The sequence below is a fragment of the Lutjanus erythropterus genome, chromosome 16 (genome assembly GCF_056507025.1).
Source record: "Lutjanus erythropterus isolate fLutEry1 chromosome 16, fLutEry1.hap2, whole genome shotgun sequence".
NCBI classification, from domain to species: domain Eukaryota; kingdom Metazoa; phylum Chordata; class Actinopteri; order Lutjaniformes; family Lutjanidae; genus Lutjanus; species Lutjanus erythropterus.
Window position 1 is genome coordinate 14,723,702 of NC_139332.1, and position 144,090 is coordinate 14,867,791.

The following is a 144,090-nucleotide window of genomic DNA, read 5'->3' on the forward strand; positions in this document are numbered from 1 at the left end:
GGCTATCACTAAGGACTTCATACAACCTCGCATTAAAGAATCCAAACTATCATTTTTAATTATTGAAATTTAACAGCCTTTTGGACATTTCTTTAACAAATCTTGCAGAAATACAGAAGAGCAGATGTGCTTCTCTAAACTCTGTTTAGGAAGCGTAATGCAACCAAGCGTGTGTGATTGTGACGTTCTTTTTTTTTTTTTTAGATTAAAGGCATTTTTCAGATAGATGCATGTTGCTTGTCATTTAATGAAAGAAACTGCACCTGCTCTTTTATCTTGAGAACAGGCAGATGTCACTAATAATCACGAGAAGCTGCATAGTACCTACAGATGCCTCAGTCTCACACACTGATGAGCTCAACATGTACCTCTGACTGTGGCAGCTACAGTCTGCATTTAAATCAAGTTTCACAGTTGAGCAGGTTAGTGTACTTTGTTGTTGAAGTGATTCATTCACTGCCTGCGTTTCTCTTAGAAAGCAAAGTACACAAGATGAAAAGTTGACAACGTGATGCCTTTAATGGTGGATTTTAGACATGCCGTAAAAGAAAATTCTAGCAATGTATATTTGTGTACGCCATGATACTCAACTTGCTTTGCACAGAGGCAACTTTTGCTAAATAACAGCACATCAGTTTTTTTTGTTCAAATTAAATTACTTATTAACTTAACTTAAGAACTACATTAACTTGGACACTTGGCCTGTACGATAGATAAAATAAATCTGATATTTTACTGCATTCAATAGCCGAAACTGCATTTTAGTTGTAAATCCACTGGTTACATTTGAAAGACTTTATATAACATTAAACATAGTGGGAACCTCTAGCAATCACTCAAATGTTAGGATGATTCATAAACATAAACATAAGCTGATCCTGCCAGGGACAGATAGAATAACATATTTAAGCTCTTTAAGTGTGTGTAGGCTAATATGCAACCTTGCAAGCAACAGCCGACGGAAATTATTAAACATTTACTACTATTAACTGCTGATGGTAAATAAAGATGGATAACATGTCTTCACTTCCTATCTAGCTGTACAAAAATGAAGCTAAAATATCCCTCATACAAGCGCTGCCGTCTTGTGCGACCTGGAGTGTGTGCAGTAGTGACCAGTGTTGAAACTGCGGTATCAAGTTCCTGCCCACACAGCTGGCTGACTCAATTGCAGGTGGAGTTCAACTGTCAATCACGACCCAGTTTTTATATCATGAAATGACTAATTAAGATCAAACTGATCAAAAAAATGAACACTTGAACAAACAATCAGCATGATTACATTGGCCAACATTGTCATGAAAAATTTATTTGATGTATACTTTGATGTTTTGTTTGGTCCATGTGCTATCTGTTAAATTGGGAAGCAAGATTTATGTACTGCAGCCCACCACCAGGGGGCTCTGACTTCACTTTTGGGAAGCTGTGATCCTGTCCACTTCTAATATATGTATGAACACAAATCGCTGGCATCACTTGTGTGGGTCTTAAATGAATAATTTGACATTTTGTGTGTTCTTCCTTGCTGAGATTTATGCTAAGGAGACTAATACTACTCTCGTGTTTGTGTAGTAAATATGAAGCAACTGCCAGTAGCCCGTTACCATAGCTTAGCATAAAGACCAAACTGGCTCTGTCCAGAAATAATGAAATACACCTACCAGCACCTTTAAGCATCACTAATTAACACATTAACTTAATCTCTACAAAAAGGAGGGCTATGTGTGGGACTATTTCTTGGCTGTGCAGGGTGACTTCCAGGATTTTTGTTATCATTGTGAGGTTGCCAGGTAACCAGCGGAGACCCCAGGAAGTTAAAGCACCTGACTCATGAATAATATGGTACATAACCTCCCCATAAAACATTAACTTGGCATGTTTACACATCAGTTTTTGTATGAATTTCACAAACAAGATATAATGTGTTCATTAGTGAGCTTCAGAAGTGCTGGTAGTCAAATTTTATTCTCCGTGGAGAGAAACACTAGCTGTTTCCAGCCTTTAAGCTCAGGGTAACTAAGCAGCTGCAGGCTGAAGTAACATGTTTACTGCAAAGATATGAGAGTATTCTAATAACTCGTGACAGATAGGGATTTTTTTTTCTGCAGGACATATTACAACTTTACTTTAACTGTTAACTTCCTGCCAGGCTGGTAACTTCCTGCTAAGTTTGAGTTTGTGCTCCACTATAAGCAGCACTCTTACTTGTCTACTGTTCATGCTCAAAGACATTACACACTGCCCTGTTCCTTCTCTACTCTTATGACAATATCCTTCAACAAAGTCCAATAAAACTCAATTATTTGAGCAGTCACATTAAAACAACATCCTGAGAATGTGTTTTTTCACCATAATCAGAAAAAATCCAAATAGTCTATTCTTGTGGTTGTAGTTTTTTTCTTTTGTTTTTTTTATATGGCGGCAACTTATTTTATCATTTATATTTTAGCTGTGTGTGTTTCATTGAATGAAAAAAGATTTTCTGTATGTTTCTCTATATATTATGTTTGTCTTTCAATTCTGAAAACTAATAAAGAAATTGGAAAGATGAAAAGGAGACCAGCCTTATACATGTCGCTGTCACTCAATAAGAAACATTTCATTACATTGCTCAAAGCCTGGTGAGCCCTTTTGAACTTCCATCTGAGCCAACAACCTTTCATCCATTCATGGAAAAGCTATACTACATTTGAGTACACTTGTCCACAGCCATGTGACATGCACATATCCAGAGGCCTAGTATAAATACCACTTTGATCTGCCCACAATAGAAGTGTAGCTTAGGGATAATGGTGAGATCACCTCTCCAACCCCCTCTCAGCCACTCTCTGGAATATCACTCTGGCAGCAGTCAATGAGCAAAGCTTTGTACCAAGAGTCAATAGTGGAAAAGGGCAGCAGTGAAAAGAAAGCATTATTGAGTCTATGATTTGACCATTACTGTGAAGATTAGCATTACTTGCATTACGTGATTCAATGCTGAGTCTAAACAAGGTCTATCCCGGAGACACGCTCTTGTGAAGCAAGGTTGTAAGTCAGCGGGTGGAGCGTTTGTTGTGCGCTGCAAAAGAATCACTAATTCCTTTGTTTCTGATTAGCAGTTTGACCCCAGAGATGGACTTGGCTCGCTCGTTGTCAGTGAGAGACTGGAGGGGAGCGTTGGCATTCAGACCAGATTCTTTGGCAGCCGTTTCACTCAGCAGGGATCAGCTGTCTGCCAGAACAGATTGCACCTGGGATACTGACGCCGTCTCCAGAGAGTGTTTTGACAGCTGACCCTGAAAAAAAGCGATCTCTCATGGAAACACCAGTGTACCACAGAGGAGCACAGTTAATACATATTAAGTTTAACATTGGTTGTGTAGTGTGAAGATTGCATACAGATCCATCCAAGTGGAATTAAGCCTGGAACCCAGCCTTGAATATTTACTGAGTGAGCACTGACATTAAATCCAGGAGGTGCTTCAAAGAGTTTGTGGCAACAGAAAAACTTTTTGCTATGACATTCTAACATATTACCATTCATTTGTATGTTTTAAATCAGATTTATTATACCATGATAGAGAGTGTCATTGATTTGGCTCACAAAGCCTGACCAGTGCATCCCTCACAGCACCACCAGTCCCCTCAGATACTCCCACTGCGGCATGTTAGCTGTACCACATTCTTGTAACCCCTCCTTAGCTCTGTAATAGGCTGGTGGAAGCCTTTCGACAGGCCAAGCCTTTTGATGCTTCTAAGATGCACCTTAAAAGGCATAGTTCAGATCGTTTCATCTGGGGTTGTATGAGGTACTTCTCAATAGTCAGTGTATTACCCACAGTTGCACCACTTGGTACGCCCTCAGTTTAGAGAAGCAGAGAGGGGCGCGGAAGCTAAGCAATGTACTGCTGTGGACAATGTGAGCAATCAAGGCATCTAACCACTTAAAAAAGGTCCACCTAAAAAGTGCCAGTACCAGTTTAATTGTACAATATATTTAGAATATTTTCATCACTTTATCTTGCTGTCTGACAGCTGTTTGTGATGGGACACCACCACTATATAAGCCAAATATTGGTCCCTCCAAACCAACCAAACTCCATGGGTGAAATCACTTATTTTACCATGTGAAACATGACAATTGGTTATCTACCACTGCCTCAATCTATTAGTTTGTTTGTGCTATGTATGAAAGACTAAGGCAACAATTGTAGGGATGCACCAATCGCCAGCCAGAGACCGGAACCAGTCAGTTTTCGGTGTGACCAGCCCTGAGTGGTGACCAGCCAGTCAGCAGCACATATCCCATTCTATACTGGTCATATTCACACACATGCTCTGCACAATGATCACATCATGCACATAGCAGCACAGACAGTAACATCACAGTTCTGTTCATACGCTCACACTAGGGTTGGGCGATTGGATGAATATATCGTCTATCGCCGATGGGCTGAATCCATCGCCAGTTGCTTTTTTTGGACAATTTTTATGGCGACATTTTTCACTTTATTTTGTTAATGTAATAGTCTGCAGAGTGACAGCCTCTGCTCTGCACCGTGCTCTCATCCAGCAGCGCAGTACACACCCACTCAGCCGACCATGAGTATGCAAAGCTGGGTGAAGAGTGAGAGGAAAAGAGCCTGCTCTTTTTTACTCTTTACTCTCTTTCCGCGCAGTGAATTAAGGATTTATTTTGACCAAACCAGAGTTGGTGATTGTGGGAAGAGTGGACAGACTAACAAAGATGGTTTTGGTGAGTTTCATGAGTTTTTATGTCAAGTTTGAATAAATTGTGTTTTCCAAGGGATTAACAAGCCAATTAAGCTCGTCTTAGTTTGGTAAAAGAGTGAAACTTGAATTCAGAAGGTGTACAGTTGTATTTCTCCACTTAAGACGGAAAATAAGTGTGAGAACATGTAATTTCTAGACACATTGTGAGTTTATTTTTTCTATTGGACATAGTGAACATATGCAGCATGCGTAACATACTGAATTTTTTGTCGCTTGCGCACATCTCCCAGCTGAGACTGGAGAGGATGGGAGAAGGTGGGAAGGGGGATGAAGATAACATCAATTGGCGTTGGATGGGCTGATGATAATCGTTTGAAAAATTTTAACATATCGCCCAAGTCTACATGACACATGCTTGCGTGAAGTGAGACTTAGTGACAGATTCCAAGAACATGATAAAGAGAAGACAGACAACTGAGCAGCTGATTGCCACTGAACAACAGTAAACTTTGTAGCTCTTCAGGCTAATGTTAGCCAGTAGCATTCTACTGTTCACAGTCTGGCACTTAAAATCTCATCTCCAGTTCTAGCTGAAGAATAAACAACCTGTGTTAATGCGTCTCCTCAAACATTTTCTTATTCAGACTGTTTTTCTAACTGCAAAGCTTTACTACAGTAAACTGTTGCACCACAACATTCTCTGGTTTGTTTACATCTGCTTCCACAAGATCACGTGAAATCACAATCCCTTTGAGTTCTCGGGAGATCATGATAATATAATATGGCCTGACTTTAACCTGGAGCACTTTTGGAGAAAAGTAGAAACTGGTTACTAAAAAGTTACTAAAAAGTCAGTGTTTTATTATGAACATCTAATTTAACTTTAAAATACAGAAAAGTTACAAAAATGTGTATGCTTTGGCCTTTAAACTGTGTTTAACTAATTGTGTTTCCATTTCAGTCTTGCTTCATTTCCATACAGTGCTTTGGCGCACAACCTGTTTGTTTTTAAAGTGCTATATTAATTAAACAAACTGAAACTTGAAAATATTTAGCTAATAAAAACATGAACAAATGAGCTGTTGGTGTATCTATATCCCTGTTAACAATCCTCTTCCACTAGATGTATACTTTGATCTACGTGTCCTGTTTGAATTAATACATATGTTGTCTGCATAATGTATGCATGGATATTTATTTCAAGAGGTCAAACCTGCTTTGCCCCCACATCTTATTTCTTCACACGTGGTAAAGAAACAAAGAATTGTTGTTAATTAAGTAGGACATGTGCGTGTGTGAGTGTGCGTGTGTGTGTATACATGACACTTTTTGCACATTGTTGTTTTCTAGAACTAATCGGATGCACGCTGAAGTGGAGGAAACGCTCAGGCGGGAACAGGACACCTCCTGCTAATCACAGAGAGCGACGGAGCTAAAGTTAGACAGCAGAAGGGAGACAGACAGATTAAAAACAAAGGAATGCACACACCTGCCTACTGGAGTGGCGTGACCCTAACTGCTAATGAATAGAGAGCTCATACACAGCCAATTAGTAGATGTGCTTGTTAAAGCGGCCACTTAACGCATGCTGTGTCAGGATAGATTGGCCTTTCATGGCTGCTTTGGGGCTATTGATATGGCTGCTGACGAGTGCATTAACACAAGAAAAATGCTTTGAGACTAACCAAGCCCCCTTCTATTGTGCTATTCTGCTGCTGGGTTACTGTATTATTTTTGGTGAGCAAATAAAGCAAGGTCAGACAGCTAAACAGCGACCACAAACCGGTTGTCTGCTGTTTGCTTGCTGCTTCAGTTTATGTCTTTTACCAACGAAGAAGAGGGGAGTGGAGACGGTGCTTGAGGGGGGAGAAATGGACAGAGAGATAGATGGATGGGGTTGGAGGGTGAAGCTGTGAGGTACTGCAGAGCAGCAAATCCACATGAAAACGGGAGGATGGAAAGACCCAGCTGGAGTCAAAGACGAGAGGCTGATAAGCAAACAGGTGAATAAAAGTGTGAAGGAGGAGGCAGAAAAGAACTAGGGTTGGGCCAATCTAAAACTTTTCAAACTGGGATGATATTAAACCAAACACCAGAGCTGTAATACTGAATTTTACTAGTGCCACAACTAACAATCAGGCCTATTTTCATTGTCCATTCATCTGTCAATTAGTTTATCAAAAAATCAATTAGTTATCTGTGCTATAAAATGTCAGAAAATAGTGAAAAATCTCAATCATTGTTTCCCAAAGGCCACAACACCCTCAAATTGTCCACAACCAAAAGATATTGAGGTCACTGTCAAAAAGGAGTAAAGAAACCAGAAAATATGCATGTTTAAGAAACTGGAATCAGAGAATTTTAATTTTTTTTTTAAAAAGTTACTCAAAATAATTAATAATTAATTAATGAATCAATTAATTGTTGCAGTTCAATGACAGCCCAAACATAAGTTGCAAGTCAGGGAGTTTACAATATGCTCCTGTACGTGTTTAACAGTTAAATACGTCCTAAGAAATTAAGGGTTTCTGTCCATTGAAACACTAGAGGGCTTTTAATATGAAACAGATACACAAAGTCTTGAGTTTACAGTGTAACGCAGTAACTTTAACACAGCAAACGGGAGCAGATCAAAACAAAGCTTCATTCTTACTTTTACACGTGCTCCATTACTAACTGTACTTACAAATGATAAGTAGCTAAATATTTCACTAACAAAGCAAACAGTCAGTGTCAAGGTAAAAATAGAATTTTATTAAGGAGGAAAATGGATGGGGTTGTATGTTAATAACTCCTCAGCATTTTCACAAGCCAGTTAGCAGCTTTGTTCCAGACCACCATCTGCTCAGTCGTGATGCACACTCTGCTACACATCTGCAATCATTAGTCAATTAATCGATTAGTTGTAGGGTTGCAAATTGTGTGTAGATACACAGACATGTTTTTTCTTTCTTCCTCATTTTATTCATTTATTTATTTCTCCTCCTTCTAAGTTTAAGTTTCCTTATTTAACAAATGACTCCACCAGACAAAACAATGTCAAATGAGGTGCAATAACGTCCATTTCTAGATTATCAATAAATACACTTTTAATCAGATTCAATACATGATGTCCAAATTCTCAGATCCTCAGAAGTGAATATTTTCTGGTTTCTTTAGTCCTGCATGACAGTAAACTGAATATTTTCAGATTGTGTACAAAATGAGACATTGGAGGGCATCATCTTGGGCTTTGGGAACCACTGATCAACCCTTTTAACCATTTTCTGAACCAAGCAACTAATTGACTGATCAAGAAAATGATTTACAAATTAAATGATAATGAATATAATCATTAGCTACAGCCCTCCTCTGCTATAAGTGCTGCAAAGACTGCCCACATTTCCCATGATGCTTACTAAAGCTGGAAAATATAAGCACACTTGAGAAAGTACTCCAGTAAAATGCAAAATGCAAATGTTACTTTTTGATCATGTTTATGATGCGTCTGTTCAGAAACTTGTGGTTCATATTCTTGGTAATTGTTATTTTTGTGCTGGATTATAGTTTTAACCATGAGTGAGGTTGTTGTTAGCATTTCATGAGGCCAGATGTATTTTACACTTGTGACTGAGAGTTTCTTATCTCCTGCAATAAATGATACTCACAGTCTTTGCTGTTGACCAGAATATTATACAATAGCAAATACCATCTCAAACAATTCAACCATTTAAGTTTGTAGAAGAGAAGAGAAGAGATAGATGCATAGAGATAAGCCAGAGGGGATGAACAAGTGTAGACAAAGTAGGAAAAGCAGAGTAGGGCGGGGAGGACTTGGCACAGTAGAAAGAGCGCCGTGGTGAGATGCCTCATGGGAGGATGACACATATCTTATCCCCTAGAGAGCGAAGGAGAGGGGCCAGACAACCCCGCTGATTGACTGGCAGTGTCTCGGCCTGTCATTCAGCATCCTCTCACACTCATCAACACTGGCTGGGCTCCCTGCGATGGCGCCAAGGGCAGAAAGCAGCGCCGCACAATAAGACTCACCCACATAAAGCTGCTCTATGCCAAACGACTGTGCTGCATAAAAGGAGCTTTTAAAATGTGCCATTCCCCCGTCCTCAGCTCTTTTTCAATAAACATCCATGTTATTCTGGCAAGACATCAGAGAGCTGTGTCAACCACTTCTGATAAAAACAAACAACATTAAATTCGCCATCATCCCAGGGAAAGAGTTTGAAAGAAATGGGCTGCAAACAGCTTTTATAACTTGTAAAAAAAAAAAAAAATGAAATCAACTTCTATGGGTACAATCAGGAACATCATTTCCTTGTTGCAGTGTAGGTCAGGGTGAGTTAAACAGAAGTTAAATAGCCTTGATTTCCCAGCCGTTTCCTTGTTCCACAAACAGTAAATATGTGGCTATTAATTACGGCACGGCCTCTGCTGCTGAATCCAAACATCCTGAATACAGTGGCAGTATGACTCACCAGATTGGCGCTGTCCAAGGTGCTGCCAGAGAGAATACATCACACTTCTCAACACTGCAGCCCAACAGGAGCATCTGACAGATCAGTGTAGCAGCACTGCTCTCTAGTGGTCATGACACATATTACTGCACTGTTCGCACAGGTCTCTGTCACCATCTGGTGGGGAGGAGACGCATTAGACTGTTTTATCTTCAGCCCTTGTGTGCTTGACTGTGTGGAAGCAGAGAAGTGATGTCTCCTCACACATCTGAGTACAGATAGCTGTAAGTTTATTATTGGGTGAATAAAAAGATTTCAAATACACCTGATCACATTTGTTACATTCTGACTGACTGCCATTATATAGCTAAATGATTGACAGAAGATTGTAACTAAGTACTCCAGCTCAAACTAATTGATTACTTCTACCACTGTCAAACAGAGGAAATAAAAAAATACAAAGCTACCTACATTTGTATTACTGTTTCTTAAAATGCTGAATAAATAATATCATATTATTGTTCCAATTTTTTAGCCTCTTTTATGAATAAGAGCCAAAAATGAGTTAAGAAAAGTTCAAGAATTTAATATTCCCAGTCCATGCAGCTTGTGTTTTCCTTGTTTATTCATTGTGTCCAAGGAAACAACTAGGACTGCAGTCATAAAGGTATGGCTTTCTTACATTTTTGATAACTTAATCACTGCATAACTCATAAATGTTCAGACAGGCTTTAACATTCAGTTATTTGTGATGTCAGGTATATAAGCAATTCATAGACATTACTGCATTTTCTCAGATGTCCAGAGTTGGTAGAGTTATAAGGCACTTGGGGCAGAGCTGCGCTGCAGGTTCTGATGTACAGGCATGGCTCTGCATAGCAATGTGCATTTAGTCGCATGTCATTCTTGCCTTGTTTTCTACAACATCAAGCTCACACTGGCCTGCTCTCACTCAAACAATGAGAAACACTGATGTTGCACTAAACACCATGATGAAAAACCACACTAAAAATAATCTGCCTGTACGATCATTTATTTTTAGAAAACAGAATAGGGGCAGTAGTCTAGAAACAAATATTTTTCTATAGTCTTTTCTTTTTTCTATACTTATCCAGGCCCGGAAATTGCTAAAATCAAATTCCACGCTTTTCCATTCTGCTTAAGAACCCCGTCTTTAATATGTGCCACTGCAATGGAACAATCCACAACCATAACATGAAACTAGAAAATAGGAGTGGGAAATCTTTGAAGATTTGAATCCATCAATTATCGATTCAAGACCTTGATGAAGGTCACTGTCTGACTGAATGGGAAAATACAAACCAAATTCTCAGAATATGGAGATTTTTCTTGATTTAAAAACAGTAACTGCATTCATTTTGAAACAGTGCAAAAACAGCCCCCAAAAAAGCCCTGTGTTTGTTATTATCATTTGATGTCCAGTAGCTGCTCTGCTGTGAGTTGGCTGGGAGTTTTGTGCTCCACTCCACGGACATCTCTGAGTGATGGGGTACAAACTATCTCCAAAAGGCTTCACCTTTGTAGTGAATTTTAAATGTGCTTAAGCATGGAAGTTATAAAACATATTTTAGCCACTTAAAAAAAAGGTCCACCTAAAACAAAAAAAATCAACATCAGTTTAAGTGTCTCCTATATTTTCTCCACTTTACTTTTCAATCAGACAGCCTTTTCTGACAGGAAATTGCTGATATATAAGCCAACTATTGCTCTCTCCAAACCAACAAGCTCCTTTGGCAAAATCAGTCAACTAACCTCACAGCACACTAGAAGTTCTGGGGTCATGAATCAGATCTTTTGGGGGAAAAAATGCCAACAAAGTGCACTATTTAAAATTCACATTACTTATAACTGATTAATTACAGAATCTACAGTCCTATATTTTTTTCCCACATGAGTTCTTTTTCAAACCCTTTTCATCACTGCCAGGAACCCAACACTGGCGGAGACAAACAGGATCTTTTCTTATCGTCATTGACTTAAGTATTTGTTGGCCTAAAAGAGGTCAACTTTAAATATTCTGAGCCTTTTGTATATAAACTCCCATTTGGTTGCTAAAGACCCCACATTCCCCAACTTCATTGACCTCAACTGACTCTGCAGCCTTGGTTGCGGACCTCAAAGGCAAAACCAGCCTCAGCTGTCCCAGCTACTATCTGCAATGCCACATTTGTGATTTCTACGTTCTTATTCATTCATCCCTCAAGCAACACATTCTAATGTGACAAACATCCATTTTACAAATGTGCCTCAACGCCGGGTGAAAATTGATAATTTCTTTGAGTGTGCACAGTCTTAAAAGATGCTAAATCCCACTTTGAAAATTAAATGGTTTTGCTCTGAAGCACCAGAGAATGATATGCACCAGTGTAGCCTGTGGGGAGTTAGTGTGCGGAAATATTCGGTCTGCATTAGACAGAGACAATTGATCAAAACAGACTAATTAATGTATGTGTTTTACATATATTCATTTCCGTATCAAATATTAATGAAAATAAACGTATTTGTTTTTCAAATGAGCACAAGGCTATCAAATATTTCAGACACACCTCATTAAAGATACAGAGCCAAGAGCGAACATGCATTTTTAAAGGGCCACGATTCACAATGGGGTATCGCAGAGTTGGCTGCTTAGCAGTGCGGCCTAGATCAGCTATGCAGAGGGCTGAGTCTTGCAGGAGATCAAGGCCTTCTTGTAAGAGAAGCTAAACCTCTTGGCCCTTTTTCCTCTGCGTTTTTACAGCAAACATAAAAGTACTCCTCAGGCTCTTGATATCCAGTTAGAAGACAATTCACATAGCTTTAAGAGAGTTAAGAGAGGTCTTTGGCCCAGTGAATTTGCAGGGTAAGTTTAAAATATATATACACCCAGCATTACCACAATTACAATGTTGCCCTCAGTGACCCTTGTGTAGTGAACATTAGAAGATCTGCTCCATTTCTCAAACTCAAACAAGGCAGTGGTGCAAGTGTTGTGATGATCTACAAAAATGCGAAGTTAGACTGGATCTACACTCTGCTGACAGTTTAAATTCTAACTTGCAGGTTGAATTTCTTATTGAAATTTACTTGTAATCTTGTGTAAAATTATCATTTTGAAACTTCGGAGGAAATGTTGGTCTGTTTGAGCAAGGCTCTTAAAAACACTTTTTTCAAATGTTGCATCAATATTACATATAAAGGGGAAGTCGCTGTGTCTGAGCCTGCCTCTGACCAACATGCAGAAGTAGGTGGTATTGAGTCTGAGCAACTGTCTTTCAGTGAGGTGGTATTGGTTTGGCAATTTTTACAGTGCGTTTCACTTAGGGTGACAACGCCAAATCACTGTGTATGCTACAGGTGCACATACTCCTGCCTGCCAAGACATGAAGTCCACAGTTTTCCTGACAGGAGAAGAGCAGGCACTAGCTTTCGCTCCTGGGTGCGTTTCGTGCATGTGAAGAGGCGGGACTTCACTGCTGCCTCCGTCACTAAAATGGCGGTCTGACCGTCAGCTGACACTGACCACACAGGCACATAACAAACAAAAAGTTGATCAGGGAACTGTTGTACATCTCTCCCTCTCCCCTTCCTCTCCCTCTCTCAGGCTCCATCCCTCCGTCCCTCTCTCCCCCACCCTCTCTTTCTTGCCGCTGCAGCACTGTGTGTAGATTTATAGGAGGCAAGGTGATGTGAGACAGGACTGATAAAAGCTGATACTCAAAATGAGCTGAACACACAATTAACTGTTAGCCAACGCCATTCACTCACCCAGACACCTGCATGGTTCTCCAGCAATTCTCCTCACACCACAACTCAATGTCACTCCTGTGACTGTTCTCCTAACCCTGTTCCACTCCTGGTCTCTTTCAATTCTAGCAGGCTCATAATCATAAGCTTGTGGTCATATTCATTAGAAAATACACTTTAAACGTCTTCAGAGTCAAAAGTTAACATTTGGATCCATCAAGTCCGTCAAGCTAAAACTAATAGGCCAATTCAGTTTTTGTTCAAAATGTGTCTAATTTTTTGTCCACCCCATTTCTACCAATATTACTGCACAGCTTTGTCAAATACTTATGTCTGATTGGTCAATTACAGCATTTTAAGGTCTGTTATTTTTGAATGTCTGTTATTTTTTTTAATAACAGACCATTACTTTAGATGCAGTTCTGATCATAGCACCAATAACATTTTATAAATAAATTTTTTAATCAATGCAATTATTTTTAAAATCACATTTTGCAGAATGCACAGCGGGCAGGGTATTGTCGCAAAACAGTCCTGTCTCACACTGTACAGTTAGCAGGTCATTATTGTGAAATAAATCCCAACAGGATGATGTTGGTCTTTAATCATCCTGAAGGGGTTTATTTCACAATAACATCCTGCTCACTGTACATTAGCCTGCTTATCATATGGTTACTTACCAAAAAAAAATTAACAATTAATTAATAAATTTGCCACACATTTATGTAACACATGGCTTTGTATCGCAAGAGTGACCTGCTCAATGTACATTATTTTCTTGTAACATGGTTATGTACAAAAAACTCAATAATTCAACACGATTATTAATTTTGAAATGAGTTTGGTTATTTAACAATGAATTTATTGTTCCTCCAGTCTTCAATCAGAACTGTCCATAACAACGGTCTGTCCTTCCTAACAACGGTCTGTTATACAGAAATAACAGACCTTAGAATTCTGTCATTAACCAATCAAAATCGTGTATTTAACAAAGTCATGTAATAATCTGCAATAATGACCCACTCACTGTACATTATTCATGGCGTCCACAACTTAGAAACATCTGTCAGTGTGCCAGTACAGTTTGACAACTCTGACAAAATTAATCAGCAACAATTATGATGATTACTATGCATGTGTCTATACATCAACACATAACAAACCAAATGTTTATGTACACACAAGCTCACAAAGGAAACATGAACACAAAATGAAGTATGAAAGCTCAACAGACTTAACTCACAGCACAGAATGACTGACAAACAAAGCGAACAGCTAAAAAAGACAGCGTCAAAAAATATCAGCAGGCATGACACGGCGGCCATAAAAAAAATGACACGGCGGCCATTATCACACCACGCACAAAAAATAACCACACACTGCAAAGTGAAATAATTTGCACTTACTGGGTTTGTAGATACCCCGTCTCTTTGTAGCTGCAGTTTAACAACTCCTCGTCCCTTGGCCTTTTTGAGACGTGATGTCCACGCTTGTATGTCCTGCATCTCTGCGTTGTCATGTTGAAAATGTCCACTCCACTGGTGCCACTGCAGAAAACTTCACGTGGCTAATTAGTGCATCTGCGTCCTCATGTTGCTAGCAGGCAACAGGTCGGACAAAGTTGCGGGTCTTCCCTTCATTAAAAAACGTCAATTTCCTCTTCACAGTAATATATATATTCAGCTGCACCAGTAGCTCTGCAGGTCGCTCCGTCTGTCAGTCGTTTAAAACTTTCCTCACTTTCTGGTGGCCTCGGGTTTCATCCTCCGGAGATAATTTGGCGTGGAGGTCAAACGTGTACGTAAAGGTGAGTGTTCAAAAGTGGGTGTGGCATATAGAACGGCCTGTACCAAAAGACACAGAGGTTCTAAACCAGGGGTGTCAAACTCATTGAGCCCATGAACTATAAGTCCCGTTACGTTTAACGCTGCAGAGCTTTTGCAGTGAACCAACATGCACAATAGCAGCACCCGGAAACAGGGCCTTAAACACCTGTGTTTTATTTAATGTCAAAATTGCTGCTGTGAAAAAGATCTATTGCAGGGTTTTGCAACCTGTGGCTCAGGAGCCACATGTTGGTCTTCTGCCCTTCTCCAGTGGTCCCTTGTGACTGTGGGAACATTTTCACTTCCATGTATTGTTGTTGTTGCCCTAAAGTGATTTTTGCATTCTCCAATTGTAGAAGTGTGTAGCTTATACACCAAATAAAATCAAATGTTCCAATATTTCAGCAACTAAAGTGTGTGCCATAGTCTATGTCTGTGTCTCAGAACCTTTTTTCTCAGTGCTAGTTTAGAGTCTAGCAAGGGCGAGCTCTGGATGCTGAATCCTAAAAAAAAACAAAACCCATCAAGGGAAATGTAGAATTTGATATTTGCGGCTCCACACAGATTTTTTTTCTTCTTAATTTTTTTAGAATAAAGGTTGCTGACCCCTGGTCTATTTGATCTCACATGGGCTGGATCAATAAAACCACTGCATAATAACCTACAACTAACAACATCTTCAAATGCCCCATTTTTTAGTATTAAGAAATACAAGTACACTCTGAAATCCCTCACAATTAATGAACCTTTTTTTTTTTTTTTACAAAACAGGCTGAGATAAATAACTTCACTTATTTTCCATTTAGTATTACTGCTGTAGATTTCATTTCCATGTTAACACCACAACAGGTGGTTAGCAATCTGCCCTGCTAAGAGGGCAGTAAGTTACTGCTGCTGCTTTCCTTTAGATTTGAGGAGGCAAAGCAAAAACAGGCACAAAATAGACCTTTTTCACAGCAGCCATATTAATATGAAATAGCTGGGTAAACACTGGTGTTACTAGTGATGCTAATTATGGTGAAGGTGTTTGACCTGAATGAAACAGAGGCGTAATTAGTATCACTGGCTGCTGTAAAAAAAAAAAAAAAAAGGTCTATAATTGGATATTGATTACGTTCCAGTAAACGTTTTCACTTTCATTATTATATTTGAATTTACAACATAAAAAAAAAAAAAAGTGCTATGCATACATAAAAAGTGCTCGCTCAAAACTACAAAATAATGAACATTTTTCTAACATGGTTGCCAGAAGTAAAATGTCTCTTATTCATTTGGAAATCTCTTTGCATCACCAAAATATACAGTTTTACTACCATGATCATTTATCTATATTAATCTTATGTTTCATTTGCATTGCATTTATTAAAGCTTATATCAGCATTTTCATATTTTTCCTGAATCATACACAATGTACACAGAGATTTGTTACATTGTGATTAAAATTTGGTCTTTTGGGTTGCATTTGGGGTATTGAAAGTGTTATTCAGTTACCTCCAGGATGTATAAATCTTGTTGTAATTATCTCTGGAGACCCTTTTCACAGCAGATATTCTGACTGATCATAACAGGAAAATCACAGGTGTTACTGATGCTAACATTGGCTCAGCTCCATTTAATTGTCCCGGCAGGTTAAGACAATAAACCTTTTCCACTGCAGACATATTGACATGAAATAGTACAGTAAACACAGATGTTCAGTGATTCTAATGGAGGAAGGTTCCATTCCATTCAGGTGTGAATGGAATGCTGCTATTGTGTATGTTGGCTTACTGGAAATGCTCTGCTACATTAAATGCAACAGCATCTTAATTGGTATCTTTGGTAACACCTGTTTTTACTGTTTCAAATCAATATGGCTGCTGTGGAAAAGGTCTTCTGGCCAACACAATAGCAGCACCCTGAAACTGAAGCAGCTAAATTTAATTTAAAATATTGTTAATGTAATTAATTACACCTGCACATCTCATACTGTCTGACATGGTTCCCAACCTGGGGTTCCCCATCTCCACCAGGGGTCGCCAAAGATTCACATGGGGTCATTAGGTCCTCTTGATTTTAAGGGGTGTAAGAAAACTAAATATACTCTCTCAGCATTTTACTCCTTCCTGTGAAGAAAGTTAAATGAAAATATAATTTTTTGGATAATTTAAGATTAAAAACGCTCACAGGATAAGGCTGTGGTGAAGAACTGAATGCAAGCTACAGAATACTCACAGAGCATTCACTTTTTGCTTAACAGCCTCATCCTGCATTATAAAAGTACACCGTTAAAACAAACAAAGAGCTAATATAACAATGGACAAGTGTCAGGGAGGAGAAAATATTGGATTTGTCAAACAAGAAGTATGCATCTTTATTAAAAAAAAAAACACAATACAGACTGAATTGTATAAAAAGTTATTAAAAAAAACAGGAAAATGTGTCTCTGATTCAATATTCACAGGAAATAACTGCTCAGAGTTCATCCAAATCACTAATTTTAACAAACTTCCTGCACGATACCTTCATATTTGCGTTAATTAGCAGGGAAAAGGGCTGGGAAACACAGGTCTATAGGAAACAAGTATGTTTAACATGCTTCTTTATATAATAATTAAACAAAACAGATTATATGGAACATGAATTAGCCTTTATAATGTTACATTATGTGGTACATGGACAATGATGGTCGCCTCACGGCAGGACATTAGCAGGAAATCTTCGCGCGTCTGTGTGGGTGTCAAAAAGATGTGACCTGCTTCAAATCAGAACATCTTGAATACTGTATATTATTGTGCACAGTTGTGACAAATGTGAAATGGTATCTGTGATCTATTTTCATACTTCACAAGTGCTTTGTCCAAGACCTCAGACAGGAACGCTTCTGAGTCAGATGATCCCCCAGGACAAGGTTTTTCCCCATCCAGCAGCCAAGACTTTGGACAATCTGAGGCTGATGTCCAGGGTGAGTCTTTCTAATCTGCCGAGGGAGAGACACAGCAGGTCACTGTCTTCTTTTGTGCTTTCAACTCATTGCACGACAGGTCCGTGGCTCTGGTCACTGTTATACCCAGAAATGACAACATACTGAGTCACTTATCTCCTGAGTCAGATCAATTACAGCGCCACGAAGCTCCTGCTAACTTGTACTGACGTCTGTTGGTGGGGAACATAAACACATCTCTTTCAGTTGCATAAAGAGATCTGGTACTCCTCTACCACTCCGCGTTGCAACACAACCAATTATGTTTCTCTAAAACTGAAAATATCACAGTTGTACACCACACAGTCAAATTTAATGTTTCTTCAAAGGTACTGAAACCATCTGCTCCTTGTGTGCACGCCGCCTCATGCTGTTCAGTCAATCACACTACAATAAATGCAGCTTCTCAACTGGAATGATGGCAACAAAGATCAGGGGCTTTGATTGTCATATATTTCACTGTAGACAAGATTCATATTATTCAAAACAGGCTGTGCAGCACTGAACCGGTTCCACAAGCTTATTTGTTTGTGGTTCCACAGCTTTCTTGTAGGCAGTGACCATTATGTACATGTCAATACATGAGTTTGTTCATTCGAAGCCAAACTTCATTTTCATGGCAAAGTATAAACTGTAAAAAATCATACAGGCATTTAATTGAATTAACTAATTGCTTCTTATTAACTTAACATAAATATACCAGTTTTATTTGCTCAGTATGATTAAGTAGGAGGATCAGGGGTGGTTAATAATTAGAAGTTGCAGCTAAGTGTGTCTATAGTTAAAGGCATAGCAAGTATATTTACAACATACAGTCTGTCTTTCTATTACTGGTTCTATTTAATTCAAATATCAATACACAGAGAAAATAAACTATGTATTGTATTTGGGGGAAAAAAAAGAATATGATTAATTTTCAAGAAATGAACAAGAATTGTAATGCTGTAATGATTCAGAACACATTTTTCTAGTCAAATAAATATTAATTGATATTAATTCAGTGGAACAGTTGATACATGTTCAATAAGATTAAGATATTAAGTGTATTTGATGGAATCATCTTTTCTCATTAACTTAACATAAATATTCATGTTTTATTTGTTCACATTTATTAAACCTAAAAATTAGAGTATTTATTTTTTGATCACTTCAGAACTTTTAAAGATGAGTTCTTCTAACTTTTAGAATTTTGACTTGAAATGAGTTGAACTAATGTACTATACAGAGTTCAGGCAACTTATTAAAGTTTTAAAGACACATGGACAGCAGACTTCCCAGCATGCATTATTTGAGAGTTACAGCTCTTTTTTATAGTTTGAAGAAAACATGACAAAAACTTTGTGTTTCTAATACACTTCAAGATAAGTTGGAGTTGCTTGTTTTAACAATAATGAAAACACAGCGAACCATCCAATTAGTACTGGACTCTGAAAATACAATCGATTTGGCTGGCAGCAGCTTTCACTTAGTCTTAGCAACAGCAGGAGCTGCATCTGTAAGTCATGTGTGAAATGAAGAACTGACTCTTCCAACTGAGAAAATGTGAAACTTTGCTTTTGAAATTTGTCATGTTCATCAGTTGTTGGTTCAACTTAATATCTTAAGTTCATTGAATGTTAATGTTTATCTGACTAAAAAAGTTTGTTTTGAATCTTTACAAAATTAATTCAACTTGTCTTCTTTCATTAATGCAACTAAAAGTTTTAAATACATTTAAAAACAAATTGTGTATATGTAAATAAAATATAAATACTCAAAATTAAATACTCCAAATGGTTAGATTAACAGACATACTGTATGTTGTAGTTGTACTTACTATGCCTTTGACTGCAGACACTCTTAGTTGCAGCTTCCAATTATTAACCATCCTTGATCCTCCCATGTAATTATGCTGTTTATGTCACTTTACTGGAACATTTCCTCAACTTGATTTCATGCTGTGGTTTCAGCAGCCATGACAGGATGTGAACAGCAGAGGGAGCCCTTTCAATAGGTTCAGGTGTTGGCTGAAGTCGTGAGCACCAGTTTGTGGTTGTGAGTCATTTCTCAGTAGCATGGTGTCCTGTGCCTTCCACGTGGTGCTGAGTCAGAGAGAGGACATGCCTAATGAGCACACACTGTCTGGGGAACACCGAGTGTGTTTATCACCGCTAAGTGCAAAGCGACAGCATTGTCGCTCTTTTTCAAAACAGGATAATAAAAATGACATTTTGTTATGAGGACTGGTACAGCAAAATCACACACTTAACTATGATGAGGAATTAGGGATACTGATTTTAGAATAGGGAGACAATAGAGCAACCACATGGCCAGCAAAATTAAGGTAAGGTTCACCACAAAACACAATCTTCCTCTTACCTGTAGAGCTACTTATCCATGTTGAATTGCTGTGGTGTGATATCGGCCATAGAGATGTGTGTCTCATCTCCAATGTGACTAAATGGCACTCTGATTGTCAAGCTTGAAGAGTCAAAAAATACATCAGATAAATTCAACATCAGTGTCTCTTTCCAGAAATCACGACCATGTTACTCAAGATAATCCACATGTCTTGTTGTGAGCAGTTTGATATAGGCAAACTTTCAAAGCCAGCAAGAAGACAGAAAAAAAAACACATGTATGCTTTTTACTTCAATTTATTTATCTTTAAAGAACCAATACGAATTGGGGATGTTTTCAAAATGGGTACAATGATAAAAAACTGACCATTTTCATTCTTCTCCACATTGTCTTTCAGATTGGATCTTCGGCTCTGTGTAGGTATACGAGTTTAAATATGCATATTTCGGGAAGTCCTATTGTAGCCCATTCAATGAATGAAAGCAGGAGAAGTACCTGTCGTAGGAGTTGATAAGAAGTGTTTTCCTGTTTTAACTGCCTGGTTGAGTGTCTGAAGTGTATATGTGTGTGTGTGTATAGGATGCTCAGCAGGGTTTGGTGGGCTTATTCTGAGGTGGACTGATTATTGCACTCCAACAAGATTTAAAAAAAAAAAAAAAAAAAAAAAACATGGCTCTCAAAGGATAAAAAAAAAAAAACTATTGGATAACAAAGTGTCCTCGCCCCCTGCCAAACTCATAACTGCCACACATATCATATCTTGTGAATAAATATTTCAGACATATTCAAACTCAGTGAACCCCTAAACTGAAAGTGACTTTAAGCAAGTGAAGGGTAAAAGGAAAACTTTACTGCATTTTCACGTGAACTTTTGAGTTTTTGTGCAAAAAAAAAACAAAAAAAAACAAAACAAAAACACCCCAATACCAAACTGGACAGTCGCAATATGTGTTCAAAGTTTAAAATCTTTTTTTTTTTTTTTAAAAGGTACATTATTCTGGCCTAATCATAATATCAATAATTAGCATAATATCAATAATTAGTGGAAATAAAAATCATTTAACATTTAATCTTATCATCACCATTGTTTGTGTAAAAATAAAAATTCACAAAATGGAAAATGTTATCCCATGATTACAACTGAAACAAAAAAAAAGAAAGGAAACAGGATGGACTCAAGTTGAAAAAATTCTGGCCCGTGGTTGAACAGTATAACCGGGAGGCGGGCCTATCTGTGTGCTTTGACCTTCCATTCATTGGTTCCGCTGGTGGATCCCCAGATCTGGATTCATTCATTCGATCACTCGCTTGCTCTCTGATCAAATAACCATGACTCAGTGTTAACAAATCATCACAATAATTACTGATAGCACTCTCTTCATATTTTTTTAATCTCCCCGTGTTGGAAGATTCCCCACTAGATGCGCATAAGAAAGATGCATTGACAGGCAGCCTACTGCACACAGCAGTTGTGGTTGTTGGTATCCTTGAACTTCAGACGCATTTTGGGTCTGTATTTCTCGAGGTAAAGAAGCTGTTTGGAGTTGAAGGCTCCGCGTCTCTTCCTGTGAAAAGTAGAGGGGGGAAGACGGGCGGATTATTAAAACACTCTTAGGCACCAAAGAGCAAGAAACACACTATAGTTAATACTCGAATCATTATTATGGTGATCAAAGGAACAGATCAGTGGTTTAGGACAGCGTTTCCCCTACCATTGTCTCAGACGTTTGTACTCAGAGACTCTTATTTTGACATTTTATTTGAAATGCGCATTTGTTACCACTTCTTTGTCTTTCCATTCTCTGCTTTGTTTCTACTGTCATCATGGTGTGATGTGCTGTCAGGTACATGTAGCACAATAACACAATTCTCTCACACTCAGTAATTAGCTTCTTCCGACATTAGCCTTGCCAACTGATAAGCTACCTGGCTAGCCCAGCTAGCTTGCCCTGTATTACTGTGAACACACATGTAATGTGTTTACTGCACGAGTTGTTTAGTATTCACAGTCACAGAGAGTCATCTGCCCTCCCCAAGTCTTCGCTCTAGGGGAAACACTAAGGGAAAAACATTCATTTGCTCTCTAGCAGAAAGTTAAAACATCAAGAATTTGGCTTGAAACACTTAAAAACATTTTTCACTCAGATCAAATATATTAATTTTTACTATTCTCTCTATCTAGAGCAAAAGACAGCACATTTTGCTTTTTAGACCGTCTCTCAAGACTGTGGGTGTGGCAGATCACGTTTTGATCGATGGCTCGGGAGTACTGACACCAAGGCTAAGTGGCAGCAGCAAAATGCATTTTAGCCACATATATAGACTTCTTTGACAGAAACAGTAATTTTACATCACAGAACACAGGAGCTGCTGGACCACCACTGCCTTGATTGGTTAGTTTGTTTATGTTAGTGTCCTGCAAGGTAAAATTACTGTTTGCATCAAAGGAGTCTGGAGGGATATAATGTCTTCAGCTTCCTTTCGTTGAGTTGGCATAACTAACTAATTGCTAGTATTTTCAGACAGACAAATCCCAAAATTCAAGTAATCCCCATCAAATATAATCATTATAAACAAATTAATTGGCTAATGACCATAAGGGACTGTTGCACATGCACATTAACTGCACTATTTACTGACTTAAAGACTCTTAATCTTTGTGAAAAAGTTCAAACGTAGGGTTTAAGTGTACTCACTGCCTTATGTACTGCACAGCATCCTCGTACTTCATCCCACTCTCAATGAGGGCTAAGGCCACCAAGACTGGAGCTCTGAGAGGTGAAGAAATCCAGCGGACCAGTTCAAGGAGAAAGTGAGAGAATCAAAGAAGGAGAGAAGGAGAACAGAAGATTAAATGCCATGGTTCACATGGTTCCATAGTAATATCTTGGAGGAGAAGGGAGAGGAGGGGTCGTTTAAACCTGGGAAACAGGCCTGGGAAACCAACGGGGGTGCACAAGTTCACTGTTGCCCTGCTGGGGCACTGTGTTCACACCCTGAGCTTCAAACACACACACACACATAAAACTGTGATAAGTTACAGTAAGACAACCTTATCCTTTCTCACCAGATGAGATAGAGTGGGGAAAAAATAAATAAATATAAAAACTTTCTGTACCGCTTGGCGGGTCAAGTCTCTGTGCTGACAGAGCATTTCCTTGCTTGGCTTTTCTCTCACACAAAATTCACGAGGGGAAGGTGTGTGAGAATGGAGGGATTGAAAGAAAACGAGAAGGGGAAAAAAACTGTGCGATAGTGTGGACAGAGGGGTGAGAATATTGTTAAAGAAAGGACAAACAACAACAAGGCACATAGCTGCAGCCTCCCACACTGAGGACCTTAAGAGAATGTTGGCTGGTGTAAAGCAGATCAGGCTGTAAAGCTATGGAAAAGCCAGCTGACTGCAGTAAACACAGGACAGGAAAGAAGAAGAAGAGATGAATTCAGAAAATGCTGGTCTAACCAGCACTGGTAATTATACAACCTCTGGAATGCCGCAGCAATGCAAAATGCTGGAAGCCATTGAGAAATCATTGGCTTATTGTGCGTTTGTGGTCAGGAAAGACATTTTCACACCAGTGTGCCCACGTCATGTGCCTTCTGCCTTCTTTGTTTTCACAATTGTGTTGTTATTCAGCTAAAGTCCTTCGTAATTCACTGTCACATTGGTCTGTGAATATGACTGTGCATATCTGCACAGTATCGCCTGGCAAGCTCATGACCAACAGAAAGATCACATGCAAATGTAATTGCCTTCCTTTTTTTCCAAGTCTGTGCAAGCAACAGCCACAGACTGCTGTCACTGTAAACCAGCTGATTGTCTATTTACAGAGTGCTAACAGGAGCAGGAAGGGAGGACAACCATTCAAGATACTGAATCGAACAGCGACAGATGCACAGGTACAGCACAGAATGTTTCACACCCAGCCTAGGCTGTACGATCTGAGAAAACAACAAGTGTTAAAAACAAGGAGGGGACTGAGAAGACAGTTAGAACAAGGTTTGTACAGCTTTTTAGAAGTAACACTTTTCAAACTCTTTCAACCTAAACCAAAAATTTCCAGAGTCTTGAAGCCTTGTCATTACGCCAAATTGTTAAGAACAATAAATGCAACTGCAAATTCCTTTATACACAGCAAATAGCTGTATACACCTACTGTCCTGTTTATTTTACCAGTTGTTCATATAAATTTTGATTCTAAGTTTTGATGATGACTATTTAGTGCTTGCTAAGGAACTGACAGAGGACTTATCTAGCTATGAATAGGGACGTCACAATACCAGATATTTAGTAGTCAACACCAATGCCAGTGAATTTCTACAATAAAAAAAAAAAAAAAAAAAATTCAGCCATTGTTATGTTTCTTTGCTACCTGAAATAACTCTTTTGACAAAGGAGACTAGACACAGGACTGCGGATGGTATTTACTGAACCTGACACAAATCATTGGGGCATGTTGCTTATGTGTGGCCAGTAATGGAGTGAAAAAATGAGCTTTGTTGCTAAACTTTGAATATAACTTAGCACTACTTTAAATTAACTGACATGTAAGAGATGTTAACATTATATTTTGATGACAGATGACACAGACTGTATGGTAATGTGTTACTAACAGCTGTTTACATTAAGGTGGCCTAAATACAGCAGCCTTCAGTTTTAGTAATTGCAAATGTCATGGAATATAATCGTCAACACAGTAATGCCCACTGTCTCACACAAAAATAATGGTGACGTTGTTTTAGGATTAGGCTAACAATAAGAACATTTTGGAAATGTTGTGAAAGTAAAATTAACATGAAACAAAACTCTCATCAGCTGGTCAGTGAGTTGATGGAGAGGAGATTAAACTGACCCTGGTCTAAACACCCAAACAGCAGCATTACAAATACTAACAGGAAAGGGAAACAGAAAATGTGAGATTAGGTGGATTATTTGGGGTGTATTACACCAGGGAACAGCCAGGACCATGAAACACCCTCTCCGCCAACTGCTGGGAATCTGATAATTTTGTTCTTGCCTTCCAATTGGTGTTTCTGACCTAAAAGTATAAAATGATTAGTTACATTCTACATGGTGTATTAGACTTATTTAAAGAGCCATTTGGCTTATATAACGGCTGTTCTAAAGATAGCACACACTTAAACTGATGTTGATGTTTTTAGGTGGGCCTTTTTAGGTGGATTAAAAAAAAATAGTCCAGACAACCAGCCCTGCTCCTGAGTCACTTCTCTAGAACAAACAAATGCAGCTAGCCACTCACCGGCCAAGCCCTGCCACACAGTGTACAGCGATGCAGCAGCCAGGTTCCTCTCGAAACTTGTTGTTGAGCAGCTTGAGCCACTCGTCCACAATCTGAGTGGGAGGGGGGGCACCATCATCGAAGGGCCAATCCTAGAAGGAGACAATCAATAAGAGAGTGTGTGAGTTGGAAAGGATACCCCAGTTCCAAAAAAGTCTGGACACTGTGCAAAATGTAAAAAAACAAAACAAAACAGAAACAGAGTGAAGTGATTTGCAAAAACTGTGACGTATATTCAGGTGAATACAGTACAAAGATATTTAATGTTCAAACTGATTAACTTGATTGTTTTTTTGTAAATATACACTCATTCTGAATTTGATGCCAGCAACATTTTCCAAAAGCAACTAGGACATCGGCACATTTACCATGTTACATCATTTTTTTCTTTTAAAAATTCTCAGTAAGTGTTTGAGGGACTGAGTAAACCAGTTGCAGAAGTTTTGAAAGTAAAATTCTTTCCCATTCTTGCTTGATGTGTGACTTAATGTGCTCAACAGTCTGGCGTCTCTGTTGTCATACTTCATAATGTGCCACACATTTTCAATGGGAGACAGATCTGGACTAAAGGCAGGCCAGTCCAAAACTCTTACTTTGAAGCAACACTGTTGTAACACATGCAGAGTGTGTCTTGGCACTGTCTTGCTGAAATAAGCTGGGACATCTCTGAAAGAGACGTATGGATGTCAGCACATGTTACTCTAAAACTTGTACGTGCCTTTCAGGATTGTTGGGGCCTTCACAGATGTGACAGTTACGGCCCTTTTCCACAGACGAGTTGGCCTGGTTTGACTCGATTTGACTTAGCCTGTCAGTTGAGTATGGCAGGGTTTTGCCATTACTGCAGTGCTTGAAGGTGTGTCTTTGACTAAAGATGAGCTTGAGGAAGTTTGAGTTGAGTGGGTTCATATATGTTTCCGTACACGCCATTTCCTTGAATTCTTTTCAATAAAAGTCGGCAGTTGCTTTGTTATATAAACAGTTTTATTATTAAGTGTTTTTTCAATTGGGGTTTCATTTTGGGATCATCAGACCACAGCGCATTTTCCATTTTGCGTCAGTCCATCTGAACTGAGCTCAGGCCCAGAGAGGTCTGCAGCGTTTCCGAATGTTGCTGATACATGGCTTTTTCTTTGCATGTTAGTCTTAATTTGCATTTGTAGATGCAGCGACAAACTGTTTAAGTGTTCCCGAGCCCATGTAGTACCCTTTATGTGGGTTTTTTGGGGGGGGGGGGTCAAAGGTCACAGACTTTTATGTTGGTTTTCAGCCTTGCCCCCTACATGCAGAGTTTTCTCTGAATTTTTTAATGATAGTATGGATTTGCAGATGGTGAAATCCCTGAATTCCTTGCAGTTTCGTGTCAAGAAACATTGCTCTTAAAACTGCTGGGCAACCACGCAGTTTTCCACAAAGCGGTGAACCTCGCCCCATCCATGCTTGCAAACGACTGAGCTTTTGAAAATGCCCCTTTAATACCCAGTCATTATACTATCACCCTCTACCAATTAACCTGCTTACGTGTTGAATCTTCCAAACAGGTATTTTTGCATTTGACAACTTTCCCAGTCTTTTACTGTCTCTGTCCCAACTTTTTTGCAGCATGCTGTAGGCATAACATTTACAAAAAATAAAGTTTTTCAATTTGAACATTAAATATCTTGTCTTTGAACTGTATTCAACTGAAAACAAGTAGAAAAGTATTTGCAAATCATTGCAATCTGTTTTTATTTCTGCTTCGCACAGCCTCCCAATTTATTTTAGAGGAGCTACAACAAATGTGTGTGTCAACACTTACCACAACCTCTATCCCCTCCTTCTCTACTGGAGCCTTATCATAGGTGGCATCACAAACTCTCACCAGTGTGTTCACGTGAAACTTCTTCAGCTCCTGACAGACATCAAAAGACAGAGGATTTTAGATGCAGCATTGAAAACTGACGCCCACGGATAACATAAAAGACAGATGTGGGCATACCTCAGTGAACTTGTTAAGAGTGGCATTGGTGGGGTTGTGGGTGATGAGGAACCTCATGCTCTCGCAGGTAATCTCGACTGCAGCGGGGCGGTTCATGTTGGCGAGACGGCTTAAAAAACAATTACAATACAATACTCTTACAAAACAAAAGCGACTTTTGGCTCAGAAGTCAGCAAAGACTGCTAGATTTATGTATTGAGGAAAGGGTAGAATAAATAAAAATGACAACACGTGGGAGAAGGATGGGTCAACAGGTGTTGAACTATGGGATGATGTACACAAAGAAAAGGTAACAAAAAGGATGAACTAGTCCACAGTACTCCGGGATGTAAAAAAAATGAATTAACACAAAACCAAAAAATTTAAAAGAATAAAAAAGAAAAAAGAAAAAAAAGATGGAGAGACTATCCAGGAGTCATCCAATCAGTTTTTACCCCATTCAGGAGAGCTGTTTGTGATTGGCTGTTCAAGGAGAAAGTGGAAAGCAAAGGTTTTTCGTATTGGTTGGGACAGGGCAGGGCAGTCGGGCCAAGGACTACGCAATATCCCAGGGGGGGCCTTTGGAAGAGTCAGCAGTTCCTAGTGTGCTGGTAGTCAGGGGGGTTTCTGGGTAGCGTAGTCCCTCGGGGGGTGGCCGATTCACTTCTCCACGGAGGTGAGGTGCTGTGCCTGGCAGAATTCGCCGCTCACACACGCCATATAGGTGCGGCTCAAGTCAACACAGAAATCCTGTCAAGAGAGCAGAAAGAACAAAGTGAGGCAAGACGATAATAATTTGACGGCATCACACACAATTAAGACTGAACGATTGTGTGTTTTTGTACTGAAGATTGCAAGAGCCAGGATTTTAATTACATGAAGACCAGTGACTTAATAATATGCAAAAGGCAAGTTTAAGTGAATGATTTTAAGGGCTATAATGACTAACTATTGCTGGGAAATTTCCTCAGTGATAGTTCATTAACATTAATTCTGTGCGTGTGTCTGGCAAATAAAAAAAATCTTGGTTGTTGTCTGGCTGACATGCCCTCTAAGTATTTCCCACAGAATGACGGTGTAACTGTGGCATGATATCAAATGACATTAACAGGTGATATTATAAGCTTTTACAAAATAACCACATAAGTAGGCCTACATTAAATGGCAGACTCTCTCTCTGTGCTTCTTCTGAGTATGTGTGATCACCAGTAGACGGTTCTTGCACAGCAGAATGTATGAACAGGTAAGGGAGGGGTAAAGTGAGGGGATATTGTCCATTAGTTAATCGATTGCAGATGGTGTCTTTCTCTCAGTGGCATAACGACATGAGAGATAAAAAAATAAAAAATGGGTCACCAAACATTCTCAACTGTCTGCCCAAGTAAAGTCAATGCAGGGAAACACAGGTCATTTGCATGCTGGTGTCTACATTTATAAATTAGCCAAATAGTTTCGTCAAAGAAAAAAAACACCCATCTGTGATTTTGATGTTGGAAAAAACACGGATCGAGCCATATTTTGTTGCTGCTCAGAAAAGACATACCGAGAAGGAAGTCCTTTTGTATATAACTGCACTGCGTGATTGCATCATGTCAATTTCAGTAAATGACAGCAAGTGAACAGAGTAGCCTGATGAAACCGCTTGAGCTAATGCGAATGATGGCCTTTAAAGTTTGACAGGAAATTCAGTCAGGTATCAAACATTTTGTCAGGTGTGACCTACACGAAGATTGTTATTATGATACCTGGTCAAATATACAGGTGTTATTAAATATAATTTTTTAATGTCATGATTATATTTGAATATTATTCAGTCATTAAAGCAGAGGTATGGCAATTTCTTTTTTTGGCATCATTGGGCAAAAATTTGTTAATAGCTTTTCAGCATATTGTAATTCAATTGGTCTGAGAGAAAACTAGACTTCTGCACTTTGTCTTGGCTGGGAGACTTGGCCAATCATAGGTCAGCAATCTCTTACTGAACCTTTGCACCAGTGATTTCGTACTGTAGACAAGATCATAAATGTAATACCATAGTAAAGGTTTACACAGCAATTTCCAAGTTTATTCAGAAGCTGCTTTAAAACAAAGCCCTCTAAATAATCACATCACATTAACAATCAATATAGGGCTGTGCAATTAATCGAAATAGTGTCAAAAGATCATTCCCACTGATCATGAATCCTATCACCTTTACAATATCTGTAAAAATAATCACAATATGTTTTTTTTTACCATATTGTGCAGCCCTAGATTAGAATAATTGCAATTAGGCATTTTCTTAAATAGGTCAGTCCTTCCCAGACACTTTATTACATAATCTTGATTTCCACAGTCATTGTAGCAACCTGTATTTACTCTAGTCTTTTTGATTAACTGAAATATAATCTGGAGAAAACCATTTCCTAATTACACCTCAGAGCTTCTGAAATTTCAGCTTTTTGTATATTTAAGAAGTCCAGTTCCCAGAAACTCAAAAAGGTACTATCATTCTACCTTCCAGCCAGTCTGCTGTGAACTGACTTCACCTTTGGATTACATCACTGTGTCAATTCACCATTTGTCACCAAAATGGAAACTAATAATATGCACAGCATGAAGTACACACACACGCTTCACAAGGGTGTCTTACAAAACAGGTAATGTCTGGTCTGTAACTAGCCAGGGAGCAGCCGGTCAAACTGTGCCAAGTCCTTGACAGTCTAAATCCAGCCGCCACAAACTGGCTAGAACCGTCTCAGTGCAACATAGGAGGGGTAGAGGGAGGCAGGGCACTACGTACACAAAGTAGTGGGAGGGAAAAGGGAGAGAAAGGGCTTGGACTTCAGCACCGTGTCACAGGCAGCAGTCACAAGGTGAGGATTGCAGGGTGGGCAAAGCATCAAACAGCCCCGGCATTTCAGTCCCACGCTCCCTCCTTTCACCCCCTTGAGACTGACACAAGGTTCTCTGTACTCTCTGACTCTCCGTTTCTATTTCATTCAGTCATGATTTACTCATGACACTAAACTGTAAGACAGACAGTATATCTTGATTTTGTCTCTCAAACCCACCTGTTTGATTTCTTAAAAAGAACCAGGCAGAGACACCCATTTTTTTTGCAACTTTCTCTGTTGCTACATCTGACTATCCCACTGTCACTTATCCTCTCATGTGCACATACTCACTCTCCTCTATACCTTTTTTCTTCCTCTTCATTTTTTTATACTTGGCAACAGCCAAAAGGGCACTAAAAACAGCCTTGATTTTTTTTTTCTCGTGTGATGGCCAAGATCCTCCGTGACGCCTTTAATTACCGCCTCTGAGCAGCACTGAACACAATGTGGCACTGCTGCAAGCAGACGACTGAGGGTTGGAAAAAGGGTAACCTGACTTAAAGTGCTTGCTTGTTCTTAATCCCCCAGAAATGAAAAGATGGACAAGAGGGCAAGAGGGGTCAGTTAGTTAACATGTGCTTTTCACCTGAGAAACTGAGAGCAGACAGTTCAGAGAAACTGAAAGATGGAGGAAACACTGAAGAACAAAACAGCCAGCAGACACACCAAGGACACCACAATGACAGCTTATACTAAAAGATGAAAAGCAACTGGATGGTGGATGGTTGCCCAGATGTGCAAAGTGACTTCATACAGTCTGCGTTTTAAATGCAGCCAATAACAGGGTTACCAAGAGGCAAAAAGTCAGACCAAAACACCATTTAAAAGTCAATGCTCAGATACATGAATTGAAGAACATCTGAGTGAGGTGGGAAGCATGAGCTGTTGCTAAGAAACATCACTATTACACTGATGCAGTATGTATGGGACTAACTGCAACACTGTACTGTTGCCATTCCCTAATCACAATTAACCGTTAGAGGTCAACCTGCTATTGTTTTTTTCCCCTGCTCCAACTCCTGTTATCATATCTGCCTTTAAAATCCATTATTGATTGACATCAATTTTAAGTCTCTCCAGCACGGATCTGATGGTCTCACTTCAGCCACACTAATGCTCAAAACCTGACCTCCCCAGACCCCCTCCCAGTAATGCTTTCCCCTGCCAACTGCAGCCCTCAACATAGCAAGAACTCTACTGTGAATTTTGCAGATGACACTGGCCTCAATGGTCGGATTTCAAACAATGATTAGACTTCATATCAAGATAAAATCATCAGTCTTGCAGAATGGTGCACAACCACTTACTACTCAACATCAGCAAAACCAAGGAGCTGATTTTCACAGAAAGACGGCAAAGATGCATAGCCCTGTCTGCTTCAGTGGAGCTGAGGTGGAACAGGTGAACAGTTTTAGGTCTCTGGGAGTAAACATCACAAAAGAAATCTGTCATTGACATAACACATGTATTTCTCAAGGAAACTTATAAAGACAAAATTCTCATGGAGAGTTCTTGTTAAATTTTACAGAGGAGCAATTGAAAGCATCTGACTGACTGGAAACATCACAAAGCGGCATGGGATGTGCATGGCCCAAGTCGGGGAAAATTCTGCAGTGGGTAATTAAAATCTCCCAGAACATCACTGGTACCCATCTACTGAGCATTAGTGATATCAGGGAGGTGTGGTGCCAGTGCAGAGCCCAGAAAACACTAAAAGCCAACACCCACCCCCACCACAAGCCTGTTCACCCTGCTGTTGTCAGAGAGAAGATAGGAAAGTATCTGCTGTCCTACCACCAAACCGAAGAACAGCTACTTCCCCTTTCCTCAGGCTTTGAGACTTCTTAATTCTTCCTCAGCACTCCTCTATATGAATTCGTTTTTCTATATTTTTATTTATCTCTTCAGCCAATTCCAAACACTTGAAGAGGGAACTACATCAAAATCTCATTCAACAATCTTGTTGTAAATGATATATAAACTGCATTGCATCCTTGTAATGGTACATGTGCCAATTGTCATCTGTGCATAAACTGTACATAAGCAGATAGATTAAGGAAGTGTAATTTAAAAAAAAAAAAAAAATCTACTGTAAACAACTGAACCCTATCACCCAGTCTTGAGTGAGCTTGTCGATAGAGAAGTGAGTAAACTGAGGTAACACCAGGCCTGCCAGCCGCCTGCCAGCAGCCGGGAACTCATGCAAATCACTTGCAAACCCGGTCTGAAGTTACACACCGCACAGATGCAGGAAGAACAAAACAAACACACATGCATACACACCAAATGTGTTTGTAGAAACAAAAACGTGTTTAACCACACAGGAAACAAGAAGCATGTATACAAAAGGCTTGAAAACTGTAGACTGAGAACAAGTCCGCAACCTTTAGCTGAGCCAAACATGAATGGGTGATATGCCATTATTTGACTGTTTAAGCTGAACTCAAACAACGTACGCTAAATCATACAGTCACTTTCCGGCCTTGGTCTTAAGCGTCTAAAAATACTGAGAAGGCTGCACGCAATTTCCCAAAGGTTATATTTTTAATTGCTTGCCATGTCCACAACCCAAAGATAGGTTTACTGTAACAGGCGACTCAAAAACCCAGCAAATATTCACATCTGAGGAGCTCAGACCACAAAACACTCCTTAAACGATTATGAAAACTGTCATTATTCAACTACTATCTCAACCCCAAGTCATCGCATTGATTATCTTGGCATGGCTGCACAAAACAGAATGTCACAACATCTCAAAATACAATGACTAATTCAACCAAAAAAATAAATAAATAAATAATACTGATGATTACTGATAACTGACTTTACTGATGATAGCCCATTCCGACTCTACTAGTATGAAATGAAGTATGAAAAGTACAAAAACATATCCAATGTGCAGCATCCCATCACTGATGGTGGTGGAGTACAATTACGGCTAACTTCTCCAGCTGTGGCAGGTACATCTAAACTAAACACATTTGAAAGAAACAATGATTTACTTCTGTGTAAAGCTGCATCCGGCCTTTTGTGCATGTGTGTCTGTCTATGTACAAGTATATATACTAAACTGGGAGAAAGGTCGTGGAGTAAAGGCAGAGGCCCATGCAATGGCCCAGAGAAAGCTCCCTTGGTGCCCCGTTTCTCATCACGTGGTCTACTGTTTGAGTAGCACTGCAAGGAGGGAGACAGTGGTGGGACATAGAGAGTGGGGAGGGGGACTGACAGAGTTAATAGGGAGAACTTCCCAGATGAGCTGGGCTCTCCCAGAAATCTCCTAGAGTGGCTGAGGAGAAAGAACAGAAGGAGAGTCAGGCCCTGTCCACATATATATGAATATTTTTTAAAAAGGATATTTTCTGCCTCTACAAAGATAAAAGCTGCATCTGAAATTGCATACTAACATGCTATTTAGTATACTAAACCAGTATAGAAGATTTTTTTAGTGTGTCACCAATAGTACACAAGGTGCATACCATTTCAGATGAAATATAGTATGCAAGCAGTGGACAGTATGCAGGCATAAATATCCCAGCAGCTCTGGCATGATGTCAATAATGCTTCAATCGAAATATAAGCGGTTTAACTTTGCTTGTTTTCACTTGTGTCCAACTGGCAAGCAGGCCAAGAAGGGACTGATGTGAAATGTGCTGAGCAGTGCATTTGAAAACATATATACCCTTAATTCACATACAAGCCTGTTGAACAATGGTACACATTTTGGGTATGCAGTGCATGTCTACATCAGTGACAGGTCAAATACTTGTGAAGCATCCGGAATAAGCTTATATTGCTTTGGCAGTAGTAAGTTAAAAACAAACAACAGTTATCAGACATCTATTGCTTCACATTTATTTAACACAGAGTTTTCCCCAGTGTATTGCAAGTCTGGTGGCACAGCAGGTACAAGCTGCCCCCACCCACCCAGCCTAAGCATCGGGGAGTTTTATTTTTAGGGGATGTATTTTGAATATGTTTTTAAATGTAGGACCCTTTGAAATCCATTAAGGCTTTTCTCAATGCCATGATTCCATTCATGATTATGTTATAATACAAATTAAAAAGCCCTACTTTAATACTGCCATCAATCTGTTGCTGACCAACACCTGGCCCCAGTCAAAAGACACCAGACCCACTTAAAAGGTACTTGCCATGTGGGCTAACAACTTTGCTGGGGGAAACCTTGTACCTTCATTCCGACACAAGGCCTGGCAGTGCAACTCCAAACAAACCAGTAGTTTGGCAATGTTGTTGTTGTTTCAGGGACATGCTCATTAAAAAAAAATAAAAAGCAACAATGGGCATGTGCAAATTCATGTGATGGCATCACTGTTTCCAAAATGCTCCGTTTTACATGTACACACTGATCTACTATAACTTAAGTTTTAAAAAATCTGTACTTTTGAAGGCGTTTAAAAAAAATAAATAAAACTTAGTGATCTAAATCTGTGTTTGCGTGAGGATGAGAGGCCAATATGTAGAGGAAAACGGTTCTGCAAAGTATCAAGACACAAGAGGACAAGGCCTCTTCCAAGACTGAAAGTGTGAAAGAGCAGGGAGTCGCAGTACTACCTGATAAGGACCGCAATATCTTAGAACAGTAAAGGACATGTAAACCTACACAGGTGATTAAGGTCACAAAAGAATGGGAATCAGGGCATGGGTATTCTGCAGCTGCTAACTCATCATTTTAGGGTGATTCAGCAGTCTGCCCGGCAAAATATAAAGCCATGTCAGGCTTAATATCAAATTGAATGAGAAACATATTCAACTGTAGTGTGATATAAGTGTAAGAGATGAGGCAGCAGTTCATTATCATGTTTATACGGTAGAAGATTATATGATTAATATTTTCCATTGACAAAGCTCACAATATCAGCAATAGATTGGAGCACTGCTGTGGCTGTAACGTTACCACAGCTAAAGTGCACAGAGACAGAGAAAACCGCTACACTGGTAATGTTAATTGAAAGCCTTTCATATTGTTAAGAACTTATTGCCATGGGACTCCTTATTTGTCAAGCTCAGGCTGTGGGCAGCTCTTGTTGATATCTGATGCCTGTCAGGTGGCCAATGGTCATCACTTTCACACCACCACTACTATATACATCCACTATGTACACCAATAAGCATGGTGACAGTCACAAGCTGGCTTGGGCAATATGTTTGCCAAGAGGGCAAGGGGGGTTGTTCTAAAATTAGAAAGAAAAACACACACTCACACACACAAGCAAATGAGCCCAAATGTCTGCACGCTGAATATACAGACTGGACAGGCATGGTGGCAAACGTCACACAGAACGTGGAATGTCTGAGTCCATCTTCTTCACCCCTTGTTAGTATTACATGCAACCATGTCTGGTGGTCTGAGGTTGTGCCTGAGTCTCGCTGATGTTTTGTCTGGAGCCAGACTGGGCATGACCAGACTGTACTGCCTTGAAGCAGCTGGAGGGCTACTTTGCTGTGTGGGAGTGGAGTCAAGGAGCGGAGCGGCGGGGGGGGGGGGGGGGCTGTCATCCACAGCAGAATGGACAGTGCAGGGAGGAGGCAGGGCAGGACGAAGAAAGCCCTGATGGAGTGAGAGAAGCATGGACTGCACGAGAAAGATAAAGGCTCTGACAATCTTGCCTCACAGACCCACCTGCTTGCTACACCCAGTGCACACACTTCTCCTTTTACTGTCTTGTCTACTCTCCATAAAAACAAATAGACACATGCATTAATAAAAAGGGGGCAGGAGAGTGCAGCATTTTCCTTTAATCTGTCTGATATAGCTAGCATTGATCTGAAATGTGTAGGATTTTTTCAGCTTGCTGTTAAATGCAGCAGTTTACTACTTTTATAGTTTTTATTTACTACTTTTATATCTAGTGTAGAAATGATTCTGCTTAAATAAAACTCAAAGGATGACTGAAATATCATGCATTATCTACATGTTAAAAAACAAAAATAGCAATAAATCATAATATAGAAATCACAACACTTGTAGAGTTGCAATAATTAGGAATTGCAATTGTTATAGTATCAAATTGGGAGATAAGTGGATCACCCCAGCCCTAAAATTTTGCTGGATAATTGAGTGAAACCACTGACAGCAAACTTTGTATCAGTGGGAACAGAAATGGGGCCATGTGTCACAAAGGCATGTCTTCATTCCTGTGGCCTTTGTAAATGCCAAATAAAAGATAAGAGACATGCTTGGAAATGTCAAAGACAGCAGGGACAAAAGAATAGTAACATGAAGAAATTGGTAAGATGTGAAGGAAAATCATGAATGGACATAACAATGGATAAGCAAAAATTAAACAAGGGAGAAAGAAAGCCAAAAAAAGTCAAGCCAAAAACTTGGCAGTGACTATTGCTGAGATAAAACGGAGGATCACACCTGCCCAATGGTCCAGCTGGTTGCCTGCAGTGACGTCAATGCTGCTGATAGGCTGGGTGGGCGGATCGCACCTCAAATTGGGAACTCTTCTCAAACTCTGCGCTCGCACCAACAAGAGATGAGGAAAGCTCTATTCATTCACATTGTTTGGAGAGTGCTGGGGCTATACCAGTTTGGGATTTCATTGGCTTGAGCAGAGCAAAACTATTGGAACAACCGTAGTGACAGATGCATGCCTACTTTTAGGGCGATTTTCACACTTGAGACAGTTGGTTAGGTTTAGACCCAAGGGCATTTTTGCAGACCTTGGTTCATTTGGTCAAGTGTGAAAGTTGGTGTCAAACTGGGTGTGAGCCAGACAAGCAGTCTTTGGACAAACCTCAAAACAGTGGTATGGGGTCACCGTCAGAGAATATTATCAAACTTGAAGGACAACCACTGCAAACACTGAAAGCTTATTAACATCGTCTGTTGAAAGAATCACACTATGGTCACCAGTTCTACAGTATGGCTTCAGCATGGAAGACCACTTTTTGATCACAATTAAGGCTGCGGTGAGAGTTGGTGAGAAAAGTCTAAGTTGACCAAGTTTTCATTTATTTGTGAGCAGCAGAAAAATAAACACACACCTCAAATTCCATTCAGGAGCTGCGTCTTGCTGTTAGGCCTGAGGAATTGTTGCAAAACTGACCTTTTCTCTTGTAACACTGAAGTCACTGGCACACTGTTGGTAACTGCTGTAGCTGCCATTAGCTAGTTAGTCATCCTATTACATTGGGATACAACATTTGAGGCTGATGGAGGCTGGTTTGGCAACTGGGAGTACAGTACCAAGGAGATGTAATGTTACAGTGGCTCCAACCAGGACTCTGGCTCCAGGGACGATGAAAACACAGCAGGTTCAGGCAGGGACAGGAGGCATGAAGCAGTTGAAGAGCAAGTTTGTAGAGAGTTAACTTTTAAGTATACATCATCCATTATGTTGACAAGCCTGCAAGTATTTGTTTGTGATGCTTGAGGTTATTTATCCCTTTGTTTTGAACAATGAGGTTATACTGTGTCAAAATAAGTTACCAAAATGTCTCATTACTGACTGTTCCAACACATCCACATTTACTTTTAGTATTTAACAGAGAGCTCGCTTCATGCCCCAAAAATATATAGTATATTTAAGTAATTAAATTAATATCATAAATGTGCAACAACTTGTCAATTAATGGCTTGAACTGGCAACTACTGGTTGACTAGAGAAAATGTGTAGTTGAGGGCAACCATAATCCCAATGATGTGTGCGATGAGAATACTTTCACGGTCTGATAACATGCCTTAAGACTGCAGCGCAAAACACATATTAGGTGAAAACCTGTGCTGTTCTGAGAAAAAAAAAGAAGTTAGCCTAGTGTGAAGGTGCAGCTGCCACACTCACACATGCACACACAACTGGTTTCATCTCTTTCTGCATGTCCTTCATGGGGCTGCACCAATCGATTATTTTTTAAAACTATTAATTTAACAATTAATCTGACTTTTTTTTTAAATTATTCAATTATATGACAATGAATTTACCTAAAATACATATTAAAAACTTATCTAATTAGTATTTCAATATTTTATTCAATCATAAGCCTGAAAAATAGATATATATAAAGCACATTAGAAGAATGATAATAGTGGCCACCTTGTTTAACAGACTCAATGTCAGATGCCTGATCAGTAAAATATTGGGCCTCAAATTCAAAAGGAGCTATGATGCATATTAATTTAAGAACTAATCACTGTCAACCTTTCACTGAACTGGATGATCAGTATTTTGACTGAAAACTTAAACTGGTTATGACATGGAGTTATTTCATCACTGAGTCATATGCAGGTAAGATGATCGCTGCCAGTGTATTTTTTAATCACTGTGGGCCAAAGAAAATACTTTCCGTCATTTTTCTTCCAACTGAAATGAATTACAGACAGTCTTAAATGCTGGTTTTAGCCATTTCTGTCTCATACCTGGCTGATAAAGTGAACAGAAAGTACAAAACAGGAGAATAACACCTTTAGATGTAGCATGGTGCTAAGTTATCATCTAGAAAATCAATTTAAAGTGACTTCTGCCAACAGAAACATGTTCCACATGTTGATAATCCTGATACATCATGTTTGGGTGCTGACACAAACAGGACAGTGCTGTTGCTGCAGCTGCAGGAGGACAGGTTGCTTCACTTCCAGCACTGTGGAGCAGTTGTCCCAGTGTAATAAGTCATGCCCAGTTTGCGGAGCTAAAAAGAGCCAAACTGTTGCATCTCTTTCTAAAATACTCCCACACTTCAGATGATATCATCGAGGCTTGCTCTCTGACACTTGTGACACTAGCAGTTCACAGTGATGCATCGATGCACGCTACGCAAATCAATGTATTTTCGTAATCGATGACATTGATTACGTTGACAAATCACACCAGCCCTAGTCCCAAGTAATAATATTAAAATTAAAGCATCTTAGGTGTCCAGTGTTTCCAACTGACACAGTTGTTCTATGGGGATTCATGTTAAAGTATGCCAATCAATCCACAGATTAAGACTGTCTGAATTAAAAGCACACCTTCAGTAGAATCTCCAAAAACCTCTTAGTTCAAAGCCCTGGTCCCAACATAAGAGAATAACTTCCTGCTCAGTAAAAACAAAAGCATGCTATGGGCTCTCAGGACACAAGCCAAGACTGAAGGGACCTGTTAATGTGGGGTATGGTGACAGGTCACCACACCATTCAGCAAACAGTACACAAGCAGTTTGCACAACTCTCCCTCACCCTCAGTCATGCTTGAAAACACACAAAGACAAACAGACAGGCAAGCAAGAAATCAAACACACATACAGAACTTCAATGAGCTACACTGGTTAAGCATAATCCTTTTTCTGAGCCTTACCAGTTTATCTAGTGTAACAACCAACACACTAAAATCCCCAGGCATGTTGGGACAAGACAGCACTGAGAGATAGAGACTCATATGCAAAATGAACTTCAGAGATCCTGAACTGTTGCTGTGCCTCCTGTGAGCTGCAGGCTGAAAGTGATACATCAAGCCAGTGGATTCTGTGTGGCCTCAAGCTTTGTTGACTGAATTCTGATAACGTGCCCACCTATGGATTTCTTAGAATGTAGCCCTGCATCAGGGAAGAGCTGGTTCTCATCCATTCAAAACTTTTCTGAGAACAGCACCTTTACTTCACCTGCCATGAGGGCAGGAAAGGGCTGGTGTGGCAACACTTAAAGCTGTGTGAGAAGCGTTGCAAGCAATACAAGCAGCACCTTGACCAAACCTCAGACTTAAGAATACTGTTTGACCAGTGACAAACAGGTAGATGTTTCAACACACTGCCCTCTTCTTAAAGCACATGAAAACAAATCTATAGCTACAACCAGCAATACAGAGACTGGATTTAGAGGACTTTCATGTGTGTCACAAAGTAAAATATTCACTAGAAATGTGTTGTAGTGCATTTTCGTTATGTTACACAACAAATGTGCTGTATTGTAAGATGTATAGTACTTCTCAAAGATTTTGGCTTACTTTGGCTTTCAATTAATATGGTTGTACAAGGTTACACAGTGCCATCATTGTATTATACAACAATTTACCAGAGGTGTGATTTCAAGTTACACTAAAATCACAAATTTAAACACTCAATAAATAAAAAACGTCAACATGAACTAGAACACCAGTGACTTGTGGCTTCACTTGAACTTGAGCCTTTTGATTTGAAAATGCTTAATCCATTACATCAAGCCTATAGAGTATGTTATTCAATAACTATGTGACAAATTAATTAATTTCCCTTCATTTCCTAAATCGGTTAAACCATTATTGAGTTAACTATTATTCTCAGCAAGTCGACACTGAAATTCCCACAATCCCCAAATCCACTTTGTTTTAAACCAATTCAACAACATCCCATCAAATTGGAGGAGTGAGCCACTACAAACTAACATTAAATTCAATTACTGAGCACCAGGTAGTCCATAAAAAGGTAGTCCATAAAAAAGGTAGTCCATAAAAAAATAAATATGTGATAATAAAATGTGGGTTGGAAATTACAGATGGAGAAGCAGTAACTTCCAAGTTCATTCAATATTTGAAGTTGGACAAAGAACAGTAAGTCGAGGCTAATATTAACAGAGATAGCAAGCTTATTTTGTAAATCAATGAGGCTCGAAACACAATGTTAAACTAAGACTTGTTTAAAACTCAAATCAAAGTTTAGGACATAAGATTTGTCAGTCTTGACTTGGAACTTGACTTGGGAACTGCCTGCTGAGTTGGAACTTGTGTGCAGAGTGCAAAGACTTGGGGCTTAACTTGTGACTTGCAAAACACAACAGGTCCCACTACTGGTATACACCCTTTTAGCCATGACTGGACTATTCTACAAGGTTATCTAATGTGTATTTTTCATTCTTGGAAAGGCTGTTGTTGACAAACAACTTTTTTAATGATATAAAAAAACAAAAAAACAAAAAAGAAAACAACAGCTTTATTAATTTAATGTTATTACACTGGGGCGCCACTATAGTTCACTTGGTGGAGTGTGCACCCCATTTGCTGCAGCTGATGGCCCTCTGCAGCATCCGCCGGTTTAACTCCCGCCTGTGGCCATTTGCTACAAGTCATCCCCTCTCTGTGTCTACCACCTTTCCTGTCATATCTTCAGCTGTCCCTATCAAAAAAAGGCAAAAATGCCTAAAAACAAATCTTAAAAAAAAAAAAAAAAAAAAGTTAACACACTACTATAAATAAATGGATGGAATTTACCATGCCGAAAAATGTCCTTGGTCTCTTCAAAAACAGGTAAATAGTACCATATATACTGAGGAAAATTTAAACAATTCAAAACCAAATTCGGTCATTTCTTGTCCAGGTCCAGACATGGTGTACAGTGAATGTGGTTGTAGTCTATACTAAAACTAAAAACTTCAGTCTTAGTATGTTTGTACATGGATATATGGACGGACAAAAAAGCAGTAAGCCTACAGAAAAAAAAAAGGATTAGTGAGTATGATCAAAAATAATAGGCCACCTGCTCTTCAGACCCAGTCACCTAATGAGAGCATTATAATTGGGACATGAGTCACAACTGGTCACGTCTGTGTTTACCTGTGTCAAGGTGGAACCATGCACAGACAGTCTGACTCAGGCTTGCGGCCGTCTCGGTCTGAAATATAATAAACCTGTGTTTTTCACAGGGCTATTACCACAGACCCCCAAGATAAACAGGTTCCCAACTTCGGGTAGTAGTACTTTGAAAAAGACTCAAAAGAAAACCACAAGGCAAGACATCTCCTTGGTGTAAGAGAGCACAGTACTCTCAGTCCAAAATTCAAATGTGGTAATAGAGCCACAAACATTTAACAGTGTGCTTGGGAAATACCTTTGAATACCTGCAAGCCAAAAGGTTTGTTGTCACATTATGACAATTAATGACAGAAAGATTTGCATTGTTGACAAAATGAAAACTAAAATTGCAACACTGAAGAGTATATATAAACACCGTTGTAAAGACTTTTCTTATCGACTTGTTGGTTAAGAAAAAAAATTCCATCCTATTATAGCCTGTATGTGGGTGGACTGTGTTTGATCAAGGCTAGAAATAAGTTCGGGGTACAGAATGACCCTCCATGAATGCAACACTTGAACCCTCAGGGCTGCCCGCAAGTTAGATCCCTCCAACCTGGGCAGACCTCTTTGAACACACAACATCTCACCTAGTCCTGTGCACACAGTTTTATCCTGCTCAAAACAATAGTGAAAGTATCCAGAGAGGGCATGCAATAAAAGGAAGAGAAACATCAAAGGGCAACTCTGCTGACAAATGGCTTAAAACCAGTGTGCCCACTCACACAACAGGAATGCTGTACAGAGGTGTGGATGAGTCTTTAAAAGAGAATGCTGTTGTAGGGCCAGATTGATGGTATACTGTTTATTAGTGCTCCATTAGCAATTTTATATGTATTTTGTTTCAGACAAAACTTCAAACAATGCAGATGTAATGCACAATTTCAAAGGAAAGCCGACTTCTTAAAATAAGGGTTCAAAATAGGTTTCGCAAATGGCTGTAAATAAAGACAGTACAAGCTGTGATATAACATGATGCCCTGACGAGAATAACTTTGACTCTGACATACTGATACAGAGCTTTTAAGTTGATAGGCTTAAAATATTGATAAGCTTACCGGCAGTTTAAATTCTAGGTAGTTTCTCTAAGAATGACTCATGGCTCTGGTGTGTATGAACAAAAAAGGACAGTCCAAAATATCACTACTGTAAACCAGTGGATTACAAACTTGGGTCTGGGGACCATCAGGGGCCCTTGAGTGGGTTGTAGGTGTTCCCTAGCAAAAATAGGAGATGTACAATAGTATATTTTAGCTTTTTAACTGTTTTTTTAAACTATTTTTTTCTAACTTAGAACAAGGAAAGAAATGGGATTGATTCTATTATCTTCAAACCTAAAAATTACTCAGGAGGATTCTTTTGGGGCTGCAACTAACGATTATTTTTATTGTTGATTATTCTGTAGATTATATTCTGGTGAACAATGTTGATCAGTGTTTTTCAAAGCCTAATATGACGTCCACAAATGTCTTGTTTTGTCCATGACACAAAGATAGTGAGTTTATTGTCACAGAAGAGGAAAAAAACATTTAAAAAGCTGAACTCTGGAATTATGACTTTTTTCTTTTTTTCCTTTTCTTTTCTTTACTCCAACTGGTTAGTAGATGATTATCAAAATTGTTGGCAATTAACTTAATACTTGACAACTAATTGATTACCTTGGGGTCCATGATCTAATGTGCATCTATTGTGGGAGGTCCTTGACATGAAAACGTTTGTTATAAATAGATTTTCTAGACGTTTCTTCATTGCACCCATGTTCAAAGTGATGTCTGCACCGCTGCTGTTAACTTTAAACCACATGTCATCTAAAAGGTGTTAATTCCGCCAATTGGTACCTTCTGTTCATTTTATCAGCTACACACAAACACAAATGGGTAAAACTAACATTTACAACTGTCTGTAATTAATTTCAGTTGCCAGAAAAACACAAAAAGTATTTTCTTTGACACACACTGATGCAAAAACACACTAGATCATCTTACCTGCATATGACTCCAGTGATGAAATAACTCCATGTCAAAACCAGTTTAAGTTTTTTTTTTTCAGTTCAGTGAAGACTTGACTTCTTTAAATTATATTATAACTTTTTTTGATTTGAGGTCAGAATTCTCTCATCAGGAATCTGACATGGAGTCTACTAAACAGGGTGGAACTTAAATTTAAAATATGTCACTATTATCATTATTCTAATGTGCTTTGTGTGTCTATTTTTCAAGTTTATGACTGAATAAAATATTGAAATATTAATGAGACAAGTTTTTGATATGTATTTTACGTAAATTCATTGTTATATGATTGAATAAGAAAAAATAATCAGTAATTAGCGATTGTTGGTTTAAAATGACAAACGTGTATCTATTCAACCATTTTTTGGGGGGATATCCTACTGCATAATAAATGAGCAGGTAGTAACGTATGGGTCAGATCATTTTAAAACAGAGGTGATATGTACTTCAAAGATCACTTATGATCAACATGTTTGTTAAGCCACTCCATTTTTGGTTCCTTTTGATCAATTTTATGTTGTTTTTCGAAGGTTCAAACATTCTTCTGTCTTCCCAGATGCCATCTGTGTATTATGCACAGTTTGGTTCAGTGCTTTGTCAGAACTGAGACAGCAAAACCAAGTCCACATGATAGAGGCTGTGAAACGCTGCTATGATGTGTGCCTCTTCCTCTTGATTAGATCCACTTTATCGCTGACTCTATTCTCCTTCCACAGTCGCTCAATGTGTTATGTTGCTGTACATGGGTGTGCACCTTAACAGTGTATATTTGTTGTGGGTTTTAGTGCTTATGATGTTGTGCCAAACTCGTATTTAGACTATTTGTTGTTCACATTTCTATACAAATTGAGAAAAACACAAATTATTTTACTGGAAATGTCAAAAGTTTAAAGTGATGAAAGAGATTATAGAGGCATTTGTTTTACTACCCATTTAAATTGTTGACACTTTGGTAAGTGGACATCCTCATTCTGTTCCCTATTCAGCCCAACAGGTTACCTCTCTCTATTCCCAGAAGACAGGAGCTATCTTCCCACCGAGCACTTGTTGTTCTGGCTTTTTGTGACCATGCTGGCTGGTGAGGGGAGGTGAGCGAATACGTAACCCCCCATATTTCCATGAACAGACGAACACCCCCTACACACGCACTCGCACATGGCAAAGCCCACTTATCACACTGCTTTGCAGCCTCTGAGTGAGCACAGATAAACAGTGTGACGATCAAAGGCCTCTGATAGCGCTTAGGGGGAGGGCGAGGGGGGGGGAGAAGGACTGATCCGTCTCTGGAAAGGACTGAAAGAGACCAGGGCTCAGTACCTTAGAAATGGGAATGAAAAGAGGAAAACATATCCAAACAAAGGCCTGTTCTGTCCTCGCTGTGGCCTAGTTGCACTTCTAATTACACTTTACACAAAATCTAATACCGGCATCTGAACAATTGCGTTTGAAAGAGAAACAAAGTCAGACCTAACGCTGACATTTGATTATAATTTGAATAAGGATTAAGAGTGAGAACACAAAGGGACACAGATTCTCTGCTGACAAAGGAGCCAAAGGAGGTAAGATGGGCTCTCAACACAAACAAGTGTTCCTGCCAAAAATACACTTCAACAAAGGCTGGACGAAATATCAAATATTAACTACATATTTGTGATAGTTTTGTACAAGATACAAAATACAACAGCATGATTTTTTTAATCACTCATTTTTCATTGCCAGCACCTTCAAGTTACAAACAATGCAACAGGTTGCTGACTACATTTTGATTATTTAAAAACACAGCAGCACTGTCATGACTGCAATTATCTCCATATATTTTAGAATCATTTTATGAATATATTCTTCAGTCCAATGCTGAGCCTCTAGAAAACTGGACCAGTTGTTGTAGTCTCGCCCAGCAATTGTAGAAAATTGCAGACTACTGTGACTTGTTGAGGAGTAATTGCAGCCTGGAAATTGTAGCCCTTAATGACAATAAGCAAACAACTGAAATAGAGAGACGAGGACAAAGATTTTGTCTTTAAAAGGTTTGCACTGTCATATGGAGGAAACCAATTATCCTTTGTCCATAGAATTGGGAAACAAATTGTTTACATATAAATAAAAAAGAAACATCCTTAGTTGGAGGCCAAATGATTCACACTTTAACCTGCCTGAGCCTCAGTCGTTTGAACATTTCCCTAATGTTTCAATGGATCACTAAATGACCAGAAACCCATCCATTCAGAACAACTACGGATATGATGTTGCAATTTAGTCACAGTTTAAGGTAAGTCATCAGAAGGGAGGAAGCTACTGCTATCACTTTCCACAAGCCTCTAAGTTACGGCTGGGCAATATAGCTTATAAATAATATCTCAACATTTTTAGACTATTCGATGTACAACATGTATCTCGACATACACATTTTCTCTAAACTGACATACCATTAAAAACAAAATCAAGTATCACAACATTTTTGACCAAATACTTTGATATATATCTATTAATATTGCAACAATGTTGTCTGGATGACTGATTATTAATATTTTATGAAAATATCATTAGTAATGTCGTTATAATGACTAAGTGGATAAAAGAAAATAACAGCTAGAGCAGTCTATTTAGTTAAAAAATTTACTTCACTTTACTGTAATGCAGCCTTTAAAACCAGGAAAAGACAACACTTAGACCATACCATTATATTGCTATATCCAAAAACAGAGGATGTCTTGTCTCATATCACGATATTGAAATTATATCGATATATTGCCCAGCCCTACGACTACTGAGTGTTTGGAATGACAATCGTCCCTTTTGTTTTCTACTAAGTTTTCTATTTTGATCAGGAATATGGGTCGAGGGACTATATTCAGCCATCTCTGAGCTCCTTTGATTAAGTCATAATCTCATGTCACAATCCCCAAATCGGCTCCAGGACAACATCACATCAAGCTTAGACAGACAAATACATCATGGCAGAAAGCCACACCTCTACCTGTTTGCCAACACATCAATTAAGCATGGATAGTAAGCACTAAAACAGACGGTAAACAAGAAATTAGGTAGGTAGAGCGAAGATCTGCACGCACAAGGTATTCCTTTGGCATCCCAGTGCAAACAACAGGCAGCCACTTCTTGTAGAGATAAACTAGTTTTACTTGTGTGTAAACTTGATATTTGTGAGGTTCAGAAATATGTCAGATGTGAGAAATATGTGCTAGATTCAATTTAGGACACCTTTACTATGACTGAAATCAACCCAGGGGAAAAATTGTGCAAATTTCCACAACAGTCTACAACGAAAACAAGTTTCAGTACAGGAGGCCGACACTCAGCAACAGACAGACCCAGACAGGAGAATGTCTGCTCACATTTTTGCCGAGAGGTGCAGAGTCCCACTGCGACATCAATTCTTCTGACATTTGGAAACTAACTCGGCCCTCTGACAGCAGCATCGGGGGGATGCCTGTTGCCATACCAACAATTACCTCAGCAGTAGCAACAAGTGCTCCTGTAGGGAGTTTTGGTGTCCCTCGTGAGAAGATCAGAGGAGAGCAATGGTGCTCTCTTTAAACATTCACAGAGCGAAGCAGAAGACGCAGCAGGAGGTGCAGCTTAAAAGAGGGTCAAGGTTCAGAGTAGACAGCTGCCCACACACACAATGATCTAGGAACTTTTTAACCTATGAAACCAAACTCGCTTACCATGAGTGTCAAATATATCCTGTGATCTTAGATCTTTTGCAGATTTTGCTACAATGAACACATTAGTTTGAGGTCTGTTCTGAAATGTAGTCACACATTTCCTGCGTTAATAAGCTTCTTAAGGAAATCAAGAAAAAGCTCCACTGAGAAGCAAAACAGTGGAAAACACAGCAAGCTTGTTTATGTGCAACAACCCAGCATTTTCTGGACTATAGTTGCTCACTTTCTGGATCAGTAAGAGTGAGCAGCTACATACGCATACAAACAACAGCCCTAATAACAATAACATCACCCTTTACTATAGCTTGTTTGGCAAAGGACAGTGTTTTCCCCAGTTAACTGCAGCTCTGGCAGCTGTAGCTACATAAGGTAGCTGTAAACACAAATAACAAAGCAAGATCCTATTCCTACCTGTTGCTATAGTTTCAGTAGGCAGCCTTGCAGCAGCATCTAGAAGAGGTGTCAATCTGTCTCACACTGCCAGCGCTCCAGAGCCTGTGCCTTCGCTTTATCCCAGCGCTGTGGCAACAACAGTAAACGAACGCCGTGCCGACCAGGGCATGATTCATTAACCAATACACAGCACAAGAAACACACAAGGTGGGTGCCCATGGCTACTAATGCAGAATTATACACTCAACTTTACTGCGCACACCCTGCTAGTACCAGCATACTGTATACGGATTTTCTCTTAATGGCTTGAAAACAAGGAAAAAAGTGTGGGCATCTAATCCTAGCTTTCCACTTTGGGCTGATTTCAACACAACAAAATTGCTCCGGAGCCAGGGATCTTAGCAAGCGAACACGTATAAAAACCAAAGCTTGTGTTCACCACGCCAGACACCTAGGGGCATAACTAGATTTTAAATTGGCCAAATCTGTTAAACCAGTCACTGTGGAACAGACCTCTTCAACCCTACCTTTCAACACTTACAGCCACCCTGCGGCTAGATGGGCTGAATGCCAGCAGGCTACAACATAGGTGTTCTTCTCCCCCAGTAACCTCCTCGGTAAGCTGGCGTCGTGTTACTGTACACCCGTCTCGCCTTTCACAGTTACGGTAACCAAGGCTGAGAACTTCCCTTGTCACATTGCCTTTTTTAATGCCGCCTGTAGACAGCGGAACCACCCTTTTGTTGGTGTAAAATATCATGTAGGTGTCCAGCTAGATTTAGGCCTGACGCCACACACTTCAATCTTAACACAGCAAATTGTGAGCGGGAGAAGGCAATGCAAATTTAGATAAAGCCAATGCCATCTGGGTTTCTGCAGGTTTCAACAAGTTAAATTCAAGACTTTTAAAGAGTATAAATTGTTTAATTTATTAGTGGTTACTTGCTACTTGTTAGTTTTCATGACAAATCTAGGGCTGCATCACCTGTAAGATGTCAGAATGCAGTGAAAAATGTCAGGCCAGGTTTACTGACCTGACATTGTTTACAAACATGCACAGAGAGTGGACTCGCAGGTAACAGGAGTTTGACTTGCAGTGCAGTATCTCAAGAATGAGGGCTTCCCACTGTATTGACCTGCCTTTGGCTACAGGCTGCACACTGAGTGGACTGAGGAACTATGCTATTTCTAGATTGGGCTGTGCATCATGTGTCAATTAGCTATAATATAAAGCAGGTCACCAGTATGAGTGACCTACTTCCACAATAAAATGCAAATAGAGCATAAAGACTCAGAGCTATTCTGTAAGAGTTGGGAAATGTTAGTCTCTTTATAAAGCAAGTGCAAATCATTGTTGCAAATACAATTGTGAGATTTGAATTTAAGAAGCAAGAATTCTGCAAGAATCTCTTCTGTTTCCTCCACTAAATACCGCCATGCCTTCAGTTTACTTTGATAAAAGATGGTATTAACACATCTCGTCTCCTATACTCTCTGCAGACAAATTAGGTCACCTTGCAGTGACTCATAAGCAGGAATGTATAATTAGCTTACCTGTTACACCAGTTACTCATTGACTCATCCACCCATGTAGGTAGGAGTGTTCAACAGCTATTCATCTGTATTAGTTCACTGCCCACTAGAATTTACTATCAGAGAGGAGGCTGAAACCATTGGAAGGTCATAAATTGAAAACTGAGAGGCATGGGAATGTGCCGCGGCCTTTAGTGTCACAGCTGCTCGACTCAACTTCCTCCCCAAGTGCATTTCCTCATTTCACTTCATCCAACATGGCTCAATGGCTGGGTGCTTTCTGTTTTAGGAAACCAGACACAGCTAAATTATAGGCTATACCCCACCTAACCCCAGTGTTGGCTGTATTTTTACATGCAAGGCTGACGAATTAAATGAGTCAACAATAATAACACTGGTTTGACAATATAAACTGCCACACAAGACACGATAAGACTGAACAGACAGGAAATATAGGGGGCCAGTTTCACAAAGATAGATTTCAACTAGGGCTTAGATATAACAGATAGACTTAAAACAGATGTCTAAATTCATCTGTCACACAAAGCAGTTTAGTGTTTGACCATCTTAAGTAGGACTATGGCACAATGATCTCTGGATAAATTATAACTTTAAACAAAAAAAGGCCATCCGAATGACCACATCTAGCCACTCAGCTCTGTTTACCCCAGTACAAACTGTCTTTTGGAGGATCTCAAAGGTTACAAGGACATTTTACTTGTAACGTTTAGTGAGGAGTGTAACATTACAAAAAAAACTGATATGGAAAAAATTGCAGTGACAGTAAAGAGTGTTAATCCCACTGTTGAGAGGAGCAGCAAAGATGTGCAGGAAAGATATACAAATATAGTACAAGACACGAGAAGCATTGGTCTTTTCATAGCAATGTTAGCAGGCCAGAAATTATTAACCATGTTTTCTCTTTTTTGTTGATGGGTGCTACTGATCGGTTGATGGCACTGATTGTTACCATGGTAACATGGGTCTTAAGCCTGAATCAGCCTGAGGGTAAGGTGTATCATTTTTTAATCTTACAGTTAGACAGTTCTTATTTTTGTTAAATGGTGTAACTTGCAATAGATTAATCTATGACCAAAATTAAGACTAGTCTAACACTACAGACTGATCTAAAGTGTCTTTGAAAAACCGGCCCCGGTTGTCAACCACTTGGTTTTGTTATTTAAATCTTAGCTTGGCATATGGCTTCAAATAAATAGGTCAACCATGCTCTGGGTCAAGATTTGTCACAAAGGGCGGAAGGCAGCGAGCTCAATCGGCCGAGTCTCTCACAACTACCGACGTCTCAGAGCACCGCTAAAAACACCCAGAAGTAGCCGGAAAATACTGGAAATCACAACCACAAATGGTTATATTTTAAACATAGAAATGGTGAACAGTACCCAAGACAGCGGCTGAAAGGTTAACCAAAGCTGCGTTAACGTTAAGCTAGATGTTGTCCAAGAGAAATGCAGCCTTTACTAAGCTTATTGCACAGCTAAGGGTAACGTTAGCTCCTATTTTATGAAATTGCCGACGACGTTGAGTTTAGACAATAACATGGAGTTATACGACACCTAATGAGCTGTGTTTCAGAACACAAATAAAAGCCAGTGACCACATGCCGATACTGGTAATCGCTGTCAGTTTTCTTCTTCTAATTCTAGGAAATAGCCTTAGCCCTCATAGCTCAAGCTAACGTAGCTACATTAGCTAGCAGGCTACAAGGCATTTCCCAGCAACCAGTCCACAGATACGTCAAGAATCGCTATATTAGAGTTAGCTAGCATGAGGGTGGGTAACACCGCTTGGCAAAATAATGAGGGTTGATTTGAACACATTTTTCAACAGTGTACGTATGTCCAAGCTTTGCTCTGCGAGCTAACGTTAACGTGGCTACACACTGGCTCGCCTACTCATGTAACTTACTTTAGCTGCCTTGTGTTGTTGCTAATCGTCTCACAATATGTAAGCCAACTTTTAATCAGGCTCTTGCGGGTCTGTGGTGTTGCAATCGTGTGCGATCATATCAGAGACAAGTTCCGAGAGGTCAGTTTTAGTTAGTTAGGTAATTGGGTACTTACAAAGAGCAGGCTGAACATTGAAATCCCGTGACTACCCCGGAGAAAGTGGAGGGAGTGTAGAAACCGCTGCCAGGTCGCCTTTTTGTTCCTCTTCAATGTGGCAGCTTGAATTCTCGTCGGAGGTCGGGAACTGTTGTCGGGGAGGAGCCTCCTCGGTGTGTCGACGCCTTCAGGACTGTCGGATATACGGATTACCAGACAGTCCCTGATAGTGGCAAGACAACACAGTGGGAAACAACTGGGAAAACAGTCATTTTCTATGGCATACGAGTGTATGCTGCATGTGCATTGTAATTTTGAGAACGCACACACAGCCATGTACAGACTAGTGCAGGGGTCTGCAACCTTTTTTGGCCAAAAAAAGAAAAAAAAAATCTCTCTGGAGTCGCATCAATTCTGTCTTTTCCCCAAGGACTCTTTTTTAAATTTAGCATCCATAGATAATGTAAGGAGACTCAGAAAGACTAGACACTGTCAAAATTTTGAGAAAAAGGCATCCAGGCTAAACAGTTCTTGACTGTACTCAGAAAACATTGTGGTTGTATTTTATTTATTGTTAAGTTGTTCATAGTGCCAGATTATTGAATGTGGACAACGAATAAATGCACACATGAGCTTGGACATAATATTTCTGAGCACGTCTAAACAATTGTAACCCACTTAGCAGTGGCTAAAGTTATAGGATTTAGTCACTACAAATAAACTATTTGTTTTAAATTTAAAAAAAGTTAGTGTCCAGGCTGGCTTAAAAGTTTACCTTCATCATGGTTTGCAGTGTTTTCTTTACTGTGAAAAAAGCAACCATGATTTATCTTAAAGCATATTAGAAACACACAGCAAGTTGTAATTCTTTGCCAGTCTAATGTAATTTAATTTAATGAGTTGGTTAACCTGAACTGTGTAGTATTCATTCAACTCATAATTTCATATCAAAACGCTTCAAGTTAGAAGAACTCACGTTTTTAAGTTTGTAAGTGTTCCCAAAAGAAATACAACAAATGTTAAGGTTAACTAACTTGAATAAATAAAACTTGTATATGTATGTTAAGTTAATGAGAAAAGATTAGTTGTTTCCACTATATTCCAATATGATTTTTGTATTAAAGAAGGAAAGCAGGTGCACTTAAGGTCAAAAGGAAAAACAAGTTTCATACCACAAAATGCCTGTACATAATAGATTAATTACTTCAAGGACAAGGACATTTTTTTCAAGTTGTAATTTTTCCTTGTTTTTAATATCACAATAAATATTGTTTTGTGAACCTTTTAGTGTGGTATTACTGTACTTTGAGCAAACATATGAAACATTTTCAACTACCTTGTCCTAATCACAGTGTCTGACGTTGTCTACTATGGTTGGGGAATGAGCACGATAACCCACGCTGGAAAATAGTTGTGGGATCTTTGACACCAGTTGGAGGGAAGCATAAAAGATGGAATAACTTTTAATATACGCTGCACAGTTAATCAAAATATTATCAAAATCACAGTATGTCCAAGTGCAATATCCAAACTGCAGAGACATTAGACAGCATTAAAGAAGTAATGTAGCGCTGCAGAGATGTCCTAATTTTAGTTTTTTGTTTGTTTGTTCGCTTGTTTCAGTAAAGATTGTGCTACAAAAATGATCATTCCCGCTAGTCATGAATATCTGTTAAAATAATTCGCAATATCTGTAAAAATAATTGCATTTTTATATGTATATATATATATATATATATATATATATATATATATATATATATATATATATATATATATATATATATATATAACTTACAGCCCTAGGTTAAACCTTAAACCAGCAGCAGTTACTCCTTCTCCTTAAAAGAGCACGTATGTGCACGTCAAGTCCTCTCAAGTCGTCAGCTAGATGTACGATTTTACCGGGATAACGTGAATGCAGCATAGAGGGTCTGGCGTCAGTACGACGTAAGAAGAATCCGGGTGCACGGTGACAGCTCACCATGGTGACGACAGTTCCAGAAAATAACCGCACGATATTATCCCTGGGTCCGTGGGTAGTTTTACAACATTTTTTCTTACATTTTTAGCCAATCACATTCCAAGTAGCTCAAACAACCACTTGAGGTATTTAAATTATAGATAGGGTGGGTCCACGGTGCTTGTATTTATCTAACTTTTATTTATTTATTAGTTGTCAGAGCGTCTTTGTGTATAAAAAATCGATATGTTGCATTTTTTACACATTTTTTAAATGGATACCGTTAAGTGAGCTATAATAGGAGACGTCGACTTAAATGTATCCTATCTAAAACAATATATTTATAATCTCTAGCCTATCGCATGATACAGTTAGACACACATCTCTCTCTGTTTCTGAAGCCCCCCTTGGGTGATTTAGGACTGTATGACTATTTGAGTGCACGTCTCTCGGGGAGAAACACAGACACAAGGAAAATTAAGACAAAGATTACTATTGTTTACATATCATCTTGAACTCAACTCTTTTTGTGTTATCTGCAATGTATTGACATTCCAAGTAACTGACTAACACACATTTGTTATCAACGTGATCTAAACTGACGAGTAAAACCCTGTCAGTGCGGCTCTGAGCGTACTGGCAGATCAAACGAGGATCTCACAGCTGTAGAGGCCTGACAGTTTTTCCTATAACGGTACATCTCCCTCTAGTGTTCATTCCTTTACCTGCAACAGGTTTCTACACCAAATGTGCCATGCAAATAGTGGACTGAAACTGAAAAGACAAATTGAGGTAATTTTGCAGTGTTTTAAAAAAAAGAAAATCAACTTCTCTAGTCAAATAAACTTGATATAAATTCAGTCATACTTGAGGAAATATTTTCAAAAAGCTAAAGATATGCACTTGAACCAACAACTCTTGTTTCACACCAATAAACATTGCAAAAGAGTGTGATTTCTTTTTACAACTTCTCAGTTTCTTCTTCATTTCACAGAAAGAATTTACATCTGCAGCTGCTTCTGTTGGAACTTCTTTCTTCACTGTTTGTTTTATTTGTTTGTGTTTCACTTTGTTGCAGTGAATTTAAAGCTACTACACAGAATTTTCATATTTTGTTGATGTTGGAGGCCCCTATGGACAAAAAGGGAAGTGTTTTGATTGCAATAACCACAAAATATAACATCAAAAATGAAATTATGGAAAAAGAAACTTCTTCCTACTTCAATTTAACTGGCTAATGTAAGACTCACTATAACATTGAGTGGAAAAATGTAAACAGGTTGGTTTCATCTGATTTCAAGGAAAATCTGATCTATAGAAATAGTCAGTTTTCTCGCTGATGGTCTTGTTTGCTTATGTAGGTCATATAGAGGCCTCACCATTAAATTGAGATGGTTTCATAACCCATTAAAAACTCCTTGTAGTACCTTTAAGTGTAAGGACATGATAAGCATAAAGCATAAGGGGGTAAGGACTAAATTGCCTTCATCATGGTTCACTATATTTTCATTATTGTGAAAACAAACTGACCATTACTTATCTTAAAGTTTGCATCATCTGTGTTTTCCCCAAAAAGGATCACAGCAATTTTAGCTCTCAAACAGTGCACAGCAGAAAGTCTACTAATATGCTGATCGTGTTTTTTTAGAAATTAAATTTGTTGGTTGATAAGTTGATTGAACTGTACAGTACCTTCATTCAACTCATCATTTTAAGTCAGACAGGACTCATGTTTATAAGTTCTGAAGTGTTCTGTAAGTAAATACTAGAAATTTTACTTTAAAATAACTGAATAAAACTTTAACTATAAATATAAAACTATATTTATGTTAAGTTAATGAGAGAGGATGAGTTGATCCCACTAAATGTCTGTATGATTTTTTTATAGTGTGGTGTCCACATGCTGATACGGTAGACAGAAATGGGAGCCTCACACCAACATACAAGAAAGTTTTTATTGATGTGGTATCAATACAATCAAGTACTGTAGATTTTGTATAAGCAGACAAACATTTTCAATCAAAAAGAGTGCATTTATACCCAAATTCTATTGCATAGAGTGCACGCAATAGCCTTGTATGACAAAAATCCTATAAGTTGATACACTGAACATTACACAAATAGAAAATACAAGTCCACAAATAATCCTTCACAAACAACGCTAGAATGCTAACTACATGTTGTAAATGCTCTTAACTCATCAATGCTGTTAAATACCATTTATACGTTCTAGGCTTCGGTGGTCGGTTTTGGCATCCCTATTAAATTATCATAAATGTATAAATACATCTTCATTAATTTCATGTGCAAATGGGAATGGCCGTTTGTATTTATTGAAACTAAAACAAACAAATATCCCTTAAGAACCGAAGCAAGGCTTTTTAAAAATCTTTTTTATCGTTTTTTTTTTTTTTTTTTTTTTTTTTAAAGAAAAACAGAAAAAAACACTTCAAAGCAATTTGTGATTGAGACGGTACATGGATCTTACTGACACTTGTTAAATGATTTGCACACAGGGCAAACTGCAAGCAAGTGACATTGTCTATGAAAACATAAGGACAGAGAATAATGGGCACATGTAAATCACATCACCGTTTCATATGTCCAAAAAAATAGAAGGCGACAAAAAAAAGGCAACATACAGTACATAAACGAGCCTTGGACTGTCTTGTAGACTCACATAACAATAATGATACATAGCAGTTGTAGGTGTGTTATGAAAATGTTATAGGGCAAGAGCAAGTGCATTGTTTGCATTACATAGATGTAAAATACTGATTAGGCCTCGTCCTAGCACTGCTTCTCCAGCGCAACTTCAAGAGTTACTGTTTATGTGTAGTGATGCAGCATGGTAGATCATTTGTAGAAACTGTTGTTAAGCAGTCAAACAGTATACATTCATTCTGATTGCAAAGCTAAATATTTGGCACAATCCTCCTGTACGTTGACATTCCTCCATCAAGGTGTAAGGTAGTCCTAAATTCAGTGTAATGATAGCGTTTGATTGGAATCCTGTATGAGCTGAGGCACAGAGATGGCAATGTAAGCACTGACATTTTTAATTGACCCTTCGCTAAGCCCCTCCTCTGAACAGCAACTGTCCAGTCATAGATCAGCAATCGTAACTGGGATACCGCAGGCCCGTCGAGCTTTGCCTTTCTCTACATGTTGAAGTGGTGTGCGTGGAGCACTTAGACAAGCAATACTCAGTGTTTCAGGATGGTAGCGTCTATTTTGTAGTTTTTAAAAAATGTAAAACACAACACTCCATTTGCAAAACTCATGGCTTATTCCCTTCAGGAGTTAAATTGAGATTTGTTATGTGTGGCGGTCGCAGAGAAAAATGTGGGCTTGTGCTTAATCAAAGTGGACTGATGATGACATACCTCACACCGGTCCACTGCACTCCTTTTTCAGTTGTTAATATATACATATATGTGTTGTATTTCACCGTCCAACCAATGTTTGTTGGTAAGCTAGCTCTCAGTCTTCAGGCATTAATGTTATATCATGAACACCGCCATTAAGTAACTTTACTTTAAGCCCCTTTTACAGCTTTCTTGTTTTAAAATGTGTCAGATGAAAACATTAAAAAGTCAGCTGGAGGTGGACTTCTCAGCTGACTCTAGGCGTACAAGCATTAGCATTACCTCACCTTACACTGTCAGTTTCAATGTTAAATGTGCCACTGTTAAACTGCACATGTGCAGGGCGAGAATGGAAAGCTTGACAGGCTAGCAACAGTCACTAAGGAGGGTAGGGCTTAGTGAATGGTCAATATTGCCCAAACCTATTTATCTCCTCTCTTCTGTAACTGCAACCATTGATAAAAGACCTTTTTTTTGTTCATGACTTGGTACAACACAAAACTTATTGCACACCATTATGCCACTCATTGGACCAATATGCAAAACAGTCCTATCAAAAGTGTTCAGTGTTAATTCATGTCTCGGAAATGTTGTCTTCTGATCTCATTGTGTCGATTTGATTTCTCTGTCTCCCATAATCTATTCATTACATTCATCATTAACCTATTTCCATAACTTGTTCCCTTACTTTGCAGAGGCACCATCAGAGTATGTGAAATTCTCATAAAAACCCAAAGGACGCTGAAACATTTTGAAGTCAGATCACATGTGGAACATTGACAGGACTGTGAGCTCTTCCGAAGGTTTTGTAACTTCCGCAAGTTTGTTATTATCTTTGCTGAAGTGTTAATGACCTGAATGCCAGGGGGACAATGTGAAACACACGCACACACACACACGCACACACACACGTGCACACACACACACACACACACACACACACACACACACACAGATCACAGTGACAGACAGAAGGGTACACCTACTAGAACAGACGAGCACATGCATACACACGCAAGCGTCATGTATCTTTAATGCCTCATCCAACAGAAATGAGTAAATATACAACTCTCACCTCTGGCCCACCACCTCTCCCAGAAATCTGGCAGGAGTTTGTTAAATGTTACATAACCTGGATTGCACAACCTGTGGGCCTCAGTCAGTCCCTTTACTTATTCATGGAGTAGATGCAGATCGATTCTAATTTCCAGCGTTATACTTTACTTCTCCTTGATGCCACGGATGTTTCATAATGCAAAGCAATAATTCAGCCATTTGAAATACATACTGCCATTAAAAAGGGAATTTTAATGGTCACAGTTTATGTTACAGTACACCAATAAGACATAACAAGCTGTACTTTGTATTAAATTAGAAAAAACCTACAAAGATTACTTTTTTTTTTATCAGTATTAGACCCTTTATTAGACTTCACTAGTGTTATTAGGGACACATTACAACAGAAGTGTATTGTAAATTAAAGTGCAATCACATATGTGAAATAATGCACCACAGTCTACGGTTCAATTCTGTTGTAATTTGTCCCTAACTACCCTCTAATAAAGTCTAATAAAGGTCAAACAGTGAGAAATAATGCACTTTAGTTTAAAGTGCAGTTCGGTTGTAATGTCTACCTAGTTACCCACTAATAAAATCTAATAAAAGGTATAATGCTGTCTGATAAAGTACATATTATTTCTAGCAGTCGTCTAATGCGATACAAAGTATGGGCTGTTACATCTTATTACAGTGTTGTAAAATAAATTGCAACTTTACTGATTTAAATTTTGCACAAACTCCACTCTGTGCCTCTGATCTTTTTTGAAGCAGAGTTGCATTTTAGATCTTTGACTGAGACCATATCCCTCCAATGCAATTAGCCTTTCACAAGTTGGATTAATTCAGCTATTTTTGACACAGTGGATTAGGAATTAATAGAAGGTCTTGCCATTCAGAACTACGAATGGTTCAGAATTGCTCTCATTTGCCCAGCAACAAAGCAAATAGAAACTGCCAGTGAAAGAGACAAAGTGGATATTTGTTTAAATTTGTCATCCATTTGCCTCCATATTTTCCTAAACAGAGACAAGTTTAAGCATCTTCACAAATTTTGCAATACATGATCAGAATGGGGCTTTCATACTGTAGTATGGCAGTATAGATTGATCGCTTGGAATCTGAAAGTGATACTGATTTATTAATAGGTAGAATACCATTAGAAAGTGATGTCAGTGATGTCATGGTCAGAGCATCTGAAGACGATGCCTGCGACCCCGTGATGGGATTTGCAGTGCAAATGGGAATATCAGATCGATACAAGGAAACATGCCATCGATCCAGCTATGGTTGTGTCCTTACTTTCCATTTTGCAGTTGCTCTCAGTATCTATTCTATGGCATGTAAACATTGACTGTATGCATACATATCGTCCTCAATTAATATCATCCTGAAAGTTTAAAAAAGGCATTGTCCTTGCAAGATGTTGTTGATCCTCTTTAAAGGGGCGGTTTAAATTTAATCATTCTAATACTGTGAGGTCATATTTATTGTATTTGTTGGATTCCATTTCTGGACAGTTCAATAAATTATAAGAAAGACAAAGATCCATCCTTTATAAATGGTCAGCTACTAAATCCAGAAAGAAGCAGAGATATAAGCACCCAACAGATGCTTATGCCAACTAACTGTCAAAATATATATCTCACTCTAAAAACAAAGATTTAGTCCTAGTAATAAATTTAACGTAGCAATTTTTTAGAGTACCAAAATGGCCAAACAAAAGGAACATAAAAAGTAACTGTGTTACAGCACCAAACGCCTTGTTTTGCTATTGTTTGTCTATGTTCTATGTTGTATTGTTGCTCTTTATGTGAGTATTGCCATTCACGTTTTAAATAAGAACACGAGGGGGACGTGACTGCAGCCAGAGGAACCAATCACCCCCCAGGGTCTGGTGATGTCCTTGTGATGTCAGAGCATGAGGGCAGGATGTGCAGTCACATGGGAAGGTCTGTTACTAGCACATTACAAAGTAAGGCACTTAATAGTCTGAATCCAATAAACAACAACAACGATGACAAGGACCAAATAATAACAATAAAATTATGACAATATAATAATTAAAATAATATAAGCTAAAAAACACCAACATAAAATACAACCCAAAACACACATTTGAAGGACATTGAAACAAAGAACACAGTATGAAATTCCTTCCCCTGCCTTAAAAACTTTCCATATTTCATTCACAAAGTTTTTGTTTTTTTTTCGCAGATGATGTCAAGGGTGAGACAGATACAGATGATGGCGATAATATTGAGAATCCTATGGGGTTTTGTGTTTCTATTATGGCTGCAGGTATTTTAGGTTTAGGGCTGCTCTGAGGTGCCAATACAGGAACATGTTTGAGTGAAAGGACAGGGTTATGTGGGACAGAGCAGGAATCCTGAGAAGGAGGAGTGGATGTACTCGGTGGAATAGAGGCCATTTGCCTGATCTGAGGGCATCTGGACCCATACCTGGTCACCCTCCTTCAGCTCTAGGACAGCACTACCAGACGCCTGGTCCATGTAGCCTTTCTTGTATTCGTCATAGGTGTAAGTGGCCGGTACATTGTTCTTGTACAGTGCCACCCACAAGCTAGTTCCCTTTACATGCATGTGGTATGCAAAGTAGTAGACACCAGATATAGGAGCAGTGAACATGCCGGTAGCAGAGCTGTAGGCGTTTTGCCCGTTGTACAGGGTCCTGTCAAATTTGATTGGCATGGCCGAGGGAGGGAATGGTGTGGTGAGGATGGCTGTGAAGGCTGGTGCCACAGATGCTGAGAGTGGAACTTGACTGTATGCAGGCCCTTTCCTGTCCCCTGGAACTTCATCCCCTTCCAACTGTGTATCTGTTGGTCCAGCAACAACTGTTTGGCCATTTCCCGGAGGACCTGGGGGACCTGGAGGTCCTGGAGGACCGGGGTTACCATTAAGTCCAGCAGGGCCTGGTTTACCTGGAGGACCTTGGGGACCCATAGCTCCCTTCTCTCCAAACTTACCCAGTCCCGGAGGCCCTGTAAGTCCAGGTTCACCCTTTGGGCCAGGGACACCCTGTGGCCCCATGGGACCCATAGGCCCCTGAAGACCAGGAATGCCTGATTGGCCCCTGGGTCCTGGAGTCCCTATAAATCCTGGCTCACCTTTAGGTCCTGGAGTGCCTGTCAGCCCTGGATTCCCAGGTAAGCCAATGTGTCCAGCCTCCCCTTTAGGTCCAGGTTTTCCAATAGCACCATTTGGCCCAGGAAGGCCTTTATCCCCAGGGATGCCAGGTTTTCCAGAGATTCCACTGGGGCCTTGGTCACCTCTGAGGCCAGGTAGTCCTGGAGGGCCCTGGGGCCCCAGATCTCCCTTCTGCCCTGGGATTCCGTGTTTCCCTGGGAGTCCCATTGGGCCTTGAAGTCCCGGTGGTCCTGTCTGTCCATCGAGGCCTGGTTCTCCAATTGGGCCCACCATTCCTTGCTCTCCTTTGTCCCCTGGTAGACCGGGCAACCCACCATGACCCTTTTCTCCTTTTGGCCCACTCAGACCAGGTTTTCCATAGCCAGGGGTCCCAGGAAATCCAGGAGAACCCCGGGGCCCTGGCTCACCTTTTGGACCTGTTGGACCTAGCCCTCCAGGAATTCCATCTAGCCCAGGCTTCCCTATCCCAGCAGCACCTGGCAGACCTTTTAGACCTTGAGGCCCAGCTTCTCCTGGCTCTCCTTGAACTCCTGGAGGTCCTTGATCACCTTTAAGACCAGGCAGTCCAGGCAAACCTTTAAGTCCTGGCTTGCCTATACCTGGAAGACCAGGTTGTCCTGTACTGCCTTTCAATCCAGGAGGACCCCTTATACCTGTGGGCCCTGGCTTCCCGTTTCCATTCTCGCCCTTAATTCCACGCTCACCTGGTGGGCCAACACCACCCTTTATTCCTGGTTCGCCCCGAGCCCCAGGGGGACCTCTGATGCCTGGAAGTCCAGGTTTCCCATTAAGAGATAGGCCAGCTGGACCAGGGAGGCCAGGCTGCCCTGGAGGACCCCTGGGACCTGGTTCACCTCGAGGGCCTACCTCGCCATTAAGTCCTGGGATCCCCTTTGGTCCAATCTTTCCTGGGAGACCTGGAAGTCCAGGCTTACCAATTCCTGGAAAGCCAGAAGGCCCCTGAGGGCCTGGCTGGCCATTGAGACCTGGCTTGCCCAGTCCAGGTTTTCCTGGAAGTCCTGGGGGCCCAGGGGGGCCTCTTGGTCCAGGTTTACCTGGGGGGCCTGGTTCCCCCTTCACCTCCATCATGGGTGGCATATCTAAAATATATAAAAGATGACTGTGTTAATAATAAAAGATTTCAAAACAAGATACAAAAAGCAAACAGATCAATGAGCCTATAACATGCAAACATATAAAGGTGTATGTGTTTTGAGTACTAAATGCATCATGAGCAAAGCAACAAAAATTAAAAATTGCTGTAAGTCAAAGGGATTAAAAAAAAACCTAATGACATGATTTCTATCAACACTGCAGGCAATTCCAATCCAATTGCTCCACCATTAGAAGTAAATTCAGGACACTACCTGTTTTCTACACAAAAGGCGACACATATTCATCATCACCTAAAAACTAAAGATGGTTAGAACACTTGACTTGACAAATTACTGCAACTTAGTGATTAAAGTGACAGGCTTTTAAAAGGTGTTAAAAAAAGAAGGAAGGCCATATTGCCTTATCTTTCTTGACTGCAAACATTTTTATTGCAGTCATGAAGTACATATTATATAAGAAGCCATGATATATCATTGTACACACAAGAGTGGTTAATCAACCCTACATTTGTTGCAGACAATCATCTGACACAAAAGGCTGTATTTAGTAGGGAAAAGAGCACACTACCTCTCTTCTTTGCTGTAAATATGTTTGCACACACCACCATCATGTTAGTTCCACCTTCCTTGCTAATAATGACTGACAGGATGATGTCATGCCTTCAGTCTCAGAGTTCTCATAATCACCTGAATGGGTTTGTACACTCGCCACATGGAAATGAAAACAACAAAGCAATCTGTGAAACATTTAGTAGATTCTGATAGATTTTCTGGTTTCTTTTTGACCAAAAACTTAACTTATATAATTCATCAATTCAGTCCACAAACTCTTTCTACATAAATCGATCCTTAAAGGACCAGTACATAGGATCTAGTCACATCTCAGTGTTTGGTTTGTCTTTTTTGGGCTACTGTAGAAACATGGCAGTGCAACATGGCAGACTTTGTGTTGTAAACAATATAAACAGCTCATTTCAAGGTAACAAAGACACAATGATTCTTATTTTCAGGTGATTTTACACAAATGAAAACATATTTGTCTTGACTCCCTAACAAAGGCTTGATGCTGAAACATGTCAGACTTTGTTCTAAGGTCTAACATGACCATGCTGTGACAATAAAGGCATTTTAATTGTCTTAAAAGAGAGTGTTTGGAGTTTTTCAGGACTTTTAATGAAAGCATATGGTAATATTCTGCAAATAATTCTGCGTAAATCGTGCACACTGGAAAGAGAGGAACAACAACGATGTGGAGCAGAAGGAATGTGAGAAGACATCATGAATTAAGTAGCTAAATACAAGAAACATCTGATCAATCACAACAGGATTGCCTGGGGAATTCAAACTTCAAATTAAAACCATTTGTTGACAGCTCCAAATTCAAAACATAATGTCAGAATAATCTAGCCTGTTGGAAAGAGTTCTCTGAATTCATTTTTTATATCTTTTTGTGTCCCGATGAACATGGTTTTTCACAGGCTTTTTTTTTATCCCAACACACACTGAGTGGCAGGCAAAGAACATTCTGGACAGGTCTCAAATCCATACATAAAATACTCTATATAAGTACTCTATATGCTCCTGGGTTCAGCACTTGTTATGTAATAGTACAACTGGTCAGGAGTTAACTTATCTGTTTTCCAGCTGACTGATGTAGACGTGTTATTGGGATTGAAAGTGTCTGTAAAATGAGGGGGAATGAGAGGGAACTAGTCTGGAGAAGTATACCACATGTCATAAACTGTCTCATAATTCTTTCCCAGCAGAGTGAAGCAGAACACAGCTGGGCCACAAGCAGCAGAAACACAGAACACTTCAATCACACCTCACCAGTTTCAGCTGGTGTGTGGCTCTACTGCTGTTACAACACCTTGCCTATGTGCTGCCTTTCTTGGTAGGTCAGATGGCCATAGGACAATTCACCTCTCATCTTTTTTTTATTTTTATAGTGATGCATAAATGTCAAGTATTCCTATTTTGAAATGTAAAGTGTCTGTTTGGGTCTTAAATAAAATTGCAATGAATTGAAGAACCAGCCACTGCTTCAGCCAGCAGCCTACCCTGTTAAAAGCTACTGTGAAGACAGCCCAAGGCGGTTTATCTCTTTAGTACTGTGAGTCATTCGTCATTTTTAAACCAAATCCTCCAAAAGCATTATGTGACGCGTTACCTCCCAAACCTGGGAACTGCCAGTACACCTGCAGTATTGTACTATTGGTGATCACCTCACTATGCCTTAGGTATCTCATCTAAGAGCAGCTCAACAGCAATAAATGAGATGGGAGGAAAAACAGACTATTTCCCAGTCCTTGTAACAAGCCTGCAAGGAAAATCAAGTTGAAACTCCTATTACATCCCCTGAAGTAAACACAGACTACTATCTCCCCCTGCTGGCAATTAATGAGAATACAGCCTTTTAAGATCAACGTTTCAAATGAACTATGGTGTTGAGAAAGGCCATAATACAACATAGCTTGGGTTATAGTATTGTACGAGATAGAGAATAGAGATACATTTATGACCCTTACCATGAGGCCTATGAAGAGATAGGTGCACACACGACATCAACATGACATTCAAGATCATTCATTCCTAATTTTAACAATAAGGGTTTTATTTTTGAGGTTGTAGCAGCTATTCCTACCATTAATACTCACCCCCAACCCACCAACTATATTGCAAAAATTTGCAGTATTCCTCTGCAGTGCTAGAAATGTCCATGCAAAAGTGGTTGGACGATCAGTTGGGTTGTAAACATACCATACTTTTAAGGCGGAGAAAAATAAGTCAAATGAGCTTACATTTGCTGTGCAGGGTTTTATAGAATAGTGAGATTTCAAGTGTGACCACTTTAGGCTTTGCCCCAAAATAAATGGTTTAGATCAGTGGTTCCCATTCTGAGGTTCCAACCCCCATAAGTGGCCGCCAAAGCTTCACCAGATGTCATAAGGCCTTCTTGGTTTTAAGGGATGTAAGAGAACTTGCATTGAATATGATATAAAATATCCATGAAATATATCACTTGGTCAGGGGTTATCAGTTCACTCAATGATAGAAAAGGTGTTCCTTAAGGATTTTTGGGAACCACTAGTTTAGATAATTTAGCTAGACTTCAGATTTGTCTGTTGCAGCAAAGGTGCCACGTTCAGGCCAAACTGCAGCATAGGTAGATCTAAGAATAGCAAGGCTGTTTCTCCATTTTTCATACACCCACCAAAAACATTGTGTTCAGGTGTGTTATGGGTATTATAGCCTCTGTTTTGTTTGTTTAGCCATGGTCTACAGCCCTACTGCAGACGACCTTAATATATCACCCAGAGAGAGGAAATAAGGTGCTTCACACCTGAGAGGATATAATGGCTTCTTTATTACTTGTTGCAATGCTCTCCTGACTTAACTTGTGCTTTCCAATACATTTGAACCATAAAGTCAAACTGCTTATTGAAATCTGCTCCTGAAAGAGCAAACCTGCGTACCCGAGTAAGCTGGAAGGCGGTCACAATGCCAAGGCACTGATTCTGGTCCAGTTAAAACTGATGCACAGCCAGTGGTGGAAAGTAACACTTCCAACATATTCTAAATAATAAGTAATTTCAATTTGATATTTACATTGCATTACAGTACATTTTGCTGATAAAACCTCTGAACTTTGGCTTAAGCAACATTTTGAATTCAGAGATATTACTTGAAAAAAACTGCAGAGAAATAAAAAACAAACAAACTTTGCAGCAATGGTGTACATGGTGTAATGCATATTGAAGCTAGCAGCAAGTACAGTAAGTAAAGTGAACAACCAGCAAATCTACAGTATAAACATCACTGGCAGCCTTTATGTACATTAAACATTTTACATTGAATCATTTAACAAGTTTGTTTGTTATGTATTCTTTGACATTTCTTTTTACCTGGACAGTTATTATCAATCACATGACCACATTCTCCTCACTGACCTGGACAGAAAGGTCTCAGTAAACTAAGTTGGGAAATTTTGTAGATGTGTTCTATTTTTTTTATATATTTAGTGCTATAAAGATGCTTATGGGAGAGGTTAGCCATCAGGGCTTTCTGCCATAAAGGTTAGAACTGAGGAAACGGTTAAGGTTTGCCTGGCAGAAAGGACTTAAGGCAACTGTTTCCCACGTGCAATACAAACACTTTATACAATATTATCAGCCCAATATTTGACAATCACAGCTACATCTGTCTATACTGGCATTCTTTGTTCTATTTGTATTTTTTTATTTAGAGTTATTGAAATTACAAGTGAAAGTTTAGTGTTTCAGTGCCCTGGTGTCATTTAGTCATTTAATAAAGATGGTTTATTGTTAAACTGTAAAATATCTTGCTTCCATTTACAAATTTTTGTCACAAGTCTTAACATGATAATCACATGAGAGCAATGATTGTAATATAGACCGATATACTGATGTCCATTTTTTTTCTCCCTAATATTATTATTGGCATTATCCAATAGACAGTTGACTGTATTTAAAAGTTGTTATAGTACACATGATACAGTATGTATAGGACAGTGTTTATAACAGTTATACACATATATATGGTTAATTTCTAAATTACTCCAGTGTTGATGTAATGTAGACCTATGGCCACTGAGTGGCAGTAGAGACATGATATTCATGTGAGTCACAAATGGCATTAGTTTCACTCCTCCAAATCTGAATCTTGTTTCTGCCACACTTTAAAATCCCATTTATAGAAAGCATAACGTCTTTTAGCAAATCTTTGATGTTTCTGTGGAGGTTTTAAATGCCAAATATCAACACTAAATTTTCTCTGAAACCCGCGTCTCGAGTCTTTCTTCGTTGAGCAGCATGTTATGGTAATGAAATGAAAATGTGCCCCTCATTTGCTTTGAAATTTTGCTTTTGAAGAAGAGGCCTCTGATAACACACGGCACATCTCATATGATCCAGAACTTGTTTTTGTAGTTACAGTCAAATTTGATAATGATGACAGCATGCACATTTTTTCAGGATGATTATCGCCCCCCTCCCTTTCCCAGCTCCCCTGCCTCAGCCGTTTATTTAATCTATTTTTATTTCCTTCGCACTCTCTCCTTCATCCCGCAGTTGAAGAATATGTGATAAACAGTGGGGTAACAGCATCCAGATGGCAGGAGGAACAACTGGCCCAGTGGAGCTCAGCAACCAGTGGGTAATCAGGCCTCCATTAGGCCCCAACTGAGGGCCTGCCAAGCGCTGCTGGACCCACAGGGCAAGAGACGCACACTTCAGTGAGCCCTTTAACTGCCTGAAGAGAACCAGAGGCTTTACTGCACAAGTCTGTCTCAGTTCCTGGGAAGGTCTCCACATCAATCACATCTTAAACTGACTTAATTTGTTCAAGTTATTTTTAAGTGTATTTCTCTTCTTTACCGTGTAGTTCTGGACAGTTCACCCCAAACTCAAAGATACATATTTCTCCTCTTGCCTGTAGGGCTGTTTATCCATCTAGGTTGTTTTGGTTTGAGTTGCAGAGTTTTAGAGATATCGGCCGTAGAGATGTCTGCCTTCTTTCCAATATAATGGAACTAAATGGCACTCAGCTTGTGGAGCTCAAAGTGCCCAAAAATAAAATTGAAAAACTCAACAGCATTGTCTTTTTCCAGAAATCATGAACACGTAATTAAAAGATAATCCACAGACCTTTTTGTGAGCAGTTTCATACAGGAACTATTTTCTTTGTACCAAACTATACTCACTGACCATATCTATACTTTTAACTATTATACTACTATAGGTTATTGTGTACTGCTGATTTAAAGGGATAGTTCATATTTTTTGAAGTGGAGTTGTATGAGGTACTTTATCGGTAGTCAGGGTATCTACAGTAGATACTGGTCCACACGCCCCTAGCTTGGAGAAGCAGACAGGGGTATCAGCACTGACCTGCTGTGGACAGGGTCAGCAAGGTATTTTTGGGACTAAATAAGGTCTCACCCAAAAAAATCACTAGCATTTTAAGTATGTACTATATTTAAAATGTTGTCAGTGCTTTATTTTGCTGTCAGACGGCCTTTTCTGACAGGAAATTACTGTTATATAAGTCAAATATTGCCGTCCCCAAACCAACCAAACTCCATAGGCTAAATCAGTTATTTTCCCTCATAGAACAAGAGAATTCCTGCCTCGATCTGATTGTTTGTTTGTGTTATTGTGTGACTTCATTGTTTTAAAAGGATATTTCAGGTTTACCAAAATCACACAATAGCACAAACAAACAAACTAACAGATGAATGCTGTGAAAGACTGTTAGCTCTGTGCTCTCTAATTTAAAATGACTGGTTTTGTATTTGGATTTTGGTTGGTTTGGAGAGATCGGTATTTGGTTTATAAAACTGCAATTTCCCACCAGAAAATGCTGTCTGATGGTAAGGTAAAGCAGTTAAAATTTTCTACATGCAGCCTACACAAACTGATACAGATTTTTTTGGGTGGACATGTTTTTTAGGTGGACTTTTTGTTGCTGACCCTGTCCACAGCTTAGCTTCTGTTACTGCTCTCTGCTTCTCAAAATTGGAGGTGTAGTGACTATTATCTAGCTAATACAGTGGCTATCAATAAGAACCTCAAAAATCCAACTTCAAAAAATCCAAACTGTCCCTCTAATATAAGAGAGATTCCCGAGAGATTTTTTTCTGTTGCTAATTTGAGGGGACCTATGGGCCTTACGTAGGGCAGAGGGAAACATATAAGTAAAAGAGACACACTTATTCTACATCCACAGGGATTACTCACCAACATAATGGCCCTTGCCCTCTCTGAATGGGGGTCCAATAGGCCCTTTCATCATGGGCTGCATGTACTTCATGTGGGGTATGGGGGGATAGCCTCCAGCGAGAGCTCGCGCCCCCAGCATCAGCAGCACACAGACAGGAGCCAACAGCATGGTCATCAGCATCCCAGGCTTCAGATGTCACACACAAAGAACTGGAGGCAGAAACAGAAGAGGACAAATACTGTTAATATGCTCAAAATGGCCAGGGGTTATTGTGTTTTTCATTATTATTTTGGATTGGAGTTTACAACAAGTCAAGGAGAGACAGCAGTGTAAACATTTTTAGTTCTCTGAAATCAATGATCAGCACCAGCACAAGACTTTGATGGGATAAAGCAGAGGCGGCATTTCCACTCACAGCGATGGTGAGTTATAGAGCCATACTGGTGTAAGTTTGAAATCTTGCCATTATGCTTTAGTACATCACAGCCCACAATACTAAACACCAACATTTCTGGAAAAACTAGTCTTGTGAAACACACATTTATTGCTGACATAAATAGGTTAATCTAAGTCAAGATAAAATAATGCCTTTTTAACCCTTTCACATCATCATCATCATATTGTACAACTATTTTGCAAAAAAATATAAATAATCAATTTCTTTGTGTTTTTATATCAAAGTCTAATTATGTTTTTGTCTTGTAAAACAAAATATGATTTACACAAGATAGAACCAACCAACTGCAACCAATAATGTTGTATCCACCCATGGATCCACCATCCATTAGTTAGCTAGCTAGAAAGAGTATGTTTCCTGGTTTTTACTCCGATGTTCTCTGGCTGCTCTGCTTCAGCTGTGAGTTTCTGCTAACTTAGCTGCCATTAGCAGTCAGTAGAACTGGGTTCAGTAGCCTCCCAGTGAACACAATTGGACTGGCAAAAAACTACCTCTGTGCTGAATTTCTTGTTGTCAGACCTCTGTTGGTCACAGAGGCGGGGTCTGGTCTCTGTCTCGTCGTGTTCACTGATAGCTCCCAGTCCAAGAGTCAGCTAGGTTAATGGAACACTATAGCTGCATGGGTCAGGGGGGTGTTGCGTTAATTTTCATTCAGAGTTATTAGCTACTGCAACACATCCTTCGCAAGCTGCCTGTTTTTACAAGAAACATAAATGTATGGGAGCAAATAGCACTCCACGTTTCACATGGCCCTGATATTAAATCTCCTCTGCTGTGAAAATCTTTGTTTTACATTGTCTCTATCTCATCTACAAGCATAGCATGTCCTATCCTAGGCAGCCAAAGACACTTTGGCTTGAGGAAGCCAAGGAAGCCAAGGAAACATGTTTCTTGCTCAGAAGGAGGGAAAGTAAAAGATATTAATGTCGAATATAAATGGACTAAAGGTTGGCTGACATCTCAGAAAACATACATTACATTATGTGAAGCGTGCACAGATTTATTAAAGACAGACTTTATCTCACTATCTCCAGAACTGTGAAAGTATAAGTTACACTAGAGAGGCACAATACATTTTATATGTTTAAACATGAGGTGCAAACATTCACAAATATAACTTGTAAGCATATTGCTTATGCATGTTCCTGCTATGTGGTAAGTATTTGGCTGGGTTAGTGTTTGGCCTAGATGGCCCTCAGAAACTGTGACAGGCAGATCTGTTGACTTTAATTTACTTCAGGAAGAAATGACCACATCATCCTCTGCCAAATATTTTCACAACCGTGGTCAGGTGTGAACAGGAAACCACCAGAGGACAGTTAGCGTGTTTGTGTATCCTAAGTGAGCAGCTGTAGGTGTCCAGGACTGGTTTCAGCCGGTGAAATGATGTGTGAAAACGTCATAAATTGCCACTTGAACTCTCCCCTGAGCTTTTTTTTTTAGCTGTCTGATGACTGATGACTATCAGGAGTTATTTTGTGATCATGTGGGATGCAAAATCTCAGGTTCAGCCTGCCCCTGTTTAATGCCAAAAATGTCACACTCATATTAGGCATGGAAATTGCAAAGGATGAGAGAAAATGGTGCATAGCTGTGAAAACCATATACTGCAAGTTTGTCTCCATTAAAGAGATAGTTGAGATAGTTTGAAGTGGGATTATATGATACATATACTTATTGATGAGTCTGTGTATTAGCTATAGTAGATGGTGGTCAGCATACCCATAGTTTGAAGAAGCAGAGAGGAGTACCAGTGCAGAAGCTAAGCAGAGGGATAAGGTCAGTGACAAAAGGTATTTTAGCTACTTAAAGGGTCCACCTAAAAAAAATGTTTGGTGTGTGCTATATTTAGAATATTTTCACAGCTTTACTTTGACATCAGACAGCCTTTTATGATGGAAAACCACCCTTATGTAAGCCAAATTTCGCTTTCTCCATACCAACCAAACGTCATGGGGGGAATCAGTAATTTTACTTTGCAGAATACAAGAGCTGCAGCGGTAGACCAACACCTCATGTGTTCTGTAAGGTAAAATGACTGATTTCACCCATAGAGTTTGGTTGGTTTGAAGAAAGCGATATCTGGTTGATATTACTGTGGTTTCCCATTGAAAAAACCTGTTTGACGGCAAAGTAAAGAGGTAAAAATATTCTAAATACACCTTCTTGAAAAGTGACTAACATACCTCTTTTGCTGCTGACCCCATTATAGCAGCACACAGCTTAGCCTCCGTGCTGGTGCCCCTCTTTCCTTCTCCAAACTGGGGGCATGTTGACCATCATCTACTGTCAGTAACACACTGACTATCAATAACCACCTCATACAATCCCGCTTCAAATAACTTGAACTATCCCTTTAATCTGACACATACAGCGCTATACAACCCAAGTCACACCATTAACAGGGATGGGCTACATAACAGATACAGTTCATCACTTTGGAAAATGTAATATTGGATTATCACCTCCCACATGTTTTGGGTCATAATACACAGCAGCATTAAGTAACACTTGGACCCTGATTATACAGTCTGACATGCTATAGTGGGTGTCCAGCTCTTGGTACTGTCATATCAAGGCATCTGGGTATATTTTCATCCCTTTCCTCCTTTACTTCTCATGCTTCAGATAATACTCATGTTATCATTGTGTGTGTGTGTAAGGTTTGATAGTCTCTGCAGATATGGACTTGGTTTGGATTGCGAGCGTGAGAAGAGCGCTCACTCTGAAAGTTTACAATGAGGCACAGCAGTTAAACTAACATGAGTTGACATTTTCTAATTTGAAAATGATCTGACATTTTCTAATTTGAAAAGTACACCGAATTATGCGCTGCAGTTAATTGGGAGCAGGGACTGGGAGTTCACAGCAGACTTCAACTCACAAGCACTTAGAAAAAAGGTGCGATCATTGCCACCATGTGTGCAAAGATCAGGCCTGTTTTACAGCTTTATGCTCTTGCAGTCGTCTGCGATTGTTTAGCAACCACATAGCTAGGCAGTCAAATTCTTGTTTTACAGCCATTTACCAAAGTGTTTCTCTGGGTTTCTGAGTTTTTAGTCATTGTGATTAGTCGTGTGTGTGTGTGTGTGTGTGTGTGTGTGTGTGTGTGTGTGTGTGTCTGCGGTGTCTCTTTATGCCTGTTTATGATGCTGTGTGTTGTCTTAGCCAAGGTTGCTTCTCAAATTTTCACACCAAAGCTTAATGGATGAAAAATGAAGGCAGCAAAGACAAAGATGTTAAAAGAAATAAACAGGAGAAAGGGAGAGCAGTGTTGGTGGGGCAGTGTTTGGTCGTTGGCCGACTTGCTGGCTGGCTGGAAGGGAAGCTCGTCTGGTATGGAGGCCTGTGGTTTCGGTGCAGATGTAATTTAACAGGCAGCTCTGGATGCCCACCATTCTGCAGGCGTCAAACTCTCTGAAGAACCGGAGCGACACACACTCAAACACAGAGGCTGTGAAAGAACAGGGGATCAGACACAGACGGGTGGTTTACAGACCTCCACAATCTGTTTATCAAATGTTTTTGTTGAGAAGCTCAGCAGACGTTGTTAAAAAATCTCACGCAATCCTCTCTGGCTGGCCACCATGAGCCACCGCTGGACCAAGACTCGTACATGCTCTCGAACACAAGAACACCCACGTAATGAAACACACTCTCTCAGCATGCATGAGAACACAATGGTGAGTGGCAGGGTGTCTTTGAATATACTCAAACTCATTAACTTACCCCCCATTTTCCCCCATAACGTCAGACCACTCGAAACAAAACCGAGGTCTGAGAAGAGAGACGAGCTAATGGTGAATCAAAGTCATTAAACAAGAGCGGCATCCAAAGTTAGAGCAAAAAGAGCCTTGTCTGGCAGGCTGAGTGACACTTTATATAAAACAGATTTAGCTGAAAAAAGAAATCACCACACACATTACAGCAACAGATCCAAAAATATACAAAGAAAGAAACAGAAGAACAGAATTAATGAGGAAATAAGGGAGAGTCTGACCCTCAGCTGTAGAAGGGTACCGCCAACTCCGTCACGACATTAGTGTAATAATAGTCGCTTTGCTGTTCCCACTTCCAGACAGCTGTCAAATAACTGCGGCAATGTCTGATGACCACATCCATGGACAGAGTATGAGAGAATGGGCCCCTGGGCACAGACATGTAAAAGGCCCCACACTCCTCCAACATAAGAGCAAGACATTCAGTCCGAAAGAAAGTCTCTTTGTAGTAATTTTGTTTTGCATCTCTGCAGTCATTTTGCATCTCATTGTAGACATTTCGCCTCTCTGTCATCATAGCTGTCTGTTTTTGGTCACTTTGTATCTCTTAGGAGATGTTTTTCATCTCTTTTTAGTTATTTGTTTATCTTTTTCCTTTTGTGTCTCTTTGTACTTGTTTTTCCTCTATTTTAAGTTGTTTTGTTTTTATTTTTTGTTGTTTTGTCTCTCTTTATAGTTGTTTTTCCTCTGTTTTAAGTTGATTTGCTTATTTTGTAAATTTTGTGTAACTTTGTAGCCATTTGAATTTCTTTTTAGGTTCTTTTTGGTCATTTTGTGTCTCTTTGTAGTTGTTTTTCATCTCTTTCTGGCCATTTGGCATCTCCTCGTTGTCTTTTTGTGTCTCTTTGTAGTTGTTTATCATTTCTTTGTAGCCATTTTACATCTTCTTGCTATTATGTCACTTTTGAATAGTTTCTTTGCGTCTTTGTAGTTGTTTTGTGCCTCTTCAGGAACAGTTTGCAGTTGAATATTCTCAGCTGCTGTTGATTCCTGATCCACAGCAACAGTCTTCAGTACAGATATTATACACCATACTACAGCATACTGTGTTGTATACTACCATATATAAAACAGTCACATACAGCTTAAAATGCAGATTTTAACTACATTACGTGAGTCTTGTGAAGCAGCTCATGCCACATTAAACACACAATTAATGTTGTAATGTTTGCTTAGGTGTAGGTCCCTAAATTACTTTGGTAGGTTTGGACAAAAAAAAACACTTGGTTAGAGAAAGATTGTGGTTTGGTTTAAAATAAGTACGACAAAAGTCACGTACATAACGACATAATGACTTATAACAAGGTTTAATAACTCTTCCTTTCACACAGGACTCAAACCCCAGTCTTCCAGATGGAAGTCCATCCACTCTTCCTCCTCCTTATGTTGACTCTGTGTGAGTTTTCTTGCTCTTTATACTTCTTCTGTCATAATGACTACGCCCACTAGAGGTTGCCGCCAAACAATAAATGAAAGCATGAGTCGTAATAAAGCTGCTTGCACAGTTGACCTCGACACTTGTTTTTCTGGTGAGAGACAGCTGGATTTAAACTCCCTCACTAATTGAATGCATTTTAATGTCGCTGCATCATTATGTTGTCCAGCTGTGATATTAAAAAAGAAACAAACACAAACACGGAATAATTATTTGTTTTGCAGTACTCAAAATTAAAAGATTCTAATAAGGATCAGAAGCAATAAAAAGAACAATAGAGCCGTCAGGACATCTGTGTGACTTTCCAAAAAGAAATGTTAACAGTCACTTCAAACAGAGGCTCTGACTCAGAGGCCCCGTGAGTCCTTGGGCCCCAGGGCCTGTGTCCGGTACGCCCCTTCAGAAATCCATCCATGCTGACATCAAACACAGAGACACATGTTGGCAAGTGCACACAATGAACATGCAGTACCCTGTACAGATCTGTCTCCAAACCACCTGGTAATCTGAGTCACAGACACAAAACAAACCCGGAGCTCGCAGCCTCTCTCGAACATGTGTTGGATGCCATTTTCACAGAGCCTAAATGTTAATCTGCGAAGGCCTCGGGCCGCCAAAGCAGACTCAACAGCCTCCAAACCCAAACTCAGCAGCATCTCAAGTGGCCTGCTCAGACAGGCAGAAGAGACACAGACACCACGGCTGAGCGGGAGCCAAGCACACACTTCCCTAACTGCTCCGTCTATCCGCTAATGAAATCAACAGCGCTGGGGAGGCGAGGTTGAAGGTGCTCTGCCTCCACTTCCCTTAAGCGGTGCATGTGTGGACCCAGACTGCCAGGCATTTCCTAAACCACGTGCCACAGAGAGATTATAGGTACACCAAGTGTGAGGATTCTGTGTCATAGAGGGAAGAGGGGGCGGTTGTTTTTGTGGTCAACATTTGAGCCGCTACTTGAGTGGAGGAATCATCACCTGAACATCATGTACTACATCATGCCAGCTTTTTAAGAAAACACACCAAATTGCTCAACAACAACTGAGGTCCATGATCGTTAAGATAGTTTGGTTACAACCACAGAATTCTGTAGAACTGCACTTAAACTCTGACCACATATTTTAGCTGATTCATCCAATTTTGACAAACCTTAGGCACAGCCATGAACATTCCTGACTGTTACCATGAACCCACATGGGTGGTCAGCTGTTATCCAACCACAGCCTCTTCCTTTACCAAACTCTCTCCTTAAACAAACCCCAGTTCCAAAAGAGTTGGGATTCTGTGTAAAATGCAAATAAAGACAGAATGCAATGGTTTGCAAATGCTTTTCAACTTATAAACAGCACAAAAACAAGAACCTGATAAACTTAATTGTTTGTTGGAAATACCTGCAACACGTTCCAAAAAGCTGGGACAGGGGCACTGGTTTACGAGCATTTGGGAAGTGGGGACACTAATCTTTGAAGTTTTGAAAGTGATATTATTTGTTATTCTTGCTTGACACATGACTTCAAGTGGTTTAAAGCGGTGCTGCTTGAGGGGTCGAAGGTAAAAGGGTCAAAGCATTCACTGTTGGTTTTCAGCCTTTCCCCTTATATGCAGAGATTTTTCTGGATTCTACACAGTTTTTTAAGTGGTAAATCTAGCTCCATCCTTTTATAGCCAATCATGATGATCACATGTTACCAGTTAATGTGTTTACTTGTGAATTGTTCCAAACAGATGTTCTTCGAGCATTCCACAACCTTCCACTTTTAGTCTTTTGTTGCTCCTGTCTGTGTTGCCAGCATCAAATTCAGGATAAGTGTATAATTACAAAAACAACAAATTTAATCAGTTTGAATATTAAATATCTTGTCTTTGTACTATGTTCAACTAAATGGACGAGGGAAAGGATTTTCAAATCACTGCATTCCAATTTTGTTTGCACTTTACACAACACCCCAACTTTCTTGGATTTGGGATTTGTAAATTCAGCAAACAAATGTCAGACACTTCTTAAAACTCAGGCCCAGACATCTCTAAGGTATCACTTCCAGACAACACAGTCTCATCGACCGTTGACCTATGTGTCCGCCTTGTCCTATACAAGACTGAGGGAAAGACAGAGGAGGGAGAAAGTGAGCACAGCAGTTACACAACACATTGGCGGCCAGATTATGTGTGTGAGGGGGAGAGGAAATTGAGCGTGTGGTTTATTTATTTTTTATTTTTTTTATTTTTAGAGAATCACCTCCTTTTGAATGAGGTAATCTCTCCTTCAGCCTGAGTGGCACTTGGGTCATTACACTCTTCCAGTGTCAGATCACTGTGTTATATTTGAGTACTGGTGAAAGTCTTTGGTAGCTTTAAATGCACCCTGTTCAAATCCACCTAACGCTGTGCAAATACGCACAAGGGAACAGTAAGCATGTTCACATAACATATCTGCTTGTGTGTACAAGGGTGGCCATAAATCTAATGCATATATGATGAGGCATTAACATCTGTTGCTTCAGTTGCCACCAGCAGGTTTTGTTTGGTTGCTTCTCAGGAAAAAATTGTGCCCTCTGCCCCACCACAATAAAAGCTCCAATGTGCTCTCATTAGTGTTTCCACTGAATCATTACTAAATTATACAAGTCTTTAAAAACACTGTGAATTATTATTTTAAATGTCAAAACATGATATATACTGTTTGCATCATGACTACACATTTACTTACATACAAAAACACTATACAGAATATTAGCTGAATAATACAAGCCACATTTTCCGACCTTTATTCAACCATAGATGGGCTCTTAAACTACAAAACTACATGACCAAAAGCATGCAGGCTTCCCTGGTCTGGGGTTGTTCATAGTTTGCGTACGGCCAGTTTTAGTTGACAATTAAGTGAAGCTAGTGCTGCAACTAGTAGTTATTTTCATTATCTGTTAATATGACTCACTTATTTTTTTTATTCAATTGATTATTTGTTGCATGCATAAAAAAAGTGACAATAGTGTCCATCACAAGTTTATAAAGCCAAAGGTAGGGTTTTGACATTACTTGTTTTGTCTGACCAACACTCCATTTTGCATTTTTTCATGATAAATTATTTAAATTCAGACCATGGGCCCTCAATTTGAGGGGATTTTGTCAATCAATGATGAACTAGCATCACTATAAGTTACAATCAATCAAAACAGCCAACACTACTTCTTCCCTTGTCATTCCAACTTTCAAAGTTAAAATATTCTTCTCTCCAGTTTGCTCAGGACCCCCTACAACCTATTCAAGGACCACTGTTGGTCCCCAAGCCCCAATTTACCTAAAACCACTGACTTAAGTGAAACCGTTATCAAAATATTTGCAGATTAACATATTGTCAATTGACTAATGGGTGAATGGAATGATCGTTTCAGGTGTAACTCAAATATACAATGATATTTTAGACATTATTGAGGGCTCACTTCATCATGACTGCCTCTGTGCACAAAGCCAGGTCTGTAAAAACAGTTTTCAGGGTTTGGTGTGGAACAAACTGACAGACTGCCCTTACACAAAGCCTGACCTCAACCCCATACAAAACCTTTGAGATGAACTGGATTGCAATCAGTGCCTGAACTCACAGCTGTTCTTGTTGCCGAATGGGAACAAATCCCAGCAGCCAGGTTAAAAAAATCTCAGGGAAAGCCTTTCCAGTTTCATGGCAAAGCTTGTAATAGACCCGCCAATCCACTACAGGATACCATGTCAGTTTCACCATTGCCTCACCTGAATATGAAAAGTACACATGTATTTGAAGGTGCAGGACAACATGGGGTGATGACAACAAAAGCAAAGGATGAATGAAGTATAAAGGGAGAGAAAGTAAATGTAGAGAGGATTCAGAGTGTTCAATTTATGTGAGAATGCTTTAAAGGAGTAGTGGTTATTTTAACCTAAATCATCATGATTTTCTAACCCTAACCAATACGTTTTGTTGCCTTAACTTAACCAAACTGTGACATCACCTGAAATGTTTCTCAGTGAGTTTATTTGGAAAGTCAGCTTGGATGTTGCATTATGTATTATTGCTAACTTGACCAATGTACAACCTACTTTTCACACATGCAGGAGGCAAAACGTGACACTGTCATGGTGGGTCAATTACACACTTTGGCATGATAGATCAAAAGCCATTAGATGAGCATATGTGTCATGTTCACCAGTGGATTCAGTATCTGGGTGTGTTAACTTGAGAAAACTGTTGAAAATGATGGAGAGTCAAAGAGAGCTCTCTCTCAGGAAGACTTTGACACACAGACATCATCCAACTTTCTCTCTCTGAGCAGTGGTAACAATGATATACAGTATATCTGCACTGCATATGACACTGAGGACTCCTTTTGATTTTACACATGCAGTGCTTCCCTGCTCAAGCGCAGGTGCATGGACTTAAAATCACATCCCCATTTTTTGTGAATTTGTCATGCCTGCTCGTGTCCGTCATCTGTCTTGCTTGATTTCAAATGTTTATAGGTGAAAGCAAAATAGAAAATGACAGTTTAAAATCTACCAAAGGTGAACTGAAGACAGGATTGGGAAAAGGCCTCACTTTGCCTCAGGAGAGAAAAAAACTCATAAAACACAGTGAAGGTGAATTAAAAGAGAAGAGCCTCATCAATTCAGGAAATGGTAACCTGTGGAGCAAGGCTGTGTTTTCCTAACATCCCTGAAGGTTGAAGCTGGTGAGAAAAGGTCTGAGAGACGGTCAGAGAGGGGTGAGTTTGCGCTGATGGAGGGGTTTAAGAGGGAGAGTAAAATGAAATGGAGGGTGTAGGTGGTGTGAAGTGTGGGGGGAGTGATTCAGGTTGTGAAGAAAACACGGGGAGGGGAATTGAGCGAGGAGGTCAGACAGAGGATTTTCATTTCTTGATGACTTCATTCAGAAGAACACGTTTAATGCCCCAGGGCACTTATCTAAGTGCAGAAGCAGACGTGCTAATCATAAAACTAGGGAGGTGATGAATTGTACATATGAAAGTGTGTGTATGTGTGTGTGTGTGTGTGTGTATGTGTGTGTGCTCCAGGACAAAGCAGTCAAAGTTAGGTTAATTACAGAATTATTAACCTTTATGACCTCACACATGTACACACTCTTGAAATAAGGGCTCTTTCTTAATGGCTGAGGTTCTACCTAGAACCACTTGCATCTAAAGAACACTTTTTTGGAGAGAGGGTTCGTCAGGTGTTTCTTTGGAAGACCAATAGTTCCATTTAGATCCCTTTTCCTGTTTACACCCTGGTTGGCTTCTGGATGAAATCCTTGGAATATAAATGGGTTCTTGGTAGGACCGTCTGGCTGGTGGAGGTGGAAATGTGGAAATGTTCTGAATAAAAGCCTGCAGAGGGTTCTGAGTGGAACCATTACTCCATAAAAAGGTTCTCTGTAGAACCTTTCCTGGGTTATGGGTTGAACCTTTCACAGATGGTTCTAAGTAGAACCCTTTATGTTGGATTCTAGGTAGAACCCTCTGAAAGGGTTCCACGTGCAATCTATATAAATGGTTCTACCAATAACCAAAAAGTGCTCTCCTGTGGTAACAAGCCAAAGAACCCTATCCAGTTCTAGTTAGCACCTTCATTTCTAAGAGTGCAGTTGCATGTGATTTTTAATGAATGGGTTTATTTGCTCTCTCAACCCCTGCAGGAACTGTTTCAGGCCAGTGAAAAGCCATTAATTACAATATATTAACCGGTCTGGCCCCCTGCTGCTGCAGCACCTATTCGTGCTCTATCACCTCATCTTTCAGTGAAACATTTAAAATCACGATAGAGCCAAGAGAGATGGAATGAAAGTCTGCAAAACATCCAGACTAACTCCCAACCTGCCAAGAAACCAGTTAGAGCATGGGGGAGCTGAGAAAGCGAGAGTCTGTATACACAGACAGACACAGCTATACCTTTCCGGCTGACCCGTCGGTGCACCTAAACTCAATATGAGCGGCTGATTAGGTAATCGAGAGGAAGGAGTAGAAAAAATAATCTCATAAAGGGCAATCTGCTTCCACCTTTCCAGAGCAATACATGTTTGGCTTTTTAGCGCAGCAAGACAAGTCGCTGAAAACACACATCGCCACTCTCAAAAACTCACATTACTGGCTTTGTATCTTTTCCGCACATTAGAAATTAACGCAAAAATTCAGATTTATGGATAGGAATATATAACCATAAAGGAAATTGTGTGTTAGAGGGCACAGTGGAGATGACCTCACCTCAGAGGGAAAACAGTAAAATAATCTCCAGTAAATCAGAATCATGGCTCTGTCTCGTAGGTCTCGACTGGCGAACTCAGCTCTTTTCTCTCCCTCTCCTGTTCCTCTTATTCTCTCCTCCTTAAGCCTCCGGCTCTCCGCACACCGCTCATTGCTGGTGTGAATACTTTTATTGTGTGCTGCCAAGGCCTGACCAAGCAAGGCGGGTTCTTTCCTCTGTTAAGTCCACTGGTCCTGACATATACTCAAGTCTCTGTTATTCTTAATTAACGTAACAGTAAATGTTGAAGGAGAAGAACAGAAGAGAAAATGGGGCAAAGATGGTGAGAGCAGGGACAGTAGAGGCAACAGGAAGCATAGTGAATTCATAATAAATTCAGGGTAGTTTTATAAACAATTCATTTTGAGATTCACACTAGTAAACCAAAGCAGCTTCTTATTTCTAGTCAACAACGCTGAATTTTTTCTGCTAAAATTATGACTGTTCCTGCCAGATTTTAACCAGCTAGCTAGCCTTAAGTTTTTAAAAGGTAGAATGTGTTGGATTTGATTTGAGTTGAGTCTCATTACCAAGATGTCAAATATTCATGTTTTGGGTTGGTAAAGTGTCCCCAGCACAGCAAAATAAGGTGGCATCTATGCAGATGCAGGTGCTGCCACATTTTTCTGGTGGGTTGTGGGTAATGATTGAGAGAGGTTGTTTTTGTATGAGTCTATGCATTGTTTTTTGGGAAACTGCTTCATAGTTTGCTGTGCCATCTCCAGCTGATGTATTTTTTTTTCAGCTGATTCATTTTAAAACAAGAACTCTGTTAAAAGGTCGAAAGCGTGCCATGCCATTCATTCTATGACCCTGCGAAACCCATTTCCCATTGGACTGAAAATCCAAAAGTTTTTTATTCCGGAAACAAACACCCATTTCTCTGAAAATACACACCCTACCTGTAGTTTGTAACCTCAACCTATTTGATGATTTTGGGTATTGAGGGCGTGCAGGTGTCTGCAACAGTTAAATTGCTTGAAATGTCATTTGGTGTAAAGCCATAAAGATAGGCCAACGCATGGTAATTCAGTGCGATGGACCAACAGTCAATGAACTAACAACTGTAGGGAGAGCGAGTATTTTTGGAGCAAGGTGCCTTAAAAGCAACATTAGTTTTGCATTAGTTTTTGGGATAACAGGCTGCTGGACAAATGGTCTTTCAGTCCAACACAACATTTTTCAGACTATTTGGGGTTTTGGAATATTAGTGGACAAAATGAATTTTGCAACCTGCAGGCTAAAACACTGAGGCTTACAAGCTTCTTTGGTAGCTGATGATCCATGTAAAAAACACTGATTTAAGTTGCAGCGCTGTTCTTGGATTGCTGGGTAGAGCTAGTTATCATTAGTATGGCAGAGAACCAGTAACAGAAATATAACATTATGTAACACGTTTGTTTGAGGTTGCTTTAAAGTAAACTTCCCCAAACCAAATTGTTTTCATTCTGAATTGTTTTATGTTTGTCTTATGTCTGCAACTGTGTTGTCTGTGCTGTTGCTTGTCATGGCCAGGGCACTCTTGAACTCCTGGTGAAATAAATATTAAAATAAAGTAATTCGTAAGTGGACGGTAACTGTTGAGGGGCAGAGTTTAGCGAATGGTCAACTGTTCAGTAGCTGGAAAGGAGGGTGTTAGGCAGGATCAGGGATTGGATGCAGGACTTCGTTGGGCTCTAATGTGTTGGGTTGGGTTTAGTCTGTGTTATGTCTTGTGTTTCTGTGCCATGTCTCAATGTCTCCAAGTCTCCAAGTAGCTGTTACCTTGTTCCGTTCACTGGGTGGGTGGCTTTTCTTCTGCCAGATTGGGGCCTCTGAAATGTGCACACAGGCCAGGGAACACACAGAAAACTGACTAAACTGAGACAAAGAAAGGAGCCCAAAATGCGCCACCATGCGAATGAATCCCAATTTTCCTCATAACGAGTTTTGCAGGGAGCTTTTTCACAACATAGCTTCGTTATTTCCTGACTATGTGTCAAAATATTCATGGTGGCAGTTCATCCAAAGGCAAACCTGGCTGTGGCGAGGAGTCAAGCCCATGTGGAGAGAGTGTGCACGGGTCTATTTATGATTCAGCGCTCTGGAAGTGAGAAATGCTCTGGGGCGCTGAAATAAGGCAACTAAACCCAGAACAATCGCACACCATCAATTGTTCCATTCTGTTTTTGCCAGGACTGGAAAAGTCCCAAGCTGCACGTAGCTGGGGCGAACTTCCAGGTGGGAAAAGCCCAGAAAAGTCCTCTCGTAGTCTGTTTCTATCAAAGGATTCCACAGTTTGACACTCCATGAAAACACTAAGCGAATACAGATCACATTGTCAAAGGCTACCGCTGCTGGTGATGGAGGGAGATGGAAACTTGTGTCGAGAGACCAGGGAGAAGAGGAAGAAAAAGAGGAAAGTGCTGTTATGACCGTAAATGAAATTGAAGCAACAGAAGGGGAGGGGAAAGCAAGAAGACCATGAAGGAGACATGAAGTCATTACGACAGGCAAAAAGAAAAACAGGGAGGTGGAGGAGAAAAATGAAAGGGAGCAGAAAGTAAAAGCTTTAGCTCTTGATCTCCCTGTTGACCCACTTCAGATGCGTGCCCCGCCAATCATCTCACACGCTCCTTCCGCTGGCAGCCCGAACAGCTTCACACGTACATGCACGCACCCACGCACTCACAAACACACACATCAGCTGGCAGCAAAACAGAGAGGGAGGCCTATTTTTTCTGTCCAAGATAGAGGGAACGGGAGAAAGAAAGAGAGGTAGAAGGGAGATTATAATTTAATAAGGGGCAGGAAATCTTGGTCAAATCCCCCTGAAGGAGCTGAAATGCCTCCGAGCTGCAGGCTACTGGACTACAGACTGACTGGGCTCCATCTGAATGGGCTTCTCTGGCACAGGCAGCAGGGCAGACAACCAAAAAAGCAGACAATAGAGCAGGAAGAGAGAAATCCCACTATACTATGGTTTGGAGCTCTATTCCCATATAAAATATTGAACCAGCAATTTGTAAAATCCATAGTATCATCTGCATGATTTCTGCTGGATCCACACTGATGAATTTTGTGGTTAGCTTGTAAGCAAATACAGCTCAGTCCCCATGATACTTCAACACTGTAAATGAAAACCTCCCTAAAAAGTCGTTAGCATAAGTAGCAAAAGCCACCATAACCGAAGGAAGCAGCATACAAAACAGAAATCATGCCACAACACTTGCTCACTGGCGGCTTGACTGGTAAACTTTGGGAGCTGCAGTGCAACAGCTGTAGTCACCGCTGAACACCAAAGATATCACCAGTTGATTTCCACCTAAAAAGTGAGACTATGTAACTTTTTAAAAAGCTACTTTTCCTTCTCCAGCATGTCTCCAGGAAATGTATGATGGATTTACTACTTGCTATACATTTATCATAAAACAAGTAAAATGTTTATCTGTAACATGCCAACTTCAAAGGTCCGGGATGTAAGATTTACAGCCATTTATTGGCATAATATAACAGACATGGAATATAATGTTGCAAGGATGTTTTCATCATTGCATAATCACTGAAAAATAAGAACTAGTATGTTTTTCGTCACACTGGTCCTTTAAATCAGCAAAGTGAATCAGTGATGTCAGTATACAGGAATATCTGCTATAATTAACTAACATTAACCACCATAAACTACTAGTCACTTCAGACAAAGTAAGACTGCAGCAGCAAAGACCATGTGTGAATCCAAATGAACAAGTGTGCATCTTATTTATGAATTCACCATTTCTTGGAAGAGAAAGATTTTGTTTTTCATCTTGCAAACGTTACATAAACTCCCTTTAAAACTAGTTTTAAAAAAAGCAAATACACAGCAGAGAAATGACTCAGTGACACGAGAAAACCACTAGATTTGATTAAGTGCAGGTTCCTCAATCTTTTGCAGGCCAATGTGAAGCCTCAAGCACATGTCAAGATGACACAAGCTCCTCTTGACAGTCTAAAATAAAAGGGTTGACTAAATGCATTGTGCGCTTAAAAAAGCCCCACCAGGAAATGAGCTAGCGAGTGAACTGTTGTTGCTCGAGGACTCAGACAGCGTGACACGGGGCCACTAGAGGACGAGGAGGTGGGATTGGGATGACATAAAACGATGTGCTGTGAGCTCTTGGACACCGTCTCAATTATGTTGCCTTCTTTCCAATGGCGTGCAGAGGCAGGGGTTAGTGGAGTGTGAGCGGTGTGTTTGCACTTGGGAGTCTTTATATAACACCTAACATAGCTGAGGATATCAGGTCACACACATGCCCTCCACCTCACACTGTGTTTTAAATTGAAATTCATTGGATGGTTTGAATCCCAGTTGAGCGCCATTAATTGTTCATTGGCCTCCGTTTGATTGATCACTCACTTAAAACGCTGCTGACCCCAGCTGGGTGTTTCTAACTCCAGTCCCTGCCAACTGAAAAGAGCCTGCAAAGCACCTCACACACACACACACACACACACACACACACACACACACATGCATATTAGCCAGACCACCAGCATACAGTGCATAGCCCCCTCTGACTGTGGTCCTTGCCGAAGCCCACCCCACCCATCAGGATCAATGCAAGTCTTTATTAGCTGCTGGCTAGGAGCGCTGGCTGTGTAAGAGGACCCTGCCAGTTCTGGCCTCACACCTCCCAAAATCCACCACTGGGCTGTATAAACATGACTCTGTGTGTGTGTGTATTAGTGTGTATGTGTGTAAAAAAAAAAAATCTGTCGACATGGTCATAAAGGTGAAGCTGTAAGATTCGGAAGAACAAGAAAGAGTTATAAAAATCAGCAATCATAGCATTAGATGAAGAGTGAGAGGATATAAAAAGTAAGGTGTAAAAGTCAAACTTGCACCTTTAGAAATTAGGTTCCAAAAGGGTTTTCCTGAAGGGCTAAGGTTCTACTTAGAACCATTTCCTTCTAAAGAAACTTTTTTTTTTTGAAGAAAGGGTTCATCAAAGGTTCTTTGTTAGACTAAAGCGTCCATTAAGAACTCTTTTCATCCAAAACAGCCTTTTTTGGAAGACAGGGTTTTTCAAGGATTGTTGAAAGCATGAGTGTTATTTTTTTCCAATTTAAACAATTACAGTGTGTAACAATGTTGTCAAAATGATGAACGACCAAAATATGCAATCTATCAGACTCAATAATTTTTTGTTGCATGTGTAGAATACAGTTTGGTTCTTCACAGAACCCTCAGAAAACAAGTGATATAAGTGAAACCCTTTAAAAATAGATTTTTAGAACCCTTTGGGTGTGTTCTAGATGAAACCCTTAGAATATAAAAGGGTTCGTAGTATAACTCTCTGGGTGGGTTCTTCTTAGCATCATAGAAGGTGGAAAAGGCCATGATGCAACCCCCAGAGAGGGGGTGTTTATGTTGTGTTCTAGGTAGAACCCTCCTAAATGGTTCCAAGGTCAACCTTTATAAAATGTATTTTTAGGGACAAAAGGGACAAGCTGAAGAACTCTTTAGGTTGTAGTCAGCACTTGCATTTCTCAGAGTGAGGTGTCCAGTCATCCTTCACATATAATGCAATCATTTTTCAAGACTTTCTGAACAGTTTTAGTCAGGTTGTTGACATAACAGAGCCGTGAGCATGTGATAAGTGGGACTTCTACTGTGGCTACATCTGCACAGTCATAATCAGTCTGCTTCTCTAGTATGAAACACATAAAAGAAGCCATTTGGCTGCGGACGTGCACCCACAGGAACATGTAAAAAATGTGAGAAAACCAAGTGATACGTCCCCTTGGACTAGTGTACGGTTGGCCCACGCCAGGCCTTATGAAGGCTATAAGAGCCACCAGAGAGCAGTGCAGGTCAGAGCAGACAGTATTAGGAGTTCTGGCAAGTGTCAGACACTCGGGAGGGGAGGGGAGGATGACAAGTGGATGGCTGGGATCACGCCCGGTCCTATTTCACACTACTGCATGTTAGTGGATGTCTGATTTAGTTTGTGATTTCACACTGAGATATAGTCTCAAGTCAGTGTGTGCCTGCGAATTGTACGCCCATGCTGTACTATACATATGAATGCACATAATGTAAGTAGTAGTGTAACCATTCATTACACTCATCCATCAATATATCAGCTCCACTGTATTGATCTGAAGAGATTAAATAGAATTAATCAAATGCTTCTGTTTAATAAAAAAAGCAATATTTTGATGACATGAAGCTCAGTAATGCGATAATCTGGTCTATGGGTTCACCTCACTGACACTACATTTAAAACTCCAGTAGGCAACATTGTTTAGGTATAAATAATAAAGAAATAATTTCATTAAAACTTTAACTTTAACTTTAAAACTAGACTTCTGCACCTCCTCTACGGCTCTGTCAGCATTTAGAGAATCTGGCCGTGACGGTAGACTTAAACCAATAACAGGTCTTTTAGGACCTCGGGGACTCCTCCTGCTAGTACAGCTGTGCGTGCACGTTCCCTCAGTGAGACCCTGAATCAATGACGGAAACTACTACAGGAAAAGTCGCTATAAAACGGCATTATAATAAAGAGAAAAGAGCTTAATAAGCAACATGCTCAACCCAGGAGTTTGTCAGCTCACTCGGTTACTTCTGAGTTCACCTTCAGTTAGGGCTACTTAACTGGCAGGAGAGGAAGGTCAGAGTGTATGTTTCAAACTTTCTGGATTAAAAAGAGGATTTATCTTCACTCCTGCTTCAGCCTTATGCAACAACAACTAGGAAATCATGGATCAGCCAGATGAGAGCTCAGAGTTTGTTTTTTAAAATTTATGGGATTAAAAAGTGGCTTTATCTTCATGTTTGCTTGTAAACCTGTGTGCAGCAGCACCATGAAGGAGCCTCCCGCGCTGTTTACAGGGTGAGTGAATGACACAACTACAGGCACTGTGCTTTTGTACTGACATTTTTGGCCACGTGAAACAAACTGTGTTGCTACTGAGTTGCATTTTCATGACCACTTTATAGCGGCGAGCCGCACCTGACATGAATCGCAAGCCCGACTTGCCTCCAAGCGGGCTGCAGTCATGTTGTGCTGTGGCCCAACAGTGGTGAGCTTCCTTTCTGTCCCCCTCCAACAAGCGAGTGTTGTGATACTGAGCTCATGTGTGCAGGAGAGCAGAGAGAAAAGATGTTTTTAAAAGTCTATTTATGTTCAGCTTTCAGTACTTCTGAATCTTCACACTGAATCTTTATGTTTTTAAATGTAGTTTCTCTCCTCTGTCTGTGTTTTTTACTGTCAGGTGTCTGTTTTATTACACACAGCTGATGTCTGTCGGTCTGTGCTCACTCACGACAGCCTCGGTAAACTGTTGCTTGCACTCATGAAGGGTGTGCTTCTCATCTAGCAGGAGGGGGTCAGGACACAGAAAATGAAATCTAACTCAGATGAGACTCAAAAATCAACCTTTTTCAGGGTTTCTACCTACTGCAGCTTTAATTAATTAAGCCACAATTTAAAACAAATAAATTACTTTTAATCACTCAGCTCTGATGATGTCTTTGGATATAAAAATTTTGATGAATTTACGACATTGTTGACTGTTTTGAAGGTAAGCAGGCCCAATATTTTTTCTGATTGAAAATGTCCACAGTGACTGAAAACATGAAAATCATCATATCATCATCAAACTTTTTGGCTTCTGAAAGGGGGGCATGCCAGAAATAGTTTGGGAACCATTACTTAAATGGATTAAAAATGTACTTAAAAATGTTATTCAACCAGGAGTAAACAGCACATTTGTTGGATACTATTTTCAGTTGTGAATTAATACACACTTGTGGCAGCAGGATGGCATATATATTATTGACTAAAAATAAACAACATTGCATTTTAATGAAAGAACATGTCACCCAATGTAAGTATCTAACTAAGTGTGGCAACAATGGAGGTTTGTGGTGCAGAGCAATATGATATGCACAATACTTGTTAGTAGGTCTGTCCTCAAAAGTATATAGAACATCACCAGACTTATTCTTTAAGCAAATTATTCACAAAGAGATGCAAACATTGAAGAACATTTAAAGATATTAAAGAAATGTGAACTAGCAAACTGACATTTTTCTGCTTGAAAAATAACTAACAACTATTTTTTTTCTGATTGACGATGTGGTATTATGGAAAATGTTGTGGTTTATAACTCACAAAACAGCCATTGATAAATACAATAAACTGCAAACAAAGGCTCTTGAGGTTTCTTGCCTATTCAATAACCCCTGAGTAATTACCTGACAGAAATAATACAGACATTTCCTTGTGGAAGGACATGGCGTTCTCCAGGTCAGTCAATTAGAAACAGGCAAACATGTAAATCTGGCACTATCATGACAAAGAACTTCCAAAGGAAAAGAGAACATTAGCCACAGTCATCATACTCATTAAAATATCTGAAATCACATTTGGAGTATTTATAGTCATTAGCTGAGATATTCCTGATCTTAGACAGAAGACAAATCAGGCGTGCTGTTTGCTTGTAAATCGAGTCTGACAAGCGTGTTTGTTGAATATCAAGGCAGGAAAGGAGACAGAAATGTGCTGGTTCACCAAAAGTGCTTCGTCTTGTTTCAATAAGCACACTAAAGAGGAGAAAACAAAAAATTGCGAAATGACAAGAAAACAGACACCTACAGACCTCCAATATAATGGACTCACTGTTTCAACAATAAAGGAAAACACAGACTGCAATAATACATTTTCAGTTTGCTTGCTGTATCAATTGTCTCAGCTGTCCCTCTCACCTGTCATGTCCTGTGCATTACCTGCTTTGTTGAACCAAACCCAGGTGAGTGAGACATTCAGGACATAATGTAGATAAGGAAACCGAGGAGGTGTGGGAGGTGAGATAGGGAAAGAGAGAAGGAATAAATCAGTCTGAGCTTGGAGCAGGACAGGCGAAACATGCCTCATAGATCCAGGAGTTAACTCAATATTTCCTCCCTAAAAACTTAGGACGCAGATGGGAAAGAGGACATCCCGTTTCTCTTTATCTCTTTCTCCATCTCTCTCTGACACTGCTTCTCCCTCTGACCTTCTCTCCCGTCCTGTCAACACCCCTCCACTCTCTTGACACTAATCGTGATCGGGGTGACTCCCTGTTCAGTTCCCTTTAGTGTGATTGATTTCATCAGGGCTCCTTTTTATATTAAAAACAGATCTCCTCCGTCCCCTTCTCTCTTATCTCCACATCCCAGTCATCAGGAGGTGATCAGAGACACACAATGGAATGTTCCAGTTGCTACGAGACAAGATATGACGGTGAAGCTCAAAAGGCGGCGGGAGTCGGCATTGTCAGTCTGGGACAGTTTAGGGGGACTGAAAGCTGGCTGCATAACAACACTGCAAACTTATATAATGTGGATATGACTTTTAAAGTGTTCCAAAATGTCTGCATGCAGGGGTGGACTCAGGCTGTCTGAGGGCCAGGGGCAAAAAAATAAATAAATAAAAAGGGCACCAGCTGTGAGTGGTGGGGCACCAGTATGCCAAAAGCTATGATACTCATCACTCTAGATGACAGGGACTCTAGAGGGCAGTTTATCATTATTATGGACTTTGGGCCATGTTTTATTTATGATAGAGGCACTCAAGAAAGCTTTTTTCCACTGAAAAGGCACTTTATCACATGTCCTCCACTGGAAGTCACTATAGAGAGCACTATCTCATGTTGCTTTGGACATTGAGTCACTCTGGCGTTCACATGATCATATTTTGTTAACTGGAAAGAAAGTTTAGCGGTCACTTTATCATGTCTTGCCCACTGGAAGGGCACCCTAGATCAGGGGTTCTCAACCAACTTTTGTAACTTAAGGCTGACTTCTGATGATAAAAAAAAATTCTGCAAACCACCTTCCAAAAACTGATCAATTTTGTCTCATTACATCTTAGTTAATGTCAGCTAGCTAATATGCTTGTCTCTACCTGATGTGTCCTGACTGGTATAATGATATTAAAACCTAGCCAGCCACTGGAAAACGTACCTTAATTGGACTTTTTTTTATTTCTGTCAATTCTGTGGTACACTGTGATCCACAAATAACTAGTTTTAATTACCTAATTTAAAAAAAAGAAAAATTACTCTAACTCTTTGGGTGTCAGTGCCTCTGGTGCCCACTAGATGGCACTCTGTGGCCCACCAGTGGGCCATGTCCCAATGCCCAGAGGGCACTTCATCACATTATCTCCACTCCAGAGGGCATTTATCATGTTTTATTGACCATGGGGGCATCTAAGAGGGCACTTTTACTGCATGTTTTGGAATATGGGGGCACCGGGACTCGCCCTTGAGTTCACCAGTCTCTACATGTCTATATGAGAGATTGTATTTCCTAAGTATGATTTAATTTACTGAAGAGGAATTATTTGCACATCTGTTACTGCTGTAAACACCAAAAAATCAGGATAAATTTATGGTTAATGGGCTGTTAAAGTGTCTGGTCTGCTCCCCAGAATGTCAAGTCTGGGGGCTGTTCATCAAGAAGAAGGGGGGAAAAAAAACGAAAGAGCTTTTAATGACAACAAACATTCAGATAATTGTGTAGTGTTGAATGAACTCCATTTCCTTGTTCACCTGCCTCATGGAATTCCTGCAGGACTGCCAAGAGCCAATAAAATGGCACATTCAACCTTTGCGAGGCCAGACACAATAATAACCTCCTCATTATGCATTATGTAGAAAATGGGTGAAATTAAGTGGAAATAAAGAAACACTGAGGAAGTATTTCTCTGTTTTTGAATGGTGGGATCTGTGTTCGGCGCTTTTAATCAGATTATATCAGTCTATCTAGGATGACCAAGCACAGTTTGGGAGGTTATGATAAGACTGACGGAGGCTACATCAGTCTGAATGCATCTAATGGTTCATTAAGGGGCTGATTCTCAAGATCAGATATGTGTTTATCTCCAACCTGGCAGCCAGAAGAAGGGGACATTCTTGAGAGTCTGGAGTTAGTTTAGATTGATGGGCCCTCGCTTAGATAATCACCAGACCAAAGGAGGGCTGAAGCAGCTTCTTTGTCTCCACTTGGCAGCTGGATGGGACGGGAGGATTGGTGGGAGGAATATGAGAGTTAGAGAGGAATAAAACTTACACCACAGACATGAGAATAAGACACATCCTTGGACAGTGGAGGAGTGGTGGGGGAGGATGGAGCATCGCTGGGAGGCAGCGGAGGCCAGGCTCCTTAAACAGAGCCTATCCAGAACAAATAAATCAAAACAGACACGGAGACTGATGCTGTTGTCTGTACAGGGAGTACATGGTGCACGTGTTCTTCAAAAAGGGTTTTGACCTTTTGAAACATCTGGGTGATGCAGCTGTTTTTCTGTCTGGAGTTTTCCCATTTAAAGCTGCTGTAGTCACTATTTTTATATCAATAATAGATCACATTACTACTTGTTTGTGAGAAGGGTCATTCATACTGATAAATCCATGAAATTATCACCCAACTCTGAAGTTACCCTCAGTTCTACAAGTCTTACAGCAACTTTCAGCTCATTGGTTTGGTTTTCCGTCCCATAGCAGAGAGTAAATTTTTGTGGAAACACTCCAAAGTTATCAAGTAGCCGGTTAAAGTTTTGAAGAATTTAGCAGGTCAACAGGCAATAATATGTCAGTGTTGTGTTCATACCTACAACTACTATCATGGTCTAGGGTTTTGGTTAAGTTGTTTCCTGCTTTATTTTAAAGTTCTTGCCCCGTCTTGTTTCTTTGGCTTTACTTCCTGCCTTTGTGTTTTTCCCTCCTTTTTTGATTATTGCTTCTGATTATTCTCCCTGTGTATTTAGTCTTTTTCCCTTCTTAGCTTCCAGTTTGTTGTCATCTTTTGCATCAAGCCTCCCAGCATTTCCCTGAGTGTTTCTTTGTAGTTCTGGACTTTCTTTTGGATTTCATGGACTTTGGACTTTGCTTGCTCTTTTGGATTAGTTCGCCTTTGTTTGCCTTTGGACTCTCTGTGAGCTTTTGTTTTTGACTCTGTTTTGACCAATAAATCTTTTGAACTGCATAGCCCTGCCTTGTCTGCACTTTCCTGCATTCCTGGTTTTCCTGCATGACACTGTGATAGCCAAGTAGGAGAGGAAAGTTTCAATGGGTTAATAAACTTTTGACAGTTTCGTTGTTACCGATTACAGTTATTTGTTAATGATGCTCAATATCTCTTTGAACTTTAGCATTAGATCTGCAAATGCTTAGAGGGTTTGTTCATGCTGAAGTGTTGAGTTGCCAGTTCTATAAAACATCGCCCACACTGACTCCGACATCTGTAGCTGACATGCACAGATGAGTTGTAAAGTAACACCAATGTTACACTTGGTTTAGTTAACCTTAGTTTTGACAAATTAGCACCAGCTAATGCCTTCATGGTAACGTATAAAGCAACAGAGTATTCACTTTTATGTCTGCACCTACCCTACAACTATGCAAATGCAACTGCAATGCAATCCATATAACATACATAGCACATAGCATATCTAAGCACAGAAAAAAGGAAAGTTGATGAAGGTACCAAGCTTCTTCAACTGTCATTGGAGTACAGAGAGAAAAGGGGTGGGACTTAGACAGGGTCTTTCAGCAGATTTCAGTCAGTACAATGGTGTCCAATTGAAAGCAACCTCAGGCTGTGAGCCTACAGCGTTATGTTTGAAATCTGACTTTCATTTCAGTTTATAATTGTAGTGTCCATCATCTAAGTATTGACAACATGCTTAAACAGTGGGGATGGTGGATAAGTAATGTAATCTGTGTATGCCTGAACACCGTGTTAATCATTTAACACATACTACCAGGGCAAGCCTACCCCAAGTAGCCAAAAACTCTGTTACGGCAGGTTCTAGAAGTCACAAAAAGCTTAATTACTGTACATTAATTCCAGCATAAGAAAACATCTGTGCAGTATGACACATAAAGGGTTTAATAGGGAACATTAATAAAGAAGACTGAGTGAAAGGTATACCTTCATGAAGTCATATTCAGTCGTTCCAGTGAGCTAAACCTCTCCAAGGGTGGGAGTCTCTGCTGTGTTATTACTCCAAACAAACCTAAATGACCGACACGCCAAAATAAGGAATGACAGGGATGAAGAGGGGATTTGAGGGAGAAGTGGGTGTTGAGTGACCTCTTTCACTAAGTTTGTTTACAAGTTGTCAGTTGGCAAATAAGTGCAAAGTGGAGTGAAAGGCAGCCGGGCCAAATGCGGTCGGAACAACGTGGGTCGAGAACGGTGATTCAGATTAGGGTTGACTATGTGGTCTTGCCCTGCCCAGGCAGATGCCTCCGATCTACATGAGAGTGTGCAAGTGAGATCATCGATGAGAAAATGTGTCGTTTCCTCTGGGATACACCCTTGTTAATGATCTGTCAAATTGTACACACAGCAGACTTTATGTTCTGTGAAACACCTGATACTTTAACAGCTACAGAATATGACTCAGTCTGTTCTTTAGTGATTTATCTGATGCTTTCTCAAGGCTGTCTTTATTCTACTCTGAAATGAAAGGTAGTAGTATAGACCTACATGGTACACAGGTCGAACAGAGTACCATTTTAACTGTAAGAGCAACAGATATCATCTCTAGACTGATAACGGACTTGAACATCTTCCACCAAAGTCAAGACTGACTTCCAACAACTGACGCAGCAGATTAATGGCGAGAACAGGGCAGCAGAGAGAAAGACGGAAAGGGTCGCAGACAGAGAAAAGGGAAAGCTGCTTGAGTTCCTCGGATGACACAGAGCAGGCCGCTGCGGGAAACCTCAGCTCCTTCATTCACTGTGGTCTGAGAACATAAAAAGCACCACATTGTTTGATCTCCAGACTTGAATACGTCTCTCAGCTTCATAAAAAAAAATAACACAGCTTTGGAAACCATATTCCCCAATTATTCCCCCATTACTCCTCCCTCTCTTTTTACCTCTCTCCCTCCTTTCCCTCCATTCCTCCCACATTAGCGATTCTGTCTTTGATATCAAAGTGGGATGAAGATTAAAGTCTGGGTGAGGGGAAGAGTTGTGTGGTATGGGGCAGCTCGGCACTTAGCCACAGCTTTAGATGGGGCTTGATCCACAGAGTTATTCGCCCTCTTTCTGCCCACTGCTAGCTCTGTTCTAGTGACCGAAGATGGCTGGGAAATGAAGAAAGGCTTTTGTTTCCTCTCATCCAAGCTGACACACTCAACACGAATTGACAGCATGACATCACTCGGGACATAATCACTCGAGAGAAATCCTCTATTATCCATTCAAATGTCTTGCCTTAACATCACTGGGAGGATTTAAAAGTCTGTATCTGGGAGGAATGTGACCCTATAGCACTGTAAAAGCAAGCAATGGCTAAAGACTTCCTTGGAACATGGAGCTTGCTCTCCATTTCTACATTTATGACCCAGCATCTGCCCACCAGCTAAGCACTTGTCAGTCAAAAGCCACCAGACCATCACCACCTTCTCGCTTCCAACTGAGCATGCACTGCACTGACTCCCAGTGACCTAGGAAATGTCACCAATTATGAAATAGTTGGAAAGGTCAGACGGTCAAATCCCATGTCAAGTCACTTCCAAGGATCATGTTTGTTGCCCTTGTCACTCGGTTCCAGGTTCTTTACAAAATACAACCTCTACAACCTGTAGAGGTGTGCACTCAAGTCAAATGACTTGGACTTGGATATGTGATGATTTAAGATTCCACTTGACAAACTCAAAAGAGACTTGCAACTCAACTTAACACCACTGATTCATGACTCCACTTGAACTTGAGCCTTTTGACTTGAAAATACTTGATACCTTACACCCTGCCCAAAAAAGTATACTATTTAAGTGTGCCACAAATCAATCAATTCTCTTAACACTATTCATTGTCAACACTTAACTCCTCAGATCAGTTTTGAACCAATCTGACAGCAGTCAATCAAGCTGCAGGAGAGACTTGTCTGTCTTGACTTAGGACTTACTTGTGACTTGCAAAACGATGACCAAGGCCTGCCCAAGAAGAGTACACAAGTACAAAAGTCACAGTAGTTTTGTAAGAGTATGAAGGGGACTGTGACACTCTCATTTCTCAGTGTTCAAGTATATTGCATAAATCATCATTCTTCATATTCATTGAGCCTTTTTAGGTCAGAAGATCATAACATAATAGTCCCTTCATAGCATAGATTTGAGAGTGTCTGAAGCAAACTGATGCACCAGTGTTCCTATTTCCATTTATAGTTATATATTTTTTTTATAGTTATATTTTCAGTGGTCTTATTTTTTTTCCCCTAATTGGGAACAGGAATTTTAAATGTGTCTCATTAAAATACCACCACTCCTTTAACCAGACACCCAGAAGATACACTAACATGCCCTAATGGTTGTGGTAGAAAATCTGTTAATGTCTTAATTGTAGATAGACGCTTCCTTCTGCTCAGTGATGTGGTTGGTGGGTGTAGATCAGTCGAAAAAAAAAAAGTTCCTACATGAAACTGTTCACAACAAGGTCTGTGGGCTATCATGAGTATGACCATGCTAATATGCTGATGTTTAGCAGTTATTATGTTTACCATGTTCATGATCTAAGTTTAGCTTGCTGCTGAGGATAGTATAGCTCTAGCAGAGCAAGACACAAATGTGATGCAGACTAATCACAAATCTAGGAAACTTCACTGAAAAAATACTTTCATGTCTTATTAAATATCAGAAATCCAGCGTCAACCTTTCACCTTCACTGTAACAGCGACATCCTTTGCCACTCAGCTGACATAACTTAATGTAGTGGCTGTAATATTACCTTGCATTATACTTTTTAACAATAAAATAGTGATTACCTGTTCACACAGATACTGTAAAACTCATTGGCTGAACCAACTGTGCTGTGTAATGCACATAGAAGTCTATGAACAGCTGGCTAATCCAGTCATGCACCTCTGTTGGTCCCCCTCTCTGAATTGCTATGTGATGGAACTTTTGGAAAATTAGTTTTGTTGGCAGGGTGCAGGACTTTAAGTTTTATAGTATGTCATGCCTGCTGGATACAGATTTGCAACAATAGTAGCAGTAAAAGAGGAACAATATAAACAACATGGATGTGAGGCATGCGGTGAAAAAAAGTTACAGTTTAGTATAAAAGACACATTTCATTATCATTACCAATGATCCGTTTCAGAATAAAGGCCCAATAATGGTTTAATGGTAAGCAAAATGATTTGCTCGTGATGGCCTTTAGGGGCCACATGGAACCATTTAGTGGGCAACATCTGGCCTGCGGGCCATATTTTGCCCAGGTCGGTATTAACAAGAAAAGTCAGCAGATCACCAAAGCCACAAGGATTTAACTTCCTGGCATCATGAATGCCTGCACTAAATATCATGGCAATCCATCAAGTAGTTGTTGCGATATTTCAGTCTGGACTAAAGTGGTGGACTGACTGACTGACCAACATTGGCAGCCATTTCGCTAGCATGGCTTAAATGGCAGGGCGTCTAACATTACTGGCTTCAGTAAAATGACATGTGATCAAAACAAGTAGAATTACACATGAAAAATATTTCACGACCACTGGCAGATATTTAGAAAAATAAGTCACTAATAAATAACATGCATATTTTGCACTGTAAAAGACCCTGTCCCAGGCTTAACCGCTACAACTCACTCCACAGTTACATAAAGAACTTGGGAACATCATCATTTGTGATAACTATTGCCATCACTGACTTCAAAGAAAGAATAAGGGAGCAACGGGGGGAGTGTTAGCATCAATGGAAAGCCTCAACCAATCCTCTAATACTACCAGGACCATTTCCATACCGCATTCTGGCTTCTTATCCTCTCTGACCTCATAAAACCTTTGCAAGCATATCACAGTTTGTCGGGTGAAAACAAAAAGAAGAAAAAATGTGTTTGTAGCTTGAAAGCCTTTCATTTCTTAAGCAATTTAATTGGCTATAAAAATGTTTCACGCACCCTGAGGACATGTTGCTCAATCCACAAGAGTGCTTTGAACTTAATTTAAAATATGCAAATGTTCAATGGATTATTGAAGTTTTTTCTCAAACAGTGACAACATGGTCACATAAGTATTAATTTAAAATTTAGTATCCTGTGCAGCACATGGGCCAGAGTGCATATCCACTCTTAGAAATAAGGGTTCCAAAAAGGTTCCTCTTGAAGGGCTGGGGTTCTACCCAGAACCATTTTCCTTACGAAGAACATCCATCAAGGGTTATTTGTAAGACTAAGGGTTCCATTAAGAATCATTTTCATCCAAAGAACCCTTTTTTGAAAGTAGGACTTCTTCAAAGATTGTTTACAGGTCCTCACCCTCAAATATTGCAAATAGTACTTTTAAATGTAGATGTATCTGGAATCCCTTTAATCAATTAATTTTACATATGTTTTTGTGTTTTTGCCTCTTCTGTAGAATACAATATGGTTCTTTTTAGAACCCTAAAAAGACAAGAGTATTATAGATGAAACCCTTATAAAAAGTCTATGTTGGGTTATGTTAGGTCTATGTAGGTTCTAGATAAAACCCTGGGAATATAAAAGTGTTTTGGTAGATCACCCTGGGTGGGATCTAGGTGAAACTATTGGAATATAAAGTGGTTCTTGGTAGAACCCCTGAGTTGGCTCTGCATGAAACCCTTACAATACAAAAGGGCTCTTGGTCAAACCCCCTGGGTTGGTTCTTGATAGCACCCTTAGAAGGTGAAAAGGTTCTCAGTAGAACCTCCCATATGGGGGTTCTGGGTATAACCTTTCATGGCTGTTTCTGAGTATAACCCTTTTGAACACCCTGAAAGGATTCCAGGTGGAACATGTATAAAGAGTTCTACGAGGAACCAAAAAGGGTTCTCCTGTGGGGACAAGCCAAAGAACCCTTAATGGTTCTAGTTGCAGTTTTATTTCTAAGAGTGTATCAGAAACAGCAATAGAGAAGGAGAGGGGTTTCAGGCTGCTGTCTCTGCTAGAGCAATTATCTTGTTCCTCAAACCTGCCATTTAATGGAAATCCTATGCGTTGGCCAAACTACACGCCTGTCGTTAGGTATGAACCTTCGAACTGATCCACACCCTCCTTCTCCCCCTCTCTCATTCCACTAAATATTTTCATAGGACATCTGACTTCAGTGGCTCGCTATTAGTTCCACAGGTGTGGAGAGACAAACTCCATTAAAACACCCCGGGACATTCCACCGCTGCACTTGTCATGGGCCCAATACATGTCATACTTTCTCCCCCTCTGCCTCACCATACAATTCATAATTTTAATGTCTTTTCAATACCTGTCCATTCTGCCGTTCCCCTGATTGTAATCAGTCACCAGATTTAAGAATTATATCAGTTTAATAGTCACACACTTGGGTCTCCCCGTGTATCAGCATGTGTCTGCATGAGTATGTTTATTGCTACAGTAGCTGGAAATATGCAACCAGTCTTCTCGACCGTGAGCTGGTGTTGTTTTAAGCCCCTTGGAGGTCCCTGTATCATTCCCACTCACGCTGGCACGGGATACAAACTGCAACCAGATGAGTGACTTCTGCCATTGTTTTGCAATTGAGCAACACCACGCTAGTGGGCAACGCAAAAGGGAGGGAGGTGGGTAATAAAATCATCACCCCGTGCTGAAATCTGTGCTCTAAGGCAGTGGTTCTCAAGATTTTCTAAATCAGGTTGGTGTGCTGCGATCTGCCCAAGACTATTCGGGAATTATTGTGTAATACATGAAAGCTACTCAATAGTGAGTTTCCAGAAGTGAAAATCCCATTCATATTCTGAATATAGGTTTTAGATTATTGGCCATAATGTTGTAACTGAGGTAGACTTACAATGAGCTCTGAGCTGGGGAAACGATGGCTTCTGCTCCTGTAGAAGCCACAAGTCTGTATATCAACCTTGTTTTCAGAAAAACATTGCAATGCATTGCATCCAGATGTACTATGCTACTCACAATCCTTCACTGTAACAGCGACATCTTTGATTGATGGAGCTTGCTGTTACCATTGGAAATGTTTACCACAGCTGAATGGGTCATTCCACTAGCAGGCTGGCTAGCTAGGTAGCTATCATTAGCCAACATGAATCGTACTATTAATGTTGTTATGTTGCAGGGAACATAATTTATATACACACAATGATTTATGGGACGGGCAGTTCCATCACTCTTAATAAATAATGATGTACGCAGTATTGAACCTTCACCATTTTTGTCCATGTTCCAATCTTTTTTTTCACTCCAAATCAAATGTTTAATGGTCATGATTCATTGGTTGGCTTGGTTCTAGGCTTAAAACTTTGTATATAAGGATTTTCTGAACCAGAGCCATTAAAAAATGGGTGGGCACTGTGATGGCTTGAGGCCAGCTGTATTTTGCATATTTTTTTAGTGCATCTCTTATGTTGCATGTCATTAAGGAGCTACTGTTGCTGAGAGCTGCTTCCTGGCTCTCATTCCATGCTGCTCCCCATCTAGGGTCCCTCAGAAATTATCTTGCAACCGCCTTGGGGATCCTGACCCAGAGGCTGAGAACCACTGTTCTGAAGGCTTGAAATAGAATAGATTGAATGTCTAGTCTGTCTATTGTCTCGCCCCGCAAAGCAAACATCTTTCTCTTGTTTTTCCTGTCAAAGTGTGAGATTATACTAAAAAAAAGTGTGATAGGAGGCCATCAAACAGAGATATGATAGTCCATCCAGAGCCAGAGGAATGGCTGCCTGCAGCCCACAAACGACCCTGAAATGACTCAAAGTCCCGCGCATGTAAATTGCCCACAAAACCTCTCTTTCCTTTCAAATCACTCATCCGCTGCTGAGAAAGCATAACCCCGGGCCCTGTCTGACGCGTCTCTTTAGCGCGACTCTGTATGGTTTGGAAGCCGGCATGTTTACTTAGGTTTGGAGAGGTAGGAGTGAAAACCCCAACACTCTTTGTGTGTGTACGTGTGCATGTGTTTTTCTATGCAAAACAAAACGAGATGGGGACAGGAGACGTCGACTCACGCTCAATCCATAAGTTTAAGAAAACCTTACATGTGTCGGGGGTGGAGGTGGTACATGTTGTGGTAAGTGGGTGTAAAGGAGAACAAGGTAATATGTGTTCTGTAAATCAGAGCTTATGGCTTTTGAATGGTCTGTAAAAATGTTCTGAGGCTCAGACCGCAGAACATTTTTGTGAGGGTGACTATGCATACCTGCATGTAGGTGTAAGTGTATGGTGTTTATGCATGTGACAACTTACCAGATTTTTGAGTTTGGAGTCCAACTCAAACTTTAAGTTTTGAAAAGGTTTTAACAACTAATAATGTTTTTGTTGGTTTGTTATTTATTTTTCTTCTTTAGAAAAACTAGAATATTTGAGTTTTATAAACCCACCCCCCAAAATGTATTTCAAACTCACTAAAGTGAAAGTGAATTATGGTTAATAACTTAATATTTTCAGATGCAACCATTTGATTTCCAAGCACCCATATAATGACAAAGCAGTTTCACAGCTCCCTGTGAACAATATTTGAAATACTTTTTTTTTTTTGTTTCTAAAACTCAAACATTCAAGCGTATTTAAAGAGAAAAAGTAAATGGTCTTAACAAAAGGGTTACAGGTTAGCAAAACATTGTTAAATATTGTTAACAGTTTGATTCAAAACGCAAATCTCTAGTGAAGGCAGTTACCTTGAAAATGAGTTTTCTCAATTTTTTTTTTTTTTTTACAGTGTATGTGTTCATATAAATATATAATGGAGATCTGTGTGTGGCCTAAACAGAGGAGAAGAATAAATCTAGGTGATGATCATGTTTTTAAGGGTAGATTCACCAAAATAATAAAACAACCCACATTTTCTCACTTGCATGTGGTGGATTTCTGTCTTTATGAAGACAGTCTGTTGTGGTAGATTAAAGCTTTGAACACCACAGATAAAATCCTATTCTCCAGCAGTGTATTACAGTGGAGACAAAAAAAACCTCAAAACTATTTGCATGGCTAGATACCACTAGGGATAAGTCAGAAAGAGCTTTTTGGAATTTGGGTGAAGAGGTATGAGGATTTGCATGCTTCAGAGGCTGACTGGCAGGGCGGATAAAAGAAGAGCCGGAAGAAAAAGGTTAGAGACACACATACACACATAAAGGACAGAAGCCATGGAGTCAAGGAGCAGTGGTTATCTCCATCGCCCTGCTCCATATTTGCACTCACTTGGCTATGCTAACACTGGCCAGGATCGCGTGGTATGAGAGAGCTGTGTTTAGACGGCTTTTCACAGCCCCTCAGTTGAGAACAGTGCAAATAGACATAATGCCGAAATAACAGTCATCGGAATGCAACACTGCATATGCGGTTGTTGGCCTTGGATGGAGATTTAAGGTCGTGAGGCAGACGGATAAACTCCCCCCCCCCCACTTTCCTGCTACATGTTGATCTGCTCTGTCACGTTTTTGGAGGAGATTGTTGTCTGAGTGTAGTCTACGGTGAGGGGTGACTCAGTCAAACAATGGTAACACGCTGCACGCAAAAATAAAATTTCAAAGTCCAAACTTCTCAGTTATAACGTTGTTATTTTTTAGACCATTTTTTTTACACGCCACGCGAAATAAGATCCCTCCCTATGTACCTCCATCTCCTCTCTCAAACCTGTCCCTACAACCTGCAGCCTGTCAGTCTGTCACCAGAGCATTTAACACAGTTGTGTGTGTCTCGGAGGAAGCATATGTTATATCTTAAATTACACTGTTGTCATTGCTACCACCACAGTGCTTGCAACTGGAATATTTCCCTGTAAATATGAATTTCATGTACTGATTTTACACTAAGGTTCCAGAGATAGGCCTACTAATAAGTCTCACCTACTTTTTTAGCATGCTACATATCAAGTTGGCAAGGAATTTCAGATGCAGCCAGTGGCTGAGTGTAGTAGAAATGCTCAGCTAACATCAACTAAGACGGTGTAAAAAGTTCAGTTACCTCCAATAATGACTTATCCAACTAGTTAACTACTCACCTGAAGATGTCTGTAAACTTGCCGATGCCTCATTTAAAGTTTTGTCATCCATGGATGGTTAAGTTAAACTTTTTTTCAGTTTAGTTGCAGTTAACATTACATGCAGCTTCTGTGGGAGACTTTGCCTGCAGACACACAGTCTGGTTTTAAATTTTGTTCCTCTTGTGCATTGCTGTATGTACTTTACATTTTACTGGTTCATTAGCCCTATTTTCATTCTGGAGAATTTAAAGGAAATGACACTTATTAATCAACATATATCAATACATATGGCTGCTTGACCTATGACAAGTGCATATCAGAGGACACACCTCCAAGCAGGTAGCCCTGTTGTAATGGAGATCCAAATCCCTGCTCGTACTGACATGCTGAGTCAAACCGAGTCAAACCGAGTCAAGCTAAGCCAGCACACATCTATGGAAAAGAGGCTATGGAGTCAAACATCCAATGAAATGTTTCCTGGTGACAAGTTGCCAACATGGGGTCTGTATCTGGGAACAGTGGACAAAGTTGCATCCCTACCTAAAAGCCTACAGACCCGTTGGAAATATGAAAAGTTTTGCTATAAGGAAGAACTAAACTGATTACTGATAAGACTGGCAAGATTATAAACTCATCACACATCCTTGCTATCATGAAATCACTTTCCCAGACTGGAGAACTTGCCCCCTTCTCACAGTGGGAGAATGACATGAAAAAGATTCAAAGTGCAGACTTAAAAACAAACATTGTCTGACTTACTTTTCCTGCCTTTTTTCTACTACCCCTTAGCCTGCCCATGCATGCCATAACTTTCTCTCCCAGCATCTCCCCTGCTGGACAACGTATTATAACGGCTGCAGTTTTTATTGGAATAACTTAAATGGCCCTTAAAACACCGCTTGAATGATGGGTGCTGGTGTCTGTCCTCTGTGTGTGTGCATGTATGTATTTATGTGTGAGTGTGTGCCGGCTCCAGACTCGCGTTTCCACCAGCGATGCCAAATTTCTTTCACCCACCCACCCAACCAGCCCTCCACCTCCACAACCAATTCTTGATGTTCACCACATCTCCCACAGTGGTCACACTCATTTTTGCTTGTGTGTGTTTTTTTTTCCCCTGAACTTTCTGCTTCTTTATCCCACACCGTGGGGGAAAACACAATTGCCCTCTCACACTCATAAGGTAATGGCTGCAATTTGCTTATCGCGCAAGCACAGATGTGAAAATAAATAGAGTCTAGACTGATAGCAGAGACAAAACCCTTCCATCTGGGTTTAAAAACAGCTTTCCAAAAGCATCATAAGTCAACAGAACAAAGATGTTTTTTGTACTGAGACACTTTTGTGGAAACGGTCCAGTCCTGGCCAGTCTTAATTTCTATATCTGCAGATCAGATGATTTTCTCAGCTAACAAACGTCACCATCCATTACTTTTTCTGCCTGTCTGTATTTCTGCATGTGCTCCCACCCACTGCAGACACTTTGTGTTACTGTCTGAGCTCCCCTCTTGTTGCAGAAAAATGCACTGAAAGTGATTACAGACACATTCCAGACGCCCTCTATGGACTGAATGATGGACCAATTGAGAGACATAGAGTAAGACGATGCAGGGAGGACATAGGATGAAGTGCATCTGAGGTTACAGATGAGGCATGACAGCACTCTTTCCTCCCTGGAGCTTAGAATATGTAAAGCAGAGAGAGGAGACACAAAGTTTCAGTTTCTGCACAGAGAGCAGGCCTTATATGCATTTTGCAGACGATGGACAAGGAAAATGGCGCTGCCATGCCATCTTTTGACAATAGACAGAAAAGAGTTGTAGGCAGTATCTTAGCAAAATGCCAGATTGCTAAAGGACACAGCAGACAGAATCTAAATGTGCCAGACTGAATTGAATCCACAGACAGGCCGAGACTGTGAATATGCTGTTGTGTCTGGCAGGGCTGAGAACTATTTGGACAATTTTGGACCCTGGCAGCATTACAACTAATGCTTTTCTTTTTCCCCTCCACACTGGATAATCGTATTGAGAGCAGTGTAATGGTCAGGGATGAAGGCAGGAGGAGCGTCACATGGAGGAGATTTACAGATTAATCGATGCAGACTCCATGCTGTGCATTCCTTAACATTCGCCCATTTGTTTGATATGTATCACTGATCAAGAAAGAAAGAAGCAGTGAGAAACTCTCAACACTGCTCAGCTTCTGTTTGGTGGAGTAGTCCTTTGACAACTAGTGTGTATCTCGGCGTATGTAGGCTAACATGTTCTCACATTCAACTTGTCAAATAAGGCAGCTTGGTCAGTGCCTCTACACTTTATGTACATACCCTCTACATACCCCTCTAGCATCAGTTTTGTATGTGCAAGGCTATACAGTCAAGTTAGCAATGATGAGCACATGCAGTGTCTGGTTAGACTTTCAAAATAAATCTTGCTGAAAAACATTTCACATTTTATGAGTTTTGGTTGTGCAGGAAAATACAAAGTCAGGTGACCTTTGCCTTCATAGTAATAAAAATAGGCTAACATTGTGAACATTGTTTGGTAAGGTTTAAGCACCAAAACCACTTGGTTAGGCAGAGGAAAAGACCATGGTTGGGTTAAAATAAGTATGTTAGTTACATAAGTCAAGTTCCATAACTTATGTAAGTTAAGTTATATAAAGGTTCATTTGTGTTATTATTAGATACACACATGGATATGCGCGTAGCCTTCTGTCCATAATCTGTCTTCGTTTTGTCCGTATTTGTGCACGTTTCCTAAACATTTACAGATATGGCCGAAACAAAGCAGTAACACCGGACGTCATGCTGTGCAGTGTGACCAATAGTTTAAGCAAGACATGACCACAGGCCACAACAAATAAGTTTTAAAATATTTAAAGTACTGGAAATGACATGTGTCATCAATTAGTTAGTGAAAAGGACCCTTCGTCAGTATGTCTTCATGTATTTAATGGCTGCATAGACCACCACCGTCTACAACACTGCCACCACTTGGAGGTATGTGGGCAGTTACAGTTACATCATTTGAAAAGGACTTGTCTACTTTCATACATAAAGGGAGAATAAATGAGCCTTAACTCACATGAGTTACATTATGTACATTACAGTAGAGGAGTCATCCTACATACAGAAAAAAACACCAAAAAGATAACCTTGTCAACAGTTTGAGAAGCATTCTGGAAAAGAAAACATATATCCAGCAGTTGCAGCTTGAGAGTTTCAAATTACTTAAAAGGACAAAGTCAGCAACACGACATCATGTAAGTCTTTTTGCTTGTTGGACTTAATAAAATCTGTGCAGGTAGATTTCCATTGACTGTTTCTCAGGTGTTAAGACACTGTAGATAAATATAGATGCCCACATCACTATTGCTATAGCGTGCTGCATAACATATTTTTTTGGGTCCACCCCAAAGTTTGCATTGCTCTATTTCCCTCTACAAAAAGCCATTGATTTTGGATTGTGGCCAACAAAAGTTTGATATTTCCACATTTTGTTCAACAAGATAAAATTTATGACTTTTGAAGCATAAATGCATTCGCCAGAAGTAAAGCTAACTTCAGACTATAAACGGACCACACCACAGTTGCATCTCATTTAGCCACTTGTTAGCATCCACCTTTTTTGAGAAACGTAAAAGCATCTAAATTCATGACTGTGGTATTTATCGATGTAATTTATGTCGTAGAACAAAGCATGAAAATGTCTTAAGCTTGTGTTAACTACAGACCTTATTTCAGGCATCTAACCAAAAAGCCATTCAAAAAACCCATTGACTTCAAGACGAGGGAACCAGAGGTGAAAATATGCTAACTCATTTCCGTATTTTCGGACTCATTCCTGCAGCTCTCTATTTGACTGGTGAAAATCCAATGTCTCAAAGCCTCACTATCAGGAGCAGTTGGACCACAGTGCTGTGTTGTACAACAGGAGCATTATCCATCTGTGGGAAGAGCTCTGTGTTAAGGCTATCTGACTATCATCACTGTCTGCTCACTGGGAGATGCCTTTCAACGAGCAAAACTCCAGAGGAAACAGCAAGACATTTGTGATCAACAGAATTATGCATGGAAACAGAAGGAGACACAAGACAGAGAGAAATGTCAGTGAACCTGGTTTTCGGATCACACATGTATATAGCCCACCAGGGACAGGCCCTCAATTCATTAGGGCACTGTTAGTGTGTACTGCGCTTACTTGGAGGGGGTCTCCGCACATTCCCCGCAAGTGTTGATGGGGTCTGGATTTGTCATTGTCTCCAAGTGAGAGTGGATGGCTTTTTTCTGCATTTCCCTGCTTGGTTATGCCTGGCTTGTCTCAGCTGGCCTTTCTCACCATCCCTCTAGACGAGATGTCCTGGCTGATCAACTCCCACAGAGAGACTAAGCACACACATCAATAGTTCTCCTTATTTTCCTGATATTTTAACTGTTTCCACACAACAGAGATATCTGTTTTTATACTTGAAATGAACAAACTTTCAAATTGAATTACTGCACATCTGCTTGCCTTTATGCTAGCTGTTTTCACCTGAACATCCTGAAGAGCTACAAGGATTTGGTCTGATGATAATTCAAGGGACTGCTTTGACATTACAGCTAGTCATTTAACCTATTGTTGGTGTTAAAATATTGCGTGAAACTTGAACCTACTGAAGCCTTTTGGACATTGGATGGACATTTTTTGCAGTCTAGCCATGAACAAGCCCTAAACTTAACCATCTTTTCACTGTCTCTCTGCTCTCAAGGTGTCATGTTTCTGACCACCTGGCAGTCCAATATTCACTCAACCTTTATATTAGTCCTGTTTTGGTCTCCACTGAAAATCTCTTTAGCTGCTAAATACTCCACCTCTTTCACTAGCTAGTTGCTAACTTTGTCTATGTGCTATTTGGTGCTGGGCACATAGTGTATGGTGGGTTTATTTTAGTTTTTTTTTTTTCTGAAATCAGCAGCTATGCCTGGAATTGACACAAATGAGTGTTGAATACCTCAGATAACCTCTGCTACGATTTGGCACTAGGCTATGTAATGTCAATGAAATTTACATTACTTGATCCTACTGAAGTCCTATTTTAGGTGGACATTTTTTACAGTCTAACCATGAACAAGCCTCAAACTCAACTGTCTTTTCGCTGTCTCTTTGCTCCCAACATGAGGTTTGAATCAGCAGGCTGTCATATGGCAGGGACACTACAGCATTCAGCACACATCCTCTCACTGTAACGATCTGGCGGACATGTCTGCATCCTCGTCTTCCTCCTTCGCCTCCTTGTTAGCCCTCCCGCTTCCTTCCAGACTACTAGGGATACAGAGGCACGCCTCGTCCCTATGATTGAAGACAGTGACTGGAAGAGAATGAATGGATCCTGTATTATAGGACTAAATGAGAAATGACTCTGTTACTGAATAAACTACTGAATATAAAGGCAGTACTGTTGGACTCAAATATATCTTTTAAATCTTCAAAACTACCCAGATTTCTGCTTCCCTCTGGAGATTAACGGCATAGAAAGTTTAGCTGATTACAGGAGTTCTGGGGTATTACTGGGCTTGTTGCTCAACTTGAGGAATGGGCCGGGTGTTCCCGACAGGGTAAACAAACATTGGAGTAGTAAAGAGGTTGCGGCGAACTGAAGCAGAGTAATTCATGGAGGAATGATCTGTGTCTGGGAGCAAACAGACGGCCCCTGCATGTTTCTGTTGACACTGGTTCAAATCCTCGGCCAGATCAAAGACGCCACATGGTTGCTACAAACTGAGTGCTCCTCAGACCAAGCTTATTTTCTCTTTTCTGCTTCTTCTACCTTCAAATCTTTCCTCTGCTTTCACCTCTCCTTGCCTGCTTCCCGCAAATACCGCCCCTTCCACTTTCTCCTATCCCCATTTTCATCATGTCCCACTTCGATCTTTCTTTCCCATCCAAATGGATCCATCGCCATCCCTCTTTCCTAACCCCTCCTGATGTTTCCCATATCCCTATCACACTTTCACCACATGTCAGGAAGACTTGGGTTTGTGTGGTTTCTGCCCAGCTTTGGGAGCAGTCCAGCTCAGGCTCCATCGGGCTGGTTGTCGGTTCGGTTTGCAGAGCAGACCGGGGCCCACTGTTAGGAAATGACCACTTCTCTGGTTCAAATTAGCAATGAGGCAACACAACAGGGCTTTTTTGCTGGCGGCTCACAGAGGAAAGAGTAGGAAAAGTGAGGAGAGAGAGTACGCAGCCATCTGCAAACCACATGAAAGTGACTGGTAATTGATTCAAAGCCCTCCCTAATTAAGTATTTTGTTGCTTGGCCAAAGAACATCCTCCCAGAAGTGGATGTACTTCTGTAGCACTGGCTGTCCAAACCATTGCAGACTTGCATGGTTAGCATCAGGTAGATGTTTTATTCCCGTCAGCTTATTCTGCAGTCTATCATCTAAGGAACATCCAGGTTTTAACTTAGACCATGTAAATCTTTGACCTTCCTCAGTTTTTAATAAGACAGTTGACTTCTGTGTTGCTTTATGCAACTACAGCTGTGTTCCTACAGCCAGCAGGAGCTCTCTAATCTCTCTAATCTTGTTCTCACACATGGAAAAGTGTGACAACATTGCACCCATATGGGTGAATTAGTATGAGTGGAATATTGCACTTGATCTGCAGAAATATACTTTGTGTCACAACTATGTTTTGCAGTCCTGTGATGACTGACTGGGGAGTTTTTATTTAAAACAATCTTTCCGCCCTCGCTTGCATGCTTACTTTTAGTACACACTTGAAGGGATAGTTTGGATTCTTTGAAGTTGAGCTGCATGAAGTACTTGATAGTCAGTGTATTAGTTGCAGTCGATGGCAGTCGACACACACCCCCAGTTTAGAGAAGCAGAGCACAGGAGCTAAGCAGTGAACTGCTGTGGACAGAGTCAATAAAAGGTATTTCAGCCACTTAAAAAAGGTTCACAAAAAAAAAAAAAAAAAAAAAAAAAAATCAATATCAGTGTAAGTGTATAAGCCAAATATTGCTCTCCCCAAGCAACCAAACTCCACAGGTGAATTTAATAATTTTACACAATAACAATAACACAAACAAACTAACAGATGGAGACATTGGCAGACCAGCAATTCTCATGTTCTGTGAGTGAGTTAAAATGACTGATTTTAACTTTGGAGTTTGGTTGGTTTTGGAGAGGTCAATATTTGGCATATAAAACTGTCAAAAAAAGGCTGTCTGGCAGAAAAGTAAAGTGGTGAAAATATTCTAAATGTTGTGTATACTGGAATTGTACACTGCTTAATGTTTGTGCTGGTACTCCTCTCTGCTTCTCCTAACTTGGGGCATGTTGACCACCATCTACTCTAGCTAATACACTGACTATTGATAAGTAACTCATACAACGCCACTTCAAATAATCCGAACTATCCCTTTTAGTTCATGTTGACAGACAAAACTGAGTAAATGTGTGATGGAGAAACAGAGAGGCTGCCGTCCAATTAGCCCTGTGTTTGTTTATTTTAGGCTTCACTGTACAGCATCTCAAATGTTCTCCATGAAACTCTACTCATCTTGTGTGCCTCCTAAATTGTTAGTCAAAGCAATCAGCCTTACTGTCTTGTGACCATGAAACAAAATAATTCATCATCAACAGCTTCTTTAAGATCTTAGGAATGCTGCCAACCTGCATTGCCTCTCCTGTCTAACTCCAGGAAGCATTACATATATTGTAGGGATAAACAGAAACAAGAGAACTGCAGTTAAGACCATGCACACACAAACACACCATGCAGAATGCACTCAGTAAGGCAATGCTCACAAACTGTTCACCTCAAACAAGCTGGAATGAGCACAAAGTCGCTTTTTCATTTTATCGTTTCACTACTTTGCTGCTGATTACAGGAAATGATTAGGACAAAAGCCCTGAAGGACTGGTTGTGTTATACTGCTGCATAAAGCCTCTGAGCATTGAGTATTATGAAACACATGTTGCTCAATGGGCTCAAAGTCTGTACAGAAAGGATTAAGTCTCAAAGCCAGGGCCATTTAAACAGAGTCTGAGAGAACCGGCACCCTGCATCGAGCAATCATGGGATTCTGAAATGGCTCCAGCTAAATTTGCGCGTTCTGTCTGATTCGTTTTTTTGATTTGTTCTCCTCATGTGGGAATGGGGCCGATGATCAGTGTACAAAAAGATTGTGTGAACCACTGGAGGTGTAATTTGTGCTCTTGAGATGCATAATACAGTGTGACATGAAAAAAAATCAAAAGAAACAACTTAAAAGCCCTGGGGTGGTCTCCTGTCGGGGGATAAGTCCTCCTAAATCCATCTCTTTGAGGAACAGTGTGAGCCAAGCTAAATTTTAGGTGTTTATTTGGGCAGAAACTGGCAACTTTGGCAGTTTGTTTAAGGCTGGAAGGAAAAGAGGGCTTACAGATGTTTGTGGCCATGTGGTGGGCACCTGTAGTCACCTGCTATTGAAAGACCGCAGAGTGATTTGTGTATCAAAGGACATCAGAAACATTGTTTTATGTGTTTTCATTTCATATCAACAGCATTTACATTAATAATACATTAATAACAGATCCCACAAAACTATTTTATTATTAACTTAACTATTTTTATTGATCTATTTTTTGTTTCTCTAGTAAATTCTTACTGTTCTTTGCTCTTTTAAAGCATATTGGATTAAATTATAGTGACTGCATTATCGTACATTACAGCACTAATCAATATTTTTATATTAACAGTGGATCCCAGGATTACTCATTTAGCATGTGAAAGAAATAGTTAAAAGTGATGAACCCATAGAGAATTACCCATAACCCACCCAACTCTGCAGTGCCCTCAGTTCTATGGGGGATTTTAGCAGCTTTCAGTTCATTTTCTGATTTAAAGGACCAGTGTGTAGGATTTGGTGGCATCTAGTGATGAGGTTGTAGATTGCAACCAACTGAATAACGCTCGTTTGAGAAGTTATGTTGGTGATGAAACTCATGAAAAAACAGAAAGGGCTGTATCTAGAGCCAGTGTCAGGTTTGTCTGTTCTGGGCTACTGCAGAAACATGGTGGTGCAACATGGCAGACATGGAAAAGGACCTACACCCTCTGGAGATATATTAGGCTCATTCTCAGGTAACAAAAACACAACAATTCTTATTTTCAGGTGATTGTACACTAATAAAAACATAATTGTCAATGTAATATTCCATTTCTGCCATATCCCACCAACAGGTCTTACACACTGGCCCTTTAAAGGCCCGCTTCTTTATTTGATCACTCTCACTCTTGTCATCAGTATCTTTTCCAGCTCCAGCGAGCAGCTGTTTTCATGAAGGCACTGTACTGTGGACTAAGACACTGTATTATGAGATCTGCCTGGGCTTTCCATCAGGGGTTGGTGGAGACCAAAACAGAGCTAAAAGGAGAGTGAATACTGCACTTACATGCAAATGTTGTTCTGGATGTGTAAATACGTAACCGTTTGCTAATACCCCATCAATTTGAGAGGTGTTTCTGTTTTCATTTAGTTTTAATTTGTGTTAGAGAGAAAATTGATACCATCTTCATGTTTGTGTGGTAAACATGAAGCTACTATAGCACAGTGGAGATTAATGCAAAGACTTGAGACAAGTAGAAACATCTGGTCTGGCTTTGTTTAATGCTTACAAAAATCATGCAACCACATTGTGATTAAAAATGCCACATTGTGATTTTACAGTGATTCACGTGCTGAACTATTTCTTGTTTGGTTGTGAGATTTAGCAGTGCCGTTAGATAGACCTTGAAAGTGGATAAATGTATCCGTCAAAATGTTAAACCTTTAGCAGCTGCAAGTTTAACTATCAGGTAACTGTTGTAACAAAATCTGTTGATAGATAGTATATATTAAGTTGCTGCCTGCTACTGAAGATCAGGAAAAAACAGTGTGTATGAACATCCAGTACGATACATGTGTCACTTAGTAAGCATCCATTTCCTATTCCAAAAAATCTGGCTCTGTGAAACAGAATGCTTTTTATTATCCTGCTCCGAGGGAACCATAACACCACAATAACCCCAGTCTCTTTTCTCTTTTTACGAACACCTACGCACACGTCTAAATCAAGCTCAGACTGAACAATAACAAAGTCTGGAGCTTTTCAGAATGGTCTCAGAAGAGCTGTTTCCAATCCCTTACTCAATATTGACCCATCAGAGAGAGATATAGCCATCCTGCATCTGAAGTGAAATAATAAAAATAAACAGTTGGCTTGGGAAGTACGTCTGCTACAAGATGAAAAGAGGGATAATGTGAGTTTTATACTGAGGAGTTGACCCCTGTTAAGAGTTGGCCCAAACGTCCTGCATTTGGAAGCCCCAAACAAAGTTTCTGCCAGACGGTGAACGGAGGGGCAATGAATGAGCGGTAGCAAAATCAAACACCGAAGGCAAATAAACCTGCCCATATGCTCATTTGTATAGTTACCTCAACCAAACAAACATCAAACAACAGTGTATGTATTCAGCTTTTTTTCCCCAGAACTAAGTCTGGTGAGTGGGGAGGTCATACACATCCGGAGACATAGGGAAACTCTTGTATTGGACCAGGGAGAACTCAAGCCTCGGCGGCAGAATACGAAACGTCACATCCCATTAACTAGGAACAGCACTGTTTCTGGATGAGCACTGAGGCTTTCATTCCTGTTTGTTCCTGTTGGATTCTCTTTGAAAACACGAGCTGCCGTCCCAAAAAGCTCCGGCACACCATTGGAAAAATATAGATTCGACTCCAGGAAGCATTGCTCAATAACGTGTTTTGCCCATGGCTTGGTTACTTGCTCCTTGTTCAGGCCTCACTGACTAAAAGCAATGCTCTGATGTTGGAGAACAAGGTTGTTTTACTACAGGGGTTTTAGTTTGAGCCATGTAAAAAGCTGGGGTTTGAGTCAAGAGGATTTGTAGTCTACACCAGTAAAATATAAATATATATATGGAAAGGATGGGAAAGACAACTGGAACAAAGTCAAAAAGAAAGGGGAACATTAAAGCCTCTGGAAATGTTGCATTAAATAGTAAAAATGCCATATGATATCAAGGTTTAGTTTCTCATTAAGCACTCAGTAACATCTGGGAGAAAAAAAACACATACATAACTATTAAAAAACAGTACATGTTGCTGCTTAGACCATTTCTCAAGATTGTGTAGGTGTGGCAAATGTTTTTGTTTGACATATCCTTCATTAATCCCAAATGGAAACTAAGTCATGTAGCTATTGCTGTGTGTGGACCGCTGTAGAAGTGGGCAACAGTAAAACATATTTTAGCAGCCTCCCCAAGTGACAGTTGCATTGTCACTGAATTATGTGAAAGAGGTTGTTTGTACTGATAAACCCACAGATTTTCACCCAATGATGAAGTCCAGCTTTACAGTGCAGTTTAGCATCTTTCAGCTCTATGTTTTGATGTTACGGTCTGCAATTTCACCGTTTTGAATCACACTCTTTTATCTTTTCCAGCCCCAGCAAGCGGCTGTTTTCTGATACAGACACTGTACTATGTACCTGCCCACACAGAGCAGCATTTAGCTACTAAAAACTCAGGACTTTCCCTCAGGAGTTGGTGGCGACCAAAACAGAGCTAAAAGGAGAGTAATGGTGGACCTTCACTGCCATCAGCAAATATTGGTCAACTTTATAAAGTGAAATGGTGATGTCAGTGTCCTATTTATAGCTCATTCTGCTGCCCACAAGCGGCTAAAAATGTCTAAATTGCATAATTTCTGTCCGAGCACAAGCAGACCCAGTTCAAACCTAGTACAGGAAAGTGTACACAACCTTAAATACCAATATTTTGAATTTGGATTAAAACTAATCTCTAATACTTTTTAGATGCTTACTCTTATGTACATAAGACCCTAAATTACATGGTTAGAAGGCGATTGTGGATTTGAGTTTCCAGAGGCTTTGAAAGAGGGGAAAAGTGGCAATGAAATGATGAAAAGCCACTTCCTCCTGTCTCCTAAGTGTTCCTCTGATAAGTTCCCACTGATAGCTGAGGAGGGCATGTTGTTAAGGCCCCTCGGAGCTCGGAGGCCCTGCTAAGACTGAGCCACTGCTGACAGAGTCAATGGGAGGCGGAGGAAAAATAACAAGGGGCGTCTGCCAAGCCTCCCCACTGCTTTCTCTCCCTGTCTCTCCTTCTCTGTCCCCCTGTTGCTGCCAGCCCAGTGGAAAAACTCCCCCCGGTCCAGACACAGTTATGAGAGAAGTGGGAGACGGATAAACACAGATCAAGGGAGACAGACAAATGAATTAGAGAGTAACAAAGAGGGAAAAATAAATAAGCTAAGTTGCCAAAATTTGAATATGCATAAAACAGGATTAGAATAATAGAAAACTCTCTACTGTTTCTTGTTTTCCTCCTCCTCCTCCTTTTGTCCTCACCTCTGTTTTTTTCTGAGCACATACACTGTAAAATTCGATCAATTGTTTGTGTGCGGGCTTTGAGGTAATTTTGTAATGTTACAACATAAATACACTTTTTTTGTCAAATAAAATTGATAAAAATTGATTTGATTCAGTTGTACTTGAGAAAACATGTTCAATATGATTAAGATAGTAAGTTCAAACAACTCTTTAGTCTTCCTTTTACATTTTCTCACTTTAAAAGGTCAGTTCTTCATTTCATGTAAAGAATTTAGAGGTACAGCTGCTTCTGTTGAAGCTACTTCCAACACTGGCACAAATGTGAAACTGCTCCCCCTGAATTTATTAAATCTGTAGGCAGGTAAGGACTGAATTCAATACTAACCTCCATCATTGTTCACAGTGTTTTTTATTATTTTGTAAATAAGCAACCATGACTAATCTTAAATTGTATTAGAGACACGTAGCAGTTTTCTGGCTCCTCAGAATATTTAATCTTGCCTTCTACACTGTGAAAAGAAACTAGTTGATTTAACTTTAAAAAATAAGTTAGTGTCAGGGCTGCCTTGAATCTTTAAGTTGACTGAGCTTGAAAAGATAAGTTGAGGAAATTTTGTAATGATAAAAAATAAATGAACTTTTGTAGTCAAATAAACTTGATAATAATTTAGTTGTACTTCAGAAAACAGTTTCAATAAACTTAAGACATTAAGTTGAACCAACAGCTCTTCAGTCACACTGACAAACATAACATAATATAAGTTCCGAACTGTGCTGAAAATAAATACTAGTTTAATTAATTAATTTAAGTAAATATAACTTGCAACTTCTTAGTGAGAGTAGATGAGTTGATTCCACTTAATTTCTGTATGATTTTTTACAGTGTACAGAACCGAGAGCCAAAACAATGTCCTTCAAAACAAGGGCCTGATTAATAACGTGCTGCGCCATCCACTCTGGAGGGCCGTATGTTTGCGCACATTCACTATCTGCCATATTGCTGACTGACTTCCACATATATCAGCTGCGTGTCCAGGCCAAGATGACTACTGGCGATGTGCAAACAGGCTTAGAGAGTATAAACACAGGAGGCACAGGGAGGCAAAGGGAGACAAGATGCAAATTTTCATGCATCTGCACGCAAAAATATGTTACTGTCCTTTTCTTTTCCCCCTTTTTTTAGCTGAAAAACAAATCCAGTCTATTAATCTTGGATGTTATGGTCCAGGCTCTGATTAAGACCAGGGCCTGTATTCTGTTTCCACCGCCCTCCACCGCAATTCTTCATTCAGGATATCAGTGGCACCAGTTAGCATGCCTTATAATACGTGCTGAAGAGTGTGTGCACATACAGTGTGTGTGTGTGTGTGTGTGTGTGTGTGTGTGTGTGTGCATGTGTTTGTTTATGGCTGTAATTGCAGACATGGTCATCCTGCTGAAAAGAGCACTTTAAGAAAACACACTCTTTGTTGGTATAGCGATTACAGGGGTGGCCTGTTTTCACACTCTTTCCTCTAAATGCTAAAGTACCTAAGAAACAAAAGGTACAGATGGGGAAAATGTATGTGCATTTGTGTGTGTGTGTGTGTGTGTGTGTATGTGTGTGTGTGTGTGTGTGTGTGTGTGTGTGTGTGTGTGTGTGTGTGTGTGTGTGTGTGTGTTCTGAAGGTGTTTGGGTTCCAGGGAAATAAAGGAATAAGTGGGCGTTTACTTTTTCCTTGAGAATGAGTGGCATTCTCCTTCATTTCCTGCTTGCACAGGATAAGACTCAGGGTAATACAGTGGAAGCACATGTGCACTCTAATGCGCACACACACACACACACACACACACACACACACACACACACACACACACACACACACACACTTAAGCTTTGGTTCCCAACTTGGGGGTCCTGGCCCCCACTAGAGGCCACCAACGCTTCACAGGGGGTCACAAGGCCTTTTTGATTTTAATTAGTGTAAGAAAAGTTTTTTTTTTTTTTTATAAATATACAGTAGGCCTATAACTCATCATTAAATTCATTTCTGTGAAGAAAAGTATGGGTTATTATTTAGGATTTAAACTTGAATCTCACAGGATAAGGACATGGTGAAAACAACCAAAGAGCTAATAGAATAATGTCCAAACACTGACTTTGTCTGAAAAAGATAATTTCCTGCAGTTATTGTGTTTGGATTAACTGTTTACAGTTTAGTGGTTGTTCTGTACTTTTGTTGTTATGCATTGAATCTAATATATATCTATAAAATGTGTGACTTAGTCTGAGGTGGATAGTTTACTCAATAATAGAAAATGAAAAAGGTTGGGAACCACTGCAGTAAAGGACTACTAGAGAGTACAAAGATACAAATATCACACACATGTGATACATTTTGAAAGTGATTTGTATTCTTAGAGAAGACTACAGACAAGACAGAGATCTTTGGTGAATTTCACTCGAAATGTGTTGAAACAGTCAGAGAAGGTGTGTCTAAATCATGATGACTGGAGAGTAAAAGAGGAATAAAATACTACCTTCAGTATCATTTTGTGAGATGTAAGAAAGACTCAAAATTATCAATATACAGCCACAGATTTTCTCTTCTCTACAAGATGCCATGTGTTAGTGTCTGTGCGACAGAAAACTGCCTGGTATTCTGCCCCCTTGTGGCCACAAAGTGTAGACTACTTTATAAGCCAAAGAGGGGTGACAAAAAGAGTGGGTGTCAGGGCAGAAACAACTCCTATGACTTCAATCAAAGTACTTTAACTTCTTACAGAAAGTATGACAGTATGCATCCACTCTATTTGTGTCTCTTGGATGAAGCACAAGAGATTGAGATTGTAAGAATGCTTTACACCTAAGCCGTTCAAACACTCTCTCCTTCTCTGCTGCGCTGCTCTAATGAGACTGAAATCTCACCAAAAATCTTACAGATCTTTAAAGAAAGACCTTGTTCCTTCACCTCCTCAATGATTGTAATAAAAAGGAAAGAGCTGATGTCGAGTTTAGAGTCTTAAAAAAGTCCCAACGTCAACACGTTCTGGCCTATAAAGTAACTGCAGTGGGGCGTGAGAGTCTCAGCACTGTATGAGCGGGTGGTTTGGCAACAGACAGCTTGAGTGTGTTCATCTGCTCGAAACGTGTGTGTTAAATCCATGTAGGTGTTTGCATTGCAGAGGGCATAAAGTAGGCTGTGTGTGCCGCTGTGCATGCAGCGTGACTGTTGTTTGTGTATGGTCAGTCACGCTTCGCCACTTTGTATCAAAAGGCCTGAATGGGCGGCTGCTGGTTTGAGGCTGTTAGCTGTGGTTAAATAATGCACCACACACACAAACACTCTTGTAACCACCAAGTGACCAGTTGCCGCCCACTGGAGAACAGAGAATCCAAGTCAGTGGCATGAGGTTGTCGTGGTTACAACACAATGTTGCCATCTAGCTTGTGCCAAGCACTGAAACACATGCCAAGAAAAAGGGCCCATGATGGCGGTAAAAGAAGAGAGGGGGCATAAATCTCCTGACCTATAGGTACTTTAATAGAAACCAAGAGAGGGTTTGAAGGCCGACTGGAAACCAGTAAATCTATATGAGAGGCCCTGAACTTTATGAGAAAATACAACTGTGAACAGCAAAGCAGACACCGCTGCTGCACACCAGCAGCTTCACAGCCCCGAGAACTCCTGTTGTACCTCAGTGTCATGTGGGGAGAGTTCACACTTTAGTGTGTATCCATTCACCCACTTAGCCTTGAAGATTGTGTAACAGACTTTTGCTGTTTTTACACCAAAATTAGCGCACATATGCAGGGTTTTTAAATGTGGCCCATCAGCCCTATTCCTATTGCAAACAGTGAATGATTTTGCATTTCTGTTTCAGTTTTTTGTTTCAGTACTTCTGTAGCTTCTAACTGAATCTCTTGGTTTAAGGTTTAGTTTCTCTCCTGTGTCACTCTTTGTACTGTCAGGTTACTGCTTTATTTTACTGTTTCTTGTTAGCTTTGAGCTGAATAGGATTGCGTTAAGTTAGTGCTGATGAAAACCCAACATTTCCTGATTTTGCAGTTTCACAATAAAAGCTTTAGCATAACAAAACAACGGGTGACTTTTATTATGAAGAATTTATAGGAAACAAAATGTTTATCCCCCATTTTACAGCCATTTTACTCAAGACGAGGGTGTATCAGTAAATACACACCTTCAAACAGGTCAAATCAAGTCAAATCATGCAGCACATGTAGAAAAAGAAGCAAAAGAGCTGCAGTAGTTACTGACGAAGGTGACAAGTTTTCATTACTTCCAAAGGGCCAAAAATTAGCGTGTCTGCTGGAGTGTTTTTTTTTTTTGAGAGCATCACTGCCAATCGGAACTGGAGCCGATAAATGCCAGTGACAACTGCAGAGTCATCTGACCTGGTACTGAATACCGATTGTACCCTTTCCACTGATGACAAAAGTCAGATGTTGGAAGGTTTTTGTCCAGAGTAAAAGGAGCTTTTGATACTTTCACAGATTCAGTCACCTCAGAGCAGCATGCATGTGTGGCTACACGTGCACCAACACAGGTACATATCCAGTTGACTTTTCTTGCCGTAAGCCAGTGAAATAGAGGGATGCTGCCAAATGTTTTTGGATCTCAGAACTCGCTGTCTTTTCCAGACTCTCTCCCCCCTTTCTCTTACTCACACTCTATACTTCTCTGTCTCTGTGTCTCTCTCCTTCCTCTGCTGTTGCTGCACTGAAACACATGTGATCACAAAAATGCATCTTCCTCAGCAAAGCATGCACGTTGGAATCCTCTCTTTATTTTTGCACGTTTTCTAAGCTTCACTCATGCATTCCTCTTGCTCTTTTCACTTTTCATTTTTGTTCTGCCTCTGTTAGATTGTCATTCTGGATGGATACCTGTGGACTCAGAGTCTTATTTCTCCTCTTTCTCCTTTTGCGATGGAGGGATGTCGTTACAATGGAATGCAGCGCCGTGTGCCAGAGGCGTCACAGTGGATGGACAGAGTGAAGCAACAGGGGGATGAAGAGAGGAGAAGAGAAAAGTGGAAAAATGATAGGACCATGTGTCTGTTTGCAGTATTCCTTCACCATGATACATTCCATAACTTTAATAAAGTCTAAAATCAATCAAAAACTATCAAACATGCCAACAGAACATGGTACCTGCACAAACACAAGCTCTATCCACATGGAGGACAATAATCAGAATATGTGCTATTGAGCCAAAGCCACTGTACATATCCCAGTACCACACTGCCCCACCCCTATACACACTCCAAATACACACCACGCCCACCTCAACATCATCAGCAAAAGTTCCAGATGTATGCGAGCATGGATGCATCAACACTGTCCCAGCCCTACACCTGAAAATTCATATACACAAGGCCCAATCAATAACCAATACCATCTCAAACTCAAAAACACACAGATTTCCTCCTGTAACTACAGAGAAAGTCAGGTCAGATCAAAAGAGTGCACAGCTACAGCTTTAATACTGTAATATCATCTTTGGTGAACAAAGTGTACTGCTTCTTTTTAATCTGCAAGCCATTACTCTGTGCACTAGCTTAGTCCTGAGGAGAATTATGCAGGTCCCATGACTAAGATATTGCACCGTCTGTTTTTTATTTTTATTTTTTCTCCTTTCCTTTCCTGCTCTCCCCGTCTGTTTCTTTTGGCCTCAGCCACTGCAGCCACATGTGATAAAAGTGAAAAGAGATGACAGGACGGGAAGATGCTGACAGAGGTCAGGTAGGGCTTACCTTTCTCTCCTCAGAGCGTTGAAGGGCAGGTAGGGGTGGAAAGGGGAGGGGGTGCACTGGGTAAGGGCAGCAGTAGGTGTGAGCGTCAGGTGGGTCTCTCTTCTACCTCCCTCCTTTGCTTCAGCCACGCGTGTCTCCCATGGGATGCATCAGATATTCAGTGAACATGCAGCCAAAAAAGAGGAGAGATGTCCTCCAGGGCAAAGAGCTGCTGGCACCCTGAATTGGTCCAGTGCAAAGAAAAAACACAACCAAAGTTTAAAAATCTGATATTTTCAATTTCAGGTGGAGCAAAGTATCTGTTTAACTTTTATTTTTCTGCCTTCAGCAAAACGCAAAAAAGTCCATCCATGTGCTTTTTGGCAGAAAGTGAGAGGAGAGTGAAAAATCCTCCCTGTGCCGTCTTCAGTCTGTCCAGACGCAGGTCTGAGGAGCACCTTCCCAATCTGTGCGCTCTCGCTCTCCAGGGTGGAAAGTAGGAGGGAAGGAGCGAAGGAGCAGGACAGAGAGGGGGAGAGAGGGAGTGAAACTCAGTCAGTCAGTCAGTCAGTCAAGTCAGTCAGGCAGGCAGCAAAAGGCAGTGTATATGGAGGTGGTGGGTCCAAGCAAGGCTGAGCTCCCAACTCCCAGGACTTATAACCAGGGGCTGTGCACCTCGCTGCTCCAATCTCCCTGGCTCACTCGGCGATCCCTCTCCCACTGGCTTATTTTGGGAAAAGACAGACAGGATTGTTCATTGGGTTAAACCCCTTCATACAAAAAGCAAGTGTCTGTGGCTGGCTGCACTGAGGAAGGAGGGGAGTGTAGCAGGATGGGGTGGGGTAGCAGCCGCGCAGAGAGGGGTGGGGTAGGATGAAGAGGAGGGAAGGCAATGAAAAAGAGACGAGAATTCGGAGGCGTCTCCTGCTTGTGTTCTGCCTCCAAACTTACCTTCCAAGAAATCACTCTGCCCTTTATCCTTTTTGCTACTCAAACACACTCACAAACACATAACATCAAATCATCAGATGAAGCTCCAGCTGGAGATATTTTAATCATAAAGTCTCCCACAAACTCTCTTTACTTGCCCTGTAGCTCCAATTAATAATCTCTAAGCATGACATAACACTGGATAAGATTAAAACATAAAGGGGCATTGTGTTGACGCCTAAAACCTGCTGCCATTTGTGTGTAATCACTACATGATAGCACTCTCTTGGGGTTAATCACCAAAGTACAGCAGTAAATGACATAATTTCACATTTTGCTACTACATTCATCGCTACAAGATGTATTACAAGTATCACATAGACCTTACATTTAAACTTAAGCCAAATATACAAGTTTTGTTTGTTTCGAATTAATTAAACTTTTTTAACTTGAATGGTGAGTTGAATGAATGCACTGTAGAGAGTTCAATCAACTCATTAAATTAAGTTCATCAAGAAACAAGAAGCACATTAGCAGACTTCCCAGCATGCATTGTTTGAGAGTTAAAATTCTCCTGAGAGTGACATGAAGAACTGACTGTCAAACTGACAAAATGTGAAAGAAAATCAAAATTGTTTGAATGCTTGTCAGTGTGACTCAACAGTTGTTGGTTCAACTTAATATCATCAGCTTATTTTATATGTTTTCTCGAGTACAACTGAATTAATATCAAGTTTATTTGCCAAGAGAAGTTTATTTGGTTTGAATCATTACAAAATTACCACAACTTGTCTTATCAAATTCTGTCAACCTAAATTTTAATGAATGTACTACACAGATCTCAATCTCCTCATTAAAAAAGAAACACAATCAGCATATTATCAGACTTCCCAGCATGCATTGTTTGTGAGTTAAAACTCTTCTGAATGTGATATGAAGAATTAACTCTTCAAACTGAGAAAATGTTCAAATAAATCAAAGTTGTTTGCAAGGTTTGTCAGTGTGACTGAAAAAATCTTAAGATTACTGAACATGGTTTCTCAAGTAACTGAATTAAAATCAATTTTATTTGACTAGAAACGTTTATTTGATTTGAATCATATCTCAACTTGTAACTTGTCTTTTCAAATTCAGTCCACTAAAATTTTTAAAGCAGCCCAAACACTAACTTTTTAAGTTAAACAGTTATTTTTTTGCTTTCTTGTTTTTACAGTGCAACAACCTGGATGAACTACAGTCGCTTCCTATCGTTTACCAGATGACTTCCAACAGAGCAGAGGTTTATTAAGGCCAGTACAGGCTTAGCATTCAGTGTTTAATTGGCACCGTGTTAAGCTGGCCCTGTGCAATGGTAGTGGACCTTGAAGAGAAAGCTGCTCTGTGATTGGACGAGCCAGAGGGAAGCTGGCCTAGCCTTTTCCTGAAAGACCTACTGGGACTAAGCCATTGGCTGAGTTCGAGATCAGATAGAGGCTGTGAATCACTCCAGCGAGAGGAGAGTCAGAGAGAGGTAGAAAGAATTAAGAAAAAAGCCACGTCCAATTTTTTTTTTTTTTTTTTTTTTGTGGTTTTATTCATCATCACGTCGTGCCAGTTGGGACTGATTTATTAAAAGGTCTGTCATTTCAGCAGCATCCACTGATTCATTACTTCAATCACTGTTTAAATTCCAGCTAGTTATCAAGACCTGGCAGTCCTGCTGCACGTCTCTCATTCATGTTTTGCTCATGAAGAGTAATAAACGTCCCCAGACTGTGTAATCTACCAACCATTAGAATCAAAGTCCTTGCATGAGAAGTATAGGCACCGTCTCAACAAGGGCATACTTGGATAATGTTTATTATATTAAATGGGACCCACTGTCTGAAGAGTGCAATTATAGCAAAAATTTACAATGCAGATGGAGTTTTATGTGTTTGTTTTGCACTTTTTTGGAAAATTCCTCCAATATCAAGATAGCGAACTGATTAAACCTGCCATGGGGGAATTGATTTAAATTCTTTCTATTTAGAGATGTCTGTACTGTACTGATGGAGGGTCACAAACTGGCCAATTGTTGATTGTGCCATCAGAGTCACAAGAAAAGTATTTTGCTCATGACTGGAGCCGGCTAAATTGAATAATCACAAAAAAATAAGCAATCGGCGTCATGTCTGTGAAAGAGCCTTGGTGCAGTTGAATGGTTCTCTGAAACATGGAAAGGGTGGAGTGACCAGATGCCCAGCAATGATGTCATCAATAGGAGCCCTGTGTGGTGGTCAGGCCTGCCATTCATTCAGTCACCCCCCCCACCCCAGGTGTGTGTTTCCGCGTGAGCATGCATGTGTATGTTGTTGATCACACCCCACCACAAAGGCAATAGCTCTCTGTGGCTCAATGAGGCACAAAATTAGTCGGTGGAGACACACAAACATGAGAAAAAGCCCCTCGCCTCATCCAGTCATGGCCATGCTACAGTTCCACTGAAGAATTCCGCCTCCGGCTCCGCAGAATATCTCAGCTCACCCGCTACACTCTAAAAATACACTATTTGTTTTCACTTAAAAGATACTGTCTGGGCTGCATCAAATTTTTAAGTTGACTGAACAACAACTTTACCTTTCCACATCATCTCAGTTTTAAGTGTCAGCTTTTCATTTCACACAAACAATTTAAGCTACAGCTGCTGATATTGAAGCTACTTTGTTTCAGCACTGGCATGAAGACAATATGTGCGACTGTTCCCAGTGAATTTATGAAATTGTAAGTGTAAAGGGGTGGGGATAATTCAATACTAACCTTCATTAAACTGTAAAAATACGTTTTTTTAAGTTAAAAAAGTTAGTGACTGGGCTGCCTTAAAAGTTGAGGTAATTTTGTAATGATTCAAAACAAATAAACTTTTCTAATAAATTATACTTGATTTAATTCAGATGTATTTCAAGAAACTTGTTCAATAAGTTTGTGGTATTAAGTTGGACCAACAACTCTTCAGTCAGGCTAACAAACATTACACAGGAAAAAAAAGTTGAGAAAACCAATAATTTCAAGGCAATTTGAGTTTTGAATCAAACTCAAACTCCTAAGTTTTCAAATAGACTAAATAAACTTTTATCACCTCACAATCTTTGTTGAGATAATTATACAAATTATTCACTTTCACTTCAATAAGTTTACTCAATGATTTTTGAATTACACCTGTTTTGGGGGGGTTCTAAAACCCGAAGATGAATCTAAATAAGAAAAGTAAATTAACTCAACAAAACATTGTTGGTTGGTAATATTTTCAAAATTTAAGAGTCTGAGTGTGGCTCAAAAGTCAAAAAATATATCGAAATAAGTTGCCTTGAAATTTTAAGTTTTCTCAACTTTTTCGAGTTTTGATACTGAGTTTCTTTAGAAATGAGATGATTGAAATTTAAGATTAATTTACTTGAATAGATAAAACATGTATCTTTACATTCAGTTAATGAGAAAAGATTAACGGTAGCACTTTAGTTGAAGGGTTGTGCATAAGACTGTCCTTACACTGTCAAAACCATGTCATGTCACTGTCATTGACATGGAGGAGTCTTTATGAATGTTCATGACTTGTCATTAAGTGGCATTTGGTCAATCATGTCATTTTTAATGCAAAGTTGATGTTGTTTGAGATAACACATAGCCTGTCAGTGTGTCTTTGTCATGTACACCTGACATGTAACTTTAAAGAAACTGCTTAGCTTTATGTTTAAACATGACATTAAACTGTCATATGTGTTTGATTTTGACACTGGCTGTTATGAGGCCATTATAAGTGTGTCATGTATATTTTCCTTGATCTCAAGTAAAGTGGTGAACTTGTCATTAAGTTTTATTTAGGAAGCATCATGTAGTTGTTACTTTAATGTTAATGTTGATGTCATGTTAAAACATACATAACATAATTGACTTGATTAATGCCAAGTTGTCATAACAAAGACATCTCAAACAAAGTCAACTTTGTATTGAAGATGACATAATTGATCGACTGACACTTAATGATAAATCATAAACATTCATAAAGACTTCATGTTAATGATAGGTATTGTGACATGGTTATGACTGTGTAATGACAGTCTTATGCACACCCCTTCAAATAAAGAGATTAGTTGATTCCACCTAATTCCTGTGTTTTTTACAGTGTAACACTCTCAAACAACATACATTCATTCTCACTCATACCCTTTTGGTCAGCACACACCCCTTGAAAAATCCCCAAACCATTCAGTTCTTCAGTGCGGTACACAAGTCCCCTCCCACTCGCTTTGCTTTTACAAGGTGAAACATTCCCGAGGAGGAGAGGGAAAAAACACCTGGTCGTCATAAGTTTCTCCTTTTTTTTTCACTCCACTTTTCCCCTTCGCTCCATTCCATTAGTAAGAGTAAAAACAAACAGCAGGCCGTTAACTCACTGGAAAACCGTTGCATTGCATCACACACAGACCCACTTTGCCCTTGATGTTCGTCAAAAAGCCCAAAAATAAGCCGTGAAGGGCAGGTTGGCGTCACTGATACACTCCACCCTACGGCACACCCAGCGTCAGCAAACATAGACCCACTATGTGTTAACGTATGGGGGTCTGTTCTGCTCAAAGGTGGCGTGTTTAGGGTGGGGCGAGTTTGTTTGGGAGCATGTATGTTCCTTGAGTGGCTTGTGTGAATGGCTGGAGTGTTGAAGGGTGGGGTTGTTTGTGTTTGTGAGCTTGATTGGGATTAACTTTTGGGTTGTAATATGAGCTTGTTTACTCGAGTCAGTGGTCACTCTCTGAGTAAACTATTGTGCGGTGGTAATTGAGTCGATAGCATAAGCTAATATGGTTTTGACAGTGTTTAATCTCATTACTCTGATGCACAAAAAAACCCTTTTCAAGGTTTACACCTACGCCTAATGCACTCTCCTTCAGCTAAGCCCCTTTTATTCAAACAAGGCGTCGATATCGAGTAACAAAGGTCAGAGTTGAAGGTTCATGCAAGGACAGCGGAGGACAGGTGTTCCTCTCTTCCATCTCTCTGCTTTTATACTCCCTCTTTTCTTTGCTATCGGCCTCTCTTTCCCCTGGGCGACGATTCAAAAAGGCCGTTTTCTTTCAGGTGATGTGGTCCACCTTTGTCTGTTCTAACCTTACAAAGGAATGCCTGGCATTCACCAGGCTGTGCCTACGCAGGGCCGTTAAAGGAGAGCGAAAAAAGGTGGTGAGGGAAGAATGGGAAGGAGAAAAGGAAAGTGAATTTAGAGAGATAAAAAGTTGAGGAGCTAGGATAGCAGTGAAGAGTAAAAAGGGGAAGGATGTGGAGAGAAAGAAAGGCAGGAAGAGAAGAAGTAGGAATTGAAGGTGAATGCTAAAATGAGAGGGGATTTTCAGTCTTTTCACACGCTGTGGATAAAACTCTGAAATTGATATAAAATTCAACAGGGAAATTCCTCCGAGATGGGCTTGGGGCCCTGCCACGGCCCTCGGCTGGCACTGGGGCAGAGAGTGTGGGTGAGAGGTGATGGGAGGGCATGAGAGGGGAAGGGAGTCGGTTAGATGGATGGACGGATGGATGGAGCAGGTAGAAGAGGAGATGATTTTGGCCGGGCTTCTCCTGGCTAACCTGACGCATATTGTTGCCGAGCTCAGTTTCCCCCCAGGTAATCATTTGACACTGATAAAAGGGGGAAGGGGGGACAGTGGAGAGGAAAAAGGATGGCAGTGTTTCCACCCTGGGAAAAAGCTCTCCGGAGAGATTAGAGGACAGCCGGGGTAATTCTTCCGTCTGCTGGAGCGGGGCAAGATTGGGGAAAAAGAGAAAGGAAGAAAGGGAGAAAATGAAGAAGAGTTGCAGGAAAGAATGAAGAAAGAGGGATGGTTGTGCATTTTGAAAGGTGTTAACGGAAACAAACAGAGGTGGCAAATGTACACAGATCGTTTACTCAAGTAGATGAACAGACACTTGTGTAAAAAAAAAAGTAGATGTACTGATTCAGTTACTCTGAACACTCTAAAACTGTCCAAGGATATATGCTAATTTGAAGCACTAGGTGGCTAAAGTACATTTTTTTTTGGCCCAAACTTGTGTAAAAACAATACTGAAAAGACAATTTAGGGCACCTCAATACAGCTTTCCTTAACTGTGACACTTGTGTTGTCCACTTTTTCCATGAGGTGTAATATTGTGTTTTCAGTGAAAAAAAACAAAACAAGCTAGACTTCTCAGCTAGTTGAGGAAGCTGGATGTACACATCATGTGCATTACGTCCTTAGGTGTGTCATATTCTAGCCACTTAAATCCCTGCTTCCATTCACTCGTATATTTTTGTTTGCACCTCGTTTTTTCATTGTCTGCCTTATGTATTTTTGGATCTTCTCTATGTATACATATCAGTTGCTAGCCCATGATGAGTATGGTTTGCTGTTCTGTTGAAGGTTCAGCTAAAAGGCTCCATGGAACTCATGGACATAGAGAACTCAGGCTTTTATTTCAAGACCACAGCTGAGGGGATATGACTAAGTTACCTGTGCACTGTCTGATTTATTTGTTAACAACATTATACCGATTGCATATAAAACTCCCTGCTTCTAATGCAACTAACAACTTGACTCATTCTAATTTTAAAGACAGGCCACATAAAGATATGTAGCTAATTTACATAAAGTTATATTACATCAACATTAGCAGGTGTCAGCTCCAACACAAACACTACCTGCCACAGTCTTGGTCTTGTCTTGGCCTCAATACACTCTGGTCATGGTCTTGACATGGTCTTAGTGTAGGTGGTGACTTTAACACTGGAAATCTTGATCTTGGGAAAGCAATGTGGTGAGCAATAATGCAAAACAAACTAATGAATAATTTCCCTCAAATTCATTAACACTTAAGTAACAAGCCTGTTTTGAAAATGGAAGGAGTAGAAAGCAGAGCTATCTATGTTAAAATGTAGGGGGTAAAAGTTAAAAGTTGACTGACAAATAAATTCTCAAAGTGCAGATACTTGAAAACTCTACTTAAGCTTAGAATACGTAACATTTCCGCATTAAAATGTCTAAAAATGCAAGACTTAAGTTATATATTTTGTTGAGTTGTGTATTCCAAAAATCTTAAAACTCAGACAAATCCAGAATTTGTGCAAGGTAACGGTGCCATTCCTGCTAGCTAGCTACTAACTAGCTACCTACTCGCTAGCTAGTTGCTATAACTTCCAGGAAAACACAGGCTATGTCGGACACATCAATCAGAGAATGAGGAAGGAAGTCGGCGAATGTAACAAACACTATGGCTTTTGTTATTGTTTTAATGTTTGGAATCCGAGAGAGATCCATTCTGGCCAAACTTACATACTGTGCATGAAGGACAGTAACAAAGTATGTGTACTTAGTTACTTTTCACCCCTGGAAATGAACACTCAGCACATGTACAAATGATTGAAGACAGGCAGGAGGGGGTGCACATTTTATAAAGTGTTTCCACAGTAACTAGCCTACCTTTCTTGCTCTGGCACATGCTACGAGATGCTGCAGCATGTGTAAATAGAAGAGTGGCGACTGAATGGTATTTTACTGCTTCTGTATTTGTGGCAGGTTATTTTGACCCTGGGTGGTCCCTGCTGAAAGACTTCTCGAGTCATTAATCATCAGTCGGGAATCAGATGTCAGGTGTGTGTGTGTGTGTGTGTGTATGTGAGAGAGAGAGAGAAAGAGAGAAAGAGAGGTGGGTTGGTCAGTAACCAAAGAGGGAGAGAATCTACTGTACTGTACTGCGCTGTATGGAAGGAACAGTAAATGCGCAAGTGTGTGTGAGCGTGTTTGAGGTTAGCCTTGCGTACCAGTGGATATCCTAATCAGCTGAGCTGGTGGTGGGATGAAAGAATGTGAAGATTATTGCCTGGTAATTGTTTCCAGAGTGCAATAGTGCTGCTATATCTCAAACAGAAGAACTTTCATTGCAGCATGTGTGTGTGTGTGTGTGTGTGTGTGTGTGTGTGTGTGTGTGTGTGTGTGTGTGTGTGTGTGTGTGTGTGTGTGTGTGTGCGCGTACGTGAATATGCATCTATGTATGGTACCACAAGTCAAGGTTTTGGGATACAGGCAGGAGCAGAACACCCAGTGATGGGAGTCCAAAAGGAGCTGAATGCTTTGAGTTAAAGCCAAGCTACCAGATTCTGGGGCCAATGTGAGTTTTTAGTGAGTAGTACCAGAAACCAACTTCATTATTCCTCTTAGGCTGGGTTGCACTGAAATGAATTAATTTTTAAACCTGATTTAATCATGGCTTAACTTTAAATTATGTTGCACCAAACTAGCTAAAATTAAGAGAGCTAGCTAGTTTTGTTAACATTTTATCTAGCTGGAAAACAATGTAATGTTTTGCCCACTTCTTAGCTGACTTAGCTGAAGTTTTTGTCTCTTATGCTGACTTGCTCCCAACCCGTGCAAATTCATTAATGTGTTTATTTTAATTTGATTTTGATTAAACTTCAATTTCATTTCATTTCAGTTTACATGGATTTCTTAAACCACGATTAGTTTTTAATTGTGCAACACAGCTCTGCTTAATTTTAAATCTGGATTTACTTTAATCCTAATTTTACTAAACTGTGATCAAATTAATCTTTGTTGGTGCAACCCAGTCTTTCTTTTTCATCTGCAGCCTCAAAGGTGCATACAAAAAATAACAACTGTAATTTCCCTGGTCACAAACTCAACCAATATCCTGCCAATCATCTGTTAGGACAAACACACTTGTAAAAGTAAAAGTAACACACCCAGGGATCTGTACTCCACTGATAAGCTCATCATCACTCTACCAGCTATTCAACATTTCAAATTCTTATTTTTCTTCTGCGCCTTGTTGACTGACTTGCCTTGGCTAGCCGGCGGCCCTGACAGGGCAATGAGAACAAGGATCCTTCGCAAAAACACACAGACAGAGAGAGAAACGTTTAGGTTTGTTTTGTTATAGTTTTTAAAACCATTTTCCGTTTCAGAACCAGCAGGCAAGAGAGCAATTTCCTTCACGGCAGGAGCAACAGAATCCCCAAACCCAAACAATCAAGTTAGAACAAATAAAGTCGACTGCCGGAGTTTAGAGATCTCAGCAGCACATCCAAAAACTCCACCCTAGTCAGATATGAGGGGCTGGCACTGTGCTCCGAGGATAGGCAAAGGTCATTCAGGGGTGTCTAAAACCTCAAGGGTTAAAGATTTAACGATTTGGCTGAAACGGGAGCTATATTATTTAAGGTCAAATGTGTTGAATCCCAGAGCAGCAAGTTTGTCTCACAACGTGTTGAGGACCTTAATCTCAAGATCACATCTTAATGATCTCATTCATTCTTGACATAGCAAACAGTTTTCTCATAATCATGACTTAATTATCTCATTATCTTGATATAAGAGATAGCAATGTCGTGGTGCCAACAGTTACATTTTAAAGCCCATTACCTAAGGGATAAGATGTTTTCGTATCATGACTTGCATAAGCCTCTGGGACTTAAGAATTTTATCATCTTGACAAAATGAAATTGTATTTGGCTATTTTCCTATTCACACAGACTTGACAAAAATTGATGTATTGTGAAAAGCAGGAAGACAAAATGTCATTTCAACTGATGTAAGACCTCAGATAAGATTTGAAATTAAAGCTGTTAATCGGTCTGGGTGTCTCCCTGTGAGAGAATGAACTCTTGTCAGTCTGATGGATGGACTTCAGTGGTGCAGTAAAGAGCATGATGAATATGAATACAAATATCTCTAAACAACGAGATATTTAAACCATAATCACACGAAAACATGCTTAATATCTTCTGGATAACAAAGCTGTTTTCTCAGGATAGCTGACAGAACATCATACATATTGTTATCTCTCGATGATGAGATAATTAGTTGTGTTTTCAGATAACAGGCCAAACAAACGTGCTCAGCAGCTATGGGCAATTGGAAACATAAGCAGGGTAACTGCAGAGACAAGACAATACAGTTAAAGTAAAGTTTTGAGTTTAAGCAGTCACTTGTCACTTTGCACCTATTACTAAGTGTAGGGTTAATAGATTCTTTTTAATCTGCTCTTGCTCTTTTAAAAAGCAAACAGCAACACACAAAATTATTAATTTTTTCTGATTTTCACCCACTGCTTACTGTTGCTATTGTCAACTGAAAAACTAAACTAAATGTTAAAATCTTGACTATTATTTGGTTAATATGCTCTGTATATGATGGTGTCTGTATTCAGCCAAAGATGTTTAGTTAAAGAGAGACACATCACTCGCTAGTAATGCTACATTGCTATGTATCTTGGGATAATTTTTGGGACATTTGAGTTTTCCTTATACAGCAATTTAGGCTGGGTTCATGCATATGGCATCATTCGTGGCAAGGGCTAATGTTTTTTGATCAGTTTTGGAACTTCAACCTCACCTCCTATATTAACCCCATAATGCACTGTGTACTGTGTACCCCTTGGGCCCATTTTTGGACCACTGACTTCCATTAAAACCATACACTTTTTGACCTACCTGCCAATACACCATCGAAACAAGCTGTTTAAAACATTATTTTGCTTCCCTGCACTTATGCCTTGCAAACTGTGGTTCATTTTGTTTTTTGTTCGATGGCGCTATTTTCTCATGTATGCCATTAGTTTTGCTAAGAGGCTTTTCTCTGTTACAAAGCTCCCGTGCTGCAGACAACCTGAATATATCATTTTAACTAAAAATGCTCTTGTGTTTTACATTTTTGAAAGACTACAAAAAAGACACCACCCTACAGACCCATGAGACACCAACTATCACTCTCCTTAGAGCCCCATGCACACCGCTTCGCCAGACAAATGCAAAACCTGACAGGCTTGCAGCCTTAGTTACCTTTGCTAATCTATGATCTATGACTGACCATTGCTTTTTTCAGGAGGGGCTTAACGAAGGGTCAGTTGTCACAGCTCTATTTTAATGCATAGCATATCAACAATTGAGGTGGCAGTGAATTATGTTAATAGTACTTAATTGGGATAGATTTGGAACAACTTCCTTGTGAAAATAAGGTGTTCAAAATAAAGTAGGCAATACCTACTTTAACTGCTTTCTTTCTATGGTATAAAGAAAATACTTCCTACACACAACAAGGTCTGTAGATTATCTTGAATAACCAAGTCTGATTTCTGGGAAGAGACTTTGCTTTTGAGTTTTTTAAATTTATTCTTTTGGTGCTTTGAGCACCAGAAGCTGAGTGCCATTTAGTCCCATTATATTGGAGAGAAGGCAGACATCTGCACAGCCGATATCTCCCACCAAAACAAATTAGATGGATAAAAAGCCCCACAGGCCAGAGGAAAAATAAGCATCTGATTTGGGGCTGAATTGTCCCATTAATTTAGAAACGTTAAAACTAAACATGAAAAGATTCAAATTTTATGAGCACATTTGATACTGGATTCAGATTTGATCTGGTGATCAGATGTTACTTTAAACTCCCAGGTTGCACCCCTCCGAGGAAACAAGCTTCCCAGCAGTATCATGTTTGCAGGTCTTGCTCTCGCAGCACTACGACAACCTGGGTTGTGACCTCTTGAGTGGCAGCAATCCTTTCCCTGACCTTTATGCTCTGTGTTCACACTAAGTAGCTTCTGTGTTCCCACTGCAAATGCCTCGGGAGGTCACTGCGGTCCTCTCAAACCTGCTGTTGTAAGTTTAGTCCTATTATAACAAACTCATTTACTCACTTGACCACTTGCTGACCCCGGAGAACTTTCTAGTATTGTTTGTTTTGTGTTACGGCCAAATATCCCCACTGTGAAGCTTTCCTCTGTGAAGCTGTCAGTAGCGCTGTCACGTGCACGAACACACACATCCATATACAGTAGATCGGTGCCCTGTCCCACCTGGCTTCCCGTCTAGCTTTGTGTCCTGACCTCGATGTCTCACAGGAACCTCCTCCCCAAACAGCTGTTTCCACGTGTCCCACCACCCACCATCCTCCAGACATGAGGAAACAGAGAAATTGCACCATTTTCAGAGATCAGTCAGTTCACACACAATCTGTGCATATCACATCATGAATTTCAAATTGTGAATGGGTAATAAATGCATCTGGGAAAACAGTTTAAATAACACAAAATTGGCTCTCTGCGAGACGTTTAGAAATATTAACTGTCGGAAGGGATCATTTTTCTCTTTGATCACTCTGGGAATATAAAAAGGGAACAATATGACCTTGTTCAGAGTGGGGGGAATTAGCCATAAAGCTCTGGTGACTGAGTGACTGTTTGATCCATAACACACCCTTTGGGGAAACACTGTTTTTTCATACAAAATTCATTAAGTTGACTTATTCCTGTGAAACTCAGAAGACAGGGCGGCGTAAGGGTAGAAATGCGTGTGTATATATTACACAAAACAAGCTGTCAAAATGGAGTATAAATAATGGGGCTGTCAACATGTGTGCCAGGGCTTTGCCAACAAACCACAGCTTATGTCAGGGGAGCAGGGCTAACACTAACCCTTACATACACCTACAGAGAGAAAGTGGCAACTTTGGTTTTGAGGAGCGGAGCGTTCATGTTTCTCTGCCTTCCTGCTTCTCCACCCTCCCTCTGTTTTTCTGCTTTTTGCCCGGTTTCTCCTCGAAAGCCTGCAGATGTGTAGCTATGTGAAAGAAAACAGGCAGCAGGCCTCCGGCTTTGGTTAGCATGGAGAGACATGCCAGAAAAACAAAGACCTCTGAACTGTACAAACACCACAGCAGAAAAAAAATTGCAGCAAGGACCACCCATGGAGGTGGCAAGTGAGCAACCAAGAGCAAAACCAGCAGCTTCTTGGATCGGGGTGCTACTAGATAAAGAGCACGACATGCATGCATGAGCAATGACACAGAGACAGATGTATCACATAAACTGTTATACGAGACAGGAGGAGGACAGAAGAGTAAATGGAGATGTGGCTGTGTCTTAATGCAACCCAGTAGCCCTAAGACTTAGTTTCACCTTGGGTGATTCCACACCTCACAATTTACATCCAGTGCCAGTGTTCAGTGCCATGCAGCAAGAAGTGTGGCCTTTATGTAGTGAGGTGTTAAGTGAGGGTGTGGAGATTTAGGTGCTGGATGGGTGTGTAGTTCCAACCTCGTCTCCTAGAAGTTATGTTTGTATATTACTAAATCATTTTCTTAATTACACTCAGGTGACAACATAATTTCTGCCTGGATTATGTTCATCGACAACTTTTCTTTGAAACAATACATGTCAGTATTGTGAAAGTGCAGGACTTCATCAGCGGAGTCTGTGATTCACATCCTGCAACACGAGTGCTTTGGTTAAAGTCAGTAAGTATTGTGATTTTGGGTAGGTTCTGGCAACAAAAGCAATTTGTCCATCTGACTTGAAGTCTTTCAGTCTTCTTGCAGCTGTGACTCATGGCGAGAGATGCTATCATTAGCTGTTTGCTACAGTGTGGGCGTGCATGCGCTGACAAAAAGTCCCCTGTCACACACTGCTGACTTTTCAATAACAATCAGTGACATTTCCTCAGTGTGGTAACAGAAATGTATTTCAGTCAGCATTAGATCTTCCTGAAAAATGTATTTGCTGTTGCACATTAGTTGCATATATATGTAATTTCTAGGAGACAATGCTGGTAGTCCATGCAACCCATGGACTGAACAATATGGACATAGTCTCTGTGACATCACTTATAGGTTTCTGAAGAGCCACTATCTAGCCATCTTTGCTGTGCCTGACTCAGCTAACCCAGCTAATCAAAAGATGAGGCGGCCAAACGAAGCAGGTAGCCACCCACCCTCATTCAAACCAGGCATGTCCTTAATTATGCATAACTTTAGTATCATTTAAACAGTTGAGTTATGTAAATATTGGCCATAGATGCCAGAATATTTTTTGTAAACATTTTTATTTCTGCTTTAAAGTTTAATATGGGGATCTATGTTCTACATTGGCTTCATTTTTCAGCCCTGGAAGTTGCTGCTTGATTCAGTCTTTAAGTGTAAGACTGGAGCTCACATCCAGTCAGACAGCTATAATTATTGTTCACTCTTATTTACCATAACAACAATTGATCCCTAGAGGCTCATTTATACCAGACATTAGATATATATTCGTATATGGACAGAGCTTTCTGTTTGTACTCTGTGTTCATTTCATCTGTTTTTCTGTACATTTTCTGAAATTTTACGGATATAGACGAAACAGAGCAGTACTACTGGTTGTCATGGGGGCAGTGTATTGTATCCAATGGTTCACACAAGAAACAGGCTCGGGACATTCCAAGGAAGTTTTAAAAATCAAATATATACCTAAAGTATTGGAAATTATGTTCATGATCAGTTACTTAGTGAAAAGGATTCCCTGTCCAAATGTCTCAATGTCCTTAAAGATATTGCAGAAAGAAAGAATAATTAAAATGTTGGCTTGTTTTGTAAATGGGTTCAAAGTCAGGCAGGGACCTGGAAAAGGTCCTCATCCTCTGTAGTCTTTTTTCAGTAAAATGCCTCCAAATCCTGCACAGGACCCAGCAGCTCACCAACACTTAACCAAGTAGCACCTTCCTTAATTACAGCTGCAGCATGCTGCAGGCCTGAGCGCAATGGCTTGTCTCTCTGCATGTCTCTGTCTGTCTGTTTGCACACCTATGGGTGTTTATGTTTCTGCTTGGACATGTGCAGGACATCTACATTTTCTCTCATAGACTTCCTGCTTTGACTAGCTGCTAGCGGAAGGCGTGTCTTTTCTTTCCTGAGACAGACGAATAAACATTATTGTTGGAGCTAAGGCCAGTAGCTTGTATGGGACAAGGTCGTGACTTCTGTCAGTCGTGAATGTGTGTGTGTGTGTGTGTGTGTGTGTGTGCACGCGCGCGTGTGTGTGTGCATGTGTGTTCAGGAAAAGGCTCAAAGAGGGTGGGCTGTATAAATGCATGAAAAACAGAAAAGAGAAAATAAGCGAAAGGGAACACACATAATTAAACACAGGATTAGACATTACATACATTATTAGCTGTGCCTCTAAAGTTGCGTCTGAGGTTGTTTTTTATAGCACATAATTGTCCATTTAAGTTGCCAAATAAATGTTCTTTACAACAGTTTTGCTCAGTGAGACTTTTTCCTGCTGCTAACCGCTGCCTCCTCTTGCACAGCATGCTCGGAGACTTCAGCCGGGCCCAAACAAATCCACTGTTATCATTCACTTACACGTGGCCAAAATCACCAGGAGAGTAATCCAACGCAGTAAAAATTCCAGGACAAACAAACGTTCACACTTTGCATCCAACATCGTGCTACTCTTGGTCTCTAAAAATGCAGATACCTCGCTGACCGACGGAGCTGGGCTTGTGTTCTCTTCGGGCCAATTTCTCGTGGGAAGAGGGAGCAGAATGTGAATTGCGAAGCGAGAACGTTCATGAAAAACAAATTAATGATTTGTTAGTGTTGCAATTACAGTTCAATTGCGTAAAATTGTCACAAATGCAGCTGGTTGGAATTTATAAAGTCTCACATTGAAAAACAGACAGCGTGCTGGGCTTTTTATGATGTCTGAGATTGTTTTAGCGTCTAGACATCGATGTGATAGAAGGCCATAACAATGAGAAATTAAACAAAATATCTGTACTGCATGACCTTTGGATCTGATTTATATGGTTGTTGCAATGATTTCATCTATAAAAAGCCAACAAATTTTATATAAATGCGCTTTCTTTTCTTTGCTTGGGGCTAATCTCTCTTTCTCCTCCGCTTTTTACCTCATAAAGCTGAAATCATGCAACCCTGGAAAAGATATTAGCCTGTGTTTTGTATGAAACCTAAAGCCACATCACTAACTTTATTCGAATCCCCACTACCACTTAATATCGTGTAACTCTACATTCCACCTTAATTTATGTCCATAGCAGCTGGAGTGGAGAGAAGTTTGGAAGGAAAAGGCGAGGGACAAAGTGGACTGAACCCTGTATTTGTAGAGAAGTTAGTCTGTACATGTGTTTTATGGCAACTTTCCTGACCTTTTCTTCATCATCTTTGTCTCTTGTTCTCCCTCCTCTCCTGCCTCTTTTGCCCTCCATCCTCAACATATTTCTCTCCTTGGTGTGTGTGTGTTTTAAAGGCTGAGCCCTCAACCCAACCAGTGGGCTGTGGTTCCCTCCTAAACCATTCACATGGAACTGGTTAGGAAGACATTCCTTCCATGGAGGGAATGTCTGGCACCAAGCGCCTGTAATACAGAAATCATAAACGGGAGGTCCAGCCTAATCACATCCCGTGGCACTCTCACCCTCTCTGAGCTCCCTCTTCCTCCTTCCTCTTCCTCCCGTCCTCTCCGAGGAGTTATTAAGACGGGGACGGGTAGACCGAGAGCATTAGCTGATCCTATCTTTTCCTTTCCTGTGTAATATAAGGGTGTAAATCACTTGTGGAAATCAGCGGATCAGATTCTTGTGGTTGGCAAATACTCATGCTTATCTGATCCTCTGCATCCAATCCCTGAGACGAAGTGTTTTATATTTACATAAATAAATAAATAGATAAAAATGTTGTGGATTAGGTGGATAGAGAAGCTGTTGTGTTGTTTTGTTTTGCAGTTGCTATAACACACGCCCACAATTTTGCTCAACAACAACAATGTAAAAGCTGTTCAACAGGCTATGGTTAGAGTTTGATTAATCAAAGTTGGATGACTGTCTGCAAAGCATTACATGTGGAGAAGAAATCTGTTTCTGCACCGTAAAAGCACTGGGAAGAAAATCCACAAGCACTACATAAAATAAAAACACATCAGCACTTAAAACAAGTGCATATGTGATATTTCTTACACTAGTCAGGTGTTGAAAATATCACTTTGTCTCTATTGTTCCTGACACCATGTCAGACAGGCGAAGTGTTTAAATATCAGCCTCAGTAGAAAGACAAAGTCCTGCCCCTTCTGGTGACCCACCATGGGACTTCAGAAAAAACATGTATTGTAGTCAGTGGCAAGAGACAAGTCTTCTTTTAATCCCTTTTGATTGTGCTACAAGTCAATATTTGTCGTAAAAAGTATAGTATTGTGAAGATGCATAAATAGAATGACTACACACCCAACAGTGGTATAAGTGACATCATGACTTTCTCTCTCCACAACCTAATGCTTGCCACTGAAGCGTCAAACGTTCAGGTTTTTTTTTTTTTTAATAATGTCCCATGGGACACACCAGAAGGGGCGGGACTTCACTACTATAGTTTCAGCACAACCAGTCACACAGAATTGTAATGCAAGTCACTGCAAATTAACACAGATCAGTAAACTTTAAAGCTGCACTGATCAATATTTTTATATTAACAAGTGACTGAATAATTAAATATGATGTAAAAGTCAAGATCGGAGACTCTTGAGACCACAAAGACATAAAAAATCAGGATCACAGTCACAGAGAAAGGTAGCTGAGCCAGTACTTAACTATGTTCTTAAGATTATATTTGTTGTCTTTTTACCAAAGCAGCAAAACATTTGTTGGCCTACAGAAATACGTCATCCCTGCAGCACTTTATTGTTGATGGTAGCATTTTTTAAATTGATGGCTAAAATTCTTGTTTGCAGAAAATCGAGACAATCAGTGAAAGTACAAGTTGAACATTCAGTCTCTGTTGTTGTGAGTGCTTGCGTTGTGCATTGCTAATTTAGATACTTAGATAGTAAATCTTTCACATTTTAACATTTAGTGTAGCTTTTAACATTAACAATGCTTCTTTCCCAAAGAGTGAATGGGCGGTTGGTCCTTGCCCTCCTCTACATGCTTTTTCTCTGTCTTCCTCTGGAGCGGTGTGTCCTCCCTAATAAGCTCCAACAAGTCTCCGTCAGTCTTTTTGGCTCAATGTAGAGAACCTACAGATGTCCCTGCCTCTGTTTCCTCCTCCTGTTTCTCCACTGCTGCACTTGGCCCTGATTCGTCCTCTTGGATAGAGGCGATGAGAAACGGGGCGGCAGAGGATTGCCTCTGTCCCAGTGCCTCATCCATGAGGACAAACCAGCGCCAAGTAGAAGCAGTGGGTTTTCCACTTCACGTTCCCTCTCCTGACCTTTGGTTGCTGAAATCCCATAATAGAGAAAAATCAAGCCTGGGCTGAGTTTTAGCTGACAGCTGTTGGATTTGCTGGCCGAAATGACAACTGATCACCTTTCTGTCTCACCCTCTCCATCCTGTCTTTCTGATTCTAGGTCTCTCTCTTCATTTTTGCTGAAACAGTGTATGTGGCACCTCCACATCTCTCCTGGTTTGGGTTTCTAAAGGAAACACTCCATCATTGGACCCCTGAAAAACTACCCGAAAGAAACAATGGTGCCCTTGAATTTCTCCTGCTCATTTTGCATGTAATGATATCTAGATTAAACACAATATTATTGTTGGCCCATGCAAGCCAATCATGATTTTTTCTCACCCATGCATCAGAGTACTGTATGGTGCATGTGGAAATAGTCCTTATTTCAAAACACAAGTTTTACTTACATCTTTCTGATGGTCATTTTTGGGTAGAGGGTAATCACAGTGTGGGGAGGGAAGGAATATTGAAGTAGCAAGGGAATAAAAAAAAAGGCATTTCAAGCCAAGAGTTTATTTTTTTTCACCCTAGCATCAGTGTCTGCACTTCAAGGTTCAGCATCAACAGTGACTTTGGTATCATGAGCACAGTGGTTAAAGGAATAGTTCAGCACTTTAGGAAATGCAATTATTTGCTTTCTTGCCAAGACTTAGACTTAGATAAGAAGATTGACGTCAATCTCGAGTCTCTGAGTTTACAATGAAGCCAGAGCCAAGAGGCGATTAGATTAGTTTAGCATAAAGACTCAAAACAGTACATATAGAGAACAAGCAGCTAGCCTGACTGTTCAAAGTTCAACAATTCACCAACCAGCAACTCTGGACAATCCATTAACACTTTGTATCTCATCAGAGATGTAAAAATGAAACTTTGATGTTTTACATGGAGTTATTTGCTGTAATTATTTGTTAAAGATCAGCCAATGACAAACAGTGACCTTCCAGATTCTTCCTGTCACCATGAGTTTGCCAGGCAACCAGTGGAGACACAGCACTGTTGTTAAGTTTAAGAAATAGTTACACCACTTAAACCTTTGTGTAATTAGTAAATATTAAAGGTGCTAGACTTGTTTTTTTTCACTTTGGAGAGAGAATGCATCCAAAATCACATATTATGCACTACATACTCAAAATTTGTACTATCATTCAACATGCTTTTGTATAAATAAACAGTAGCATGACTCTTTTTTTGGACACATTACCCAGAGCATATCCCATCACTCCCTAAAAGTCTTCTTGCCGTTTGGAGACAGCCCATGGTAACCCATCTATCATGTTGTTGTTGTTGACATCATCCTAATAGCACTGCATTTTGGGATATCTAAGCTGAAGTAGTGCCCAGTCTTTGCATACTGTAATATTTCCTCAGAAACAGCGTGCACCTCACATACTATTAGGTTCATACTAGATTTCTGACATACTAAAAAAAACCTCACATCCTGTTTTAGTGTTCAAAAGAAGATGTCAGTATAGCATTTTGGAAGCAGCGTGTGCGCTAAGTAGTGGTGGGAATCTTTGGGAATCTCATGATTTGATTTGATTGCAATTGTTTGGTGCCTGATTCAATTCAGAATCAATTCTTGATTGAATGAATTAAAAAGAGGCCACAACTTTCAGCCTTTTACTCCAGTATACTGCGTGCCAAACCATTTACTGTTGTCCTCATTCCCCTGAAATACAATATGAAACATAACTGACAATTAAGATAAATGGTCCACGACCTCTTTATTATGAAAAGTTAACTACAGCCTCTCTGCTGCACTGTTAGCTCCTGGGAAAACCATCCCTATCCAAGACAGGGTTTTTCAGGTGAAACAGAGTTTCTTCACAGAGTTGGATAAAGTTGTTTCAAGCTACAGTGTATGTTGGTCAGCTGGTGTCATTTGTTACTGCTGATCACACAAGTCCTTCGACCTGAGACCTGACCCAGGACCTATACGGCTTTGAATCCATGTTTTATATGGTCTGTTGGGTCTGGGATAGTTCCTAATCTATTGCCATAGGTCATTATGTGTAATACCCAAGTACATCAGAGAAGACCCAGCCTTAATCAGACAGATCATGATGGAAGTGCTGTGTGTGGAATAACAGAAAACCTGTATATATGTCACCAACTTTCTTGGCGATTAAGGATGGACTTTATGCATCTCAGGCAGGCACAGGGAAGCTGGCTTCTAATGCGTTACATTAGGTAACACACAAAGTTGTTTTGACAACTTGTAATTTGTGGAAGGGTGTGTGTCCGTGTCTCCTGGCCAAGTTCAGGTCCAACATTTTTGGTTGTGAATGGGTCTGGGTCCCAGCCTTCAAATAATAGATGGGTCCGGTCTTGGTCTGGATAGTACATTTCTGGGTCTTCTGGATTTGGGCACAAATTTTTTGACCCACGAAAACATCTAGTAAAAAGTGTTCACAATATACTTAACATTCGTCTCAGCAAGGACATTTTTTAGACAAAAGATGCTTGTAACTATTGCCTTTTATGAAGGTGAATCATGAAAAAACATGTGCATGTTATAGATTGTCCAGGTTCTGCACTGCCCTCACAGTTGAGTTCTGCCTTTTTTGTTCCACCAACATCATGTTAACTAACCACCCCTAATGCTAAGCTAAGCTAACAGCTTCCCAAATCTAGCTCCATATTTAGCTCACAAAGATGAGAGTGATTTCAATCTTTTAACTCGAGGCCAAGAAAGCCAAGAAGCCTAGCCAAAACTATTCCTTTAAGTTTGTTTCATTCAAGTTCGACATTGGATGATGTTGACAAGCTTAGAGTTTATCAGTATGTGAAGAGCAAATTTAAGATGAACTGGGTTCTCTGAATCATTAGTGCCAAATCAAAGGATTTTAGCATGTGAGCAGCAGTCACTGTTCACTGACGGCACCATTGCCAGCACTTACTGATTATGATGTTGGTTGCATGGTTGCTAAGGTTTTAATCTTATAAACAGTGCTCATATAGGCCTGCTTTTGTACTGAAATGAATGAAAGAGTGCAAAACAGTAACAATCTGAACTTACTTAGAGTCCATAACTGAACTGTAGAATCAAAAGCAAAACTGCAATGTGTTTTGAAGTGTGATAGAATTACATCCTGATGTGCATACAAACAACATAATCGTTGATGACAAATGTTTGGCCTGAACTGAACTAAAACGATCTGAATCAGGAAAGTGACTGTAATTTCCACCTCTGTTTTAGCTGAGACATCATCAGACCAGGAATCAGATCTAGACATCAGCTCAGACATTTCTGAATACAGCAGAAAAGCCATGAAGGACAACAACATCATTGACAAACCATCTGAAGTTTTTACTCATAACAAATATGTCCTCTCTACCACCACCAAGCTACCAACATTCTTCCCTTAATTTCTCCCCTCTCATCTATCTCTTCACCTGGGTCCCCTGAATAACAGGAGCGCACAGGAACGTAGGGGTAATCTGTCTGGGCCAATGTGCTGGGCTATGCATGGGCTCATGTTGAGGCCAGCCTAATCACCTTTCGGATCAGCTTGGAGAACAGAGGAGGCAGTACCTTTTATCCCAAACCAAAGTCAACAAGGCAGGATTCCAGGGAAGCATTGCAGACATTCTTGAAAGCAGAAAAGAGGGGTAAAAAAACAGCCATTGACCCCTCTCTCCCAAATTTAAGAGGAGTAGAAAGTGAGGAAGGAGAGAGAAGGGCATGTGAAAAAACGTGCTTGGTAGTGTGATATGACCAGGTGCTCCAAATGACCCAGTGAAGTTTCCAACTTACTTTCGTATAAAGCAGAAAAATAACTCAAGAAGATCTAATAATTCCTCCCTTTGTGCATTTAAAATCCACATGAAACATAAATCAGAGTGCTAATTGCTTCAGCATATTTACATGTTTCCTGGTTTTCTTGCTGGGTTTGGCTCCTGACAGCCCGGGGCTGAGTCAGCTAACTTAACTGCACAGCTAACCAAGCTAACGGCAGTTAGTGGTTAGCAACTTTAGCAAGCCATCACTCAGTCATTAAATGCAAATGACCTCAGTACTGGATTACCTCAGAAGGTGTTTGTGTGGGCCTAACCGGGCTGTGCTCAAGGCTGCTGTGCCCTGTACTGTTGCTCACTACTGGCAGCTAACGCTAAGTTAGCAGAAACTCACCCAAAGTTGACGCTGAGCAGCTGGAGGACATTAGAGGGAAAACCAGAAAGCATTTTCTACATAACACATGATCAATTTTCACCCACCTCAGTGACTAAAATCAGCGTGTTGTGCTTTCATACGACTTATAAACTTGTAGTTTTGTACAGTAA

General features: G+C 40.1%; 2 protein-coding genes across 2 annotated transcripts; both read right to left on the reverse strand.

Annotated features, from left to right (window-relative positions):
* Positions 1 to 20,322: 20,322 nt before the first annotated feature.
* Positions 20,323 to 51,578, reverse strand: ptp4a2b (protein tyrosine phosphatase 4A2b). The gene is made up of 7 exons (XM_084738508.1): positions 51,424 to 51,578; positions 27,755 to 28,049; positions 27,321 to 27,429; positions 27,141 to 27,233; positions 25,304 to 25,434; positions 22,739 to 22,813; positions 20,323 to 21,607 (listed from the first exon to the last, which is right to left on the reverse strand). Exons 2-7 carry the CDS (start codon positions 27,757 to 27,759, stop codon positions 21,496 to 21,498), a joined length of 525 nt encoding a protein of 174 aa, XP_084594634.1. The 5' UTR covers positions 27,760 to 28,049; positions 51,424 to 51,578; the 3' UTR covers positions 20,323 to 21,495.
* A 6,165-nt stretch (positions 51,579 to 57,743) lies between these two features.
* Positions 57,744 to 121,614, reverse strand: col8a2 (collagen, type VIII, alpha 2). The gene is made up of 3 exons (XM_084738912.1): positions 120,848 to 121,614; positions 68,836 to 69,027; positions 57,744 to 62,062 (listed from the first exon to the last, which is right to left on the reverse strand). The coding sequence occupies exons 2-3, from the start codon at positions 68,996 to 68,998 to the stop codon at positions 60,159 to 60,161; spliced, it is 2,067 nt and encodes a 688-aa protein (XP_084595038.1). The 5' UTR covers positions 68,999 to 69,027; positions 120,848 to 121,614; the 3' UTR covers positions 57,744 to 60,158.
* Positions 121,615 to 144,090: the final 22,476 nt, after the last annotated feature.

Bases quoted from the DNA above. Each gene is read 5' to 3' on its own strand.
- ptp4a2b (XM_084738508.1), bottom strand. The intron at 27,234-27,320 runs GTATGCCCACAT...GATGTCTGTCAG, and splicing joins CTCTTAACAAGTTCACTGAG to GAGCTGAAGAAGTTTCACGT. The intron at 25,435-27,140 runs GTAAGTGTTGAC...GTCTCCTTCTAG, and splicing joins AGGAGGGGATAGAGGTTGTG to GATTGGCCCTTCGATGATGG.
- col8a2 (XM_084738912.1), bottom strand. From the start codon at position 68,998: ATGCTGATGACCATGCTGTTGGCTCCTGTCTGTGTGCTGCTGATGCTG. The intron at 62,063-68,835 runs GTGAGTAATCCC...TATATATTTTAG, and splicing joins GGGCAAGGGCCATTATGTTG to ATATGCCACCCATGATGGAG.